Source organism: Zootoca vivipara, chromosome 3, assembly GCF_965207765.1.
Source record: "Zootoca vivipara chromosome 3, rZooViv2.hap1.1, whole genome shotgun sequence".
In the NCBI taxonomy this organism is placed as follows: Eukaryota; Metazoa; Chordata; class Lepidosauria; order Squamata; family Lacertidae; genus Zootoca; species Zootoca vivipara.
Window position 1 is genome coordinate 66509565 of NC_142586.1, and position 144179 is coordinate 66653743.

The 144179-nt window shown below is 43.1% G+C and overlaps 3 protein-coding genes and 1 non-coding gene across 8 annotated transcripts; 2 read left to right on the forward strand and 2 right to left on the reverse strand.

Annotated features, from left to right (window-relative positions):
* The first annotated feature begins 620 nt into the window (after window positions 1–620).
* TULP4 (TUB like protein 4) lies at window positions 621–94278 on the forward strand. The gene is made up of 15 exons (XM_035108643.3): window positions 621–877; window positions 29335–31667; window positions 68109–68237; window positions 68848–69009; window positions 75360–75540; window positions 79501–79635; window positions 80442–80608; window positions 81046–81270; window positions 82267–82501; window positions 83179–83323; window positions 85372–85516; window positions 85878–85971; window positions 86792–86935; window positions 88468–91106; window positions 93265–94278. The coding sequence occupies exons 2-15, from the start codon at window positions 31416–31418 to the stop codon at window positions 93379–93381; spliced, it is 4770 nt and encodes a 1589-aa protein (XP_034964534.3). The 5' UTR covers window positions 621–877; window positions 29335–31415; the 3' UTR covers window positions 93382–94278.
* TRNAI-GAU (transfer RNA isoleucine (anticodon GAU)) lies at window positions 9277–9352 on the reverse strand. Its single transcript has one exon. It is a non-coding gene; the product is annotated as a tRNA-Ile (tRNA).
* A 7204-nt stretch (window positions 94279–101482) lies between the features above and the next one.
* TMEM181 (transmembrane protein 181) lies at window positions 101483–133556 on the forward strand. 3 transcript variants are annotated; one of them, XM_035108640.3, is made up of 17 exons: window positions 101483–101864; window positions 108802–108905; window positions 113956–114011; window positions 115222–115312; window positions 115600–115730; window positions 116587–116694; window positions 116963–117043; window positions 117738–117837; window positions 118630–118760; window positions 119532–119623; window positions 120403–120460; window positions 121935–122037; window positions 122142–122193; window positions 123478–123560; window positions 124441–124530; window positions 124964–125030; window positions 126519–133556. In XM_035108640.3, the coding sequence occupies exons 1-17, from the start codon at window positions 101719–101721 to the stop codon at window positions 126595–126597; spliced, it is 1572 nt and encodes a 523-aa protein (XP_034964531.2). In that variant the 5' UTR covers window positions 101483–101718; the 3' UTR covers window positions 126598–133556. The 3 variants fall into 3 exon arrangements, with proteins under 3 accessions (XP_034964531.2, XP_060128770.1, XP_088523466.1); XM_060272787.2 differs by lacking the exon at window positions 101483–101864 and adding an exon at window positions 103541–103694; XM_088667340.1 differs by lacking the exon at window positions 101483–101864 and adding an exon at window positions 107225–107264.
* Window positions 133557–135689: 2133 nt separating this feature from the next.
* On the reverse strand, window positions 135690–141523 carry DYNLT1 (dynein light chain Tctex-type 1). 3 transcript variants are annotated; one of them, XM_035108638.3, is made up of 5 exons: window positions 141480–141523; window positions 139862–139903; window positions 137169–137292; window positions 136817–136894; window positions 135690–136088 (listed from the first exon to the last, which is right to left on the reverse strand). In XM_035108638.3, exons 1-5 carry the CDS (start codon window positions 141504–141506, stop codon window positions 136018–136020), a joined length of 342 nt encoding a protein of 113 aa, XP_034964529.1. In that variant the 5' UTR covers window positions 141507–141523; the 3' UTR covers window positions 135690–136017. The 3 variants fall into 3 exon arrangements, with proteins under 3 accessions (XP_034964529.1, XP_088523467.1, XP_034964530.1); XM_088667341.1 differs by lacking the exon at window positions 141480–141523 and adding an exon at window positions 141075–141322; XM_035108639.3 differs by lacking the exon at window positions 139862–139903.
* Between the last annotated feature and the right edge of the window lie 2656 nt (window positions 141524–144179).

Sequence of the window (144179 nt, forward strand, 5' to 3'; positions counted from 1 at the left end):
ATAAACAATAACGGAATCTTTCTTTCGCGATGAAAATAAAGGAATCGCATTGAGGCAGTACCAGGCCGAGGCCTAAAAGCCGCATCCTTTGACCCGGAGCGACTGCCTCCGCTCCCGTATAGCGGGGTGGATAGGCTCGGCTGCGGTTCCCCGCCGCGCGGAGGGGCAAAAGCGCTCTGCACATGCTCAGAGGCGCGGCTCGCCTTTTGCCCTCCTCGCGTGACACCGAGCGAGAGACCCCGGAGACACGGAGAAGAGGAGGAGGGGGCAGAGCCGGAGTTGCGGGTGGGGGCGGGGGGCGGCGAGAGACAGAGAGAGAAGCAAGTAACATGTTGGGTCATGTGGCTGCGTCACGTGAAAGGGGAGTCAGGCCCAGCAGCAGCAGCAGGACCGAGAGACAGAGACACAGACAGACTCTGGACTCCGGGCTTGTTGGGGAGGAGCAACGGCAGGCAGACGGGGCTGGCGGGGCGGAAGCCACACAGGACGAGCTCTAGTGGCTGCCGCCGGCGCTGCCTGTTTAGTCTGCTGCGCCCTGGACGGAGGTAAGGAATTGGCCTCTCTCTCTCTCTCTCTCTCTCTCTGTGTGTGTGTGTGTGTGTGTGTGTGTGTGTCACATTTTCTTTTAACTGCATCCACCCACCCTATTATCTGCTATGTCGGAACTGGATCTCTCTCTCTCTTTTCTTTCTCCTTCTCTCTCCCCCCTCCTCCAATTGCATTCCCTCCTGGCGGTATTCTTCTCCCTTCCCCGCGGATGCAGGATCTCTGTGTATGGGCGGGAGAACCTCGCCAGGGCTGATGTTGGTGTCTATAAAATCCTGCCCATCTCCCCTCCATGTCAGATCAGATGCTCCGGCTGCTTGTGGATGTTGAGGTATTTTATTTGTTTGTTTTCCTCTCGCGATGGAGCAGGGCTGCTTCTCGCTCGGCAAGAGATTTCGTGTGGCTTTATTTTCATTTCCTCTATTATATTCATTATTATTATTATTTTAAAAAGGAGAGGGTGGGGGAGAAAAGCGTGAGACCTCTGAAAGCAGCAAAAATACAGGCTGCCCAGAGGTGTAGGGGTGGAGGCGGAGGCGATTGGGGTCGGGGTGGTGGCTGTGGCGGGTGGGTGGGTGGGTGAGTGGGAAGGTGGCTGTGTGTTGTTGTGTCATGCAAGGAGCCAGGTTTGTGGTTCTTTTGTTCTGATGGACCACCTGATTTTACCCCCCCCTTCAGGGTGCACTGTTTTTGTCTACAGTCTTGCCTGCCAACTAGCCATCCATCCAGGAGGCTATGTAGGAAAGGAGGCAGTGACTGGAATGGAGCCCCTTGTTTTGCTTGTGGTGTAGGTTTGCAGCAAAACCACCCCTCTTTCCTCTTCTCAAACCCCTTCCCTGTGCTTCCTTCCTATGTGTCACGCCATTGAAGGAATTTTGATTTTCTGAACCTTCCTGTGTAATATAGCTTGCTGGGTGGAATATACAGCATTGCTAAAGATGGACCTGGCGGTGGCTGCCAGCTTTAAGGATAGAAGAAAGGAGGAGAAACAGCATTAATTGTTGTCTGAAAAATACTGATGTCATTTACCTGTAGTGCTGGACTTATGGCTAAGTCTTGTTTTGATCTGGATGTTTTTGCTACCGTGTTTGACTTCTTACAAATGATGCTAATTTCTGCACAATTTGAAGATGGGATCACTAAACCTTTTACCTAAAAAACTTAGGAGATAGGGAACAAGTAATCAATAAGGTCCTGGGAAGAAGATTCTGTGAGCTTTCTCTGCTACTACAACTAATCAGACAGTGTGATAACTTTCTCAGCTCTAGGTTAATAGGCAATATCTCCAGCCCTGTCATTTTCTTTCTAACCCTTGTTTATTTCAAATAAAAAGGAGAGTTGGTGATGGACTTGCCAGGTTACCCCCCACCATAGTTGGTACATATATCTGTGTTCAGTTTTTCTTGCAAAGTGCAGGAATAGTTTTGACTAGGTAGGCAATAGGATGTAAAGGGTCATCTGATGAGAACTGTTGGTCATACAACTGTATGTTGTGCAGCATGTTTCACTGGCAGGTCCATTTTATCATGCTGAAATTCGTCTGCCCAAGGCATCCCTTTCTTAAGCCACATGCTGTGCTCTCAAATGAGAGGCTTTGGTGTTTGTATTCTGATAGGGTTTGCAACATAAAAAACCAGACACTGGCAAAATTAGTTTTAAATGCCAGCCTTTGCAAGACAAGTTTGTCAAGTGGAAGATGCTGAACTAAAAGCTCCTCATGCTCCCCCATCCCTCCCACTTAATCAGATTTAAATGGATGGCATCAAAATAAGAAAAGTAGTCCTATCATATAGTTTGCAAGCTCTGAAAATTATTTCATGTTCACTATTCTTCTGATGAGGTTCCTAGAGTTTTTCTAGTTTTACTAATATTTCATTTACATTGATCTTTTCTTTAAATAAAAATAATTTTAAAAATAAGATTAGGTTTATTCATCATAGTTTTGCATAAACTGCAGCTGAGAACTAGAATAGCATATTGATTAAGGATCAGCTGTGGGCTAGGACAGTCCCAGTTCACATCTCACCTCTGCTATGAACTTAGCAGACAACTAAGCCTCATTTCAGGCTCAGTGTACTGTCTGTGTTATTATAATACTGGTGCATGATACAGGGCTGTTGTTCACTGAGCTAGAAAATGTGTTATTTAAATATATTAGTATTATAGTAGTAATTATAATGACTGCATTATTATTGATGTAGATCGGAGTTTCCCAAAGTTGGGTCTCCAGCTGTTTTTGGACTACAGTTCCCATCATCCCTGACCACTGATCCTGCTAGCTAGGGATGATGGGAGTTGTAGTCCAACAACAACTGGAGACCCAACTTTGGAAAAACCCTAATCTAGAAAGACAGAGAAAGAGGGAATTGCGGGAATATTTAATGCACTGCGCCCTAAGTATAACGTTCTAAGTAAAATCATAAGAGAGCCACAACAACATGGGACAGAGAATTTATCTGCTGTAAAGGATTAGGTAGAAGACAATTAATGTGCTGTTGGGACAAGGTGGGTTGTGGGTGGCAATATTGCAATCTAGACCCAGAGGGCATGTTTTCCAGGTCAGTACCCTGATATTAGTGGGTGGAGTTGGGGGAAGTGAAACTTGGAAGTGTAGCAGGCAGGACGTGCTACCCTTCTGAGTAGGCATAGGCAGAAAGCAAGGCTTCTGGTATGTAGAAGCAGATATGGCCAGTGCAGAGGTATCGTCCTGCCCACCAACTGCAGAAGGTGATGTTGCACACCTCTGTTCTCCCCCACGAGAAGAGGTATCTGAGGCCTAACCACACACAATCCTTAGTAGTTTTGTAGGCTGTGTCCCAACCTCACAACTCAGTGTTCCTGGTTTAAGTCATGGCATGGTATGATTGTATCCAGCGTATTTTTTTTAATTTTATTTTGCCTGCCTGTGTCAGCCATAGTTCTCCTCACCTTTCTTCCCCCTTACCCTATATGGAGTGGGCAGTTCTATGCATGGTTGCCAGAGTCTCACAAGACTATGAATTTCATATTACATATGGTGGATCTGCAAGCTAGTACCATAGTACAAGGGCGAGGCAATAGTCAGTGTGATCTGACATTCCCGTTAATGTTCTTCTCACATGAATTCCTCTTGATCTGATGTATTGCCCTACAGCTGTGGTTGGACTACAACTCTCATCACCTCTGTCTGGGGCTGGTGGGAATTGTAGTCCAAGAATAGCTGGAGGGCACCATGTTGGCTTCCCCCTGCTCTACTGCAGAGGAAATAGGGAAATGCCTAGTTCAAAAGTTGCTATGTTAGGAGCAAAGGAGCCTGACTTATACTGAGTCATACCATTGGTCCATCTAGCTCAGTATAGTCGTACCTTGGCTCCTGAACGCCTTGGGAGTCGAACGTTCCGGCTCCCAAACGATTGAAAACTGGAAGTGAGTGTTTCGGTTTCTGAACTTTTTTTGGAAGCCGAATGTCCAGCGCAGCTTCCGCTATTGTTTCTGGCGCGCCTGCCCAGTTGGAAACCAATTGGAAGTCGTGCCTTGGTTTCCGAATGTTTCGGCTGTTCGACTTCCAAGGTACGACTATACTGTATACACTGCATTGACTAGCAGCAGCTGCTTCAGACACGGGTCTCTCCCAGCCTTATCTGAGAAGCTTGGGATTGAACCTGAGACCTCCTTCATGCAAAGCAGGTGTCCTACCACCATGCTGTGGCCCCTTGCATTGTTTGTGAAGAGCTCATCGAGAGCCAATTCCTGTTCGTTTTATTCAAGCAAGGCATAGCAACCTCCTCTGACTTGCCGAATGAAGGGCCAGTACGTGCTAGCAAGCAGTTCCATGGAAGCTGTTAAATTGCCCCAGTGGCAGCACATCCTTCTGGGCTTGTCATATTAAACTAGTGACTTATTGCAAATGTAGAGCAAGCTCACAGCGATGAAAATTGAAGTGAACTTCATGTGGCCAACACCATAATCTGCTCACAGGGCAGCCTAACCAGTTGGCTAGTTAATAAACCCCCCCTCGTTTTGCCATGAATCTGTTTTGCTATACAGGAATAGGGTTGAAATCTTGCAAAATATCAGAATTGATGGGTCCAGTAAAAAAAACCCCACAAAAAAACAATTACAACTTAACTTATTCCCTGTCCCCGTTATGATGGGCAATCTTCACTTCATAAATGCTGCGTAGAGCAATTTTCAATTGAGTGATTCAGAAAATAATTGGTATGTACGAATCAACTTTTGTGGAAGGCAACTGTCAAACACCTAGAAGAGTGAGTAATAGTTACTATTAACTTTCTTATATGTGATTCTACATAGCCTTGTATGTTGAGCAGCTTTAAAAATGAAATGGAGAATATTTATGGGATGTGGAGAGAGCTCTGTAATTTAGATAAGAGTTTGCTTAACTTACACCACCCTTCCTCAACCAGGTACCCTCCAGATACTTTGAACCTTGGCATCAGTCATCGCTAGGCATTGGCCATGTTGACTAATGAGAGCTGTAGTCCAAAACAGCTGGAGGATGCAAGAGCAGGGGAGATTGGTTTAAAGGATGTAAAGTCCTATAAGAGGGCAGTGTTGTGTGCCTCACCAGTACTTTAATTTATCTCTTACAGACAAACCCATGTTATACTGAGTCAAACCACTTCCTTTCTCATTCAGTACCATAAACATTGATTGAGAGTGTATAGGTCCTTGGAGGTGCCATGGATTTCTTTGGGACTAAGTGGTTTGATCACACTGCCCTGGTGGGGAAGAGCTGCAGCTCAGTACCGTAGTAGAGCATCTTTGTGTACAGAAGGTCTGTCAGGTTCAACCCCTGGCATCTCCCGGCAGGACTGGGAAAGACCCTTGTCTGTAACCCTAAAGACTGGCCAGTCAGTGCGGACTGAAGTGGGAAACCTAAGGCTGTGGACCAACTGTGGCCTCCAGGTCTCTCTCTTTGGCCCCCAGGATTCTTCCCAGGGGAGGTTCTGTTGCACAAATACAAATCCTTGCACTGACAGAACTGCTTACCTGAATACCTATGGGCTCCAGTTCAACCTGGAAATAAGCTCGGTGAACTCAGTGTGACTTGCTTCTTCTGAGTAGACTTGCCGATGAGTAGATAATGCCCTGAAAATTATCTTTTCATTTCCTTTTTTGGTTTCTAATGGCCTGATCCAAACAGCTTGCTATGCCAACAAAGCTGAGATACAGTGACTGCTACGCCAGCCCACAGTTCTGACCTGTGGTATGGCACCAACCCGAGAAGTTTCGAAATTTCAGTGCTGTTCCAATAAGACCTTTAGTCCAGTGTGGAAGAAAAGCACTGCACAGAGCCTTTCAGTTTATTTTATTTTAGTTTTTGTTTGTTATTTACATCCTGTTTTTCTGTAGGAACAATTAAAGTGGCTTACAGTAAAAAGGATAAAAATACATCAAGGCAAGAATAAACAAAATTAAAACACTAAATCCGCTGTAAGTAGTAAAAATGACAACAGTTGAAAACATTCGGAAGAGAGCAGTTATTAAAAACTCAAATCTCTAGCGTATAGCAGGTTTAAAACTCTTTGAATAGCAGATCATACATTAAAAATTAGGTTGAACGTTTAAAAAGCACTTCCTAACCACTGAAAGGCAGGCAGAGAGGGAGCCTAGCGGGTCTTCACTGAGAGGGCATTCCACAATATTGGTTCCCCACCTAATCTTGCTTATGAATAGGACAGAGAGCTATTCTTCTGTGACTGATCTTAAGGGCCATGTTCACAGAGGACTGAAGGGGTGGGAAGAGTCAGTACTGGGAATTGCAGTATTTGATAATGTCACATATAGCAATCCTAAGTTAGGAAAGCTGCATGTGCAGGCAGGGCCGCGCTGTGAAACGGGGCGGGGGGGGCACCAGAGGGATCTTCGCACCACGGCGCCAGGGCACCAGATACGCTTAAGACGGCCCTGTGTGCAGGTTGGGTTTACTTCTCCTAGCGCACTGCTTTGTAGCTACATTTGAGCAAGCTATCCTCTGTGTTATGGCAATTCAGCACCCTAAGAACGGGTGTCTGTTCTTGTTACATTTCAGATTATCTCTTTAGCTTTTATTGATAGCCCTGGGAGTTAAAAACTTCATTTAAAAGTAAAAAGTGAATGCCGTGGCACATAACATATATGGCTCCCATAGACTTAGTCATATTAAACTGAGAGCTTTTGATCAAATAGTCTTTATTTGATGAATATTATCCTTTTTAAATAGATCAATCATTAATTTGATGTAATAAATATGTATTTTATGCAAAACTCAATATCTCAAAGACAAAATAGTTTGGTACTGTCTTAAAGGCTAACAAATGTATTATGGCATAAGCACAGGAGCCAACAACATAATCCATACTACATTTTCTAAACTGGTAATATATGGCAGGAATGGTGAACAGTTTGCCCTCCAGATGTTGCTGAACTACAACTCTAATCAGCTGCAGTAAGAATGGCCAGGTATGATGGGAGTTGTAGCTCAGCAAAATCTGGATAGCCAGATGTTTCCCAACCTGTTCTATAAAATTATCTCTTTAGGGAAGCTTTTCTGGCACCTATATTTTCCTTTTGGTGCAAGGCCAATGTTGATCTCTCAGGCTTAAAACACAATAAAAATCATAGCATTTTGAGACCTTGACTTTTCCTGCCTCTGTGGCATAACACAGAAATAATTTTAAGAGGTGTTTTAATAAATACAAATAATCAATAAATAATCAGTCTTGCTCATCATTTTGCCCGTTTGCCGTTTCAAGGGGACAAGCCAGACTACCTCAGTGCAAAGAAAATAAGTTAAACAAACCAGTCATTAAAGATGCCAACACTTTGATAATAGTGGGGAAATGTTTCAGTCCCCTTGGGCATTCTCGAGCAGACTTGAAAGCTGCCATACCTGAAAAAGAAAGTTTCAAAGAGATTCTCCAGCATGAAACTGGAATTATTGTAAAATCTGCAAATGATCATACTTAGCCATTACCCACGAGACTAACTCACTGCGAACACTTTTTTAGGTGTCAGTGTACACTAGTTGTCTTGCATTGCCCATTCACTACCAGTTAGGAATAGGCTGCTTGCTCTGATTTGATCTTCTGTTCAGGGAGGGGGTTCAAATATATCCCCACATGCATCTGAAGAAAGTGTGAGGCGTCCATGGGGCGGCATGGACTGGCTTTGCCTCCTACCAGTTACGTACCCCAGAGCTATGCTCCTTCTGGCCAATGTGCACATTCAGCGTACGTGGATATATGCACACATGTACCGATGTATGCATGTAGAATTCCACTTGGGGGGCGGATTCTGATTAACCCAGAGGACACTCCCCCCCTTATGTGGAGGTGTTCTCTGTATGCATAGCTGTATGCTTGTAGGACCTTTTCTCGTGTGGGCTGAATGTGTATGCCCAGCCTGGTATGTGGCCGCCTTGCACAGTGGCAGTTTGAGGGGGAGGGAAGGCTGATGGGGCAAGCAGCTGCCCTCTCAAAAAGATCACGCATTTCACTTATCTGTTGGGTTGGGGCCCTATAATCTTGCTTCATGAAATGTTCTCCCTGCTGATGCCTCTGTCTTTCCCTCTTACTAACATTTTCCTTACAAGAAGTCAAGGCAGCCTACATTGCCCTTCCTTTCCCCTCACAACAACCTTGTGTGGTAGGTTAGAATGAGAGGCAGTGATAGGCCCAAGGTCACCCAGTGCCGTCTGTTGCTGAGTAGGAGTTTGAACCAGGCTCTCTGCAGTATGAGTCCAACCGCTATACAGCAATGGGAACCTTTTTGGCCCTGTGGGCCATATGTTTATCTCCCTCCACTCCCCACAGGACTGAGCCCTGCCCCCGCAGGAGGTCATGGTTGGGGGGGGGAGAGGAATGGCTTTTCAGGCCAACTTGGACCTCCTGGTGGGCCAGAATTGGCTTATAGGCCAGAGGCTCCCCACTCCTGCACTATACCATACTGGCTCCTGTGTTTTGTATAAAATACGTCAGCCAAGGATCTCACAGTCTGTGCATCTTACAAAGTACACTTCGGTCCACAAGCAGTGAGTTAGTCTTTGCTGTAACAAATTGATGGAGCTACACCTCTAGAACATATCAAATATCTCTTTTTGAGATACTAAAGGAATTGTGAAACAACTTGCTGTTTAATAAACAAAATCTACTGATCACAATTTGAAGGAAAGACTGTCTTTTAATATTTGTTTCATTTCCTATATTACAGTAACACACCAGAATCAAAATAGCCTCAAAATGTGTGTCCTTAACTCTCAGCCCTAGCAATTAAAGGTTGCCCTCACTGCTTAAAATTGATCTTAAAGCTGTAGCTGATTAATCCACTGATTAAACCAACTAAAGTTTGCAGTAGTCATTCAATTATTTGATATTGGGCGGGGGGGGGGGGAATAGGAGGACTGGCAGCAAGCCAGGCACTGGAAAACAGTTGGGTTTTCCTTACCTATTTCCACATGTATTTCTCGCTGGTCCACTAGTTGGAAGCCGCCAACTGTTGGAAGCCGCCCAGAGTGGCTGGGGAAACCCAGCCAGATGGGCGGGGTATAAATAATAAATAATAATAATAATAATTATGATTAATATTATTATTATAGTTGTGGTGATGGGCTTCCACCTTTCCACATCAGTCCAATACTGAAATAACAGAAAAAGCTGCATGAAACAATGTTGAATGATAGAATTGTAGAGCTGGAAGGGATCCTGAGGATCATCTAGTCCAGCCCCCTGCAATGCAGGAATATGCAGCTGTCCCAAACAGGGATTGAACCCGTGACCTTGGTGTTATCAGCACCATGCTCTAACCAACTGAGCTATGTAGGAACATAAGAAGCTGCCTTATACTGAGTTGGCCCCATTGGTCTCTCTCTAACTTAGCATTGTTTACACCAGGGACAGCCAACCTGGTGCCCTTCAGATGTTGTTGGACTAAAACTCCCATCATCATTCACCATTGGTTATGCTGGCTGGGGCTGGTGGGAATTGTAGTCCAACATCCCATTGGCTACCCCTGGTTTACACTGACTGCCAGGAGCTGTCTGGGGACATTCCCAGCCCTATGTGGGATCGTATTCTGTGTACAAGGAAGATGCTATGCTGCCGAGTTATGGTCCAAAATGGAAGAAAGTAGCATGAAACGAAGTACGGAAGAACAGGAAAAGCTAACTGTTGATGGCTATCTGTCACCCTCTCTCTGTTGCCATTGCTTCTCCTTTATAGGAGAGATGAGCATAGCTACTGGGAGAACTAGCTAGAGAAAGGGAAAAAAACTTTGCTGAGGAGCAGTAAGAGAAACAGGCGAGGAAGCAACAAACTTAGGGGTGGCTGAAGCAGTCCAGAAAACTGCCTGGGAGTAGCTAGTCTTACCCCCAAATAAAACCGCTCCTGCTGCAGTGTTGACAAGAAGGAAATGCATTTAAGAGTTAGTACTCCAGTCTGCTGGAGTTAATAATGGGCAACCCCTTTGGATAATGCGTTGTGTAGGAGGACGAGCCGCCAGCTTCAAAACTGCAAAGCTATTTTAAGAGTCTTTATTAAAATTGAACCATATTTCACTGGAATCCACTCCCTGGCCCTTCTGTTAAATATCTCATTAGCACCAGTTTATCATTGAATTTTGAGCTTAACATAGTCACACACACACACACACACACACACACACACACACACGTAGTGGGTGTCCCACTGTGAGAGTCCTGAATTGCTGGTGACCCCGTAATGAGTTGCGTGTGGGTTTTTCTGGTATGTGTCTTCAGATGAATGATTATGCTTTTGTTTTGTGGGGGTAGAAAGGCGAAGGATGATGTGTTTTGACATTTGCCGTGCGTTTTCTAGGTTGAGCAATTGCTTGACATGAGCCCTTTTCCCAGGAGCCGATGAGTCTAGCTCTCCTCCCAAGGAGACTTCTTGTCGATTGCTAGAGAATATAACTCTTGTTGGTCACTAAGGTGCTAGTGGAAGGAAGTTTTTAATTTTGTTTTGACTACGGCAGACCAACACGGCTACCTACCTGTAACTCTGCTTCTGGTAGTGATGGAGCAAGGTCTCAGGGGAATAAACGGCTTGCGGCTCTCCGGAGTTCACACACACAAACTGCACGGGCAAAGAAAGGGTGATCCTGAGTGCTGTGCACACTCACACACACCTGAGCTCTGTCCTACACGTTGGGAAGGCTGCAAATACACATTTCACTTTTTATATTTTCTAATTCAGACAGGGTGAAAAGATGGGCAGCAAGCCATGAGTTTTGTTTTTGGTTTTTTTAAAACACATCTCCCCTTGAAAGGTGCAGTGAGAGAGCTGTAGTGGTTAGAGAACTGGATTCAGACCTGGGAGACCAGCATTCAAATCCTCACTCAGCCATTAAGCTCACTGGGTGACGTTGTCCCAGTCTCTCAGTCCAGCCTAACTCCCAGGGTTGTTGTGAGGATGACAGTGGAGAGGTCGGAGAACCATGTATGCCATCTTGAGATTCGTGGAGGGAAAGTGGGGTCGCAATGTAACAATAAATTTAAAAAAGTAAAATATATTGCCTATGCAGTCATAACTTGGAAGTCGAATGGAATCTGTTCCGGAAGTCCGTTCGACTTCTAAAATGTTCGAAAACCGAAGCACAGCTTCTAATTGGTTGCAGGAAGCCCTTGCAGCCAATCGGAAGCAACGGAAGCCCTGTGGACATTCGGCTTCCAAAAATAGTTTGCAAACCAGAACATTCTCTTCTGGGTTTGTGGCGTTCGGGAGCCAAAACGTTCGAGAACTAAGCTGTTTGAAAACTAAGGTACGACTGTATTGGGTTTATTTGGGGTCCAGAAAGTTTGTTTTGAGAGCTCTTACTGTGCAGCCTCTGCTCCTGACCCCTGCTGCTGCAGGCCAATCCCACTCAGAACCCATTTTATAAAAGGGAGGTCACATAACTTTTCTTTTTTAAAAAAATAATTTTTATTAAAGATTTCTTAGTTTACAAAAATACGTGCATTATCTCTTTTTTAAGTTGCCTTTTCTACAGATCAGTTTCATTTTTTGGTGAGACATTAGTGTTGCATGCAGTATAAGGTTGGGAAGAAAAGAGGGTGAAGGTGGGGGTGGGGTGGGAATGCTTCTATAGCTATTTAATGCTCCTTTATCTATTGTTTCTAGAAGACTTGGGAGGGAATAATTGTAGTATTGGTGCCAAGTGTCCTTTACAGTGGGTGTGAGCAGAAGTGCTTCTGGTAGATCTCTGGGTGATTGGAAGCAGTTTGAAGGGTTCTGATTCTTGACAATAGCAACAACAAAAAGGCTTCCCTCTCTTCTAAATTAGGCTGCTGAAATGAAGAAATCTTGGGAGGTGGAAACCAGGACTGTGAGCTCAGTCTTGTTACTGAAAAAATATATATATCTAGGCACCCTGTTCCTTCATTCTATGAGTGTGTTGCCTTTCCCAGCCAATATTTTGTTCACCTGGCTCAGGCCGGTGGGCTTTTAGTCTTAATAAAATAGGTTGTGAACTGCCCTGAGATCTACAGATAAAAGGTGGTATGCTGAAAGAAAGAAAGAAAGAAAGAAAGAAAGAAAGAAAGAAAGAAAGAAGATAGAACCCACCAACCTAAAGTTTGCCCCCCCCCAAAGGATATTCATTGTCAGGGCCGTCTTAAGCATATCTGGCGCCCTGGCGCTGTGGTGCGAAGATCCCTCCGGCGGCCCCCCCTGTTTCCCAACACCCGCCACGCAGTGCCCCCCTGGCGCCCTGCTCCACCCAGCCTTGCCGTAGGGCCGGCCCTGTTCATTGTGCCAAGCTTTTTCTCTCTGTAGTTAACATTACTTAAAAAAAAACCCTAGTACAACTACATTCAAATGTATTTCTCTGCGGAGCAATAACAAATGCATTCTATCCCTTTTGGTATTTCATTAGATTCTCAGAATCAGTGAGTACATAGTACATCACCTCTCCAGAGGTATATCTGGCCACTCCTGTTCTGTAGGAGCACTCAAGCTGCGGGTCAGCTTGATATAAGCTTAGACAGGGTTGTTGACTTATAAAAAGATGCTTAGTACATGAATTGCTTTTCTTTTGATGGGAAGCACTGAAATACGCTGGACTGAAAGACATAGTCTAAAGCCAACATTCTCAGACAAAGATGGAAAAGAAAGCAGCCTTGCATGTTAGTCCATAAACATCATTTTACCAGCCCACATTTATTAGTCATTTGTGGCACATTGACTAGATGGATTTAAAAGGGGATTAGACAAACCCATGATGGAGAGGTCTCTCAATGGCTCCTAGCCTTGATGGCTGTGCTCTGCCTCCAGCAATGCTTCTGAATGCCAGTTGCTGGAAACCACAGGAGGGGAGAGTGTTCATGTGCTCAAATCCTGCTTGCTGGTTTCCCACATGCATCTGGTTGGCCACTGTGAGAACAGGGTGCTGGACTAGATGAGCCATTGACCAGATCCAGCAGGCTTTTCTTATGTTTTTATAACAACCAACTCTTTCAATTTACATAAACCTCCCTGTTTGGTTGCCAGTAGGTGCTTATTAGTCAAAACAGGCGACCAGGTGAGTAGCTCTTCCTGAACCTGAACAAAGCATGAGCACAGGGATACAATTTGCTTTTGCTTGGAAGTTAAGCGAGGGCTTCGTCAAGGAAAGTGATGTGTGAAAAATGTACTTGCGTCAAGTGGTTTCACTTAGAACAAGGCAGCTGCTGCTAACTGTGCCTGTGGTGTTTGGGCTAGGATTTCAATTATATGTCAAGGGCATCTAAAGCTTGGACTCTTTCATATTGCAAAATAATAGCTCCCAAAGTGTGTGTCCATTCTGCATACAAGGAAAGAAAGGGAGAAGAACTGCAGGCCATTGAATAGCGATGGGATGGTAAAACCATTTAGTGGCTGAGCTCCTGGTACTTCACACTGTTTCCTTTATCTCATCTGCCACATACCCTTGTACTCTGTATTATTTAATCCAGAACAAGTAGCACTTCTAGACTCACAACTGGTAGAGTTTAAAAATGCTGCTTTGCTCTTCATTATAAATAAATCAAAGGGGCTTGCAAGGTTCCCAAAATAAATAAAACCTAATAAATGCAACAAACCCAAAATATCTGAGGTCAATATTGTATTATAAAACCAAGAGCAGGTTAAAATGATGAGAGTTGTTTGGCAGTGAACAGTCTACCTACCTCAAGAAGTATAGTGGTTTTTCTGTCACTGGAGGTATTCAGGCTGAGGCCAAATCGGTCAGAGATGCTGTAGTTGCATCCTGCACAACAGATCCTGTGCCAAGCAGAGGTTGGTCCAGATGACATCCAAGGTTACACTCAGTTCTTTGATTGTATGAAAACAACTCCACATAAAAGCAAGGATGCAAAAACTCTAATCTGCATCGACCCAGTTTAGCATGAATGTGTGAGTGTGCAGGTTTCTGGGGAGGAGATTGTGGCTGCTTTGCTCTTCCTCCAGTTGTGCTGCTGTGAGCTAAGCCATGGTTTGGCTTAGCATGCCCTCTGAATCCAGACTCATGGTTTGTATTGCTCTACCTTTTTGGTTTACAGCTTGTGGTTTGTCAGGGGCAGGCTAGTGCAAACCATGGCTTAGTTAGCAGCAGCAAGACCAAAGGAGGAACCAAGTGTCCCTGATCTTCTCTTGAGGAACCTGCATGCCTTCCATACTCACACTGATGTCTTGGTTTGGCTTAACATTATGTGAGAAATGAACTATTAAATGCTTGGAGAATGAAAAGCTCTTAAAAGCCTGTCTAAAGCTTTCAAAACAGAGAGCCAACCACATCCCATCCCTCTATGGCAGGAGTTCCATTCCCTGTGTGCTGTAGTAGAAAAGGTTGCTATCACTTATCCAGATTAGAATTTCATTAAAAACAAAGGGAGAATTTTCCAATACGTAGAGGAAAGACAGGGCAGTGACCACAAAGATGCAATGTCTTGAGACTTCTTTTCCGACTAATTAAAAGTTGGTACCTCTTTAATGCAGTATCATATCTTGTGCAAGAAAAGCAGGTACTTGTCAGTGGTCTAACACAATACTATGTGCAAAGTCCTAGTATGTTTCCTGGTAGAAGGTAATGCGAAAAACTACCATTCTTGGAAAGTGCCAAATGTTGGCAAATTTCTATTTAGTGTTTATACCCCCAAAACTAGAGCAAAACCCTATTTTAAAACAAACTTACAAATCCACATATAAATTCTTTTTTAAAAAAGACTTACCGGTACCTAAAATTAGAGGAGGCCAAAGCAAGATGTTACAGGTTTGAGGGTAGAGTTTGCTCACATCTACTTGAGCTGCTGCTCACTGAGCAAGTCTAATGGTAAAGTTGGAATTGGAAAGCCAGTTACTCCCAGTATAGTAGTGTCAAGGGAAGAGCAGAAACTGAATTAAGATCCAAAAACGAAGAGAGAACAATTAGACAGTAAGGGAATACAAGGGCGAAAGCCTAGAAACGCCAAAAGGGAGGAGAGTCGGGAAAGCAGAGAAGCTGAAGGTTTTGGTACTGATGGGTTTTTAAGACCAATTTTTGAACATGCAGGAACAGCAAGAGAAGAACAAGAGCCTTAGGAACAGCAGGGCAGCCTCTAGCTTATCTCCCCCAGCATTTATACTGGGTGATGCTAGTCCTAGCAGGGTTGCCTCTAACCAGGTTGTCGCAGTCTTCTGTTGCCTATTTATTACCTTGACTGAGTCCTGAAAGACCTCCTCCCTACCTTGCAGGACCTGGCCTGGGAGGGTGGGGCCCTGACGGACTCCAGCTACAAAAGCAGAGGCTGCTGAACAGAATCTTGGGCTGGGGTACTGTTTAGAGGGGGTTGCTGTTATTTTTTTGTATTTTTATTTTGGATATTATGATTTATGCAGAAATTGTTAAATTTGGCTGTCTGCTTTTCGATGTTTTGTTTATTGTTTAGACTACTTTTGGTATGTTTGTAGCTATGTAAGTTTTTATAAGTTGTAAGCTGCCTTGAGCATGGTTTTAACTTTGGGCAGGTGGCATATAAATAAAATGATTGATTGATTACTTGAAGAGGGTGCTTGTTCCTCCATGCTCCGCAGTGACAGCATATTGGGCCACAAAGCCCAGGTTCAATTCCTACACATTTCTTTTACATTCCATTTACAGCTGAACTAGTCAGATTGGGCAGAACTATAGCTGCATGTCCTTTCGCTTCTGACCTTTGTTGACAATGGGTTTGAAAAGTGTTAATATGAAGAACCTGTCCTAGGTATGCTTAGAACACCAGAAACCGTGGAGCTAGTGTCATAAATCTAAATGGGTATGAAAATCAAAGTGTAATATTGGGAATTGAAAGTAGAACATACAGTGAAGGAAGTAATTGCTTCAGCAATTGTATACATCGCTTGAGCAATTGTGAGAGAATTATGCCTCAAACCCTGTTTTCTGGCTATTGATAAAATAGATGCATCGTCTGACATGCTTTGTAGTTAGAATGAAGCAAAATTGATCATTCATTGGAAAGAGTGGATACATGCACATGTTGTTGTTTAGTCGTTTAGTCGTGTCCGACTCTTCGTGACCCCATGGACCATAGCACGCCAGGCACTCCTGTCTTGCACTGCCTCCCGCAGTTTGGTCAAACTCATGTTCGTAGCTTCGAGAACACTGTCCAATCTTGTCCTCTGTCGTCCCCTTCTCCTAGTGCCCTCAATCTTTCCCAACATCAGGGTCTTTTCCAAGGATTCTTCTCTTCTCATGAGGTGGCCAAAGTATTGGAGCCTCAGCTTCACAATCTGTCCTTCCAGTGAGCACTCAGGGCTGATTTCCTTAAGAATGGATAGATTTGATCTTCTTGCAGTCCATGGGACTCTCAAGAGTCTCCTCCAGCACCATAATTCAAAAGCATCAATTCTTCGGCGATCAGCCCTCTTTATGGTCCAGCTCTCACTTCCATACATCACTACTGGGAAAAGCATAGCTTTAACTATACGGACCTTTGTAGGCAAGGTGATGTAGGCACATACATGCCTCCATGCACATACATGGAGTAAATAGAAATGGTATATCTGTCACTCTTGAGTAACAAAATTTGCCTTTTAGGATGATTCAAGCAAACAGATATATTTAGGGACTGCTTTCCTAATGGATCTTGGGAGGGGGGGGGAGAAAAAAAAGCTATTTTAATACCAGCTATACTATCTGGTGTATGTTTTCCTTGTGAAAGGAAAATTCATCCAAGTGTTGAAAAAATAAAGTCGGAAAAGCTTTCTCCCAAGTGCCATTAGGTACTTAGAGTAACCTCCTATCTCTCAAGCTTATAGCTTACATCTGCCCACGTTGCTTCATCTAGACAGGCACCTGGTAATACTCTGTAACCATTGCCTTAGGTTCTGACCCAGAGCTCTTTCACCAATACCGTAGTAGCTCCCTCAAGATTCAAGACTCCTGGCAATACTGTATATAGTACCTTCCAGGAAACCCCTCGGTAATTAATATACCTCCCTAGTTACCCAATTCTAATTGGCTGGTGAATAATCCTTTCTTGGGCATATCAGGGCCTATGCTGTGCACCGGCTATCTTGTTTCAGGTGTTATGAAGCAGCATATTGAAGGTTTCGATTGATTTCCCTTATTTTCTTTAGTTCTGTGTAGTTTGTTCCCCACCCCCTTTATTTCTAGGAAAGCTGTGAAAAAAGGGTACAGTACTTTGCTCTTAGGGTCTGCAGCAAGGAATTGTGGTTTTTTTCTGTGTGTGTTGTACAAAAGCAGAGGCTACAGTTGTGTAATGGTCTATTGTGGAAGGCCCATTCTCTTGCGGTAGGTTGCCCTTTAAAAGGTACTTTGTGTAGCGGGTGGTTTGGGAGATGGTGAGGAGATTCTAAGAAATGTGAGTTGAAGAGATTCAGAGAAGGAGGCTTGAATATTTGAAAGAGGAGAAGAGGACTGAGGAGGCGACAGAGAGAATTACGGTAGCAAAAAGAATCATCCAGAGCCTGGCAGTGCAGGAGAAAAATGAAACCACCTAACCTGGTAGCATTTATCCAGCAGCAGCTTCACCGTCTGGGAGTCTGAATTTTATTGAGATCCATCCCTCCTTTTTGGATTAAGGTTAAAGACTTGCCTTAAATTGTATTTTACCAGAGTTGTTTCCCTCCCCCACTCCCCTGCCTCAGCTTATTAAGTAAATCCAGCTGTTACTTTCCCATTTTAGTGAGTTGACTGCTAGTTTCCTCCTGTATACTTTCTGGAAGTGAAGGGACTGGAAGTGCCGGGTGCTAATTTGGGGCCTTGGCATTATGCCTCTTTACATGGTTTTGAAGTGAAATACCTAGGATCCATAGTTCCCTTGCCCCCAGACAAATTAGTTGCTTGTAGGGAACTTGGCTCGTGGCTGTTAGTTTGTTTCTACAAATAAATAAGAAATTCTCACTGTCACATTCTGTGTTGAATTACCAGATTCTGAACATGCTGTGAATGGCTGGAATACTGCCTGGGCAATATGGGGTGCTTCTCCTTTCAACAGGGTTGGGGATTTCTTGTCACTGATTGTTGTATAGTATACAGTATCCTCCGCCTGCCATTCCTATGTTCTCCCTCTTTCCCCCAATCTCTCTTGCTTCAGATGGCAGAATAAAAGTATTCTCTAAACTGAAAGAGATTCCTAATTCAAGGTCCCTTGCCTAGCCTTCTGATAGGGTCTGCATCTGATAAACTGATGATTCTCTGCTTTTTTCTGCATGCCTTTTCTGTCCCCTGCTTTGCACTGGTGATCAGAGATACAGTATTCTTTGGCAGGGCTGCTGCTTCTGCACATTATTGGTTAGTAAAAAGCCTGATTAGCAATGATGGTGCCAGTTGTAGGCTGCCAGCTGTGAAGCAGTCTGGGCTGAAATGCCATGTGGGGTTTCAGCAGCCACTTTTTATGGCTGTGGCTGAGAAACAAGGCTCCTTTTGATTTTATATGAGTAACAATCCCCTGGAATATGATCCTGGGATATTAATGCTGTGCATTAAGTATGATTAGGGAACTCTCCTGTCTTCAACAGTCTCTTGAATTGCTGCGTATTGTTACCGTGCCATTAATGTGATTCATCAGCTTTGAAACAGCTTGTCCATTGCAAAGGAATTATGTGAATGTTTTAACTTTGTAAAGCTTTTTGAAGTTCTGCTGGCAATAATCAATATGAAGCCATGCCCAAGGCTTTTAAGGCAATTTGGCCATGCTCTTTTCTCTAGACTGAATTGCTTTTCCCCATGGAAGTATTAGTGAAGAGATAGGAAGTGATAACGTTATTGCATTTAGCGGGTGACAAGAGTGCCAGCTGCACGGCAGTAATGCAATAGCTTAGATGCAAAGCCCTCAGCATCAACAGGTGTGTATGTTCCCCCTTCACATGAGGCTTAGAAAGCATGGGAAATTCTTCACCACCTGCCTGCTATTCACCCATGCAACAATTCCTGAGAAATCATTTGACATCTTTCACCACCACGGTTGCATTCATATCTTTTCCCTCTTGGTGTTTTGCAGTGGGGTTGTTTCTCCAGTTTTTAGGAAATGTTAGTGCTTTGGGCAGAACAAAGCTTTCAGATGGGAACACGCTACTATTTCTTCGAGTCTTGAGGTGCAGTTTTTGATGTGGCTGGTGACAGAATGCAACCCTGCTTCTTTGTCATCTGTCAGCGCTTCTATCATTGCCTTCCCCACCCTCCGTTCCGCTTGCCAGTGGAACTGACAAGGTGTGTGTGGCAGGTGGGGAGGGAGGTCTGTCAGTTTCACAACTGCCTTGTTGGTTTCACAGTGATAGGGCACTCATATTTCCATTTAAAAGCAATTCCCCTCTTTAGAACAGCAGCAGTGGTGGTGGTGCAATTAATGTAATTTTGTCCTCTCTTTGGTGAATCCCATTTGTTACTTGTGCTGTGCTGGCTGGCAGAGGAACAGATTGAAAGAGATTGTAGTGCTGGAAAAGGTTCAGAAAAGGGCAACCAAAATGATCGAGGGGATGCAACATCTCCTGTATGAGGAAACACTATAATATTTGGGCTTCTTTAATTTAGAGAGAAGGCAAGTGAAATGGGATATGATAGAGGTGTATAAAAATATGCATGGTATATTTTTCCCATGGAAGTATTAGTGAAGAGAAAGTGGGCAGAGAAAGCCCCCCCCCCCCCGGTCCCGGTCTTGTAATGCTAGAACTCAAGGACATCCAGTGAAGCTGAATACACCACCACCACCACCACCATCATTTATTCAATTTATGTATCAGGGCAGTGTACAACATTAGAAACACATTGCAAAACATCAATGATAAAAACATAGCAAAATGCATGCTGACAGACAGCCTAACAGTAAAATAATCACCATAACAGTTATTTCCCCCACACTTACACAGGTCATAGATTATTTAATATCCATGGGTAAAGAGCAGTGTTTTGGCCTTGGCCTCTGAAGACATGTAATGATGCTGCCAGATCAGCCTCTCTGGGGAGAGCATTCCACAATTGGGGAGCCACCACAGAAGAGGCCCATCCTCTTGTTGCCACCCTCCGAACCTCTCGGAGTGGACACATAGAGAAGAGCATCAGATGACAAGTGCAGGGTCCAGGTTGGTTTGTGTGGGGAGTGACAATTGAGCTATGTTAAGTGCAACACTAGCACTTTGAATTGGGCCCAGAAACTAATTGGCAGCCAGTGCAGTTGTGCCAGGATTTGCACCAGCTGAAGTTTCCGAAATTTCTTCAGAGGCAGTATAATGCATTACAGTAATCCAACCTAGATGTTACCAAAGCATAAGCCCCAGAAGTTAGGCTATCCTGTCCAGGTACGGGTGTAGTTGAGCCACCAGCTGAAGCTGGCAGAAGGCACTCCCGCCACTGGTCACCTGGGCCTCAAGTGACAGTAGTGGATCTAGGAGCACCCCCAAGCTACGTACTTGCTCCTTAAGAGGGAGTGTGACTCCCTCAAGAGCAGGCAATCTTCCACCCATCCAGTCTAGGGAATGACCCACTAACAGTGCCTCAGTCTTATCTGGATTGAGCTTCAGTTTACTGGCTCTCATCCAGTTACAGGTAGGTAGCCGTGTTGGTCTGAGTCGAAGCAAAATAAAAAAATTCTTTCAGTAGCACCTTAAAGACCAACTAAGTTTTTATTTTGGTACTAGTGGTTTTCAGCCCGTTCAATAACGGGCGCTAGAATCCTGGGGTTCGGAGAAGCGCTTGCGCAGCGCTTCTCCGAACCCTGGGACCTGTCCTTGCTGTCGGCGGCAGGGGGACAGGAACGGAGGAGGAGAAAGCGCTGCTTTCTCCTTCTCCGTTCCTCTCCCGCAGCCGCCGACAGGAAGCAGACATCCCAGGGTTAGGAGAAGCGCTTGCACAGCGCTTCTCCGAACCCTGGGACCTGTCCTTGCTGTCGGCGGCAGGGGGACAGGAACGGAGGAGGAGAAAGCGCTGCTTTCTCCTCCTCCGTTCCTCTCCCGCACCCGCCGACAGGAAGCAGACATCCCAGGGTTAGGAGAAGCGCTTGCACAGCGCTTCTCCGAACCCTGGGACCCGTCCTTGCTGTCGGCGGCAGGGACAGGAACAGAGGAGGAGAAAGCGCTGCTTTCTCCTCCTCCGTTCCTCTCCCGCAGCCGCCGACAGGAAGCAGACATCCCAGGGTTCGGAGAAGCGCTTGCGCAGCGCTTCTCCGAACCATGGGACCCGTCCTTGCTGTCGGCGGCAGGGGGACAGGAACGGAGGAGGAGAAAGCGCTGCTTTCTCCTCCTTCCTTCCTCTCCCCCAGCCGCCGACAGGAAGGACGCGCGCACTCTCCCCCCCGCCTCCTCCAACCGCCGCTCCTCTCACGGGCCAGGGAGGGTTGTGAGGAGGCCTTCGCCGGCCTCCACCCTCACTTCCCTGACGTGCCGTGCAGTGAGGCAGTGTCCGGCGGGAGCAGCGGTTGGAGGAGGCAGAGGGGGGGGAGAGTGCGCGCATGCAGTCTCTGCTGTCCAATCCCTGTATCCCTAGCGCACATGCGCAGTGACCCAGGGACACACGGGACAGCTTGGACGCAGGGACAACTTGGACATTATTATATAGGATAGGATGAGATTTCGTGTGCATGCACACTTCTTCAGATACGCTGAAACAGAAGTCAGCGTATCTGAAGAAGTGTGCATGCACACGAAAGCTCATACCAAAATAAAAACTTAGTTGGTCTTTAAGGTGCTACTGAAGGAATTTTTTTATTTGGCTCTCATCCAGTCCATTACCAAGGCAAGACAAAAGGTCCAGGCTGTAGCTCTGCTGTAGTTTTAGTCCAGATCAGACTCCCAGTCTTTCTTTTTTAGGTGAGATACAAACCACACATTTAGTGCAATGTGCAGTTTTGACTGTATCCAAATTTTGGAAAGATTACATTTACATGGGGACCAAGTAATGCACAATTACCGGTAGCACTGAACAGGACTGGGATTAGTGCTACCGTAGTGTTAAAAAACATCTGCTGTTGCTTGGAAGCACCTCTGCTTGTGCATTCTCTCCTGTCACTTCTGCAACAAGGTTTTGAAGGTTGGAGATGTTGCAAAAGACTGCACAGCTTATTAGCTGTCTGTTGTGGTCTACCAGGTGCTTTAATTTCTAAAGAGGAAAAGTAAAGTCAATACAAGAATATCAAGCAACTAGGTTTTTATCTTAAGCAATGAAGATGGAGAAGCCTTTAACCTTTTTTTGAACATTGCAAAAGTTTATCCTAGAATTAGTGGCAACCCCTTTATCCTCTACCCTGATATAGCTACGTATCTCCAGTGCTGGCATTGCATCTGAACAGATTCCGGTCCCAATAGCCATTGTATATAATAAGGCTGCTCTAGGTTTCTCACATGGTGTGGTCCTGCCTACATTTTTTTGATATCCTGGGAGATGAAATAAGTCCATGTAGACCAGTAGAATGGCTATGGAAGTACGGTAGCTTTGTGGCCAGCTGGGGAAGACTGAAGAGCAGAGTCCACATGGCTTATAAATTGAAGATGCTCTTCATCATATATTAAGGAAAGGAAATAACTTGTGACAGTCATTCAAATAACTCTGATAGCCCTCTTTGAATAGGTAGTTTTTGTCTTTGTTAATTGATTGGGTCACTGCCCTGTAAAGATGTGATGATGGCAAAATCTCTGAGCTTTCACAGGATACAAAGGCATCTGGGCTACATCTGGGCTACAGCTGATTACACAACTCAGGTCTGAAATATTGGCCTTGTTCAGTTTCCTTTTCTTAGACAAAAAATATCCGACCTGCTCTTCATTCTGATGGACACAATCATGAAAAAATCATTTGTATAGTAAGTAGTAGGTACGATGAAGCCTGCTCAAATTCCCCATTAACATATATAGTAAAATTTATCCACCTAGCATCTGCCCAATCAACATCAACTGTGTAAAATGCAGAGCATAATGTTCACCAACTGGCTACATGACTATTAACCAAGACTTGAAAAGCAGCTGTGATATGGCCATGGTTCTCAGTTCTTTGTTGTTTGTCACTTTGAGGCTTCAGAAAGTACTTTGCCTTATTTCTTGGGGGTGTAGTGGGCACCGGGGACAGAGTTTAGCGCATGGGCTCACAAAGTACTTTGCCTTAGATCTTAATCATGATTTCACAGCTCAAGAGCTTGATGTACAATATGGTATTAAACCTTGCTGGTAGTTTCCCCCTTTTCTTTTTTAATCCATTAGGCGCTTCACATCTCTTTGCATGTGTCATAAATTGATATAAATAACACATGTTATTAATTCAGAAGGAAATTGCCCAAATAAATCAGGCAGCTCGGAACAACATGGAATACTGGTTAAACAATTGGGCATATTTTGTGTCTCTGTACAAGATGTGTTGAGGTGAAATTGCTTTTTCAATTTGTTTCCTCTAATGGATGAAACCCAGTTAAAACAACCAAACCAAGCTGTATGTAGCATTATCAGCTTCTTATTCAAGCTGATCAAATCCCAAGTTCCTCATAAAAAGAGCATTCCTCAACAATTTATTACAGTACAGTGGTACCTCTGGTTGCAAATGGGATCAGTTCCGGAGGCCTGTTCGCAATGTGAAAAGGCTCCATCCTGAAGCGTTGTGTCTGTGCACGCGTGTGATGCAATTCGGCGCTTCTGCACATGCACGCACGCCGAACCCAGAAGTAACCCGTTCCGGGATTTCCGGGTTCAGTGTGGCCGTAACTTGAAAAGATGTAACCAGCAGCGGACGTAACATGAGACTGTATTATACAAAAAAAACCACCTGCAGTTTGAACTCTATGTACAGTGGTACCTCTGGTTACAGACGCTTCAGGTTACAGGCTCCACTAACCCAGAAATAGTACCTCGGGTTAAGAACTTTGCTTCAGGATGAGAACAGAAATCACGCGACGGTGGTAGCGGGAGGCCCCATTAGCTAAAGTGGTACCTCAGGTAAGAACAGTTTCAGGTTAAGGACGGACCTCCAGGACGAATTAAGTTCTTAACCCAAGGTACCACTGTACTATGATTGGAAAGTATCTTCTTTTTACTGGTCCTACAGTGTTATAAATTGAATATCCTTCCCAGTTGAAGGACGGGTTTTTAATGTCTTCTCTTTGTAAAGCAACTGTGCAAGTAGGCTAATCTTTAAGGATCTTTTCCTTTAATTTCTTTTAATGCAATAAATGCATATTTCCCCTCATATGTTGTACATATGGCCAGTTCCCCTGAAAGTAGCGCTTTTGTCATGGATATATTCTATTTTCTGAGTGTGCAATGTATATCTTGCATGGGGGACGAGAGGGGGACGTGATATTCCTGACTAGTTCATAAATTAGTATTGTGTTTGCTTGATGGACTGTGGTACCAACAGGATATTGTTTGTGATGACCTTGTTACCAAATATTTGGTACTTTTTATTATTTATTTGGAGGCCATGTGCAGGGAGGGGCATAGCAGCTTTCTTCCTGTACAACCAAGCTATCACCTCATTTTATTTTTATTTTTAATGTGTGGGTGAGATACCGCCATGTAGTTACAGAAAATCCTCAAAAGGATGATTGTATCAGATGTAATATTCTTCATATTATCAGAGCATTTTTGTTTATTTTGAAGCCTCCAGAATTCCTCAGTACTTACATTTATATGAAATGTGGGCTTGGAGAAACAGGAAACGGCTCCTGTACCGTTAATAAGCAAAATCAGCCATCTCCTATCAGGTCATATAGGCCAGAGGGGTTGAATAGAAGGTTTTAATCAGCAAAGTGGATGTCAACAGGGTTGGTATTCTAAAATTAGGAATTGATTACCTGCAGCTGACATGGCCACGTGTCATTATTTAAAATCTAGTTTCTTAACATCTGCCTTCACAGTAATATATATTGCCACTCACAGGCTGTTGCTGAGGAGAAGCCTCTTAATGAGCCTAAAAGTATACAGAAACCTTTATTTGCCTGCATAGACATTCAGTAAAAGGGGGTTCTCTTTTACCCTGGAGACCAAAATGGGCAAACAGTTGCTTAAGAGCTGGCCCTGGTGAAAAGGTGGGTCTGGAGAAGGGATGGAGGTAATGTTTTGTGGACTCTGCAATCATCCTCTGAAGCCCTTCTTCATGTGCCCACTCCAGAGGGTGGCAACATGAGAACAGGCCTTTTCTGCAGTGGCTCCCCGCTTGTGGAATGCTCTTCCCAGGGAGGCTCGCCTGACACACTTTGCTCAACAACAACAACAACTTTATTTATACCCTACCCATCTGGCTGGGTTTTCCCAGCCACTCTTTAAGCAGCAGATATTTTTAGGCACCAGGCAAAAATATTCCTCTTCTCCCAGACCCTTGGCTAATTAAACACTCTGTGGCCTTTTAAACTGTGGGAGGGTACAGTATTGTTTTTGTTGCATTTTTAGATTCTAAACTTCCCAGTGATCTTCAGATGAAGGGTGATATAGAAATTTATTAAATAAAAAATTTAAAAAATCACTAATTAAAATTGTTAATTAACATTAAGAATTGACTAATCAACATTAACATTAATAATTCACTAATTAACATACAAACAAAATTAAGTGGAAGAATACATTTGAGTATGGTATTAGCTGTTGGACACCATTGTATTTCAAGCAAAGGATGTGTGGGAAAAGTTGTGCTGGAATATGCCTATTGGTTGCTGTCCAGTGGAAATTTCTAACATACTAGCCTTACATTTAGGGGAAGGTCCCATTTATTTAAATGGAACTATCTAATAAATATGTTAAAATTTATGGTCTAAATGTATTGACCTAAATCTATTGAATCCCAGAGATTTATGCCTGCTGTGAACTACAGTACTGTACCTCTATAGACAATTTCAGAGCAGAATCCCAGTGCATTATGAGCTTCTGCTTTCGATTTCAAAGGTATGTGGATTCCATCCTGAATTGTTCCCTTGCACACACTCCTGGCAGCCTAGAAATGTGTGTTTTTCTAACCTGTAGTGAGTGCAAGGGGATAAATCAGGAACATGCTAGGTCTCCTCCTCTAACATTTTGGTTGGCTTGGGCTGGTAAAAGGTATTAATTGGAAACCACTAAATAATATAATATAATATAATATAATATAATATAATATAATATAATAATATAATAATAATTGACAGAATATATACTGTATCCAGTTTTTAACATTTTTCTTTTCTCCCGTAGATAAGGCCAAAGCTGTGACTCTCTAGCAGATAGCAGTCATGAGATAGATAGTCGATGAGAAAAAGTGACTGTGTGGAGTTTCCTCTGAACAGCACCTGCCAGCTGTTGATCATTTGTAAGCACCGTGGGGTCTTGTGTAGTACCAGAAACTAGGCCTGCAAGTCCTTTTGCCAGCTTTTAACTTGGCAGGAGGAATGAAATGGGAAGAAACCTGCTTCAGAGCTGTTTTGCCAAAAGTCACAAGTGCTCATTTTTGCATTGGGGGGCAGGGGTTCTGAGGTTTATTACTGGTCATCTGTTTGCGCACTCTTACAAAAAAAAATCTAGAGCATTAATAAGTAGCAGTCTAGGACACCTATACCTAGCCACCTTTCTAGGCAGAGATCAAAGCAACAGGGAACTTTTAAGAGCTGCTACTGGCTTCATCAAAAGCGGCAGTCTTGATGTTCAGTTCTGTGACTGGGGAGCATGCATGCGCATACTCCAAAAAATCCAATGTATGTTGCATGGAGATTCTGTGAGTGTTACAAAACATTCTGCTTCATCCCATACTTACCTGTAAGTAACCCCCAGTGAACTCAGTGGGTCATGTGTTTGAGTAGGCAAGTCTAGCAATATCAATGGAGTGTCCAGTTCATCATGTGTTGCGTGATGGTGGGACTCCATTTGCGACTTTGTCACAACAAACTTTTTAGTTAGGTCACTGTTACATATTTTACAAGTAGAATACTGACAGCTGGTGGCTTGTTCAAGTTCAGTTGGAGAACTTATGACCCGGCATGTATTTGAAACTAGATCTCTACTCCAGAATTCTACCTCCAGGAGCACCTTGGCTTTTAGCATTTGAATGAAAAAGAGTAAGCATTAATTTTGGTTTTAAAATTATTTCTATTTCTATTTTTTAATTTACAGAAAATGTTGTTTACAGTTTTAGTATGCATGCAGTATGTAGTCTAATTCAAAATAAAAGTGGTCTGCTTTTCTAGTAATTTTGAATTATTGATTGATCTAGGTAAGTAGTTTCCAAACTCCCCCCCCCCAACTATTGGGTCCCTTGAAAATTTCTGAGGGTTGGTGGACCACTTAATGAGGATAAAGAGGAGATGGAATAGCAGAGGGGATTGAGAATACTTAATTTCTATTGGATAAAAAACACCACTCAAAGGGTGTGTGTGTTAATGTTTATCGGCTGTAAAGAAGCTTCTCTGCCAAGATTGGCAGAGAAGACTTGTTCTTTTCAGTTGGAGGGTAAGAAGAAAAAGATGGAGCGAGAGAGGAGGGCTGTTCTACCTAGAAGTTTGTAAAGCACAATATATGGGATTAGAATGGCTGTTTCAAATAATCTGTTGCAATAGGGTAGGATTGATTCCATCCAGCATCCCCAGTAAGGGCTGGGAGTGGGAGAGGCCACTGCTTGAAATTCTGGACTGCCAGTGTTGACAATACTGAGCTAGATGGATCAGTGCCTAAATTAGGTATACCTCAGTTAGCTCCCTATGTTTAAAATTGGGAAATATTTATGTTTCAACTATGTAGCAAAGACCTGTTCTTTGTTTTTAACGTTTTAAAAACTGTGTGGTATTCACGTTTGGGAGAACCCTGCACTTACCACAACACTACCAAAAGGTTGTCTTTTAAGAAGTAGCGATGACTACATCTAGTTTTAGGTGACAGGCCAAAACTTTCATTTTTACCTGTGTTTTTGGCCTTTAATTTGAAGTTTTAAAGTATTTGTGGCATCTTTGGATGAGGCAAGATCTGCTAGACCTCTCATTTGCATAATGTGGTGCTTCCTCACCTATTGATTGCATTTATTATCATTGGTTTTAGTATTTCTGTTGTGTTTGTAAATTGCTTTGGGTAATTTCATCATCATCATCATCATCATCATCATCATCATCATCATCATAGAAATCAGATAATTATTTCCAGAAAAAGTCAGCAGTGGCAGCTACTGTTTTTGTAAATTAGATCAGTAGTCCTACAAACTAGGAAAACATAAAATGCCAGTGAAGTTCCCTCTCTGCAAGAAGTGAGGTTACAGGGAACCAGGCAGAGGGCCTTCTCGGTAGTGGCACCCGCCCTGTGGAACGCCCTTCCAACAGATGTCAAGGAAATAAGCAGCTATCCTATTTTTAAAAGACATCTGAACGCAGCCCTGTTTAGGGAAGTTTTTAATATTTAATGCTGTATTGTTTTAATATTCGATTGGAAGCCGCCTAGAGTGGCTGGGGAGACTCAGCCAGATGGGCAGTGTACAAATAATAAATTATTATTATTATTTAACACCAGGCATATTTGAGCAAATTCATTTACTGTAGTAACAACAACAACAACAACAATGACAATAATCCTGGACAGTGTGAGCAAGTAATGGTGTAACTGAATAGCAGCTTATTCATATTTCTGAGACTCAGATGTTTAAACTCAAACAGAAAAGTACCTTTTAATCTTTTGGAGCTAATGCTGAGTCTTCTGTTAAGTAGCAGTTGCTGAGAAATATTTTATCAAAGGAAAATTGAAGCTTCTTATCCGAGGAATAATAGCTGAAGAAATAATTATCTCCTCTTCCTGTTTTGCTTTGTGCTACCCAAAAGACTCATTTGTGGAGGCTTGACAACCCATTTATTCCTCTTTGTTTTGTTTTGTTTTATTGCGTTTATATCCCTCCTTTCCTCCATGGAGTTCAAGGTGGAGTAGATGGTTCTCTGCATCATCTCCTGATGATATTCTCACAACCCTGTGAGGTGCATTAGGCTAAGAGGCAGTGACCATCTCAGTGTGCTTCATGGCTGAGTCCAGGGACTTGAACTCTGGTCTCCCAGGATTTAGTCCAACACTCTACACTGTCTCTCAGTTTACAGACTTGCTGACAAGTTTCATGCGTGATTTTGGAACCGATGGTCACGATAGCGTATATTTCCTACTCTGATACCCTACCCACCCATCTTTCCTACTTTTACTTAAAACCTGCCGTGTCACTTTCTGGTCCTGCGTGTTACGTGATTTAAATTTTTTAAAATGTTTTGAAATATTTTTCACACCAAAGTTGTAAAATGAGAGTATATTGTCAGTACATGATACTGAACAAGAACTGCCATCTCATTTGGCACCCTCAGTTTCAATGTGCACAGTTGTACAGTCCTGCTATTTCAGTACATGTGTGTATATATAATTCTTTTTTTATTTTATTTTACAGAATTGGAAGCACCCAGGGAGTCCCAACTCAAATAAGTGACAGATGGCTTGCTAGACTGCCATAGCCAAACTGCGGCACCAGATGCAGCCCAAATTGCCAAGTTGAGGGAGTGCCTGTACATACTGTATGTATGCGTACACACACACACACACACACACACACACACACACACACACACACACATTTCTGCAAACCCACAGACTGGCAGTTGCATACTTTGGAGAGTTTTTGCCATGGATGAAAATTAATTCAAGGACCAGATGGAGCGACTTGACAGCACAAAGACCAAAATGCCACGGAATGCCATCTGTTACTAGTGGTCAGTTTGCCATACGGTCTGTGGCAAGTGGGGAAAAAACCCTTCCAAGAAGCAGCATAAGAAAAACACCCTTTGCACAGAGCAAATTACGCAAATACCTCTATGAAATAAATAAAACAATCTGAGCGGAGGGGAGAGTGATATTGGCATCCCTGAAAGAGGAATAATGCACAAATCTCTAGTGCTTTTCTGCACTGGACTCTGATCGATGCAGTGGGGTTTTCATATGTCTGCCTGTTAAGTTGTGACAAGTAATTGTGTGCTGATGACTGGAAGCAGACAAGTTTAGGAGCAGTGGGGCAGATCTAGGGATTGAGCTTCACAGACTTTATCATCCTGTATTGAGTTTTGCAGCTCAGTTTGCTACTTTTTCTTCTGGTTAATGCAGTTATTATTTGGGTTCCTTGTATCATGGTACAAATATTTGATAATAAATATTACTCAAAGCATTTGGAACACTTTTTAAACTCATTCTACAGCTGCAAACGTGTTAAAATTATGAATCTGCACTCTGGAGAAATATCAATAAGGAAGGAACCTATTGGACACGCAAAGGAGGCATGATGGGAAACCGTAGAAGGAAAGGGAAGTTGGATTTTCTGTGCGGCTCCCCAAACTGTTTCTAATTGGCCTTCTTGAATCCATCAGGATCTGCAAATAATCGCTTACTTGATGTGCTTTCAGTTCTGGCACTTCTTTTAACAAGAGGATGAAAAGCGAGTCCTACAATTCTCTCCTAGTGGAAAAAAGGGAAAAGACAAAGGCATAAAATAAAATAAAAACAAAACAGCCCAAATTATTGGAGGAGACTTCAGAGTTTACATGAGGTGAATGTCTCTGTTTGAGAAGCTTAAAAGGTTCAGAGCGTTTAAGGAACAACAAGAACACAACGACAGCTAAATGCAAAGGGGCTTTTCTTTTCATGCCTGCAGGTGGTTGTGAGTTGTGAGGAAGCAGGCAAGGCAGTGTGATAAACGGGGACTCCATTGGAGGTGGTGGGGGAGCCACCAGCTGCCGAGGAAATGGGGCAGCCTTTGGATTGCAGAGACTGCTGGGTTGAACAGTGAGCAGTTGAGTTCAGAAAGGGCTTTCCCACCTGGCTTGGCACATTGGTAACTGCCCAGAACTCTGGTCTTTGGTCTCGCACGGTCTGTGTGCCTTTCCCCCCCACCCCTTTATGCAATCTATTTCAGCTTTAGCAGCGGAAATTTCATCTGACGGGGAAGATCTGCCAGAGGGTGGCTTTGAGGAAAGATGAATGTCCGATATTTGTGAACGTGTGAAAATCCAACTGAAGGAAATATTTTTAAAGCCTTAAGTTACTTGAAACCTACACATCTGCAAACCTTTGTCTCTGGAATCACATCATGCTATACTGGAAATCTCAGGCTGTACGATGATTATATCCAATTGAGCAAAAAGACGGCTTGCCGTTTCCTCGAACGCCTCTTCTGCAGTAGCTGTTTCTCCAAAGGATAAGTGTACCCTCACTCCAATGACTCCAAATCAAAATGAACCTGGTTTTGTTTTGGTTTTTTTAAGCATTACGTTTTCTTAGCCGACTGTCGTCATCTTTTATAGAGAAATTTTTCACTATGCATTTGGTGGATATTTATAAAAACTGACCTTCTCTCTCCTCCTCACTTCGTATTCTGATCTGTCGAAACTCTTGAGCTTATCAATAAAACAGAAGCGTCAGATTTACATTTTCTGCACTAGACATAGTACTTTCTTATGCCAAAAGGGAAATATATAGCAAAGCATGTATGCCGCAGTGGAACATGGGCCTGTTCTCTGTAGTGATTCCAACATCCTCTGCCTCTCTTGGAAAGGCAGGGTTCCTAAAAGTGAGAAGGAGAAGCCTGTATGCCGCAGGCGATATTATGAGGAAGGCTGGCTGGCAACGGGCAATGGCAGAGGAGTTGTGGGCGTTACGTTCACCTCCAGCCATTGTAGAAGAGACCGGAACACTCCGCAACGCATCAACTTCAATTTAAGGGGCCACAACAGTGAGGTGAGTAAATGCCAAGCTCTTAAGTTTCAGTTTAGAAAGGTGAACACAGTGGTTTGTTTTGATAAAAGGGCATTTGTGCCAAATAGATAGATTACAGAAAAGCCTTAGGAAAATAAATGGAATTGCTGCTTGCCATTGCCCCACCTGCTTCCGTAAATAACTGTGATGGATTAAAGTTTATTATTGGTAATGCCTTGCTGTAATGTATGCATTGGTTGTCTTAAAAGAGAAAGCAGACGTAGCCCACATGGTCCCCGCCTTCCACCAGATATTGTTGGATCCCAACTCTCTTCAGCCCCAGATAACATGGCCAGTGGTCAGGGACAAAGGGAGCTGGAGTCAAACAACACCTGCAGGCCACTAAATTTGCTATGCCTGGGCTTACCTTTAGAGCAAGACCAAACAGGTTCCAAATAAAAAAGGAAATGTAAGATGCATGCCAAAGTTTGATCAGGAATGGTGCACGGTGAGGCCTGTGCCCTCCCACTGCTATCCTCCTGAGCTCTCCCGACACCTGCACATTGGACAACCTGTTTGCATAAGAATATATGGGGACCAAAGTATACATCATAAAATGTGGGCTGTGTGACAGGTGTGGAATCCAATGTGTATATGTGAGGAACTGGGGATACAGTGGGCATGCCAGAGATAGGATGTTTTTGTGTTGCAAACTTCCGTAGAAGTTGATTAGAGATGGCGTATTATGAACATCTACATCAGAATATAGGGTTTCTGCTGTCAGCAACATTCTGGTGTGTGAACTTTTAAGATCTGCTAATGTGCTACTCTAGTGCTGCTCATCCCCCAGGGCATAAACACTTCCTTATTTTTATTTTTTATTTTTTGGAGGCAAACAAAAGCACTATTGTTGTACCAGGTCTTTTGAGAATGAAGCCTTTGTGCAGTGAAACTCATGTTCCAAGATTTGAGAACTGATTCTGCAACTGTTTTGTTTGCTTTTTCATCCTACTGGTTTTGGTTTTGGTTTTGTATTTAATTTATTACTGCCTGCTTGTATTAGTTATATTTTTTTGTTCTCATGCTGTAAAAAATCGTATTGGCTATAATTGCAGGAAAATGTGGGCATAGTGTCCCTTAGAATCTGTTTGTAAAATGCAGGTGGAAATTAAATGCTGCTGAATACTTTCTAGTAAAGTAGAATTATAATGGAAAGCATTCCAATAAAAGCCACTTGTAGAAACCTGCCTCAATCATGCTCCTCTCTATTTCTAGGGAAGACCCTCTGATAACAGATTATATAGAATGCCTGGAACAGAGGCCTCTTAAATGACTCATAGAGCCATAAGCAATTGAATATGACAGCCTCCACAGTGCAGCTGTGGTGGTGCTTTTTCTTAAAAAAAAACTAAACAAAACCACTACTGCAAGGTAATTAGATTTAAATAATGGTTAGAGCCTGAAACTGGAAAATGGCTTATTCTTACAAGCAATCCAAAAATCTCTTTAAAAATGGCACACACATACCAATATAAAAATGTGTGGGATGAAGCATAGTCTTTTGTTGTATTTTGTAAGATAATGCTTCATTCTAAAGCAGACTTATGCTAACCCTAACTTGGTTTAAAAGCTTTTATGAGCATGATTTAAAGCAAGGTCCAAAATGGCCATAAAAGTATTGTTTTAGATTTTGATCAGGGGCAATCTTGATTCATATATAGAAATTTAGCATGGGAGTTTAACATGAGAGACCAGGCATCAAATCACAGCTCATCCATGAACACACCTGGCTTGCGCATAGCACTTACGCCATACTATATTTGATTGCCAGAACCCAGCCCAGCAGCTAAACCATAGTTTCTTAACCACAGACAAACCATGTTCGTAAATCATTGTTTGTTTATAAAGCTGGATTAACATTAACTGTAGCTTAGTGTTATGTGCGAACCAGGCCACTGCATGGCTTTATCAAGTCCATTATCCCCCGGCTTCCAATTTCCATTTACAAAGTGGAAATAATGATGTATAGAGGAATGGCTTGTATGTGCAAAGGGTTTTAATGAATTCAGTACAGAAGGATGTCGTAAGAAGGACATCCAGTTGATTTCTCTGTCCCACGCTATTACAGAAGGCCACCCAAAGCTCAGGAGAAGCTTATGGGGAGCTGTTGGGTAGGAGGAACTGGTGGAAATCAGGGGCTGTGCCTTGCATCAGCAGAAGTGCTTCTCCTAGTTCAGCCTTCCCCAACCTGGGGACCTCCAGAGGTTTTGCACTACAACTCCCATCAGCCTCAGTCAGCATGGCGGATGATGGCAATGATGGAAACTGTAGCCAAAACATCTGGGAGATACAAGGTTGGAGAAAGCTGCCTGTACTTCTAAAAATACCAAGAGTGGTGTACAACGTAATCATAAAACCAAATAATATAATTGCATTTTCAATATGTGCATTAGAGGAATTGGCCAAACAGTGGCAGGCAATTTCAACTAATTAAAGAGCAGCCCCCCCATCCCATCCCCCCTGTTGCTGAGATTCTAACAAGTTGCGGCTTTTGCCTGCTCTTCTGTTTAGGGCTGAGATGAATACACAGGGATTCTAGTACAATTCTAAAAGCAGAATTGTAAAGGGTTGAAGAAGTGTTTGGATTTGATATCCCACTTTATCACTACCCTAAGGAGTCTCAAAGCGGCTAACATTCTCCTTTCCCTTCCTCCCCCACAACAAACACTCTGTGAGGTGAGTGGGGCTAAGAGACTTCAGAGAAGTGTGACTAGCCCAAGGTCACCCAGCAGCTGCATGTGGAGGAGTGAAGACGCGAACCCGGTTACCCAGATTACCAGTCTACTGCTCTTAACCACTACACCACACTGGCTCTTGCTTGGAATGAAAAAGCCATGGGGAATCTAGAGAATAAGACAGAGGGTTGTATCCGGTGCTAGCCCTACTCATCATAGGACCATTGAAATTAATGAACATGACTATTTTTGGTCCATTAATTAATTAATTGGTCGTGGGTAGCACTGTGGGTTAAACCACAGAGCCTAGCGCTTGCCGATCAGAAGGTCGGCAGTTTGAATCCCTGCAATGGGGTGAGCTCCCGTTGCTCGGTCCCTGCTCCTGCCAACCTAGCAGTACGAAAGCACACAGTGGAAGTAGATAAATAGGTACCACTCAAGCGGGAAGGTAAACGGTGTTTCCATGCACTGCTCTGGTTCTCCAGAAGTGACTTAGTCATGCTGGCCACATGACCTGGAAGCTGTACACCAGCTCCCTCGGCCAGTAAAGCGAGATGAGTGCCGCAACCCCAGAGTCATCCGCAACTGGACCTAACGGTCATGGGTCCCTTTATCTTTACCTAATTAATTAATTAATTAATTAATTAATTGTATACCACCCTTCATTCTGTAGATCTCAGCGCAGTTTGCAACATAAAACCACAAAATACATAAAAAAATAAGAGCAAAAACAAATCAATACTCTCCCCTCCCACAACACATTTAAAAGGGTAGCAGATGTTAATTAGCCTGGTGCTTAAAAGTGTATGATGAAGGCACCAGCCAAACCGCCCAACTCTGAGTAAAACTTTGTTGGATACAAGTGAAAGAGTACAAGTGAGTTGGAATCATGGTTGTTTGGGAGAGATTGAGGGGGGAGGCTCAATGAAAAGGTTATTGTTTGGATTTGGGATGTATAAGAAAGTAGTGTTAGGGGCTATACTGGGGAAGAGTGCTGAGAGTGACCGCCAGAGAGTGAATTACTTGGCTCAATGTGTAGCTTTGAGAAGATGTAGCTCTGAGGTCCTACAATTGGTGCTCGTGAGAAGATTTTTGAAGGATTGGTTTTGCTCACACATACTTTTTTTTGAATAAAAAATGTTTCTGATAATTTAACAGTGTTTTGTAGAGTTCTGTATGCCTGCCTGAGAATTAAATCTGTCCTACTAAAATGGAGTGTGAGGTTCTGCATATGTCTTCCCAGTGACTCCTGTCTACATGCAAGTGACTTCATGTTTTTTGTGAATTAAACCAAAAATTGTTAGCATGTTCAGCAAAACAGAAAACTAATTTGCTTTTAACTTCTGCTCAACTGTTAAAACTGATTTCTGGGAGTGAGTCCACACAGGCCGACATTAATTTCTGTGAAGGGTCGGAGAGTACTAAGAAGGCCTTTTGGCTAGGGAGATGCAAACTACCTACCTGCTTGCTTTTGTGAGAGATCCTTCAACAAGAGAACAAATCTGACCATATCTTGGAACATTTTACAAAACCTGAATTATACAATCTACCGGTTATCCCAGGGGAGAAGTACTGAGGATGAAGGCTGCATTTCTGAGCCATAATAGCTAGAAAACAATTCCACCTTGATTAAAGTGACTTGTCTAAAGATGAAATCTAATAGTTTAAATGGTTAAGAACCCAATGAAACACCAGAAACAATTTGCAGTGTAATTGATCACAGTCCTCGGAATAATTGCCTGTCGGTACAATAGCTGTTTTGTTCTAGGACAGGGAGCAAATTATATAGGCCCTTGTCCTTGTACTAATAACAAATAAACTCTTGGTTAATCTCTCAGAGTGTAATTGTTTCATGTGAGCAGTACGAAGAACAAGTTTGTCTTGAGTCTTCCTGTTCTACCACCTTAGAACTGACAAATATTTTTCTCCTAGTGAAAAACTCAACAGCCACCAAAAATGCCTTATGTAGAAGATACACCAAAGTATAATAAGCACACACAGCGCATGTATCAACAAGGGCTTGTTTCACACTAATAGCTTATCTCCTTCCAATTTTTCTTACTAATTTTTCTTTGCCTTGTTACCTCTTTGGGCCCTTCTCTCTTGCAAGTAGAAACATTGAGGCATACTTGCAATTTAGAGGTGTAGTTCAGACATAGGTTTACTAGCTTAATGAGAACTAGACCGTAGTCTAAAGCTATGCTTCTAAAAAACGCACATGTCTGTGCTATTTTGTGCTTTCTTTTTCCTTACACAGAAGAAATGCTATAGCAGATGCTGCATAGAGGTTAATGTTAAATCCTGCCTTTTGGAATTAGGAATCAAAATCTCAAATATAGGATGGGTAAACCAGGCATGGCAGCAGTACACATGAAAGGCATCTAGGTGACTTAGCGGATCATAAATTGAACATGGGCCAGTGACGCAATGTGAGTGATAAAAAGCTAATGTAGTATTAAGCTGCATTAATGGGAGCAGATTATGAAAAGTAATAGTTCCACTCTGTTCTATACTGCATCTGAAGTACGATGTTCTGAGTTCCACATTGTAAGACATTGTAATGTATGGACATTACATTGATCATGTCATTCCTGCATGTCCAGAGGAAAGTGTCCAAGATGGCGAGGAGTGTGAAAATTAAGTCCTTTGAGGAATAGTTGAAAGAGTTGGGTGTGGTTGGCCTGGAGAAGTTTAAAGGGGGGCGTGACGGGGGCCTTCAGATGTCCAAAGGGCTGTTCCGCAGAATATGTTGCTCCAGAGCACAGGAAACAGGTGGAAATTGCACCGAAGCAAGTTTCAATGAAATGTTAGGAGATACTTTTCAGTTGTGGAACTCCCTTCCACAAGAGATTAGATTGGCTCCCTTTTAAGCTTTAAAGTGAGTTGCTGAGACTTTGTTGTATTTTGCTTGGATTTTAATCTGGTTTGAATTTTTGATCTCTATCCTTGTGTTTTGGCTAATTTTGTTCTGGACTTGGTTTGACTGGATGTTGTCATGTTTTCTTTCTGTCCTGTGAGCCGCTTTAGAGAAAGGCCTAAAAGGTCAGATACAAATGATTTCAAAAACATTATTAAACTGAATCAATAAATAATCCCTGCATCTAAAAGAATATATACAACATATCAAAATGTTTGAGCAAGATTTGATCAGATTTAAAAAGTGTTTCATGCTATTGGTATCTTAGGCCATCTTGCCAACAGGCCAAGGTGCGGTCTTCATACGGTTGTTTTGACTTTTTAAATACTGTAGTATTCTGTCAGCTTATACAGCCTAATTCTGACAGGTATCTAAAGAGTGCATAACTAGAACCCTCCAGGGCTTCTTAAATACAAGACCTAGAATATATGGAAAAATGTTATTTGGATGCTACTATTTTGGCAGTCCAAAAGGGTCTTGGTTCGTAGGCTGAGGGAGGTCTTCAGAATAATAATTTGAAAATGCTAGAAGAACACCTACTAGTTAGAAGAAATCAGAAACTGGGATGCTGTTGAAATCTGTGATACCTTTCCTATGACTTGAGGGCAATCAATATTTCTTTCTAGGTCCACTAGATGGTAGCTTCTCTCTCCGACCCCTGGAGTGCTCCACACACCCCATGTCCTTCCTACCGGTAGTCCACACCCCTCACCACCTGCTGGCGGGAATGTGTCCTTGAACTGTGATAACGTCTAGCTTGCCTGGATGGAGGTGTATACATGTGTGCATTCAGAAACACACTTTTGTGTGGCTGGGACATAGCACAGTGTACATGTCAAAGTCACATATGTTGTCTTGACCCCCTTTCACCTCTCACCCCACCCACCACTAGCGCAGAAGTGGAAGATTCCCCATAAGGGAATGTAACCCTCCAGCTGCAGAATGTTCCCACCTGTGATTTAACGGTTGGATATGGAAAGGAGGGAAAATGTATGTCTGTGTGCTGCAAAGAGGATGGTTAACCAATAAGGCCCCCTCTGCAAATGTTGATTCCTTACGAGATACCATTGCTAAGGTGTCAGAAGTAAATTCTGCTCATGTACAGGGCTGTCATAATTTGTGCTGACTACAAACAGGAGCTGCATTGACCAATAACTCCAGAGAAATTGGCAATTTTAGAGATACGTTTATGGATCTGATCTTAGAATCTATGCAGGCTCCATCCCGACCTTTGTCTGGATGGGAGACCACCCGGGGATGCTAGCTGTCTACAGGCACAGAAAACGGGGAAGTAGATTGCCACATGATCTAAATGGAGTACAGGGGTGGGGACGAGGACAAGGGGAAGGCTTTGATATATGAACAGCAAGAAGTTGGCAGCAGGGAGTTAATGTATCAACAGAACATGCAGAAAAGATGAGGTGGCTATGCAATTACCGGTAAAAGGGTGATTTATGCTTAGTGCATCACATTCATGTCCCACTGAAGATAATTATAAAATTGGTGTAGGTTTCACTAGTACAAAGTCTTTGGCCAGTTGTGCTTTAAATCATAAATGCCTGCATGTACATAGGCTCCATTTGTCACAGGCCTTTTACTTTAAATTGGTTTTATAACCAGGGAAGATCTTATTATTGCTTTTATCATGTTTTATATCAAGGCATAACTATTGTCTTCCGTCGAGTTTCTTTGACCATTATGGCTAGCTTTTTACTGAGATTGGGCCAGCTTCAATAACCTAGTAGTGGTGCATGAATGTGTGGTTACTCTGTCTTCATTCAGGAATATGTTCATTTTCAATTTCTTTCTGCATTCCCCACTGTCCTTTTCCTGCATCAGTGGTGTACTTGATTGGGACATGTGCACAATGACCCTTAGAAGGGACGTGGGACTGATGAGCCTTGAGACTTAGAGAACCGGGAAGTACTGAGGCAAAAGAGATGGCTGTGTCTCTTTCGGAAGTTTGGAGGGACCAGAGATACCCATCGTTCACAGTACCATTGGGAAATGCAATGTAGAAGAAAGAGAGCAAGGAGCCAGCCACTTCTCCCCCAGCCTCAAAAAGTCCCTACATTCAGAAGGCTCTGGTTGTCTCAGAACATGTTTCAATCTTGGTTTTTTCTGGTGGAATTTCAACCTTTTGTTCTCTCACTTTTTACAATGCATCCCCATTAAATCCTCTGCATTCCAGTGTTTCTAACTACCAGTATCCCTTTTTTTCCTCTGATTTGTGGTGTGTGCTTACATGTCATAATTCGCAGAAGACATGTGTATAGCATAGACTTTGCCAATTTGGTGCCTTCCAGATATTTTGGACTACATCTTTGTGAGATTTTTCATCATATGTCAAGGATGGAACCTGAAATCTTGCTTGCACATCCCTGATCTCAGCTGGCTGGTCCTTCACTAAATGGTTCCAATGGTTAGAATGGTTCCAAGTGGACTTGCTTGTCTGGAGGTACTGATGAGGTAGCTTAGCTACCTTTTTTTCGGAATAAAGTGAATGAAAAACTAATGGTGGTTCTACTGCATAAAGAGGGCAACAGTATCCATTGTAGGCACAGTTTAAAAATGCTAACAGACCATATGTAATGCTACCGTCTGTTTTGCAAAACATATCTTTGGAGCATTTGCAGCAGAAATCAACAACAGCTGTTGTGTACAGCAACCAGGGGGGATGAGGAACCGAAGGCTAACTCAGGAGACAGCAAGGATGAAGTCAAAAATAGAAAGAATGAGGTCAGTGTGTGGTGCAGCACAAGGTAAATTAAATACAAAGGTTGATTTGCTTAAGTATACGGACAATTGCCTGAGGACGGTGGGGACTGAGCATCTCAGCAGTGTTACAAACCATCCGCAGTGTTTTGGACTGTCCATGCATAAGCCAGAATTGTTCGTGCATTGTTTCCAAGGCAGAATAAAATGCAATATGGAGCTCTGTGAATCCAAACAGCATAAGAGAAAAGGGATACACCCTTTAGGAAGATCTTTCTCTGCAGTGGTGTCCCAAATGTGGAATTCCCTTCCACTGGAAGTGCAGTTGGTGCTTCCAGCACCGAGTCAGAACATACCTACTGTATTCACCCTGGCCCTTCGTGGAATTGTTTAGAATTGTGGAAGCCCTGGGTGTATGGGATTATCACGTTTGCTGCTGTTATCTGCCATTTTGTATTGCATTACTTTAAATGGTTGCTTTGTTTCATGGTTTTAATTATGCTTTATTAATTCCTTGTAAACCACCCAGGAATCTTTCCAGATGAAGGGTAGCCTTGAAGTTTAAATAAAATAAAATATCCCCGTTTCCCTTAATGGGCCCATCTGTGTTCCACACTCTTATCATCCCTACTGAGAATGGCTGATGATTGGAAGGCCCACGTTGCCCTCCCTAAGCTTGTTAAAATGCATGTGCTTCTCATAAAGGGGAAGAATAAGAACACCAGGAGCTATATAACACAACACCCAGGTGTTTTTTAAAGTAATATATAGCAGCTGTTGAAAAGAGGAATACTATGCCAGTTATTAAAAGCAATGCATTGCAACCTAATGCAGTCCAGTAGCAATTTATCAACAAAACAGACCTCCAGAATTGCCCAAAAGAATGGTCATTGTTGCCCATGGTCTTTCCCACCATGGCAGGTGGTGGTGTTATGTCTATCAACCAACCAGACTTCTTTCCCAGCTCTCACATAGACCAGTGTTAATGTAGATCAGGCACCCCCAAACTTCGGCCCTCCAGATGTTTTGGATGTTTTGGACTACAATTCTCATCTTCCCTGACCACTGGTCCTGTTAGCGAAGGATCATGGGAGTTGTAGGCCAAAACATCTGGGGGGCCGCAATTTGGGGATGCCTGATCTAGATTGTAACCCTACATTCATTTAAGAGGGAGCATGCTCAGCAATGAAAATCCTCTCCATCTAAAACAGGGGTCCAAAGAAGAGAGGATGTTGCCATTGTTTGGCTTCAGAAAGGATGACCTGCTGCCTGCATCTGCCTCTGCCTTGTAGTAGCCTAGTTTTGTCAACTCAGTGGCTGTCCAGGGTCTCAAGCAGGTATCATGAACATCATCTGCTAATTGTTCCCTTTTTAACTGAAAGTGACAGAGATTAAACCTGAGAACTTCTGTATTCAAAGCATTTCCTTTTCTATTGAGCTTGCACTCTGTTCTTAGGATATTGAGTAAGGACTTCCCACAGCCATCTCAAAGTTCCTGTGGCTGGTCTACAAATGGACTGCTGTTGATCGAGGCTGCAGTGATCTTGGGGAGATAGCCATTTCTGCAGAAGTCACCACTGTGGGGCTGATGCTCAGCACTAGATATTATACTTAGTAGAACAGTGTTCTAGAGGGAGATAGAAAGCAGTGATATCTGATGCAAGGACAGGCAGGTACTGCCTTCCCCTCTTCTGAGATCTCTACTGTGTTAGAAGCTAGGCGCCAAATGGCATCTTGAATCTAGGTTGCAGTCACCACAATCACAATCACAGTCTATTCACTGGGGGTTCGACTAAATCACCCTCGGGGTCCCTTCCAACGCTTCAATTCTATGATTCTATGATCTCAACTACATTGCTTGACTGTAGTTCTTACAACAATTCACTTGTCCCAGTGCAGGAAGGAGAAAAACACACAGTGGAATTGGAAACAATATTAACTAAGGAAGAGGTTTTTAAACTCTGGCTGCCAAGCTGGCACCCATAAATCTCCACATACCGGTAGTCGCAATTGGACCTGCCAGCCAGTAGCAAAATGTGTCTGGCCCCAGCCTAATTTCAAACACTGCTCACCAACTAGAAGGGCTAGAAGCTTATTTTATTGTTTGTTCTAAATGAAACATGAAGTTGGTAAGAAGATGACCCCCCACCCAGCATGCAACAGTCCGTGGTCTCTCTTCAGCTTACACATAACTGTGGTTTACTCACAATCCTACCTGTGGCTGAGTTTTGGTATGCCCTGCTCTCTGTGCTGTTTTAGGTATTCACATTTTTCAGAGAGGGATCTTAAAGACAGATACTTGAGAAGTACAGCTATGGAAAGGATGCTGTGTGAAAGTAGGTTTGTATCACTGATAAAGTGAGGTGTGTTGTGCCAATGACGAAACACAACTTTCTAAAAGCAAATATGTATAATCCTATGAAGGACAGTGCTGTAATCTTGTAATGGTTTAATCTTTTTTGAAGTAATGCTTCTAGTCAGTTGCCAGAGATATTTACATCCTGTTTTGCTTTTAGATTATTGTATCGTTCCCAGGACAATGATAGGCAGACATCTTGCAAAACAAACAAAACAAGCAGAACATCTTTCTGTGTAGCATTGCTTCACTCCAACGCATCACCCATTTCTTGAATAATGCGAGTTTGCTAAACTTCCTTCGTCCTCTGATAATCAAAACATACTTTTCTGCTTGGAGAAAATTCATTTATTTAGGATACATTCCATTTCCCATCAGTGCTCACTGCAAAAACACTTACTGTATTTTAAGCTATTGTGAACTTTCTATTCATAATTTATTTATTTATTGTTATATTTATAGCTTTTCCCCCCAAGGTGGCCTGCATGGTTCTCCTCCTTCCTAATTTTATCTTGACAATCACCCTGTGAGGTATATTAGGCTGGGAGACAGTGACAGGCCCAAGGTCACATAGTGTGCTTCATGGCTGAGCAGGGTTTTGAACCCTGTTCTTCCAGGTCCTAGTCCAACACTCTAATCACAACACCATGCTGGAACCCTTAGTTTCTTCTGGCATTAAAAGACCTAGTCCTGTGAAGCCAGGAGCATAGCTGCCAAGTTATCCCTTTTTTTAAAGGGATTTTCCCTTATGCTGAATAGGCTTCCTCGCGAGAAAAGGGAAAACTTGGCAGCTATGGCCAGGAGACAGAGCAGCTTCTGTAGCATTGCATTAATAATAATACAGCATTGCTATGTCTCTAGAAAAAGCAGCACCAATCTGAGCTTACATCTCCACCAAGTGCTAGAGAAACAGCTGGGGTAGCCACAGTGTTCGGCAATGTGGAGGACTCACTCTTCACGCCATGCAAAGGGTGGCTTGGGAGAGCACATAGGATGGCAGTTGGAGTTTTTGTACATAGTATTTACAGCAGGCATGCAAGATCCAGTTGTCAAGACAAGAATGCAGGAGTCAGTCCAAAGCTTGGCAGACAGAAGCAAGGGGGTGGTTAGGGAAAGCAGCCAAAAGGATGCAAGGTAGTTCCAGACTGTCTAGACTAGTAGTGGAGCCATTTTTCTAGCAAAGATCACAGTGAACTAGGCCAAGGCCAGTTTATACATTCAGCAGAATCAAATGGCAATTTCCCCTTCCTTGGACTGAGTTCTTTCAGGTTGCAAGTAAAGGAGGATTGCTTTTTTGCTGTTGCATTAAAGCACCTACTGCATATAGGAAACAAGAGATGGGTTCATCCTAACCTCCTTCCTGATTATGCTCTTTTTCTATGGGCAGGAAACTTCTTTTTCCTCTCTCCTGAGGCAGCACACATGCAATCCCTTCCTCACTTGCAGTCTGAAGCATTTCAGTCAGAGAAAGTCTTTACTATATAAATAAAAAATGGAGTTAGAAGAATCATACAAACACATCATATTCCCAGAGGTCACTAGGTAGGGCTGAGCAAGATCTGGTTTTCAACATTGCGATACGATACATCACCAGCTAAACATTGCGATATACTGACATATCACAATATCTGAAATAAGGATGGAGCTTGTTTTAAGCTTCGTGATATATCACCAGCTAAACATCACAATACACTGATATATCAGTGTCTGAAATAAGGATGGAGCTATGTAGAGGCATTGTCTGACTTCACGGTTTTCCCCACATTGTGATTTGTGCATGACACACGCACGCATCATGATTCACGATATATTGCCAGGTCAAGAACTATGAAACCGATATCACGACATGGACTCCAAACTGGTTTTGGGCGATGTACCGATATATCGCCTAGCCCTAGAGGCCACCAGTGAAAGTCTCTGCTCAAAGGTTGCTATCCTGCCCTGTGCTTATAAGTGGTAAATGGATAAAATACTGCCAGCTACTATACGTACATGGCCTAAGCAATGGAGATGGAGCGTAGATGCCTGTGTGTGTACAGGACAGTTTCTATTCATTGTTTTGGGGACAACAATGAATTAGGATTAAGAACTGGCGTTGGCATTTATAGCACACCAGTCCCAGTTCAGATTGTATACTAGGGATACATAGCATCTGCAGTTGGTCCACAACAACAAAAGTGTGATGAATGCTTCCGATCCAGCTGAGGCATTCAGATAAAAGCTGCTGTTGACAACTAGTGAAAGAAGAAACAGGAAAATTGTCACTTCTTGCAGCCCCAGTGTGTGTGGCTTGAAGTTTGCTCCTTTAACGTTTCCAATTCAACCCACTACTCTTGATTTAAGCACAGAAAATTCTACCCCTTCCAAAGCATTAGAAAGCAGACTTCGCGAAAATGAATACATACGCCCAAAATGTGTCTAAGCTGCCGGTGATTGTTACTGCTTCTCTCAACCTCCCCCACCCCTTTCCTTGTTCAAGCAGAGGATGCATCTTTCAGATATGATACTATAAAGTTTGAGTCTCACCCCTCTCTATTATTTTGGTAGTTCTAAATCTTATAATAGGGTTTTGTTTTAGGCTGGGGTTCTCCCCCCCCCCCCGCAAGAACAAAGGTGGTGAAAGAAAGAGAGAGAAGTTGGATTTTGTTGCCCTTTCACGCTGTCCAGTTTAAGTCAAATTGTTTAGATTCAAATCTGCCAAGGGTGCAATCCTACAGAGTTTACTGTGGAAGAAAGTTCCATGGGGACTTTTTGGGGCTTCTTCCAGAAGCAGCTGTGCTTAAGAACCAGTGTCAAATTAAATACAAGTACTTTTATTTAACTGGGATATTGGGAAGCATATCCTCTGGCGGACTTTGTGGAGTATAAAATCAACAGCGAGGTTGCTCTGTGTGTCGGATTTCAGCACCAGACTCCTCTAGAATCCATAGTATTCCCCTTGTATAAGAGCTTTTTAGCATACTACACACCAAATATTATTATTTCTATGCTAAGTGACTGATGAGTAAGAAAGAACCTTCCATCTTCCTGCTGTTTCCCAGGATACCAGCCAGTGAAACCAAAGTAGTACCTTGAAAATGCAAGAAATAAATCCAAGGACTGTGCACGGTCATGATCCATTTGATGCAATATTTCCCCCCACAGATATTGACACATACCCCAACCCTTGAGTACACCAGCCCCTCTAGCATTTCCGAGGGCTGCAAGATTGCTAGTCTGGATCTGTGTTGAAGGACACGTATTTGTTTTTCTCACCAATTTTACAGGTGGCTGCTTCTCTTCCCCTAATGTTTATATTTGTTTGCAAGGCTAGAAAGCCAACTACTGGGGTGAATAATGCCATATATCATTCTGAATAGGAGAAAACATCAAAAGCACACCCACTGGTATCATTAGGAACAAGGAATGAAGTATGGTGATGACCTTTGAGCAAAGGAAAGAGAGAAATATCTTGGTGGAAGCAAACATGTGGCAGTATTGCCATTACTTGCTTTTTTCTTACTGATTTAATGATCATCCCAGAGGGTTATCTGGTATCTTTCACTGCTGTACGGGAATGATGCCTCCATGTGCTCATTTTATGATAAAAAAAGCAAATAATGTAGCTAGCTCTCAGTAGGAATTGGTTGTGTCCCTTGATTTGCCAGAATTTTCATTTGACAATGGATTTTAGTTTTCAGAATCTTTATGTGTCTTAATCACATAACTGATCCAGTTTTATCCACTAAAAAGTGTGGAAAGAATAAAGAGACGAGACCCCACAAATTAACAGTGAATTTAGGGAAACAAACTGGAGAAAGAGCACAGCAGGGAAAAGTAAATCCCAGTGGGAAAATCCCAGTCTATATCCCCTCTTATACCTGCTTTTAAGTGTCAACAGAAATAGGTTGGAACATCCAGTTATGAACCTTCCACGTCACTTTTTGTTTGACCTTAATGGTAGGGATACATAGTTCAGGTGTGTGATCACACCGTGATCAACTCCCACCTGGAAACCAATGTCCCCACTGTGGAAGGACGTGTGGATCCAGAATTGGCCTCCACAGTCACTTACGGACCCATTGTTAAAACTGTGTTTATGGAAGACAATCTTACTCGGCTACGAGTGATCACCAAAGAAGAAGAAGAACATAGCTCAGGTGGTAGACCATGAGACTCTTAGTCTCAAGATTTTTGGTTCAAGTCCCACATTGGGCAAACAGTTCCTGTAGTGCAGGGGGTTGGGCTAGATCAGTGTTTCCCAACCAGTGTGCCTCCAGATGTTTTGGGACTACAACTCCCATCATCCCTAGCTAGCAAGACCAGTGGTCAGGAATGATGGGAGTTGTAGTCCCAAAACATCTGGAGGCACACTGGTTGGGAAACACTGGGCTAGATGACCCTCAGGGTCCCTTCCAATTTGGTGGTTCAGTGATACTGTCGTATTTGCCTGTAAGCCAAGGGCTGAGTTAACCCATTTCCATGTACTTAAAACTAGGAAAATTCCCACTGGGAGGGCAAGTTGCAGATACTCTTGGGAGCACACAATGCATCTCTGTATGTTCTATAAACACACACACACACACACACACACACACACACACACACCCTCTCCCCCCTAAAGTCCCTTTCAATGGAGGCCAGGGCATCCCAGTGTCAGGGGCTGTGTCCCAGAGTGCTTACCCACTCCCCCAAGAGTGAATGCCAGCCATTGTTTTTATTAAGAAATGTGATAGATTCGTTCTACAAATGCTCCCTTGTCTAGATGTAAAGGATTCTGTCTCTTCCTTTTCACCATGTGCGCAGTTGCTTGGGGAAGAACATCCCCGTAGACTTCCTAGTTGAGTAGCTGTGGCGTACATTTGTTCCCTTGTATATTGTTTGGAGTTATGGGGGTGGAAAGGAAGCACAGCGATCTCCCTCGATGGCTGCTTATGCGCCAGCCCAATTCCGAAAAGGCGGCCAGAAATCAAGCGTTGCTTCTTCAGGGGCAGCAGCGCTCCCTCCCCCCGGCATCCCCCCCTCCATTCCTCCATCAAGAGCATTATAGGTTGCACTACAGCAATCTTGGTTCATGTTTATTCCTTTTCATTATGGAGGGCTGTGTTATGAGAAAAAATAATAAAAAAGGACCTTTCGAATGAATGATTGCTGGAGTTGTTTGTTTATATTTTAGACCTAATGTTTAAAGAAGAACTGCCAGAATCTCAGTCAACATTTGAGGGGGGTGGGGGTGGGGAAATTATAGCTTTGCAAAGAAGCAACCATATGGTGGTTTACCTAATTTTAGAGATGGAGAATAGAAACGGTACTTGCATTCAATATTCGTTTTGTTGTTTTTTAAGCAAGCAGCGGCAACAAGAAGAACCCCTCAAGCAATTATTTTCATTTCAGCTGGCATTTTGAATTTCTTGATGCATTTAAGATTGGGTAGGTGATCAGCTTTAGGTTCTGCCTTACCTAGTGTCCTGTCTATGGGGAAGGTCTGGAATAAAGGCAGCTGCACACAAGCGTGATAGACATCTCATTAACCTCATATTAGGCTACGTGAGTTTTTTTTTTTAATAGGACTGTCGCATAGCTGAAGCAAACATTATTCATCATTAGCCTGAGTTGTTTTAATAGATCAGTCAATAAGATTGCATAAGTTTGCATATGAATAAAACAGCCGGCTTTTTAAAAAATACATTTTTATTAAAATTTTCTTAGTTTACAAAAGTACATGCATTGTCTCCCCCCCCCCCCCAGTTGCGTTTTCTACAGATCAGTTTCATTTGTTGCGAGACATTAGTGTTACATTAGGAAGAAAAGGGAAAGAGGTGGAGGGGGGAATGGTGAGTGGGGTGGGGTTGGGTGGCAATGCTTCTATTCTGCTTGGTGTATGTATGGGGTTTTGTGTCAGCGTCACTTGTGTGAGTTCTCTTTACTATTTGCTTGTATTCCTTTGGTTGTGAGAGAGGTTGGGGGCAGCCTAGGGGGTGGTTGGTTGTCTTTGATTGGGTGTGGTGAACTTTGTTTTCGTGTGTGAGTGGGGTGTGTGTGTGTGTGTTTGGATCAGGTTAGCCAGATTGATTTGAATGCTGTTGGCGAGTTCTTTCTGTTGTCTTGTTGGGCTGTGTATGTGATAAAGGGTAACCATACCGGGGTGAAGGCGTCTTCTTCTATTTGTCCCCATGTCAGTTTCAGTTTGTTGGTTTTTTGAACAAAGAGGCATAATGCCTTTGTTTTTGGAGTCAAGCTGGGATGGAGTGATTTCCCTCCCCATACTGGGATGCGGGTGGCGCTGTGGGTTAAACCACAGAGCCTACGCCTTGCTGATCAGAAGGTGGGCGGTTCGAATCCCCGTGACGGGGTGAGCTCCCATTGCTTGGTCCCAGCTCCTGCCAACCTAGCAGTTTGAAAGCACATCAAAGTGCAAGTAGATAAATAGGTACCGCTACAATGAGAAGGTAAACGGCGTTTCCATGTGCTGTTCTGGTTCGCCAAAAGCGGCTTTGTCATGCTGGCCACATGACCCAGAAGCTGTAAGCCGGCTCCCTCGGCCAAAAACGCGAGATGAGCGCCACAACCCCAGAGTCGGTCACGACTGGACCTAATGGTCAGGGGTCCCTTTACCTTTCCCTTTACTGGCAGTTTAAACCTCGCTGCCCAGCTCAGCACTGCGATGGGAATGCAGATTTCCTCCTCTCTGCTCATTTGCTCAGTCACCTGGAGAATGGGGAGGGATGCAAAAGTCAGCTGAGGTGGGGGAAACTGTGTGCCTGTGCATGCATGTGAGAATATGTCGGTGTGTTGGCCACACGCACAACTGACATGCAGCCCCCAGAGAGTTAGCCAAGAATGATTGTGGTCCTTGGGCCTAAAACAGGTTAGCCCACCCTTGCGTTGCATGCAGTAAGTGCCATTTTGGAAGAGACATTCCCTTATGCATGCTGTATAAATGAAAGTACCGGGAAACGTGCCTGCCACCTGCACCTTTCATAAGAGCTTGCATTTAAATAATATTTTTTCTATTAAAAAAACAACAACGGCTTGCATAATTAATTGGGGATCCCTTTTGCTTTTTTAGAAAAAGTTTTAATTGCTTTAATCAACTACGGCTGCAAGCTTTCAAGATTATCCTCTTAGACAGGGTTCGGCTAGGAGAAAGAAACAAAACATTCCATCTTAGGAGGTTCTGCCAAAAATAACTGGAAGAAATTACAGTTAGGAATTAATTGACAGAATAGAAATGAAAGCTATGAGACTTGGACGTTCCTTCAGAAATCTAAGAGACTAATGATTTTATTTGTGAAATGGACCATCAATCTTTTTCTTCACCGAGGTTTTAAAAATGCCAGATATTGTATAACACAGCTCTCATGTCTGTTGATGTGGCCATAGCGTTGTTGTTGTTGTCATCTTTTTAATAATGCTTAATTGTCAGAACCTCTAAGCGGTTTACATAGAATGCAAAACATACCTTAAAATTGTCAATAAAAGTCAGATGTTAATAACAAAAAATAAGTTAAAACCTTAAAATAAAATAAAATAAAGCCTGTCATTAAATATATACTAAGCTAGAAATACTTGATATGAAAGACTGTGGTTACATCAGCAGATGTGAGAACTTCGTTATAATACTGTATTGTGGCACATCTTCAGTCTTAGGGAATAAGAACAAATGGAAGCTATTGAATGTACATTTTGCAACTCAAATTTTTGGTCTCACAGATCAATGGGCTGCTAAAGGGTCACATGACTTAGATGTTATCCTGAAGCTTAATTCCTAACTATAATTTCTTTATATTTATTTTATTTTGCATTTTCTTGCATTGTCGAATGCTCTGTCTGGTAATATAATCATAGCTAAATATGGGATTAACTAGATTATTATCGAGGAGAATCACAGACACATGGAAAAGGCTAGTTTTATTCCTCGGTGTAAAAATAAATAAATAAATAAATAACATTGACAGAGCTACCATTGCATTCTAGGAACAGTTTGTAAATAGCTGCTTGCTATTTAAAACCTAACATAGCCAAATGTCCAAATTGGATTAATTGGATTAGGAAAATTGTGGAAAGGAAGAAAAGGAAAGGCTGCATTCAAATATATTAATAAAGCCAGTCTAACTTAGCTAGTTACATGCTATCTGCTTGAGTAGGCTCTTGGGATTCAGAACTAATAATAATAATTATAATATATTTTATAATAATTTATTTCCCCAGCCACTCTGGGCAGCTTCCAACAAAATATTAAAATACAATGGTCTGTTAAACATTAAAAGCTTCCCTAAACAGGGCTGCCTTCAGATGTCTTCTAAAAGTCTGGTAGAAGTTTTTCTCTTTGACATCTGGTGGGAGGGCGTTCCATAGGCCCTCTGCCTGGTTCCATAGAACTTGGCTTCTCGCAGCTAGTTCCTTGTAGAAGAGAGTTTCTGAGAGTCAGCATCTTTGGACATTTCCATGAAGTTAAAAGTAGAGAGTAAAGTCTCACATTTGGATAGGAATAAGAGACCAGTAGAAGCCAACTTCCTTCCCCAGATGAATTGTTGTTTGACCCTGCCATGAAATTTGCTCCATCTCTGATGTCGGGCCTATTTTTGCCAATCAGAAAATTACTGTGAGGCTAGTTCTGCCTCCCTAAGGACTCTGAACTTCCATTACTAAAGGTCTTAACCAGTTCAGTCCTGTCGAACCATTGTGAAAACCAGCTGTATCTCCTGGATGCTTATCAGGGCAGTCTCGAGCAGGTCGGGCGCCCTGGCGCTGAGGGGCGGAGATCGCTCCGGCGCCCCCGCCCCGACCTCGCAGGGTGCAGTATGGCTTCCACACGGCTTTGCCACGCAGCGCCCCACCTACCGGCCCGGCGCCCTGGCACCCCGCACCACCGGGACTCTACCTAGAGCCGGCCCTGATGCTTATTAAAAGACAAAGGACAGAATATGCTTGCTCATAGCTTATGGATATGCTTACTTGCCATTCTTCTGAAATTTCCAGAAGTTCTAGGAGGCTTTACTGAGCTACATCAGAGTATAGGAGTTCATCAGAGGGGTATTAACATTTGCTGCCTCTTCCTCTTAATTCTGTTGAAGTGGCAGGCAGAGGAGGAGAAGGAAGGAAACAAGTATGGGTGACGAAGAAATGGATGCTCAACCAGCCCCTCATTAAGTATTAGATATTTATTTAATTAAAACACTATTATACCACCCTTCATTAAAAATCCCAAGGCAGCTCACAGTAAAAATGAGACAAGTTCAGTAATGTTAACATTAAAGAAAGAATATAGCAACATCTGCAATAACTAGAGAACTCTACAAAGGATTGGGCAATGACCTGAAAATGCTTCGCACTTTTTGTAAAATGCCAAAAGCACATTGCAGTTGTGCACTTTACTTTTTTCAGAGAAGAGACAATTTCACAAGCCGTTCACCAGCACAGAAAATAGTTTAATTGGAAAAGTGGTAAAAACATGAGAATCTCACACACAGTTCATTAATGTCATTTTTGTAATGAAAGAACTGCATTCCCCCACTTGACAGTTGAGTGACAGCTTTAAAACAACCACCACCAGGAATACTCAGCAAGCCATATTGCTGCTCTTATAATTTCTGCTATGGTTGAATGTCCCTTTTGGGGCGGGGGACATTACCTTGATTTATTTAAAATGATCAGGTATCTGCTTTCACCGCTGCTTGTGGTTTTTGCACACAAGGCTGGCCATTGTGCATTCGCAAACTGCCCTCCTGAAAACTGACGCAGCGCTGATGTTTCTCCACGTTTGAGCGGTCATCACCTATTGAGACATGTTTGTATAAAAATAATCGCTGCCTTTATTCTTTTTTATTTTATTTTGCTGCATCAGCATATCCAGGTCTTGAATAAGCCTAAGTAAATTTTGCTGCGCTGAAAGGAAAAGCTGTTTGACAACGGAAGCCAAAAATAACTTGAATGGTCTCAAGAATATACATTCCTCTCTGGAGTTAGCCATAACTAAGTGGAGCAAGGTTGATAAACCACATTTTGTTCATGTCAGAAGGAGCAACAGAGCAGTTGGACACTGCTGACAGCAGTCAACCCACACCTCCCTTTCCTACAGTGTTAATATTACATTATTTACTGAGTATTCAGCGGGGCCAGCCCAAGGCATTTTGTTGCCTAAGATGGAAACCGTTAGGGGCCAGGAATCAGATTCCTCTTTGTCTGGTGCTGGAGGTGAGAAGGAGTCCTCTGAACCGACAAACAGGGCCAGGCCAGCCTCACAAGCATTCTTGATGTGGTAAACCTGGGTCTTGGGTATAGCACTTTAGGATGCAGCTTGGAGCGTACAGGACTGACAGCTGCTCTAGCTTCCCCATCCCCTGAACAAAATTCCTTCCACATAGGAAGGTAGCATGTGAGGGAGAAGGCTCTCGTCCCTCAAATCCACATTTTTCTGAAGAGCAAAGATGGAGGATCTGGAGCCCTCAGATGTTGTTGGACCACAACTGCCATCACCGCATGACCATTGGCAGTGCTGACTGGGGTTCATGGGAGCTGGAGTCCAACAAAATATGAAGGGCCACCGGTTCCTCAAAAGGGACTTTTTCATCTGGAGGAGCGTTCAATTATATGCACCCTAAACTGCAATCTAAAGTGGGTCTAGGAAACCTTTTTCAGCCCGAGGACCACATTCCTTTGTGGGCAACTTCCGAGGGCCACATGCCAGTGGTGGATGGGGCCAAATGTTGAAGTGGATGTAGCAACAAATACAAAAATTGCTGTTCTGCAGTGGTCTAATGCTGCACACCCTCTTCTTTTTATTCCATCCAGACAATAAAGAGGAATTATCAGAGTTCAGAGACACATTCCAGCCAGGTAAAGGCTTTTGGGTGTGAAGCAGAGCAAGTGTGGGATGTCACCTGAGGGCCAATTGTCTCCTGAAGGGCCACATTTGGCATGTGGTTCTCCACCCCTAGTCTAGAATATAGCGCCCAGGCACCCCTACGTTCAGTGAAAACTAGGCATTTGATTCTGTGGATTTCTTTAATGACACGTCATTTTCTTGTATTCAAGGAGTCAAGCAAGATGCATTTTTTAAAACTGTGTAGCTAATGTTGATCTGTGACCAAAGTATTCAAAATTAAAATGGTTAGTTGTTGGTAGGTAAACAAATGTTTATATGCTTAATATAATAATATAATCTGACACTTGAGTTAGTCTTGTTATGATATAAATTAAGTGCCTCACAGAATCACTGAAGTATACATTCCGTGGTTTAAGAATTATTGATGATGTCCTCTCAAAAAACTGTAAATGAAAAATTAACTTAAAGTGGTGCTTCTATATGTGGGAACCCAAGGTAATATATTACAGGTTCAATACTGTTCAGATATCTCTGGATGATTTAAAACACCAATTTTCTCTTAGCACCATGTTCAAGCTCTCCTAGATCCATCATAAGCATCATGATATTCTGCCTTTCTATAATAGATAGCATGGCGCTTCCACCTATCCATTGCAGGAAGGCAGAATATCATGTTGGGGACGTAGCTGTCTTTCTGCTTACAATTTTAAAAAATGATCACATGAATTAAGAGCTCTGCTTGGAAATGTGGTGTGCAGACTTTGAACAGTTAAAATAAAAACCCACTTGACTGTGCTTAACGTGAGATGCACAGGATTTTGCTTGTGCAACAGGGTTTCCACTTTCTCTCCTCTCCCCCATGCACCCTCAAAGTATGTTCCAGTGTCCCTCGACCTTCTGGAGCAGATTTTATGGGGCCTGAAAGGCATGGGGAGTTGAGATACAGAAGAGAAGGAGACCTCGCCACAGTGCTATGGTGCATGCATATGCAAATATTTAAATGATTAAGTCAACTGCAATAACATCCACAGCAGGAGAAATATGGTGCTTCTTGGCTGATGAACCTAAGGTCCTGCACTTCTGTTCTCAAAGTTTTATGGTATGGTATGGGTGGAGAATCCACGCTTAAATCAGAAGCTCGGTTCCTTTGCTTTAAATTGGAGATTTGTTATATTTGTATCCAAGGAGTTGAAAGTTGTGTAATGGTTCACCCATGCCCACCATTAATATACTCACAACAAGCTTGTGAGGTAGATTAGATTAGGCTGTGTAATTGTGACTGTCACAAGGTTACCTGTTGAGTTCCATAGCTAAGTGAGGAATTGAACCTGTGCCCTCCTTGTCTTAGTTCAACACTCCCACCATTGCTACACAACCAATGTTGACTCCTGTGTTTGTTTTTGAGCCAAACTTTATATTTGACAGAAGATCTGTCTGAGAACCTGGCTCTCTCCCAAGTTATCTAACAGCAGTGGAAGAAAGGCAGAAGAAAACCAGTGGAAATGTGTTTAATGCTTCCTCTGTTTCTCCCCTCTATTCTCATCATCAGGGGTCAGCAAGGGTTACCTTGCCTGAACCGGTTCGCTCCAGCGGAGATCCCTCTGTGGCCTGTGATTTCCGGCGTCTGCGCAGATGCGATTTCCAGCACCGCAGAAGCAAGTTGCTGTGCTGCGCTAGTTTAGCACAGCACTCAGAGACTTGCCGAATGGGCGGCTCGGTTTTGGGGCCAGTTAAATGACCCCCGTGGGCCGCTTGTGGCTCATGGGCCTTAGGTTGCCGACCCCTGCTCATCATCTTAATAAATAATAAGAGTGGGTGTCTAGATGCATTTTGCTGTGGTTTTAAGAAAAGTGCCTAAGAGAGCCATTTCTTCATGTCAGGGGAGAAACTGCTGACAAGGGAAGGGTTAAGCCAGATTTGACAACAATATGGCCTCCAAATGTTTTGCACTAGAACTACCCAGCATGGCTGTGATGGGAGCTTTCAGGTTGGTGAAGGCTGGGTTATCTTCATGGTCTAAGATGGTGCCCAAATTGAGTAAGAGAAATTTACTCTTCCTCTGATCCAGTTATGCAACACCTCTGCTTGCCACCCATAGCTGAACTAGGCTTCTCCACTGATATCCCCTCTGAAGGGGACAGTTGACCTACGGGTCCCTGTGATAAGGATTGCCATTTCCCTCAGACATCTAGTTTCATTCAGGGTTATTCTGCCTATAAAATAAACTTGGGGTGTCAGTTGTTTACAAATAATGACATAGCTGCCGCATAGGTTTGTACATGGTGTGGCTATGTGCTCTTTTTAAAAAAGCATAAAATGCCTGCCTTATTTTCTGTGAGAAGTGGTAGCAAAATTGCTAACAACTCATGTGACTTTTTACTAAAAAACTAGCATTTGGTTTCCTCTGTTGACAGAGCACCTGAGCTCATTTCATTTACTGTTGCAGCAGGAGGCTTCACAGCATCAAGAATCATGATTGTGCTCTTTTAAAAAAATGCTGCTGCATTGCATGGGGCAACTGTCAAGGAACATTAATCAGATTAAAAGCAAAACAGTATCCTTTAATATAACTATGTCAAATAGCATCCATACTCAGCCAACTTGTTCACAGAATATGTCAGAAATCAGTTCAACTCAGAGAATCCAGAGCATGAAAACAGTTGGATACCTGGGGGAAAAGCATAGGCACAAAGGCTATAATTTTATGCAATTTCATGTAGGGAACCAACATTGTGGATGATGTAGACTGCACCGACTGTGCTGGCCCCATGAATATACAAATCTGATCAGCAGACTGGCAGAAAACCAGTGCCAGCTGAAAAATGGCATTTGATGATCCTTCCAGGGTTTTCAAAGGGAAAGGGTGCTATTTGGGCCATGACTTTAAGGAAGACATGATTGTAAGCACCATAGACTTCATCTATCCAGCAGGGGAGAGAAGCACCCTTCCACTTGCATTGCTGATGCAGATGAAAATGTGCATCTCAATGCTCATTTTCATTATGCTCATCCAGGCCACACTGAATTGGCAAGACGTGGCCAGTGCACCATTAGTTGTCTAATTGCATCGAGTTAAAGTTGGGTCAGAGCCAGTGAAACCAGTGGCAGTTTCCCCAGCCCTTTCATTTTCTCTGGTCTACATCTTCTGCGAGGAACTTTCTGTTTCCATATAACTGTCTATGGTGCCTCAGCTGGCCTTCAAAATAAATGCCAGCTTACCCCAGGCATTGCCCTTTCTTTAAAAAAAAATCTGTGGGGGTGGGCAAAGATAACCCTGTGATCAGGGATATTTTGGGAATGGTAGGTAAGTAGAAATAGTCTAACATAACTCTTGTTGCCACCTTGAGAACCTCTAGGGCAGAAAACTCATTCATTCGTAGGTCATTTCATGTTACAAACTTGGGTTTGCTGATTTTGCTCTCTCCAGTTCATTCAAGTGACATAGGAACTAGGCTGACATTTGCACTTACATAACTATGAACTTTTGCATCCCAGTCTGCAGAAGACACAAAAGGAATTATGGAGCCAGAATTGCTGGTGCAATCCTTTCAGGCACTCGCGCTGGAGAGAGGTAGGCTGAGCAGTTGGATGCAGGATAGAAGAAAGTCCCACCCACCTCTTTCTTTCTCCATGAATAGGGAAGATGAAAAGCTCAGTTGGTAAAGCAGAGGGTTGGATTAGAGCCTCGTGGTCCCTTCTGTGATTCTATTCTATATACAGATAGCTATATCACATTGGTGTAGAAAAACTGACCGTGCTTATCAAGTGCTGAGGTTATGGTTCTGATTTTTTGGGAGTGGGTGGAGTAGTGACTCTTTCGTTAACTTGCACCATTTAATGGTCCATCATAATCTGGGTTAGTAGAGAAGCTGTCTCCAGAAGCTGCTGTAGGGCATGAGCACAACTAAGGGAAACTCACAGATGAAATCCTGGTGGTGGGAACAGCTAGTCTTTTTGCTGATCTACATGCTGACATGAAAAAGCCCACAGGCCTCTGGCTTTTATAGAACAAGTCCAGCACATGTGGAAAGATTGTGATGTAACTTTCTCTGCCTACAAAGAGGAGCAACTTTCCTCCAGAACCAGCATTGTGAAGAGTTTGAGAGTGTCACAGATATTGAAAATGTAGCCTCCTGGTTGTGATGAAAGCTTGTCTATATTTTATTTTCGAAAATAGTATAGTACAAAAGAAAAAATAGCTTGGCTCGACTAGATTTCTGACTAATACAGTTAAGCTGTTGCTTTAATGATATAATGATAGGATGCATTTTTATTGTGTGTGTGTGTGTGTGTGTGTGTGTGTGTGTGTGATCTTTATTCTCCTTTGAAAGGACAAACCAGTTGTTTAGTTTTTCTTTTAAGACTAAACAAAATAAAAAACCCTTCCAGTAGCACCTTAGAGACCAACTATTTTGTCATAGGTATGAGCTTTCATGTGCATGCACACTTCTTCAGATACACTGAAACCGAAGTCACCAGACTCTATGTATAGGTGACTTCTGTTTCAGTGTATCTGAAGAGGTGTGCATGCACATGAAAGCTCATACCTATGACAAACTTAGTTGGTCTCTAAGGTGCTACTGGAAGGATTTTTTTATTTTGTTTTGACTACGTCAGACCAACACGGCTACCTACCTGTAACTACTTCTTTTAAGACTGTTATTGTATTTAAAATCACTTGACAGATTCTAATCTTTCCTCCATATCATAACATTAATAAAGGTGAATTATTACAAAATGTTGAGACCCCGTTGCTGCTCATTGTATGATGTGTGGTTTAATTTGCACATTAGCAAAGCCTTCTAATTGTGAAGGAAACAATCCTTTCCATCCTAGCTACTGGGAAAGGCTCTGCTCAGTGGTAGAGCACATGTTTTGCGTGCCACTGCTCTCAGATACAATCCTTGGAATCTCCAGGTTGGGCTGGGAAACCCTCCTGTCTGAAACCCTGGAAGGCCACTGCCAATCAATGCAAACAGTACTAAGCTAGATGGACCAATGTTCTGGCTCAGTATAATGCACTTCCCTATGTTCTTCACATGCAGGAGGAGAACAAGTGGGGTGGAGGGATGTGACAGGAAATTTGATTGACCCCATGGTATGTGCTATAATGTTAAAGATGACTGAAAAGACCAGAGAAAGTAAGTGCTGGTTCAAGAAGTGTAGGCAGATTTTCTCCATGTCTGGTGGAAATGCCAGAAGGCGAAAAGCTGCTGGTCAGTGGCTATAAATATGATCAAAGAAATCTTCCAGGCTAGTCTAATTACTTTCCTCTCATTATGCCTTTTAAATTAATCGCAATGTGTGGTAGCTCTTGAGAAATTTCAAACCCAGGTGTTGAATGTATTCACCCTAGCAAGAATATTATATGCTAAGACTTGGAAGAAAGAACAAGCATCAATCAAACAGGAATTAATTTGGAAATGATGGGAGCAGTTAGGACTGATAAAATTAACATCAGTGTTATGCTCTACCTCCAAAGAGTCTTTAAATAAATTGAACTTAGTCATGCGATATATTAAGCAAGAATTGGAAATAAGGGAGATAGAAATTGATTACTGGTATTTGTGATTAAAACACAACACAATTCAAAGTATTGGTGTTGACCTTTAAAGCCCTAAATGGCCTCGGCCCAGTATACCTGAAGGAGCATCTCCACCCCCATCGTTCTGCCCAGACACTGAGGTCCAGCACCAAGGGCCTTCTGGTGGTTCCCTCACTGCCAGAAGCAAAGCTCCAGGCAGAGGGCCTTCTTGGTAGTGGCACCCAGAGATAAATAACTACCTGACATTTAGAAGACATCTGAAGGCAGCCCTGTTCAGGGAAGTTTTTAATGTGTGACATTTTTATGGATTTTAAATTTTTGTTGGAAGCCACCCAGAGTGGCTGGGGTACAAATAATAATAATAATAATAATAATAATAACAACAACAACAACAACAAGGAGTGTTTTGTAAATAAAAAAGGTTTTTCTACTATTAAATATTTTTATAGAAGCCTACATACGTAAATGATTTTTTTTTTTAGAGTTTCTGTTGGGTGCTTAAATTAATAAATCTTCTGAAGATATTAGTAATATAGTTAAGGTATATGTAGTGTGTGAATGAGAAGAAGAGAGCTTATAAGCAAGTGTGATTTGACTCAAAATGTTTTTTGGATGATACCTATGGAAACCTACTGCCTCTGACTGTGGAGCCAGAGTATAGCCACTGATAATCTCATCCTCCACGAATTTGTCTTAATTCTCTCCAGGTTGGTGGCCATCAGGGCCTCTTGTGGGATCATTCAACACCTGAGTACAGAAACCAAATATGCAGTGCAGAGGACTGAGTGAAGACCACTTTCCAAATATTCAGTGGTGGTTTATGAGGCTCTGTGGAACATTTGTTATGGAATAACTTATGGGCTGAATTAAAAGTGCACAGGAATGGAATGATGTGCGGCTGGCTTGCATGTAATGCTGAGCCATAGTTTAACACTAGGTTCGCTATAATGAGCCGAGTGAAGCCTTGGGCTTGATGCCCCCCTTCCAGGACGTGGAAGGACGTGGTTAGTATTTACTTTCAATTTCAAAGAACCAAGGTTTAGCACTTGTTGTTGTTGTTTAGTCGGTTAGTCGTGTCCGACTCTTCATGACCCCATGGACCATAGCACGCCAGGCACTCCTGTCTTCCACTGCCTCCCACAGTTTGGTCAAACTCATGTTGGTAGCTTCAAGAACACTGGCCAACCATCTCGTCCTCTGTCGTCCTCTTCTCCTTGTGCCCTCCATCTTTCCCAGCATCAGGGTCTTTTCCAGGGAGTCTTCTCTTCTCATGAGGTGGCCAAAGTATTGGAGCCTCAGCTTCAGGATCTGTCCTTCCAGTGAGCACTCAGGGCTGATTTCCTTCAGAATGGATAGGTTTGATCTTCTTGCAGTCCATGAGACTCTCAAGAGTCTCCTCCAGCACCATAACCCAAGGCTGGTTGAAAACAAAGGGGTCAGGTGTTGTTGTTTTAAAACAACTTTTAAACTATGGATTGTGAAGCTGGATCAGATTCTGGTCCATGAAAACTTAAGCTGTAATCAATTTGTTAACTAGTAGCAGTGGCAGCAGCAGTATTTGTCAATGTATCTGCCACCTAATCACAATAATCTCTAAGCAGTATCTCTTCCTGTCAACATTCTAGCTGCACTGTTTGCCCCAGCCTCTGAACCAGGCCTAAGGGTAATCCCACAAGACTCTTTGTTGCAAAAGAATTACATCAAAATTGTAAATTTGGGCTTCCAGCTCTAAACTTTGGCTACTGCCATAATGAAAGTGGCAACAATTCTATAGGCTTTTAAACAGTTCAAGTATTTCCTTTTATTAAGATAGTAATTCTTTCTGTCAGACAATCTCACAGAAACTTGCTTCTCCTCCCTGCTGCATCTTTCCAGCTTCGTTCCTGAGTTACTGAATGCCTGAAAGGGAGCAGCCAGTTGCCTGGGGGAAGGCTTTTTTTTTAACATGACAGGAGGGAGGAAAATAGTACTGTACTGGGAGGATAATGAGAGGAAAGGTATGGTCTCACTTGTCTAAATATAATTCATTCTTTCAGCAGGTTTTTTCCTCTGTCACTTTCCAAATGCTCAGGAGGCAAGCCATTGTTCTGAGGCAGGAAATAGGTACATATCTCGCTCCAAAGAATCCCCTTCAGGATTCTTCTGAAATATACAGGTTTCATACTTTTATAACTCACCTTTTTCTTTTTTCTGCTACAAGAGGAAAGTAAACACATGATGAACTGACATACACGTTTCATGAGCAAGCTGATTTGCTCATCATAACTGTGAAAAAAGAAATGTCTTCCACTTTTCTACTCTGCAGTTGGAATAGGTTTTTTTTCCTGCTTCCAAAAGGGAAAGCTGCAAAAGACGACAGGTTATGAGCACAAAGCTAAATCCTACAAGAGAAACAGCCTAAACCACATGACCATGTTTCTAATTTCATTTTTTCCCCATTTTGCCTTCATGACAACCCTGCGAGGTAGGTTAGGTTCATAGACAGTGCCTTACTTCTCACTTTCATCACTTACTCAAAGCCGCTTTGGGAGGTTTCTATTCCTCTCACTGTGCAGGTCACATGCCTGTGTTATGCATTCCAGCAAAGATTGTTGGAATCACGGGAGCGGATGTTTGCTGTATTCTGTTTCCGTTTGCTTTTCTTCTCCTTTGGACTTCTTTCAGCGAGAGGAGACATGTTTTATTTTGTTCTGCCTTACGCTTAATAAAGTAGCTTTTAGTACACAACCTCAGCCTGGCTCCATCTGCGTTTTATCTCTGCTGGACTCTGAATCAGTGTCTCCAAGACATGAGTCTCCAAGATAAATCGTCAGGAAGGGCTATCGGAACTCCCTAGGGCTGCACGTTGATCGCTGATGGGAGAGACGGGCTGGATTTGTTCCTGCATTATGCCTGTGGACTGTTCCTGCCCCCAGCTGACCCGACACCAGTAACCTTCATTTGGACTGGGTTCCCCATAGGCAATCCTGACATGTTACCCACTTGTTACCCACTTAACAACCCTGACAATGGGGTATTCGATGAAGCCATCAAATTAAGACAGGACATCCTCTCCCTCTCCCCATCCTGCTCCCACAGCCCCCATCTGGTCTAGATGTTGAAGGAAAACCCAGAACTGAACAGAACTCAATGCTTGTAGAATTTACAACAGGATAGCGGCTATCTTTTGTGATCACGTTCTGCTACAAGTCAGCCACAATCATCCAGTTCTTTCTTTGTTGTTGGCATGGCAAAATTGATGCCATTATTTTCCATTAAGATTTGTGCCCAAAACAGCTCAAACAAACAACCAATAAAAGACCTATGGAAAATATGCAAAATTTTCCTAAATAATAATGCCAAAACGCTTAAACAATAAGTATGAAGTCAAAAAAGCACAGTAGTCAGAAAGGATAGGACAGAAATAAAATCAAGGCATCTAAAAGGCCTGGGTAAATTAAAAAAAGGTTTCACAGAAGAAGTCACACAACCTGCACACCTTTGATTATTTATTAGGTTGAAATTAATCCCACTGACCAGCTGAAATAGAATTGTTTCTGTAATATTCAGCATCATAAACTCTGATCATAAATAGGTCACCAAAGCTTCATTTCTGTTCAACTTCCACAGTAGATAGCTCCCTGCAGTGAATAAAGAAATCTCATTTTTATTGATTTTTTTTTTCCAGAGAGGGCGGAGAAAGGGAAAAAGCAAACAATCCAATAAATATTTCTAATCGAATAGCTCTTAAAACATATTTTAATTGCAGCATTTAGCTTTAAAACTCCTTATCTCCCATGTTGCGATAATATGTGCATAATTTATTATCTGCTCTTTAGAGGAAGAAACCAAAGATGACAGTAATTGGCAGAATAATTCATCTTCTCCAAGTAAAACTATAAACATAAGATGAAGTGTCTGAAATATGAGTTCAACTGGAGGCCATTGTCCAGTGCAGCCTTCGGGGTTTGCAAGCAACTGCACTGCTGTCACTCTGAGTGGAACTTGTCAGTGACAGTTTTTGTTCCTTTGCTTCCAGTTGTTGAAGGTCGTTAAAGGATACCCCCCCACCATTCCTCTAACATATGAATGCTGTTTCCTGAAGGATAATACTGTATATTCTGTGTTGTCTTTCATGCATGCGATTTGCTTTTGTGCAGAAGCTGATAAATGATTCCCAGTCAATGAAGTCTGGGAGAATTGACAAGCATTGATCGAGCATTCAAACTTGTTTAGCCAATAGGAAAAGGTGAAGAAGTAAGGCATGTGAGTGTTTGTGACAGTTTAGAATGACTCAGCATTTAAGTGATGCTCTCATATGGCCTCTGCATTTGCAGTATGAGAGACTGATTTTGCTAGAAATAAAATGGCTATGAGGGCTATGCTCTGTCTCCATGATCAGAGGCAGTAATGCTTTTAAATACTAAAACTACTAATAATGCTGCTGCTGCTGCTACTACTACTACTAATAGTACCCCACCCATCTGGCTGTGATACTGATATGGGCAGATGATATGGGTGAAAATCACAAGTCATATCAACAAAATCCAAAGTGTGGCAGATAAAAACCAGCCCTCAACACAGACCCTTTACCTGAGATGGTGCAGCAAAAGCCTGCCAGTAAAACAAAGGTCTTCACTGGCCAATGGAAAATGGCAGGAGGAAAATTAGGAAAATATTTTCCATCCATTCCTACTGGCTCACATTCTCAGGCTCCTCCCCCACTGCCCTTTCCTTTCAGAATTATTTTGGAACATACGGTTTTGCTCATTTCATTGGGCCATTTGCAAGTCACCTTTTCCCATGGCATGGCATGATTAGATTCTGTAAGACAATCTGCTTTAAATGCTACACAATAGATACGTAGATGTAGATATAGAGATGATGTTTATATTTTAATGTTTTTAACGCTTGTTTTATTGTGTATTTAAGTTAAGGAGTTTAATGTTTTAATGTTGATGTCATTGGTTTATATGCATATAAACCACTTAGAAGCTTACGGTATTTTAGCATCAATCAATCAAAATCCGTGTTTAAGATGGGCCATGTAAATTAGTCCATATATTCAAAGATGGAGAAATATTAAGAACATTTAAACTGGAATCTGCTTCAGAAAGTGTCAACAACTAATACAAATATCTAAAGAAAGAGTAGCTATTATGAGAATGAAATAAACAAGCAATCTCGGCAAAGACCTCCCGGACTTGAATTAAGAGAAGAGAAAGAGGTTGCAATAGGCAATAGCATTGGACATGTGTCATTGTACATCTCAATTAAACATATCTTTAGAATTTGGGGGAGGGGGAGTCAATAATCCCATCCATTGGACTGTTCAGTTGGAACCGAGTAGAGCAGATGATGGCAAGTGAACAGAATTTATGTCTCCATGAAGAGTGTTTTGTAGAAAATCTATGTTGATTTTTGGATGCTGCTCAATTCTCCACCGATATGGGACAGTATTTTATGCTAATTTTTCTGGGGGCGTTCTGAAAAACACCCATTTTAGCCATCTGTTGTCCTGTAGTTATTTGGCTGACACAGATTGACGTTGACTCAGCCTAAGCACATGTCTTTTTCAGTAATGCATCTACCACTTCCACCCCTTCACCACAAAAGTGATAATGAAATAATAATAATAATAATAATAATAATAATAATAATGATAAAGCTATTATTGAATTACTCCACTTTCCTTCTGGGCTGGAGCTTACCCTCCTCTCAGTTTTGTGGTCCTGCAGTGATGCTTAGTGATGGACGTGTCATCAAATAATCAGTAATGGCTTTGCTGGTGTGCTGTATGCTTTGTTGAAAGGGCTTGTGGGGCTCATTGTAGGAGTCTGGGGGCTGGTTCACAAATGTTTACCTGTTGAATATTAATGTATTTGTTGTTGTTGTTGTTGTTTACCTGTTGAATATTAATGTATTTTGTTGTTGTTGTTGTTGTTGTTGTTGTTGTTGTTCCTCCAAGAGGCTCTTACAACTTTAGAGAAAAAGTGGCTGATGTAGAAGTTAAATGGCCTCAGCCTGTACGCCACATGTGAAATGCCTTGTATGACCTGGAGCCTACATGGGCACTTTCGTAAGGAAGTATGCTCTGCCCATGCAATATGCTGATACCTGCTTGTTTTATTTGTTTAAAGCAGTAGGTTAACTACAAGCTTGCATGCAAATTTATGCACACAGGCCCTTGGTTACATAAAGTGTTGTGCCCAAAGTTGGGGGAGGGAGGCTCCACTGCTGGGCTCCACTGCACATGGAACATGCACACTAGATCTATGTGTGAATCAGACTTTCCCTTCTTTGATACACTGTGGCCTTTAGACACTACAGATAGATCATTCTACTAGATTTCCTCTGCCGCCATGCCTCTCGATTTCATCAGAATTGGAATTACATTGCAGAGCTGGGGGCGCACCATGAATATGGTGTAGAATGGAAGGCGAGAGGCTGATGAAGGGGTGCACCGAATTTTGGCAACTTATGGGGCGTCCCTGAAATCCTGAAGATCCTGGGGTCTATCATTGATTTCATACTTCAGTACCAAGAAAGGATTCAGGGAAAAGGCATCAGGTATCTTTAACAATCCAGTTTAGACCTGGCAAGACTTGACATCTTAGAGTCTAGAGTTCTGACACTTTTCAGCAGGTGGCAATTACATGTAGCCTGAAAAATAAGTAAATATTACAAGAATCAGCCTTTGTGGAGCAGCTATTGAATGTATTGGCTTATTTTGGTATCAGATAAGGATTGTAACATGAGAGCTGAGTGAGTATCTTATAATCTCTGCATTATTTCCTCCCTGCAGTTTTCTTTATTGTATCTGTCAAATGTCCCATTACTTTCTCTTTTATCAGGTATTAAAAGGCTCTATTTTTCAAAATGCCCAGCCACCCACAACCTTAGTTAGCAAATAGGAATTGTGCAGGCATTGAGTTTTATTTGAGAGAGAAAAACCAAGTTCATGCTGTGCTTTTCCAGGTAGCAAACAAGATGTTTTCTTCACCTCCTCCTTGATACTGTTGTGGATGTCATGGGTACGTGCTGTCATGGTGTGGCTTCATTTCACCCCAGGGACCGAGGAGGCAGTTACTTTGGGGTGATGGCGGTATTTGCCTGCCTGTAGGAAACAGTGAAAGGCATGGTGTGGAAATGCATAATGTGAGCTTATTATGCATATGTGGGATGGAGTTGTTCTGGCAGCTTTTCCGCCCAACTGCAGAACAGTTCATAGCAACAATATTGCAATGGTTTCCTTGCTTCTCCTGTAAACAGGGGCAGCACATGAGAGAGTGCATCTCTCTCTTCCTGACAAAATTGTGCAACATTGCTAGCTATACGGTGGGATGCCCTTGTTAGCTAGCAGGCAGAATTCACTTAAAGCTGCAGAGTGAAACTGACACTGCATCAGGACATGCCTCCTTAGTCATCCCTGGGTTACAAGCAAAGATCCTGGTGCATAAAACAAGGCAAAACGTTCACCCAACAAGCTAAATGCATAACAATCCAAATAGCTGTCATGATACTTTGTTGGGAGCATTGTCATGCTTTCTGGAAACGATGCATTGATTCATGAGTGCATTGTAAATACTCAGAAGATACTATCTTAAGTCTTCAGCGCATATGAATTTAAAACAACATAACATAAGTTAAGAGTCTTATAGCATCTTAAAGACAGGGCAGATTATGTTCCTCACCCTTATTGTATGGTTGGGTTCTCCTATATCAGTCACTAGTTTATGAAGTGGCTGACTATAACCAGATCAACTGGTAGACATTTTTGGCTGTCCCCTTCTCTAGCACTTCTTCACGCTTCTAAAGATTTAGAGCAACCCAGAAAAGTTGATTGGGGGTAGTTTCAGGGACACCAAATATAAATTCTTCCTATACTCCATAATTGACTTTTGAAATGTGCTTCTGGTCTGTATGGTAACTGACATTAGTGTGGCTGTTTTTTATATAGTAAAATATTAATCGATTGCATAGATCTGTCAGTGGTTATTAGTCAAACAGATTCCTCTACAGCTAGAGGCAGGGTCCATCTGATGGCTGGTAGCTAACAGTGCAGCAGGGCCATGGCTGATACTAGACATCACAAGAGTTGTGTGGCTGCTACTTTCATATTCCTTCTCATTTCACCTGGTAATCCCAAACTAGTGACATCATGTCATTGCACTGAAAGTTTCCCTGCCCCTGTGAGTACCCACTAGTGAAGTGGAACAGGGGAACGTGAAAGTGGAATGACACCATTTTGGACTGCTAGACTTCATGAGGGAGAAGAGGAGGTGCCGTGTTGTTGGGCCCTGTTCAAGCTTTTTACATCAAACAGCTTTGATCTCTGGAAAGGCCCATGACTCCAAGCACATTAATCCTTTCAAGAAACGGCCATCTCTCTAGATCTCCACAAACTTGTTGCACAAGAACCTTCCACTCCCACCAAAGTCTGCACTCTGTCAGAGAGAGGTTTCATGTGTGTTTTGTTCAGCCAGGTCAACAAATGTCCCTGTTTCCCCCTTTTTAATACATAGTCATAAAGTAAGCCATGGCAGGGTTTTTAAGCATTTGAGAAATATAAGACATACCCCCAAAATAAGCCATACTTCCGCGCCATGGAAACCAACCCCCACAGGCACCTCCACTCACAAAGTCACCCCATGCGGCCAAGAGCTCTGCTTAACAGCTGATCGCGCTCCCGCCTTGCTGGCTGCATCCCCGTGCTCCGCTTGCCACCACCGCTTGCCACCACCGCTGGGCTCACTGCTTCTTCCTTGCCTGGCCCAGCCAAGGAGCTTGGAGCACCCTGCAGCGGCGGGGGGGGGGAGCGCCTGAGCCAGTGGCCTCCGCCTGGCCTGGCCAAGGACGCCTGCTGCCCCGCCGCCCGGAACCGGTGGCTGCTGCAGTGCTGAGCACTCAAGAGAGCACAGCAGCGCCCTGAGCCAGCGCCCTGAGCCGTAAAAACCGTACCAGTAATTAAAAAATAAGACATCCCACCGAAAGTAAGCCACCCTGTGTTTTTTTGAGGAAAAAAGTTATAAGACGGTGTCTTAAAAAGGGGGAAACACGGTGTGTGCAGATCTCAGAGAGCACAGCTGTGTTTTACAACCTAGAGAAAGCTGACAACCTTTTAGGAACTTGATTTGTTTCCATTTGAAAACATTGGAGAGAGCTGGACTTAAAAGTCCTTGGTTTCAGTAAAGTGTGCCCATGAAGATTCTCAGTTGCTTTTACTGTATGGCAGCAATGAAACACATCCTGCTGTTCTTAAAGAGAAGCCTCATCGGCTGAAGATTTCTAATTTTTGTAGCCTTAATTTATAATTTAAGCATGGCAATATATTTTTGCTATATCAGATAATGAAATTTCAAGTGAGCTGCATGTTGGAACCTTGTATAGAATCTTGGGAAAAAGTTCTGTTTTCTGGAATCTTCTTAGGTGGTACTGGTAAGATGGAACGAACCATTCCAGAAGCTGGCAACTTGCGATGCAGACGGTGGAATATTTGTTTGGATTCAGTATGAAGGCAGATGGTCTGTGGAACTTGTGAATGACCGTGGGGCACAGGTTAGTATCCCCTCCTTCCTTTTTTCCTTTTAAAGAAAGACCACTAAAGTTCTCACTCTGTGTGGAAAGAGCAATTGTTAGAGCAGCATTTTAATTGAACTCAAAAATCCATAGTTGGGCAATACTTTTATTAGCACCGACAAAAACATCACAAGATAGAGAGCACATTTTTGAATTATTCAGAACTCTTCCGCAGACTAGACGTTACACAAGGTAGGGGTTGTGGTGAGGTGCTCCCCCTCTTCTATGTACTACATGAACCCAGTTGCACCAGCAGAACTTTTTATACCTGGATACCACCCTTGTCTGGATTGCACTTCATTTTATTTTTTTAAAAACTTTTTATAGCATGGTTTGAAAATCTGAAATTCAAGATGGTGGCAGCAGCAGATGCTCTGGCATTAATGTTCCCTGCTTGTTGGCCAAACTTCTGTTAACTTCTTGTAAAAGAAAAGGGGGGGCACACGAGCCACTTAACCAGAACCTGCTAAACATATTGGCGCCAATTGATTCTAGTCTCATTTGCTTCTATAGGGAGCTGTTTCTTTTAGATATGGGCTGCATTGTCAGAATAATGTTCTAGCCTCTTCTTGTCTCTGTGTGTTTTAAGGTGAGTGACTTTACATGGAGCCATGATGGAACACAAGCACTGATCTCCTATAGAGATGGGTTTGTGCTCGTTGGATCAGTCAGTGGACAGAGACATTGGTCTTCAGAGATTAACCTGGAGAGTCAGATCACCTGTGGCATATGGACTCCTGATGATCTACAGGTAAGGTTGCTTTGAAAACAAATATTGCCACTCTCTGTGTGTATGTCAGGGTTGACCATGCTTTAATCGGTAAGCACCTTCCTGCTGCACACAGGACAGGAAGATGGTAGATTAATTTAGCTGTGTGACTTACACACTCTTGATGCCAAGCTACACAAGTGTTCAGTGGTAATTCAAATCACATGGCTACATACACACACACACACCCTTCCAGTCATATGTATATCAAGTACAGTGGTGCCTCGCTTAACAAACGCCCTGTAAGACGAAATTTTCGCTTAAAGAAAGGATTTTTCTAGCGGAGGTTGCCTCGCTAGACGAATTTGTTTTACGAAAAATTCGTCTAGCGAATCGCGGTTTCCCATAGGAATGCATTGAAATTCAATTAATGCATTCCTATGGGCAATTTAAAAAAAAATCAATGCATTCCTATGGGATTCGCTAGACAAATTTTTCATTATAAGAATTGACCTGTGGAACGAATTAAATTCGTCTAGCGAGGCACCACTGTATTAAAATGCTTGAAAACTGCTTGAGAGCACCTTCAGTAGTAGACATATTTGATGAGCAGTAGCATTGTTTTCAAATGCAGTCAACCCAATCCAGTCCTGAGCTTGGTAATTGCTGCAGCATCCTACCTTCCCCTACTGGGGGAAAGAAAGTGTCTGAGGATAGAATAGGCAGGCAGGAAAAGGGTTAACACATTCTCAGCACAGATTCAAGGAGGGAAGCTCACCTTGGGGTCAGAAATGAGCCTCTGCTCATCTCTTCCTTTGTGCATACCAAACCATGCCTTAAAAGACATGCTCACCCCAGGTGAGCTAGCAAATGCATTTGTGAATTCCTAATCTCAAAACCAGTTCAGGGTGTTCTATTTCAGAAACCAGTCAATCTAAACCAAATGCAGAATTCCATAATGAAGTGTTAATGAAATATTATACTAACACTTAACATTTAGCTCTCTCTGTGGGTCTCGTATCATTTTGAAGAGGGAATTAATTATCTTCATGCCACTCTTGCTAAGGTGCACCTTCTCAGCTGCTCATTTTGATGTTGAGGGAAAAGAGAAAGAGAAATTGCTTGCTTTGCTTAAAAAATCTCCCTGGGATGAACCAGTTCAAATCTCATTGGAGCTGATAAGAAAGTTCTCATTGACTTCAGTGGCCACATTTAAATGAAAAGGCTGGGGTCAGAACACAGATCTGCGGGCTCCCAGTTGTATTGCTTAATTGCTAACCTGCAGTTGCTGTTCAGTTTTTAGTATCAACTTTCCTGACTGAAACATAGGCTTGCTTCTCTGCTCTCTCTCTCATTTTTACTTCTCTTTTGCTTACAGAGAGCTCGCCGCAGCTTCTGCTGCCTAAAATAAAAAAATCAGGAGAAAGCTGATAGCATTTGAAATCCTGTCACAAAGCAAAATACTTTTTTTTAGTAAGGCCTTGTTTCCTTGTTCTGCTGATGCTAAAACACCACATGTGTCTTGGAGGTTGATCGCAAACTCAGCCACAGAAAGGAAGGCAGTGCAGCTGCTGCTTGGCCAGATGAAGCCACAGCTGAAGGCAGGCGATTTTTTAAAGTTATTATTTTAGTCAGAATATGCTATATTCTGTTAGAGAGTGGGGTGAGGTGAGATTTGATATACAAAGGCAGCAACATGGCCATAGCTTACTCAAACATTACACAGAAACTGCTCACCTAGACCTTTCAACAAAATTTTCTTGGGATGCCAACTCCACAGTTCCTAACACCACATGGTTGACATTATAAGATTGCATTGTGCTCTTTGTTAATCGATATGGGGAGGGTGGAAATGCCCTCTGATTTTCCGAGATACGTCCTCAGCATGAACCTTCTTCGGCCAGAGCCCTTAAAATATCTAGGCCAGGGTTCAGCTATCAAGCAACAACATTAGAAGATATCCAACAGCTTGCTACCTGGAAGCCATTACCCCACCCCCCCCATATGGTGGCTTAGACCTATTTTCAAAGTTGTTCTCTGAAAATGCCAAGAAATACGAACACCATAGTTTGCAAGCTGTAACTCCAAAAGCATTCTTCGATCCCCTATGTTTATTACATTTCTGATTCTTAGGACTACACAAAATACCGGTAGCAAGCAGAACGCTTTTAATTAATTAGGCAGTACATTTAATGTTGCATGGAATGGAGTCAATGACTAAATTGCCGGTGTAAAATAGAGCAGTATAACCAATAACAGTGCAATTCAGGGAGTTCAGATATAACAAGGGAAGAATACTTGAGCTCATATCGTATGAGTCTCTTGTTGTATAAACAAAACATCCCAGCATATAATATTTTGGGCTATTTTTAGAATTACTTCAGGTTTTCTTGTTAGCCTTAGCATTTAAAATTAATGACCTCTGGGTGCTCATGCTAAGAGCTTTATGAATGTTTTATATTCCATTGCTGCTCTTTTTGGACGTAATACGTGACTTTCTTTCTATATATAGAAGGCTTACCTTTTAGTGAGACCTGCCTGCTTTTATATAGTTATAAATTATGGAAACAGACAACACTGCTTAGCTTCTTGCTCAGTCACCTGTTTTATGAGTTTCTGTGAAATGGTTAATAGATCCTGTGTAAAAAGATTGCAGTCCATTGAACTCAGTGGGACATGTATAGGATTGGACTCTGAGTCAAGAAAATCACTGCTGCCTTGGCAGAGCTTTACTCTTGTCATCAGCCAAATATGTTTTTTCTGGGATTGCTTTGAAGTAAAGCATAAAACTTTCTTTTAAATAGGGAACCAGTAACTGAGGAGTTCAGTGGTTCTTGTCAGATCAGTATAGTGCATTCTGTGTCCTGTATAAATACCATGGGGGTGATAGTGGATTTACATAGGGCTGCCAGACTCAGTAGAGGACAGGACTTCTGTGCCTTTAATTGCCCTGCTCTCTTTTGAGTCTGGAAACCTTAAAGAGAAACCAGCAGACCCTTTGTTTAATTTCCAAGCAAAGGGTCTGCTGGTTTCTCTTTAAGGTTTCCAGACTCAAAAGACAGCAGGGCAATTAAAGGCACAGAAGTCCTGTCCTCTATTGAGTCTGGCAACCCTAGATTTACATATAACAGTCAAGCAAAGCAATTAAGTCACTTATCAATCAGGATTAATATACACTCTCCTAAAGAGGAGGAAAGCCTTTTTTTAAACATACAATCCAACCAGTAGGTTCAGAGTGTCTCTCACACTCTCCCAAGAATTTGAGATTATAGTACTGATGAAAAGCTGTAAGACTTTTGGTGCAAAAAGGATCTGCAACCATTTAAACCTAGAAAAAGAGCAGGTTTTCAATATGAAAATCTGGGTGGTTTATGTTTTGTTTTTTAAATTGCCTTGAAAAGGTTTATGCAGCTCATCTGCTGCCCCAGCTGCTCTCAAGTCATACCTGGTAGTAGTCTAAAAGAATAAAAATCCCTTTCCAATATTGAATTTTCAGGGACTCTAAAGCTGGAGAACTCACACTCTTGATTTGAGGTACATCTGCCTGGGGCCTAAGCCTGGACATGCTGCTTTGATTTGAAGGTGTGCTTTGGGCTTTAATCAGTTAGTAATAGTTTCTGTACCTGGGATAGTGAAAGGACTGTTGTGAAGACTGTAAAGTCATTTTCTGGTCTGACTATACTAATAAATGGCCAAATGGGTGAATGGAAGCAAACAGAGATTCCCTTTAAGCCTTTTGCCATTATACCTCTGACAAAACAGATGTGGTTTTCACTTACTGTCTCCTTTCCAAGGAGTGCCTTTTTCCAAGTGGCATTTGATTGTGAGCAAGTATTCTTCATCTGTGGATTTTCTCCACCATCCCTAATAATTATGCCTCTGGCCGGGGGAAGGCAGGCAGGGAAGAGAAGGCACAGCTGATCTAGAAGGCACAGCTGTCTGCAAGTTATTAAAAACCTCCAATCAGCCAAAGCCTCATCTTTTAACAGGCAAAGCACTGAAGAGGTAGGCAGCTTACACAATATAGCTGCCATTTGGATCACTGACCAAGGACAGCACGCTTTTGTCAATGGCCTTGTTGTGTTGAATGACTAAGCAGAGGCAGAGATATAGAATGTGAAATGTTCCTGTCAGAATGGCTGCAAACTAAGAACTTCACATTTATTTCTTGTTTTCTTAAAATTTGATTGACTTACAGTGCAATCCTATGTGTGCTTCCTCTGGAGTTAGTTGTACTGTGCTCAGTGGGGCTTTCCTCCATCTAAGTTTGCATAGGATTGCACAATCCCATCTTTTTGATCCATAAGGTTCCCTAAAGCAGTCGACATAACATGGCAGGATCCAAATAACCTTCCAAGCTCATTTAAAACATATAATTAAAACAAACCAGGCAAAAATAGTAAGCTCCTAAAATAGAAAACATAGGTGTCACACTAACCATACCAGCAATTCTATACTGATAACTCTTGGAACCTGCTAGTTAGCAGTTTTCCACACTGACACCTTTGTAAAAGAATCCTCTATGATTTCTCAGCAGTGGTTGAATTTAGTTTTTTGCTGCAGTAATGATTGAACATAATGTAATGGGAGTTTAGTCAGTGCTCTTCATTTCCTTAAACAGAATGAGCAAGCCTCTGGAATATATTCAGATTCCCAATCAACCGTACTGCATAAACGAATCCTAAAAATGTTCATGTGAAAGAGGGCCCTTTAACATTAGTGGACTGGAACTGAAATGGAAGTATGCGTGACTAAGATTGTAGGGCAGTTTAGTTTTCCAGGCATGATGCTCTTAATGCATTTGCCCTTTACTGGATTATGTTGTGTGTCTTCTATAACCTGCCAAAATGTGCAAGCCAGAGCTTGTTCAATACATCAGGGAACAAAACATGCCCAAGGGGAAGATATCTGTAGGTTACAGTCAGCCTTATCTTAGATGATGTACCTTGGCTGTTTGCTAACTGCTATTTTAAACAACACAAAAGCCTTGCCTCCTCCATTCTGTATTTAGGTGGAAACTTTCCTTTATTTGTTGCTGCCAGGCTTGTAACACATTGCTTTTCCACCTGTGTTATAATGCTCTAGTTCCACCTGATTGATTCACATTGTTTTTTTGCCAATTTTGCTCCAGGGACAGGTATCCACATTGGTCTTCGATGGTTGAGTACTCATTGGTCCAGCATCCCATCATGTTTGTAATTTGCAACTATCTGTAAATTGCTTCTGGATGACAGTTAAAATAATTGCAGCAGTGTTGTATCATTTTTGCATCATTTATGCTCCCCAGTATGGGGACATTTTCAAGTTTTAGAAATTTTAAACATATTCCTGCATTGGTTTTATTAGAGGTATAAAGTTGTTGCTATATTCTGTATGAATATTTATCACTCAATACTGAATTTCCTCCTTCTTCCAGTTAATCTTTCCCAACCAACTATTCCCTTTTCTTAAAAAAGAAATGCAGGATTTCAATATTACTGTATACTAAATCTGACAATTTATCCATATTTTTGTATGCTAATAAATTAACAAATGTCATAAAAAGCTGCTATGTTATCTGCAGATAGGCTGGTTTTATGCTCTACATTAACAAATCTTAATACTTTAATTTGTTCATGTTGCCTAATTACATCTGCTAAAATTCAACTGAGATAATGAACAATGATGCCAACAAGAGGCAATAATATCTAAATTCTTTTCAAAGCCAAATCAGTTTAAATATTCTATTAGATAAGCCCACTCTAACATATCATATGCTTTGTCTGCATCAAGGACAATACTGTTGGTGTTCTTTCTTTTTAATCGTTTTGATGATGTCTCATGTTCTTTAAATATTTGATTTCAAGGACCTATTTTCTATAAACCCAGTTGGGTTTATGCTGATATATTTAAGGAAGGTTTTTCTGTAATCTGGAAACCAAAAGTCAATATTTTATAACTAATTTTTCAAGCTAGTATGGGGTGGGGGTGGGGTTAGCTATAGGATGACCACAGGACAGATGGGGATGTGGAATTGGAAAGGAAAAAAGAAGCCAGTTTGTGGAAAAGAGCAGGAGAAATGGCAGGGATGAAGAAGATGAGGGCTTCAGTCATGATGGCATTTGTGGAAGAGTAGTAGATATGACATGGTACCCAGTATTGCCCATAATCCTAACAGAGAATTTAGTGGGGATTCTGCATTTTTGGAATCAGGAACTCCACTTATTCCTGACTGGATAAGGATATATATTTTTAATAGCTGTTTGCTTTGTCTTGTATTCATTGTGGATGTGGGCAGTTTAGCATTTCAGATTACTTGAAATATGATAATAGAGAACTGTCTTCTCCAGCCTGTTTTTATTTTTAATCGCATTTACATTATTGTTAACTATGATACTTTCTTATTTTGCCAGGTCCTCTTTGGCACTGCTGATGGTCAGGTTATTGTCATGGATTGCCATGGCCGAATGCTGGCACATGTTCTCCTTCATGAATCTGATGGCATCCTGAGCATGTCCTGGAATTACCCGAGCTTTTTGGTGGAAGATAGTAGTGAGAGTGACACTGATTCAGATGACTACTCCCCACCTCAAGGTCACTTTGCCTCCATTTTTTTGTTGTTGTTCATTGAATGTCTGTGGCCTACTTTTCACTGAAAAGTTGTGTGACATGCCTGAATGCCCTTCCATAGAAAAAAAAAAATTCGCATTGAAAAACTCCACATCGAAGGGTAGGCTAGAACTCTTGTCCCTGTTGTCTGGTTTTCTATGAAGAGGGATGTATTGTTATTCTGAGCATTTGGTTGTGTAAGCCTGCAGCTGCAGATTGAAATGATGCAGCCAAGGACTATAGTGAGAATGATTCATTCATTCATTTAATTCCATTTGTTAATTGCTTCCTTCAAAATATCTCAGAGCGATCAACAATAATAACATCAATACTGAAAACCTTTAAGTACAATTCCATATATAAAAACAGTGAAAACAATTCCGTATATAAACAAGTAATTAAAACAATTTCATGGAAAACTTCAAATCCAATGAAGATTCAGACTGCATTTGGTAAACCTCACATGTACAGCATGTTTGTATTGACAGTGCTTTTAATGTCATTAGCATCATGCAATTGCTATTAACAAGACATCAAGTTTTGCACAGTACACTAAACAGCCATGATATCCTTTATGGTTTATCTGCAGTTACCAATACTTTGTAGAATACAGTGGTGCCTCCAACTTTCAAATTTAATCGGTTCCGAAGGCACCTTCATAAGTCGAAAAATTTGTAAGTTGAAAAACACCATTGGAAACATGATTTCCCATAGGAATGCATTGGAAACGGAAAAATTCGTAAGTCGAAGCAACCCTATCTAAAAATTCGTAAGTCGAAAAATCCATATCTAAAACCGCCGCGTTTCCCCCCCGGATGTTGAGACATTCGTAAGACATTCGACTTAGCCCCATTCGTAAGTCAAAAAATTTGGTTGTCGAGTCGTTCGTAAGTCGAGGTACCACTGTATAGTAATCCCAAAGAATGTAGCTTCCCCTTGACATCCTTAAATTACTTGTTTTCTTCTTGCTATGTTATATATTTTAAAAAATAAGATGAATGTAAGAAGCCTCCTTTCCTTTATTTCTTAATGCAAGAAAAACAGATATGGTGCAAAAGATGTTCAGATCAAATAGAGATTAAGTTATTGTGCACTTGTATATTACTTAATCAAAAGGAGGATCTAAGAAGACATTTTTCTTCTCCAGTGAATGACCTGCTGCCCCTAGTTAAAAGAATAAACTCCATATTTGATGTGTGACTTTTAATAATGGAGCAAGAAGCAAGATAGAACAGACTACATCTACACTTTCTACATCAGAAAAAAATGCACAACCAAAACAAAATTAGTTTACCCTGTTTCTCCAAAAATAAGACGTAGCCATAAAGTAAGCCATAGCAGGATTTTTAAGTATTCAAGGAATATAAGCCATACCCTGAAAATAAGACATAGTGATAGGCGCAGCAGCAATGCCGGCCACAGCAGGAGGAGGAGGAAAAAACATAAGACATCCCCTGAAAATAAGCCATAGTGTGGTTTTTTGAGGAAAAATAAATATAAGACGGTGTCTTATTTTCGGAGAAACACGGTAAAAGCTTGCATGAAACAAAGTTGACTGTGAATTAGCATCACATTTGCAATTCTGGGTCCACTTCAGGTGCAACTGTAAGAAAGAAACATTTTTGACAACGTTGGTTTCCGTGAGAAAACTTCCTTCATTTTTTTTTAGGAAGGTTAACAACACTGGGGAAAATGTACTGCATGAATGTGACTTTCATGACATACCTTCAAGACCTACTGAGTGTCATCGTTGCAAAGAGAGAAAATGTTGAGGGGAAATATCAGGGTTCCCCAACTGCAAGGAGGGCTCTACTCAACCTTCAAGTGAATACAAGCAAAAGCCTCCTTCAGACCTTTCTTGCTCAACACAGGGTGTATAGGGTGGGGACTGAGTACAAAATGGGTTTCTGAAGAATGATTATTCTGAATTGTGTTGCACCTGAAGTAAGTCTTTCTCCATGCATCTGGAGTTCCTGCCTTTTATTGGTTGGGGCAGCATGCGTCTGGGTGCAAGGGCCAGGGACCCTTCCATTCCTCACTCACTCTTCTAGGACAATAGGAGCAAAAACGCCCTACAATGCGCTCAGTATGGGTGGCGACTGGCTTATTGTTGACCAACCCTTTTGCCTGCTTAGGACACTTCCCTGCAATGGCATACATGCATACATGAGGGTAAATCAAATATGCACAACGTCCTTAGAGGACTGTGCTACAGTTTTCCTTTGTCGGAGTGTGATTAATGAGAGTGTTCATATTAGGTTTGTTATAAGATTGGTTTACTGTTCTAGACAGGAACATTGTAACTTCTGGTGCATCCCTTTAGATGAGTGAAGAAGGCTAGTGTGTAGTTGATGCTGAGTCAATCAGGAGTGGGTGAGCTTGGTAGCTTCTAATAATTATTCCGATATGACGTGTCCTTATGAAGTATCGCTTGTTCTTCATAAACCTTTCAAAGGAGACATGCCTTTGACTCACATACATGGCTAGGAGGGGCTTAATTGGATTTTACTTCTAAAACTACAAGTATACCAATTATATGGTGCTGGCTTTTAACTATACCAATTTTAACTTTTAACTATACCAATATGGTGCTGGCTTTTAAACTCTACCAATTATATGGTGCTGGCTTTTAAGTCGCCGTCCACAGCACAATTTCCTTGTAGTTCAGCTACCTCATTTTAACACATAAGCACATGGATAGCAACATTTGGATCCGTTCACAACTGAATGTAGCCTAATGTATGATTAGTGAGACATAGTCGAAACAAAATAAAAAAATTCCTTCCAGCAGCACCTTAAAGACCAACTAAGTTTTTTATTTTGCATGCACACTTCTTCAGATTATGATTATGATAATTATAATTAGTGAGAATGTGCTTAACTGGTGCCTGGAGAGCGCCTTTCTCTCGGGACAACAGCACCTTCTGTCAAAGCTAGTTACACAAAACAGAGAATGAAATAGTGAATGCTGCAGATGGTGCTGTAGGCAATTTAATATTATATACAAAGGAAGTTAAACACTGAAGGAATGATTTTGTAGAAACCAGACTCTCTTTTGTAATGGCATGGAATAGGGTTTAGCCAACTTGTGCTCTCAGGGCACATAGATAAGCCCATTCTGATGCTCCAGACTCCCATTTTGGGGTCCAGTCCTAATGGAGGGCCAGTTTCTATATTAAAGTCTGTGTCATGTAGCAGTAAGGGCTTAACAGAGCTGAAGTATGCTTGGTCCAGTACCATGAGGTCTTCAATCTGGAGGGCTGAGGAGGTGACGTGTTTCTTGAAAAAAAATCTCGAGTCAGATTGGTATTAGTCCCTTGGCTTTTGAGAATGTGGACAAGACAGCAGAGCAAGAAACTTTTTATGAAATGAACATGGTGAATCATTGCTTATTTTTCTTTCAACAGAAAGCTGTGAACAAATTGCTTTTTTGAATCCCACCTTGACTAGACTTTCATAAGGTGATAGTAGTGCTACTTCAAGGGCCAGGTCTGGGCCACAACTGCCACTTGGCTACCCCTGGCTTAGAGGTTGAACATTGCTAGGTATCACAGAGAGGTGCCAACTGAACAGACTCTTTGTACGAAGGCCCCTCTACCCTTTTATTTCCAAGCATGGTTGGCACTGCCTCTGTGTTTGCGCCCATTATGGGCCAGGATGGTTGCTTCTGACTCCATTCTTTTCCTCATACAGCTCCAGGGACATGTAAATATTCCCACTGTGCAGGATCACTGAGGGCACAATAGAAGAATTGTGTCATTTGCATAACACTGCAGAGACCATGCCCCAGTGCTGTGGCGTGAGGGTGGGGTTTGTTCCTTAACAGTCTTTGACAGGGTAGGAAAGCATCCCCTGAGTGTCACAGCTCTTTGCACAGACAACTGGTGATGAGATGGGAACCTTGGTTCAAACTTCTTCCTAAAAGTTTTTTCCCCCACCCTGCAGATGGTCCAGCTGCATATCCAGTTCTGGTGCAGAACACCAAACCGCTGCTCACTGTCAGCTTCACATCAGGAGACATTAGCTTAATGAACAACTATGACGACTTGTCTCCTACCATCATCCGCTCAGGGTTGAAAGGTACGCAAAGGGAGACTTGTCTTCCTGCCCTGCTCCCACCGCTTCATTTTCTGCTTTAGATCTTGATTGCTTTGACATGAATATTTTAGCATCTGTCTCTTGAAACGCAACATCCATCTGCAGCGATTTCCACTAACAAGAGTGACGCCTGCTGGTGAAAAGAGCACACCTCAACGAGGGGATTCCTTCTGAAATAAACTGGTAGCCTGTCTTACATTCTCTGGCGCTCGACAGCAGCAAATGAGAAGCATGTGCTTTTCAAAATAACCTCCAGCTTTAGGCAACGACCAATTTTGTTTTGCTCCCCTCTGTTCTGTTCCGTCAAGGGTTTTGAGAAACCCTTAGGAAACCAAAGCCGGAAGGCTGGCGGGTTCTGAAGTAATTTTAGTTTGAGGCACTGTTTCAAAAGGCTTAAAAGTGGAACTTCAGGTTTAATTCAGTTGAAGCAGTAGCTTCAGTCGGTAGACTGAATGAAGGCTTGCTCCACCAACCTCAGCCTGCCTTTAGCCAGACCCCACCTGCCTGCCTCCTTGCTTACAACCAGACCAGGAGGTAGCACGGCCTGTCAGCTTCCTCCTCCTCAGTCTCAGGGCTGCCGCTTGTAGAAATTAGCAGGGAAAGGGAGGTGGAGGGATTTACCCCCCCACCCCCCGATTAGTGGCAGTAACCTGTGGTTTTGGTTAGCCAGGGGAGCAGTGGAGGTCCCCGCTGCCTCCACTGGCTGCTCACTGAGCGTGGGTATGTGGGATTGGGCCTATTTGCTAAGCATAGTAAAGTGAACCTCCCCCTCCCCTTTGTGATTTCAGATGTAGTGGCTCAGTGGTGCACCCAGGGAGACTTGCTGGCTGTTGCAGGCATGGAAAAGCTAAGCCAGCTGGCTGAACTCAGCGGTGCTTCCTTTCTGAAAAGTGCACTGGTCAAGTTCTACAATGTTCACGGAGAACATATCTATACCCTGGAGACCCCTGTGCAGGTAAAGATTACTCTGAAGTGAGATATTGAAACAGGAGCGTGGGAGAATACAGCCCACAAAAACAACCGCTAGCGGGGGGATATTATATCAAGGGAGGTTTGCCCAGTGGATGACGGTCACTGTAATTTAGATAATTTTGTATGTAGGTCTCTCCGCACACAACAAATAAGTTTTGATTCCATGCTATTAGTTACAATAATATTCTATGAAGGATGAAAAATAATGGAGAAATCTGTATTTTAAAACAAAATGTCTTCCGGTTACTGTAATAAACTGATACCCTATCCTAGCGGAATTGGAAGTTGTACAGTCCCCAGAGAATTATACCACTTGAACATACAGAAAAGCCCTGAGACATTAGGGTTTTCCAAAATAGAATGGGTCTTAAAATATGCTTCAATGAGAGGGAAACATCTGAAATGTTACTTTTCACGCAGCGCCCCATAATCTCAATCTGCTGGGGTCACAGGGACTCCCGCCTGCTCATGGCTTCTGGTCCTGCCCTCTACGTTGTCCGAGTGGAGCACAGGGTGTCCAGCTTACAGCTCATGTGCCAGCAAACCATCGCTAGCTCCTTGCGGGATGACAAAGATATCAGTAAATTGACTCTGCCTCCCAGGCTCTGCTCATACCTCACCACTGCCTTTACACCAACGATCAAGGTAAACAAACAGCTGGGTGTTAAGTGTGTCAGGGTCAGTGGACAAAGGTAGATTGAGCTAAACAGCTGACAGCAGCTGAGGCATAAAGCACACAAGCAGGAAATGTTTGATTGGTAATAAACATTCAGATTGCACTCTGAAGCTGCCATCTCAAACGCACTTATTTGGGACTCTGTCCCCTTGAACGCCTTGGGACTTCTGAGTAAATACGCCTAGGGTTGCATAACTGTGCAGAGCAGCTTGTAGGGTTTTATCACTGTCATTTTGAGAGGGTTGTGATGGCCGTTTGAACAGCAGCGCAGGGCAACCTGACTAATTTCACAAATGGAGTTTTCTTGTACAGGTTAAGCAGTCCAGACTGCCCTCAGGCATGTTCGTGTACCAAGAGCTTATTAATAAAACCAGTCAATCACAACTGCTGCCAGCCACAGTTTGTGGCTGTAATGACATTTTCCACATCTGCTTCAGTTGTGGCCAAGTGTATCCATGATTAGAAGGTTCACATATTATATTAGCCATGCAAATGTATGGGAGGTGGATGGGACTGCTTTGGGGTAGGTGTAAACTTTGTGCATGAACAGAGCCTGGTGAATGGACCTTTATTTAAAGGTTTCCCAGGACAAGGCCTAAAAGCTACCAGCTAGATTGCAATAACACCTTTTGTCTGGCTCTTATGAGAACTTCTTGAGAAATCTGATCCCAGTCCCTGTGCTGTTGACAATCTTTATACTTCTGTAAAAGAAGCAAGCACATATTACTGAAGTGGATGCTTCTTGGTCTCTCTGCAGTTCTAGTGCATCATTCTAGAAGTGGTCGCTTCTCATTTAAAATGTAGCTAGCTTTTTGTGGTCCTGATTTCTTTTATTGTTTTATTAATTTAAAGGCAGAATTTACCACGGCAGTCATTAAAAATAATAATAATCGGGAGCATGAAAAAGCAACATGAGGGAAAACTCTTTGTATAACTCATAATTTTTCCTCCTATATTTAACTCAGCCTCCTATCCCAGACCCCAACAACATGAGAGATTTTGTTAGCTACCCAACATCTGGCAATGAAAGGCTTCACTGCACAATGAAGCGGACAGAAGATGACCCAGAGGTTGGAGGGCCTTGCTATACACTGTATTTGGAATACTTGGGGGGTCTGGTGCCTATTTTGAAAGGGCGCCGAATTAGCAAACTGCGGCCTGAGTTTGTCATCATGGACCCGAAGACTGATGGAAAAGCAGGTACAAGGCTTTAGGCAACTTATTAGTGCCGATTTCTAGATTCCGGTCCTGTGCAGAGACCCTCAAGTGTTCAAGTTTACTGCATGTGAATTTCTCGTGCAAACCTCGTTGATTTTATTGTATGTAACTGATCTTCACATGGAAAGAAATATGCCCACAGATCTGCCCTTTGTTGAAATGTGTCATTCTTGTCGGTCGAGCGTCATGTGGAGCGTCACTGGAGCTCCCGTTTGTGGAACAAATTAGTGGATTGGGTTGTGGAGCTGTGTATCCTGTTAATGCCCCAAAATTGTGCATCCACACAAGAACCCATGGCAGTACTATTTCCCTGCTCTCATCGGCCATTCCGAAATAGACTTGGTAACAGGCATAGTTCAAGTCATCTTCCAAGTTGCAGTACATTATCATATTCAGTGTCCTGACAGGAGAGGGAAGATTCTCTAATTAGCTGTAGATATTTTTCAGTGTCAGAGAGATGCCTGTCAACTAGCATAATTGAGCACCATCCGCTTGATTTTAGGCTATTGCTGATTCTGCATGAGTTTCAAAGAAAACACTGTGCTCCTTGCTGCAGTTGTAGCTCGGCTATTGCTTGTAGGATATCCTAGAAATGATTGACAGTTGTAATTGGGATTTGGTTTCTGAAACTTTTTTTTTAATGGGGCCTGTGTTGACAGATGAAATCTATGGAAACAGTTTGATTTCCACCGTGATTGATAGCTGCAACTGCTCTGATTCCAGCGATATTGAACTGAGCGATGACTGGGCTGCAAAAAAGTCTCCCAAAATCACTCGAGCTAGCAAATCACCCAAACTTCCCAGGTAATCATTTTGGTATTTTCAAAACTCCACCTTCCTTTTTCTCCTGGGTCTTTGAATTCCTTTTTTATGCTGAGAGGGCTCCCTATACACTTAGAACAAAGGGGAACCTTTTCATACAGGCATCAGAAACGGGCTGCTTCAGAAATGTTAGGGTTCTTTTTGCTGTGAAACATTATTAAGGCCCTTAGAGTTCTCCTCTGTGATTAGCTACAAGCATAATGCAGACATAATCCCCCTATAGTTCTGGTGTCCTGTCCCTGACAGTTTCAAATATTTAACAGCATATAACAGTGCAGGGTACTTGTTAGGTTCTTTGCTTGCTACTAGTGAGTGTTTTAAGCAGAGTTCTATATTGTGTGTGTGTGTGTGCGTGCGTGCGTGCGTGGGCACGTGCGCACACGTGCATGGTGCAAAAAATAATAATCAAATCCTGTGATTAGGATAAGACCACCCACTTGGATTTTAATTTGTTGACTTAGTTTACATACCATGTCCTGCTTCCAAGATTTGCTTTTCAAAAATTTGGAATAATTGGCAAACACTGAGAAAATCATTGTTTCGGGGTAAATTCTAGGTATATAGTGTGGGCAATGACCAGTGAATGATAACAACCCAGGGTGCTGAAGTTCCACCCCCGGACCATTGTATTCTACTATATACCGGTATCCTAGATATATATCAACATAAAAAAATCTACAACAATCTCCCTCCCTCCCTCCCTCCCTCCCTCCCTCCCTCCCTCCCTCCCTCCCTCTCTCTCTCTCCCTCTCTCTCTCTCTCTGCTCAGACTTTTGAGAGCAAGGTTCCAGATTTGCTACTGGTGCTCGGAGAGTTTTGTTTCCCCTTCTGCTTGGCTCCCTTCCCTGAGAAACATGTTCTCTAAGCACTATTCTGCTCTCTGCTTATGGGAAACTGTGGTCTGAGTTGTGTATTTTGATCCATGTGGGGCTGGGCCACATGACCCTTTTTCAATTCCAGCTTATTAATAATAGTAATAGTAATGGTGGTAGTAGTAGTAGTAGTAGTAATTTATTTATACCCCTCCCATCTGGCTGGGTTTCCCCAGCCACTCTGGGCAGCTCCCAACCAAATATTAAAAACACAATACAGCATTAAACATAAAAAACTTCCCTAAACAGGGCTGCCTTTTGATGTTTCTAAAAGGTGAGTGATGCTTCTCCAAAGCTCACAGCACCAGCCATGTGCATTGTGTCGGAGAAATAATGCCCTAGTTCTTTCCAAACAGCTGTTGTCCCTGTGATGCTCTTTAGCAGGGTATTAAGCCCGATGCTCTGGTTTGATGCATAGGCATAAGCCTATTATGATCCTTAGCTCCTGAACCTGGAGACAGGCCAGCAAGGGAGAAAAATGTTTTCCTTACCAATTATTAAAATAGAACCACTTTTCTAGTACAAAAATCCCATGGGACTTCATATGTTATCTTTCTGTTTACCATTTAGCCAGAACTGGAGATGCTGGGCAAAGTGTCCTTGGATTATCTAGTATGTTAGGTTGAAGACAGATATGACATCTTTTATAGGAGTGGGCCAGTCTGAAATGCTCGTTCTGCATTCGGTCCCAATGCCACTCGCCTTTCCAGAGTCATTCTACAAAAGTTTGCAAGTATGAGACAGAAAGCAGTTATGCCAATTGACAGGCACCATGTAACATCACCAAGAAACCTCCCTCCAATCCTCAGGTCCCTTTTGCATTTAAAGTTACCATTTTAATTAATAAGGGACATGAACATCCTTGCAGTTTTTTTCCGGGGGGGGGGCAGGGAGGAAACCTATACAAGTCTGATGGCTGAGCCAGGGTGTGCTGTTCATTGGTGTGGCTGTCTGTCATCCCATTTGCAATGTCAGACTTCATGAAGATTGAAGGATGCCCTGTGAACTCTTTTCATATTAACCATACTTTTGAATCGTAAACCTTGTTAGCATCCCCCTCCCACCTAAATTTGGGTTCCGCATTCTCTTTTTGTACAGAGAGACAGAGAGTACCTATTTGTGCCTGCCTCATTATTGTCATTTTTGTTTTGTATGCAGAATTAATATAGAAGCTCGCAAATCTCCAAAGTTGTCACGAGCTGCTCAGGAGATATCAAGATCTCCCAGGCTACCGATAAGGAAGCCTTCCATAGGTTCACCAAGCCTAACTCGTAGAGAGTTTCCTTTGGATGATATCACTCAGGTACTGCATGGCTATCTCATTATCTACCAAAAACAGAGGCACCATGTCTCTGAATACCGGTTGTTAAGGTACAACAATGGGAGAGCCCTCTTGCCCCCAGGTCCTGTTTGTGGACTTCCCATAGGCATCCGGTTGGCCACTGTGAGAACATGATGCTGGACTAAATGGGCCTCTGGCCTGATCCAGCATGCCCTTCTTACTTACTTCACTCTTTTTCATTGGTAGAATTGCCCTTGTCAATGTGAAGATAGAAATAATCATACCGACTGACCTAACAGGACTATTGTAAGAATAACTAAGTTAATGTATGTGAATACTATATAAATGCTTGTCGTCGTTCTGTCATACCTTTTTATTGCAGCACAACTACCTTGCTCAGGTCACGTCAAATATCTGGGGAACCAAATTCAAAATTGTGGGTTTGGCTGCTTTCCTACCAACCAATCTTGGTGCAGGTAAATTAACTCTTTAAGAACTGTCCTCATTTCACACCCTTCCTGACCAGAAAAAAGTGTGCAAATATTCTTTAACGGTAGTTACAAGTTTTGCATCTAATTTAGTCATGGAGTTGTAAGCCATGAAACAGTTTGGACTGTTTCTGTGGCATCTTCTACTGGGTCAAAACTCCATAGAAGTGGTGCTTAAAAGGATACTGTCCCTAATTGTGGGAGTATACCAGAAAAAACATTCCATGTAGGGAGAAATTCCTTCTGCTCCAGAGCCTATTTCATTGCCATGTTAAGGATAGACTTTATATCTGTTTGTTTGTTTGATAAATAAATCACATCTGTAGCTCTTTTGATTCTCCCCACTTGCTTTTGAAGGAGTGGTCATGTTTGTATTCCTCATCCACATGGTTTCCCAGTAGTCCAGACACTGACCAAGCCTAAACTTGCTTAATTTCAATAATTGAATGAAATGATACTAGACCTTTTGCTTAGAGACTTCTTCAGTTATGAAAAAATACATAAATAGAAAGTCCTTCCGGATACTTGTATATTTTTGTCTTTGTGTGTCATCACTGGGAAACCTTGTTTGCCTGTTATCTTCCCAGTGCATGTACATACAACAAAATGTAGTTGTGTGAGCTTGTCACATGCAGTCATCCAAATATTGCATCCTCTTTCTTAAATAGACATGATTTCCATGTAGGAGTTTTGTCATGGTTGAAGTCCCTCTAACTGGCTGATTCCTTTGGTAATGCTGGACCCTCCCTTTGTATTTTCTGCACCACAGATATTTTCTTTCTTCCCTTTCCTTGCATCCTTTTTGTAGTTATCTATAAAACCAGCTTGCTGCATCTCCAGCCCAGGCAAATGACGATATACCTTCCAGAAGTGCGGAAGATTTCCATGGACTATATAAACCTGCCTGTCTTCAACCCCAATGTTTTTAGCGAAGATGAAGATGATTTGCCAGGTGAGATTGAGCTGATTGTCTGAAATTTTATGAAACTCTGTAAGAAGATTGACCCTCCTTGGAATTAAAAGCCCAAGGCACATGAGTCCATTCCGTGTTTTGCAAGATATCCTTGTTGTGGTGGAGAGGCCAAATTGGAGCTTGATCTTTGACTTCCATTTTGTAGTCTGTGGTGAGGCTGGGAACTCCAAAATAGGACTTGAAAGACCTGTGTACTTCTGGTGTTGTCATTGGGAGCCTGGTAGAGCCTAGAGGGCTCCCTGTGCCCTTCGCAACCTATGTGGGGCGTTCCCTACCATCCTGCCCCTGCTCTGTGTTGTGAACAGTGCATTCAAGATCAGGGGAGCTGGAAGGCCTCAGGCACTGGTGTACATACATGGTGCCTTCTTCTCTGACTTCTGAAAGGAATGTGAAGTTGAAAAGGGTGGTGAGGGACAGTGCAGGCTGCTGGGGTGGAGGGGTGTTTCTTGGCTCCGACAAGTTTCTGATGACATAGCTGAGAGCTCAAAAGGGCCTATTGACAATTCATACTTAATCTGTAAGCCGCAGCAGCAGCAACCACCACCATTAGTTTAGATGTCCAGTGGATATTCTTTTTAATTAATCCATTTTAAATGGGTCAGTTATGAATTTGATCCCTAGAGAGTCCATTAATCCCCTGAGAAGAGGCATTTGTTAAATTGGGAATTAAATTATGAGGCTTCAGTATTAACCGCATTATAGAAATCTGCAAGCGGATTGACACAAGCAAACAATCAAAAGACCTGGAGTGATGTAGAGGCACTCATAATTGAAAAGGTTCAATCCCCAATGGTGGCTTAATTGCACAACCTTAGAGTGGCAGGAATCCATCATGGTGCCTGGGAATTGAGGCTGCAGTGGTAGCCAGAAGCATTCACAAATGTCAACAGGTGAACAGGTTGTATTCTCTCCTCGGAGTCACATTGGGTTACTGTCATTCATGCCTTCATAACTGCTTGCTTTTCCACCCACTTGCATCAAAGAGTCTGGTTTAACAGAATGGCAGAACACTAGATTGTTCTTGTTTCTTCTGAGATAAAGGTCTGATACAGATACAGTGTTGACTTCCTGCTAACTGTGGTCAACAAATTGGAAGCCAAACCCTCCTCTTTCTGGGGCAAATTCCCTCTCCTTTGTTATGACGAAGCAATTTGTTGGCTCCAATGCTTACCACTATTAAGTCTAGCCAGGATTTCCCTTAAACCAGGTTCTTGAACTGAGGACCATGGAGAAAGAGAGACTTACCCCAAGGAGGTAAGGCTTTGTGGAGGGACTGCATGTTCTCAGATCTGTCTCTTAATACCCTTACTGTAGTGAGGTGGGAGATAATATTACTGACCTATTGTGACAGCACAAGTACAAAAGTTAAATAATCAGTATTTAACAAATGATTCCAATACCTTTAAAATGGAAAGTAATGCTATAGATGGCAGAATTAATTTAGTACTGTATATCTCTTTTGGATGAAGGCTGCGATGCTGTATTCTAATACTCATGTCTTTTTGTCTCAGTGACTGGAACATCTGGAGTTCCCGAGAACAACCCACCTTGCACCGTAAACATCCCGATTGCTCCTATTCACAGCTCAGCACAAGCAATGTCACCAACACAGAGCATTGGGCTGGTTCAGTCTTTGCTGGCCAATCAGAATGTACAGCTGGACGTCCTCGCCAATCAGACAACCGCTGTGGCAGCGGCGGACCACGTGACTGACAACGCAGTCCACTACCCAATCCCAAGCAGGTATTCCAACCCAGGCCAAGTGATCTTTGGAGGAGTTGAAATGGGGCGCATCATCCAGGCACCCCCTCAGCTCCCCCTGCCGCCCCAGGGCGCAATCCAGATGGCAATTGTGGACCACAGAGATGGGGACAGAGACCACGAACACCTCCAGAAGGCTAAGATGTTGCGCCCAGTGCCACAGGCGGCTGAAGGAGAAGCATCCGTCTTCAGCACTGCCCAGGAAATTCAGATGAACAAAATGAATCCTCCCCCTCCGTACCCTGGGACCATACCAGCAGCTCCCACCACAGCCCCTCCTCCTCCTCCGGTACCTCCCCAACCTCCCATAGATCTCTGCTTGAAAAAGGGAGATTTCCCCCTTTATTCCACAGGGCATTATCAAACCCCTCTGGGCTATGAAAGAATCACCACCTTTGACAGCAGCGGGAATGTGGAGGAAGTTTGCCGGCCTCGTACGCGGATGCTGTGCGCCCAGAACACTTATACTCTGCCAGGGCCTGGCAGCTCCGCCACTTTAAGGATCACTTCCTCGGAGAAGAAGATTCAGCAGCCTTGTACCAGCGCCACCCTGAACAGGCTCACGGTGCCGCGCTACTCCATTCCAACCGGGGATCCGCCACCTTACCCGGAGATCGCGGCCCAGCTGTCTCAAGGTCGCGGTATGGCCCAGAGATTGGACAACAGCATAATCCATGCCACTCTGCGGCGGAACAGCAGAGAGGCAGCACTGAAAATGGCCCAGCTGGTCGACAGCCAGAGAGCCACTCTGCAGCTCCCCCCAAAACTGAAGAGCAACATTGTGGCAGCCCAGTACCAGCAGAGGGTGCCGACGGCACTCTACACCTGCAGCCAGTGCAGCAGTGGCAATGGCAACAACGGTGGCGGCGGTGGCGGCAGTGGCAACCCTAATAGTGGAAGTGGGAATATGAGTGGCATCAACGGTAACAGCAGCACGTCCAGCATGAACAGCATGAGACCAGACATGACAACCGGGAGCAGCTCTCAGCACAGCTCGGTCATCGCACACTCCGTCAGTACTTCGCCCCTGGCCTCCCAGTCCTCTTACAATTTGCTGAGCCCGCTGGACAACTCTCGTGAACGGACAGATTATGTGAACTCTGCCTTCATGGAGGATGAAGCTCTTTCTCAGCACTGCCCTGTGGAGAAACCGGTGCGCCACATGCCTGTGGCCATGGCTGAGCCAGGCATTGGTGTCAAAAGACCACCCCCCTATCAGTGGGAACCAATGGTGGGTGAGGAGATATGGGTCCCTCAAGAAAGGACAGCTCCGAGTACTTTGCCTCACCCTGCCAAACCTTCCCCCCTAGTCATTGGCCAAACTCAGCACCTGGAAATATCCCGAGCACCGTTTGTTTCCCCCAGATCTCCAACCAGTCCTACTGCCACTTTCCAGATGAGCTACGGGGTTGGAGCCCCATACTTGGGGAACTACGGTGTTCCTCCCCCTCCTCTTCTTCAGGGAATACAGGTCCCCTGTTCTCCCAAAGAAGCTTTGGCCCCACCCCAGATTGCACAACAGGAGCCAACGGTTGTGCTTCAGCCAGGTTACCCCTCCAACCTCGCTTACTGCCCTTTACCCCCCCTGTACCCTGGAAATAGCACTTGCTCGAGTTTACAGCTGCCACCAATGGCCTTGCACCCGTGGAATTCCTACAGCACATGCCCACCTGCAGCGCAGAGCACCCAAGGCACTCTGCCCCCCAAGGCGTTGCTGGTAGTGGAGAAGCCTGTCATGTCTCCACCACCGCCGCCGCCAGTGGAACCTCAAGGCCACGCGGGCACAGATGCGATGGCGGAGACAGCAGACAACTTCCAAGAAGTCCTGTCCTTGACTGAGAGCCCCGTGCCTCAGCGGACAGACAAGTTTGGGAAGAAGAATCGGAAGCGCCTGGATAGCCGAGCGGATGAAGGGAATATGCAGGCTATTACGGAGGGAAAGGTCAAGAAGGAAGCAAGGACGACTCTAACCGACTTCAACTCGCTGATATCCAGCCCTAGGCTGGGCAGGGAGAAGAAGAAGGTCAAAAGTCAAAAGGACCAGTTGAAGTCCAAAAAACTGAACAAGATGAACGAATTTCAGGACAGCTCAGAAAGTGAGCCTGAACTGTTTATTAGTGGGGATGAGCTAATGAACCAGAGCCAGGGCAGTAAAAAGGGGTGGAAAACGAAAAGGAACTTGAGAACAGCCAGTGAACTGGATGAGTTTAAGTGCCGGAAAGCCAACGAAAAGGAGGACGGGCGGCTGGGAAGCCAGGGCTTTGTGTACGTGATGGCTAACAAGCAGCCCTTGTGGAATGAGGCAACCCAAGTCTATCAGCTGGACTTTGGAGGGAGAGTGACCCAAGAATCTGCAAAAAACTTCCAGATTGAGCTGGAAGGGAGACAGGTAGGATTACAAGTCGGAAATTCCAGGCTGCTTCTTGTGATAGGCCTTGACATGTGTGCCAGAGGAACAGGGCTGGCCCAAGACTTTGTGCCTCTGGTGCGAGTGCTGCCACTGCCAACTCCTCTTCCCCCCCCCCTCCCCAGCTTTGTAAGTTTTGCTGCTGCTAACATGGTGGCAGAACTAGCCATCTCCCCCCACCCCTATTTTCTGCCTTGCTCTGGGGAAAGGGGTCCTTCTGTTAGGCATTCTGGGCGAGGTGGCCTTGGAAAGTGCCTGCACCACTACCACTTTGTCTCAGTGGCCAGTTAAAGGTTTCAAATCACTAGTAAATTAACTATTTTTTAAAGTCCAGCTGTTGTGGCAAAGCAGTGTTAGGGCAGGCACTCTTCCCGTTCACCTCACTCAGAATACTTTGCTCTAAGGAAGGACCCCCCTTCAATGTGAGGCATGAGGATGAGGCAAGCGCTCTGGAAAGCTCAAAGCAACTGGGTGGTTGGGTAGTGGTGACAGCTGGGTGGATGGACTGGTGAAACAAGTGAGTGAGAACCTGGGGACAGTAATTTGCCACCCCCTACTGCCACCACCAGAAACAGTTGCCCCAGTTTGCTTTCTTCAGGAATGCTGGCCCTGCAAATGCAGTATGATGCGACTTCTTTCAAATAGACACACCTTCTTGCAGATTAATTTGCAGAAAATAGTGGCATGTGAAAGGCCTGGTGCAAACAGGATCCTGATCCCTTATCCTTTGGGTGGCCAATATCTGCCCAAGGCGTTGGACATACGTTTGTGTAACATCTGTAGAGCATTTGTCTCTGTCACAATGTCAGAGGTGCCCAAATACTGAATACGATCCATACAGAGGTTGCCTTTGAGATACATGCAACTTCTCTGCAGCATAAAAATCTTGACTGTATAAACCCAAAGCTATTCTATTCCACCAAGAAGAGGTTTGACAGTAGCTGCTTATAATTGTGGCTTCTGTGCCTCAGAACACCTATAACAGATTATGGGATATTTTAAATGTCACTAGAAACATATGAACCCAATGAACATAGAAATATGATGTTATCTTCAGCTGATGTCATACCACAGATGCGCATTTCACATGAAAATAATACAATGTGAGAACAGCCTTTTGGTCCTGAGACTGCACTCTATCATGATCACAAGAGTAATACAACAACCAACCAACCCACCAACTAACCAACCCACCCAGTGTCAAAGGTCATGAGAGTCTGAAAAACAAGCAACAGTAATGTATGTGTAAGGCGAAAGTGATGGGGGGATATATGAACTTTAAACCCTGGCCATTATTTTCAGTCTCTTAGAGCGGGTATAGCGAATTTGTGGCCTTCCAAATGTTGTTGGACTACTACTCCCATTGTCCCTGACCATTCACAATGCTGACTGGGGCTCATGGGAGTTGGAGTCCAAGAGCATCTCAAGAGTCATCAGTTCCCCAGTCCTGCTGCTGCTGCAGTGTAGAAAAACGGGTGCATTCTATAGCAAAGATGTATGAAAGGAGGTGCAAAACATTGTACAAACCTTAGACAGCTTTTATTTTCTGGGATCCAGGATTGGAATGGCACTTTTGCTAGCTCTGCTTCGTTGTGTAATTTTGCAGTCTCCCTGATCCACCAGGAGGCTGAGCAGACAAGTCACTGTAGATTCGATTGTGATATCTATAGGTTATTTTGGGATTGTAGTCATGTTGCATTGGCGTTGTCCAAGAACAACCAAGATCCACCAGAACATAACGGCTCCAGTCTGCTGAAAATCATGGAAAATTCCTGTTGTGCTGATAGGATCTCCTCAGAATATTCAACCTCATTAATCATTGTGGGCTCTGAACTTTCCCTATGAAAATAGGCGAAGCCAGTGCTATTTTTCTAGAAAAAGAGGCGCCAGAACTCACCCTGAACACCTCCCTCATTCTCTTAGATGGAGCCCACCAGAGAGGTGCCAGAACTGAGTTCCTCTGGGCAGAGCCACTTTCCAAGTGAAATGCAGCTCCCATATGAGGCAAGAAGTTGTGAAATCACCCCCTCCTTGCTTTAATGGGCCAATTTTCATATTTAACTGCTGCTTGATTTCTTGTTTAACTTTACCAACTTTTCCTCTTCTTTATTCCCCCCCCCCCAACAACTTTCTCCTCCAGGTCATGCAGTTTGGGAGGATCGATGGCAATGCTTACATTTTGGACTTTCAATATCCATTTTCAGCGGTGCAGGCCTTTGCAGTGGCTCTGGCTAATGTGACTCAGCGCCTCAAATGAAAAAGAGAAAAAGACCAGAGAGGGGGAGGGAGAGAAACCCTGATAAATCTTTCTCATAAGGGCCAACCCACGAAGGCCTGGTAGAGACGTGCAAAGGATTCTGCAAGTAAAGAAGAAAGTGCAACTGGAAGAAAAGAGCCTCCGAGTGCCCAAAGGAGGGCATCAACTTTAAACATTATCGGGGATGGGGTGGGGATTCTGTGGTTTGGGATTTCTTTTATTTGAATCAACATATGTGCTGGTTTCTTCAGGGCAAGCCAAGGAGGAGAGCTATTCAGTGTTATGTTGGGAAATGTGGCTTTTGGCTTGTTGTGGCGGTTCTTCTGTGTTTGCTGCAAAAAAGAAAAAGAAAAAAAAAGCTGATGTAAGCTGATAGAAGGATTTTAAAAGACTGCCCTTCGTTTTCTTTCATTCTTTTATAGACTGCCTTATACCATGCTGTTCTTTTTAAAGCAGGGAATGCAACTTTCTTTTCCCCTGGACCACTTTGTACTATTTTCATCAATAGTAACAGCAAAAAAGAAAAAAAAAGAACAACAAAAATGCTATAATATACTTGAAGACACATGTTTCTTCTCTGATAACTGAGCACTGTGGGCACCATGGAGGTTTTTCAGAACCCATACCTAGTTTCCAAAATGTTATTCAAAAGAAAAACAGAGCTGTTACCTTTTGGATGGCTTGCAAAAGACGGCCTGATCAGCACGTAATGCTAAGACAGATGGTGACATAGCTTGAATGAGCAAGTGTGCAGCTACAGAGAGCAAAAGTTGTGGCCACTTCACTCCTCCCCTGCTGCTCCTGTGATACCCAGAGCAAAGCCATGGTTTGGCTTAATGTTGCATGTGAACCTGGGCTCTTGGTTTGTCCTACCTCCAAATAAACCATGAGCTGTAAGCAAGGTTTTTTTCTTGGTAAATCATTAGTTTGGATTGATACCAATGCTATCACTCAGCAAGGCCTGAAATGGGAATCATTATGACAAATCCCCTAGGTTCACGAAGAACGAAAGAAAGAGGAAGGAAGGAAGATGAAAAAGTGACAAACCCCAATACGGTCCCACAATATATGAGGAATCTTTAATAAAAGTGTCAGTTGTCTGATGCATTTCAGTAGAAACGTTCCTTGGGGTCACGAGAATATTATTTTGTTGGAATAACGTAGCAGGAAGACGTGTTTCCCTGGTGGAGAATTTTAACAAAATGAGATTCTGTGTGTCAGGGACTCTGTGTCCCAGAGGTAGCTTTCTACATAAATGCATTGGGCAAGTGACATGTTTATGTCAGTTTCCTCATCTATCTTGGCACCTTTAATCTTTTTGCTGCACTTCTTGACCATGACACCTTCCCCATGGAAACTAGCAGCCTAAGACATTCAGCGTTGGAATTTTTGATTGCAACCTTAGAAAAATATTCACCCTTCCTTTGCTCACAGGCTTATTTGACTTTAATTCTCCACACACACAATGATACAGAGCGTGGTTTCTCAAAGGTGGCCACCAAGATCTTTTGTGTGCATTTGCTTGATTGATTCCATTGATTCTTCTATATGAAACAGGCTGCAATCAAGAAAAAACTGAGACGATAATGTGCATACACACACGATTGGTGGAGTGCATTCTCTCATTTCACTTGCACGGGATAACATGAGAAGTAATAAAACACTTGGATGGAATCGGCAACCCCTTCTGGCACAGAGCCTGTAGACAACTGAATGGCCAAGTGTCCCCTCCATTGCTTCCTAATCAATAGCATGCAGTACAGTACAGTAGGTTAACCCTTAATGCAGCGTTCCCAGAATGTTGACATTTTCTTTGGCTACACTTTCCATCCAGTAGCGGTTGTTGGGGTTGGACAGAGCTGTGGAGTTGCCCTCCTGTTGCTGACATTGCTGCAGCTTACCTGGCCTGCGGGCTAAGGGCTGTGTGGATGTACCTGTGAGAATGTCCATTTGGCTCTACAGGTTTGTCTACAAGGCCCTAACCTCACTGCTGGCTGCCTCCAGACACATCCAGGTAAGTTGCAGTGACGCCAGTGTTCAGAGGGCAGCTCCACTACACTACACCAGCCGCTACTACTGCAGTCAGAGCTAAAGACTAGCTTGAGAGTCACCAGGATAGTGGAAAGGCTAATTAGGAATATGTAACTCTCCAGAGAATTCTGGTCCGGATTATTCCATAAGTGTGAGAAATGTCTCTTGATTTAGAATGTGAAATGGAGCTTTTAAGTTCAGGTCTATATATAAAAGTTATATGGCATTTAGGAGAACAGCATTTAGCAGCGCTACATATCCTAGAAACACACTTAGAACATTTCATCTAAAACATTTCAAAATAAAACCAGGGGAGAAAAATCAACATGTTCGCAGCTGGCATCAGCATCTGACATCTTTACGCAGCTGCCATGGCACACTGATGATGCTTGCTCTGGGCTTTTCTTTAAAAGAAATTCTGGTCTGATTCTCTGAGCACTGCCAGGCACCTGGATTTAGCCACCCTTCTCATTTCCCACAATGCCCCCCAACTTAATTGTTCTTGAGCATTGTGGGAAATTAAAAGGTAGCTAGATCTAAGTGACTAGCACTGCTACCACTGTCAGGCAAGTCCACTAGGACCTACTGACAGCAGACTGGTGCCACTAGAAGACGCTGCCCAGTGCCTTTTCAAATTTGGAGTTGGCCCTGAACATGTTAATCTGGAACCCTATAGAGAAAATAAAGCAAATATAAAGAGAAATAAATATAGAAGCATAGTATCCTTGCAAAGTGGAGTACAAACAAAGATAATTAAGAATAGATGCCAGCTGTGTAAAATCAATCTGAATCAGTAGGAAGGTTTACACAGGTCACTGTGTGGTGAAAATGTCTCCAGACTGTTACTAGAATGAAACAAGCTCTGTGATCCTCTCCTGGCTGTAATTGATGCTTATAATACATGTCTGTGAGAATTTCCCCAATATATTGTCTTAAAAGACATTATCTTTTATGGGTTTTTTTTGGTCTTCTTAAACTTGAATTATATTATTTATAAGGAAACCTTGGGAATACAGAACCCAGGCCTAACTAACATTTCATTTGAAGGGAAGTCTTGGAAGATGTATAGAAAAATTAAAATATTGGTGCTGTGGCTTGTTTTTGTTGTGTTCGTGAAATGAAAGGCAAGACCAACTAACCTAGTAAGAAGACAAAATGATGGAATCAAAAGGGCCATATTTGCTTTTTGTGTTAAACTCTGCAGCCTTAGCCTCCAGCTCATGTGAGCAAGGTTGATTCCCTTACATCTCTGCAAAATTGAATTGGATCCAGTGGTCTACCAAAACAGAACCCAGTGCCTTTTGGAGACTGATTATTAGGCCATGCTGGTGCTGCAGCAGAATCTCAGCTGATTGAATAGTAGAACTGGCTTTTGAGACTCAAGGTGTACATTTAAAGTCACATGATGCAGCAACTTGGTTGAAGCTAAGGTTTGATCAGTGCTTGCATGGGGAACCCTATATATACTGTCTTGAATGTACATGGAAGAAAGGTGGAGTGTAAAGAGTGGGATATAAATTAAATATATAAATCCTGGTTTCCTGCAGCGAACAGTATAGCATCTTGTGCAGGGAAAATATTTTTAAGGCCCATGTCCCTCATACTTTCCCCTTCTAGTATCTTTTAAGAGCTTTGAATAGAAGTGGTTTGTGTGTGTTTGCCTGAAGACCAGATGGAGTCTTTGTGATGGCAATATAATCTGACATAGAGTTCGTGTACCAGCTTTGAAGAGCTTTGCATTTGACACTGCAACGTTTTGCATCTTTGGCCATTTACTCCCCTGCTTTCTCAAGGGCATTTCATACACTGTATAAAATCCAACCTAAGTCTGCCCGACAAAGGTATATTTGGGAGGGAGTCATAACTCCCTGTCAAGTGGGCCTGTATAATACCTGTGTTTTCCATTTGCAGGTTACATTTTTGGATGTGCACCAAAATGAAATGTGAGAAGTGGCTCTCACAAGCAACTGAAAAGATAAGAGTAGGAGAAAGTTATGTTAGAGCTGGTCCTTATATTGAACAGACTGATCACATGTGGCAGTGGCTTATAGAGTTGAGTGTGCTGGAATATATCCTTTTCCAGTCCTTCCAGCACTTTTGGGTACAACTGGAATTTTCTTCCCTGCCTTGTCATGTAACTTCTATCAGGGCAAGACAGCCATAGCAGTCAGCAGCTGGCCAAATCCTCTTGTCCATTGTCCCTTCCTCTCTACAAGAGTGATGGGACATGCTAAATATGTCATTTGGAATGTTAATAGTTTATGAGGAACTTATAAAAAGTAATACTTTCCAGAATATTATTGGAAGAATTGGCTAAAATGGATACATTTTAAGATTGCATTCCATGTTATGCAGCAATTGTTGTTTCACACCAAAAATTATTGGGATGGAGGGAGAGAGAAATCTGATGCAAACCTTTTAATAAATTTGATTTCTGTTTAAACCAATGCATACAACCCAAAAGATTGTAATCTGATCGAGGTGTTCTGGAGAGTTAGGAAGGTCTTCACTTGTTGAATGTTTGTCTTTATAAATGGCTAACTGAAAGAGGCATTGAAATAGCGTGTTAAGATGAAATGGATAAAAATATTAGAAGATGCTTGTATTTCCAGTGTTTTGTTAAAATAGTGCTCAATGAGCTCATGTCATAATCACCATTGTTCTTGTCATTTCAGGTCCGTTTCTCTTTTCTTTTGTTTTCATTTGGTCTTCCGTTCTAATTTTCCCTACTCCCCTCTCAGTCTGTGTTTTTATCCTCTCCTGTTATTTAGCAGGGGAGGGTTTTAAGCTCTTGCTATTTGTTGTAGATACAATTTTTTGTATTATTGTGGAATTGCATGGGGATACATAGGGTTGAAAAGGCACTGTAATCTTTACTGGAAAAGGGTGATATTTTTAATTTTGCATTTGTTTATAAATGCATTATTTGGGTACTGTAACTTTGGTAATTGTTTCTGAATTTATTACTTGCCTTTAAAAATGTTATTTGAGGATTGCTTTTGTTTTATTTTTATTTTCTTCCAAGTTTTAATAAAAATATATAGTCAGGTGCATGGATTTCCTAACCATGCAAAACCTGCATGATGATCTCAGTTCTGCAGAGAAAATGGTACACTTATCTGACCACCTGCAGTATTTTAATGGCCTTTGTTTTGTTTTTCTTTTCTAAATATGCCATTCAGACCTGGGTTTCCATTGTAATTCTGAACCTTGCCCTGACTTGCCTCTCCTGTTATGTGCCCTGTGTAATAGATTGTGAAGAAGGTACCTAGAAAGCATTAAATGGTTTCCCTTCAAAAATGTGGTTTGTCCAAATTTTTGACTGTCTACATGATTGAGATGGGGTCAGTTGCCCTATTTTCCTTGATGGTTTGGAATTGTAAGAGTTGTCCAGGTGTTGCTTATTAAAGTTTTGGCAAACTAGAGAAACTGAGAGTTGATTTTGGTGTTTTGTCTTGCACTGAGAATATTGAATGTTTGTGTGTTTTAGTATGCAATGTATAGCCTCAATATTATTAACAGATAGTTTTGTTCTTATTAGCGTATCTGGATGCCTCTTATTTTTTCTGATGCACACTTGCTGTCATTCCTACAGCATGATGCTGGACCAGAAACCTTGTAACAATGTTCTGCTAGAACCAAATTTTGGGTAATAGTCAGTTTCCTCTGGATAGTTGATGAGGATATCCCAATGGGATTTGTGTTTCTTTTCATACTTAAAAGTAGATAAACAAGAAACAGCAGTGTTCCCTCAAAGAATACCTTCATATTTTCCTTTTGTGTAAATAAATAAAGTGCTGGGGTGCAAGATTGTTACCCTCTTTTAGTGGGCAACCTTTCTGGATGCAGATGCAACACATATTTCTCAAGTGGAACCAGGTACAGTCCATATGCTCTTGCCTCTGAATCACCGTAGTGAAGCCCTACTTTGGATGCCGTGGCCCATTGGAAAGGAGCCCTTTTAGAACTCTCTCTCACACATACACACACACACACTCCAGAAACATGACTATAAGGCTGATGCCTTAGAGTTTATAAAAATCCCAGAAGATTGGATCAAAGTGCCAGCAACAGCAAGGTCTCAGTTCTCCAGACTCTGTCAAACAGCAAGACTGACACAGCATTTGGTATTGCAGGGCTTCAAACAAGGGTGGAATTCCCAACCCCAATGGGGAACAGGTTTATTGGCTGCACTGCTAAGGGTTTGGAATTCAATTTATAGAATTCTATGCTTTCAATTGTGGGCGCATAAGCAGCGACTCAAGTGATAGGCCACAGGTTCTGATTTTGCTCTCAATGCAAGCCAACTATTTGGAGTGGTAGGATTCTGCCACTTGGGTTAGACTTGAAATGTAGGCGGAGCCAGAATTTTATAGTTTGATAGGACAAATTCCTGGAGGATGAGGCTTTATTCTAATTCCACTGTTGGAGGAAATATGCCTCTGAACCAGTAGATGGGAACCACTCAGGCCCTGCTTTTGGGCTTCTAGTGGGCACCTGGTTGACCATTTTGAAAACAAAATACTGCCTTTGGTCTGATTCAGTGGGTCTCTTATGTTCTCCCCACCCCCACCCCCCAGTTTCAAGAACTGCCCATTTCTCACTTGCTTGGTCTTTGCTTGGAAACTGATGCTTTAAAATTGACAGGCAGCTGTAGGTATTGTTTCTATGCTGCCCTAATGTGTTCCTCAAAGCAGAGCCAAGCCTCATGTTTTGAACTGCCTGCAGTCTGAAGGCTGTTGAAAGGTGATATTCCAGTAGCACGGCATAGCTGCCAAGTTATCCCTTTTTTAAAGGGATTTTCCCTTATGCTGAATAGGCTTCCTCGCGAGAAAAGGGAAAACTTGGCAGCTATGTAGCACACCAAACATGTATCAGGCAAAATACCAGCTGATCAAGGGCGTACCCACCATGCGGCAAGTTAGGGCAGCTGCCCTACTCTAGAAGCAGGGCTGGTGGGCAGAGGCGGAGCACAGCCCGGCGGAGCGCGAGTTCGCCATTCCCGCCGCACCGCGCCGCACCCTCCCTCCAGCTCCCCGGCGCGCCCTCAGGCAAGGCCAAGCGCGGCGGGGAACCAGGGAGCGCGGCGCGGTGGGCGGGAACGCCGAACTCGCGCTCCGCTGGGCTGGGCTCCGCCTCCGCCACCAGCCCTGCTGCTAGGGAGGGGCACAGCCCGGCGGAGCGCGAGTTCGCCGTTCCCGCCCGCCGCGCTGCGCCCTCCCTCCAGCTCCCCGTCGCGCCCTCTGGCAAGGCCAAGCACGGCGGGGAACCAGAGAGCGCGGCGCGGCGGGCGGGAACGCTGAACTCGCGCTCCGCTGGGCTGGGCTCCGCCTCCGCCTACCAGCCCTGCTGCTAGGGAGGGGCACAGCCCGGCGGAGCGCGAGTTCGCCGTTCCCGCCCGCCGCGCTGCGCCCTCCCTCCAGCTCCCCGTCGCGCCCTCTGGCAAGGCCAAGCGCGGCGGGGAACCAGAGAGCGCGGCGCGGCGGGCGGGAACGCTGAACTCGCGCTCCGCTGGGCTGGGCTCCGCCTCCGCCTACCAGCCCTGCTGCTAGGGAGGGGCACAGCCCGGCGGAGCGCGAGTTCGCCGTTCCCGCCCACTTTGTGGCCCCTCCCCTTCCGTGCCTTGGCCCCTCCCCTTGCCCCCCCCTAGTTTTGATCCTGGGTACGCCCATGCAGCTGATGGAGAAACCTCTCTGCTTGCGGGGAATAAGGAGTTGCCATATGAGGTCCTCTACCCCACCTCAAACCATGCCATGTGCAAACGTGCCTGAAAAACATCACGGGACCAGTTTCCCAGGGGCCATTTTGCCACCAGTCCCCAGTGGCGCTGTCCACGGTGCTGATTCTTTTCCAACTCCACCTGGTCCATGGACCAGGGGATTTTATCTCGTTAAAAACAACCACCACCACCATCATATACAGTATTAGCGGTCAGCCTCGCCTCGCTTGCTCTTTGCGCGCAAAAGCCCTCCGCGTACCCTTAGAAAATGTATGGGGCTTCAGCAGCCAAAGCAGATCTGGAGCCGCCGCCGCCCACAAAACTCCCTTCGGCGCCCAGTGGCGGCGCTCTGTCGAGAAAGGAAGAGAGGAAAGCGGAGGGTCGCTTCAAGCGGCGGCCTCTCGGCCATTGCAGCTCTCTCTCCCCCTCGGCAGCCCGGCTCAGCCCCAAGGAGCTCCAGACCGAGGCCCAGGCGCCAGCGGGGTCTCCATGGCCGAGCGCAGGAGGCGGCGGCGGGCTTAGAGCGGGGCCCCCGGGGGTTGTTGCTGTCTCCGCGGCCGCTGGCTGGGTGAGGAGGGGCTGGCGCGATGTCCGGGTGCGGGATGGAGGCAGATTACCCCGCCTTTGAGAACCCGCTCTGCGGCGAGCTCAAGCACATTTGCAAAAGGATCCGAGAGACCTACAAGGAGATCAAAGAGGACCTGACCCCTTACAAGGATGATCGCTACTACAGGTAAGAGCAGGGGGGTGAAGGGAGCAGCGCGCGGAGGGATGGAGAGGGAAAGAGGGGCCTCTTTATTTTCTAGGGAAATAGCTGTTTGCATCAGTGGTCTGGCCAACCCCTGTTAAAAATGCTTCTTTAAATAAAGCACGTAGGATTCAGAAGCAGCTATTCATTTATGAGCAATCCCAAGGGGAATCCTTATTTGCACGCACTTTGGGGGACGTGATTTGCAAAGTGAAGCCTTCCCACCCACCCCTCCTCCTCCTCCTGCTCCTCGCCGCCTGCGACAGTCTTTTCCCTCTCGCGCCGCCGCTTTCTCAGTACCAAGGATGGAGATGGTGTCTTTCGAGGTCCAGCGTTTCAATATGGCTGCTGGGAAAGGAGAGTTACCTTCTTCCAGCGGAGCTACCCTTTTTGGTTCTTTTGCGATGAGGTTTTGATGAGTGAAAAGGAAAGAGTTGCTTGAGTAAGGAAAAGGGTGAAAGGGAAAGAGTTGCTTGAGTAACCTTCCTGATGGCATTTTCTAAATGTGGAATCTGGGTCTGGGTTCTTCTCGACTCTGATCTTATTCCACCACCACCCTGCCCGGAAAGTCTGAGAGGAATTTCCCCCATCCCACCACCGCCGAAAGAGCCTATGATCCTCTTGTAGTTACATGGGGTTGTAATGTAAATAATCAGGGCTCCACCTTCTCTCCCGTGAGTCCTCAGGATCGACAAAATCACAGGAGCAAGGTGTCCCCCTGAGCCACAAGTCAGGGAATATCCTCTGTGTGGAATTCCATGAAATAGTTGGTTCCTATGCATACTACATGCATTACTGACTAAAGTCTTTGGGGAATATTATTTTTCCATGTGGTTCAGGTTCCAGCAACTCTAGCCATAAAGAAATACAATTAAAAACAACAGCCCTCCTTGTAATACTGGATGAAATCCAGCTCCACTAAATCCAGTGAGAGGTTTGCTGTTGACGTCAATAAAATGAGAATTGCATCCTTTACCTACAGTCTTAGCTCATATCCCTTGATGACAGGCACAGCTCTGTGCATATATATTTTTTTAACTCAGAAGTTAAGTTTCACTGTGCTTAATAGGTATTGTATTGTAAATTACGGGCCTGCTGTATAATAAAAACGGAGATGCAAACCTTAAGAAGTATTATAAAATTAGAAATTAAGTAATAACCAGGTCCAATCTTATGAGCCAGGAAAAACCTGCTTCTATCTGAATCACTGGTGGGAGGCGCGTCACATTTTGCCTTTTGTACTGTCAGGACAGATAAAGGCTATTGGAAGGTTGATTATTAAAACGAACTATTTTTTTATTTTAAATGTGTGTACGTGTGGGGAAATAGAAGGTAAGATTTGAGTGGCGTTGCTGAGAACTAAATATATGCCTCTCTTTCCATGGGAGATAGCTCTGTATGCGTATGTGTGATTGAGAGACCTGAAAACTACAATTCCCATGTCTCCTTGCGAGCCGCACTGCCATGGAACTAACTGCCCTGAGGTAGTTTCGCCCCTGACAGCTTTCAAACTGACAGCCGTTCGCAGAAGGAGCAACGCGCAGGCGCACACCCTCTGTGCCCACGGGCACACTATACTGACAGGCGCTTAGAGGGTGTTTTCCGAGGTGTTGCGGCCCCGCCCCTCCTGCCACGGCTCCGCCCCCTACAGCGCCCAGGAGGCGGAGCTGGCACGTTGGGTGACGCACGCGGAAGTGATGTGCGCAGCTGGCGCTGCCACGGAGCTAGGCGGGCGGGCGGCTACCGCTTAGCTTGGGAGAGACCCGCTGCTGGAGTGGAGGCGGCGCGGCGCAAGCGCAGCATGGATCTGGATCTGTGAGTTTTTGGGGTAGCGGGGTGGGGGGTGAGCCCGGTAGTTGCGCAGGCCGCGGAGGGAACCCTGGCTGATCTGAGCCTATTCCCCTGGCCGGACCACACGGTTGCTGAGCGAGTGTTGCCCCGCCTCACCCGGCGTAATGAGCCGGAGCGTGTAGTGCTTTAGGCACAGAATTTGGAGGAGGAAAACGCTCCTCTTTCCCTGCCTTGTGGGGCTGGCGAGAATGGGGGGGGGGGGCTTAGGCTATACGAGGAACTCTGTCCAACCCAGAGACCTGCTAATAACAGTGTTCCGGAAGCTCACAAGCAGAGCAGAATGGGAACAGCTCCCTTGCTACCTCCCCATTTTAGCTAAATCAGAGCAAGCTGGGAAGGCAGCAGTTCCCCTGAACATACACAGACTGTTTGCTTATTGTGGAATAATCACTGCCAGCCCCTTTGCCTTTATAATTAGTGTTAGAGCCTTGGGTCGGCAGGTGACAGGTGTCATTTGAATATGACACAGACTTTGAGCCGCAGCACTGTTCATTTTAGAAACAAATCATTTGAGGGATGGATCCTTTCCTCTAGCTCCTTTATCACTTAGTGATTGTGAGAGGCAGGGAGAGATGTCTGAGCATGTGTGTCATATTTGCACCACTCATTAAGGCCTTTTGTGCATTTGGGGAGCTGGGTGCATTTGGTGAGCTCAGTGGAAGAGTTTTGCCTCACATCGTCCCCAAAGGCATGTCAACGTAAAGGCTGGAGTCTGGACAGTCGTTGGCTCGAGTTATATTGACATACAAAAGCTAGCTCAAATGTTACAGTGAAGCAGGATAAGACATTTTCAGGTACCACATGTCTTAACATAGGTACCACACATGGAGTCCTGTGTTCAGCTCAGGGTGCCGCAATTTAAGAAGCATATTGGCAAGCTGGAATATGTGCAAAGGATGGTGACCAAGATGCTAAAGGGTCTGGAAACCAAGCCTTATGAGGAACAGTTGATAGAATTGGGTTTTTTACCCTGGAAAAGAGGGGACTGAGATACGATGCATATCTTCAAATTTGTAAAGGGCTGTCACATGGAGGATGGAGAAGCTTGTTTGCTCCTGCTCCAGAGGGCAGTACCTGAACCAGTGGCTTCAAGTTACAAGAAAGGAGAGTCAGTCCGGGAAAGCAGTAAAAGTTGTTCTGGAACAAACTCCCTCAAGAGGTGGTGGACTCGACTTCATTGGAGATTTTTAAGCAGAGGTTGGATGGCCATCTGTCATGTATAATCTAGTTGAGATTCCTGCATTGCAGGAGGTTGGACTAGATGACCCTTATGAGTCTCTTCCAACTCTACACTTCTATGATTCTATAACTTCTGCTATTGCATTTAAAGTGGACTTTTATCAGCAATGAGATGCAGGAGTTTAAAAAGTAGCCGAGACCCTCTCTTCCTGTAGATGAAAGCTTCCCTCAAGCTCCAATTCACACATGTTAAAGAGAAGTGCTGTTCTTTTGCACTCCTTGTTCCTTTAAATGTATGAACTGTCTGAGATAGTTTGAAACTAACTCTTAGTATGACTGCTGTGGTATTTACAAAGTTTGCAAATGTCTTAAGAAATATCTGTTTAATAAGCCGAGTTCAGGGTGCTTCTGATTTTTGCTTTTACTCATACTTCATACAAGTTTAATAAATTTAATAAATAATACCTATTTTCTGCTTGTGATCTTTAGAGAGAATGGAATGATTTCTCTGCCTAATTATCAGAAGCAACTTTATAAAATGTGTGGACAAAAGTTCACAAAATTGGTTTTGGCTCTAAAGTTCTTAAAACAAACATACACAAGCTATGATTCAAGACCACTAAATCATTTCCTTGCTCTCCTTTCAAGGAAACTGACTCTCCTTTTTGTGTTTCCTGCTGAGGACCTGAAGGCTGATTCCTCTGTAAGAAAAGTCAGCTTCAATGTTGGGTTGCTTCTTTATTGCATACTGAATCTCTGCCATAGCAAGCAAGTTAACCAGTGTCTCAAAATGATCATGGCTGTACGAGGTGGTATTACCTTCTGTCCCCAGCAGATTTTCACAATGGCTGCTTGAAAACCAGTGCCGTGCATAAAGTAGATAAGTTTTAGACAACACGCTGGCCTGAAAACTCATGGTACCTGACATGTTCTTCAGGAATTGAGTAATATTTTAGCATTTATATAGTGTTTTAACGTGTTCAAAGAGCTTTACTTAAAATATTGCATAGTGGGTAAGACAGCCTGAGCTACAAACCAGGAAATTCCAGGTTCATAGCTCACCTTGGTCGTAAGCCACTGTCTCTTAGCCTCCGGCCGCTGCCTACAATATGGGAGAAAATAATATTGAATTACCTTGCAGGGTTGTTGTAAGGTTTTTAACAAGATAAAGCATGTGAAGTGCTTTGAACCCTTGAAAGCGCTATACAAATTTCTTTAAATTTTGCTATTAATAGGAATAGTTCTTGTAGCAACCAGAGCAGACTTTCTGGTACACAGCTCAACCTCTTAGTTACTACATTTCAGGATATATGCAGTTGATTTGCTCCACTTGTGATGTGCTCGTTTTAGTTACATGTCCACCTCTACACATCTTCAAGTATGTGGAAGAAGATTCAGATATCCAATAATTAGCGTAAGCGACAGCAAAATCTCTGTGTGTTTTACTTCTGGAGAAAGCTTGATGGTACTGCAGGAAATAAACACAGTAAAACAAATCATGTGAATTGCCTTGAGTCACATTAAAGTGTTATTCTTCACACTTTTCATGCAACATGCAGCCTGACCATAAGCATGTTACTCGGAAGAAAACCTCATTGCCCGCGCACCTCCGGAGAGCAGCTTGAAGCCGCTGAACGGCGGAGGCGCGCCTGGGGCAGCCTCAGCTGCGCCTCTCAGTGGGCGCAGCGGTGCCCCTGGTGGTTTGGCGCCCCGTGCCACCGGTGGCGGTCCTAGAGCCGGCCCTGTGGGAGATGTAGCAAAGTGAGGGAGGTGGACTCTAACTGAATATTGTACTTGTTTGCCAGTGGGGAAACTGGCTGCTAGGTCCAGTGACCTTTTTTTTAAAGGATGCATTTTTCCAGTTCTTTGTTTTTCTATGAAAAAAGGTTCCATTTGATAATTTCAGTACAGTAGTAACAATGTATGGATGCCAACTGCAAATGCAATATTAGGCATATTAGGTGTTTTCAAATTTTTTAGCTTTGTTTCCTAAATACAGGTAAAATAAACATTCTAAATTGGATTACTCTCTGGGGTATCAAAAGGCGTTCCGATGCAGATTACCTTGATTTGAAATTAATTTCCCCTCCCCCAAATCCCACATCACTGTATAGGACACGGTCTTAGAACTTCCAGCTACAGTTTTAAGTCACAAATATGCCTGCTTCTTTATTGATCCTGGGAGAGGTACGGGTGTACTATGCAACTCCTGGTTACATGTGCTCCAACTGATTGCTAGATAGTTCTTTTCTCTTCTCCTCCTTTAAATCTTCTGTTTTCTCTTTCTCCTGCTTCTCTGATGCTGCTGAGTGATGGGGTTAAGACGCCTCTCTCTTTAGGACTGTTGCATCAGAGGTAAATCAAGGACGGTTGAACCTGTAGATATGTTCTGTTCAGTCTAACATTCTTAGGAACAATTCCCCCCCCCCTTTTGTATCAGATTGGATCGTGGCCTTTTGAGGGTGTTGGTTTTCCCCTCTGTCTTTCAATGCACCTTGCAGCTTGACTGGCCTGCATGGCTGATCTGAAGCAGCAATTCTGTAAGCCCTTCTTGCCGTGTATCTCTGCTTTTGTACATTGCAGCCTGCATTGCATGGGAGGAAGCTAACCAAAGGCAGCTTGTGGACTGAGTGGCATTTTGCGCTCTCTAAACTCCGGCTTTGTCAGTATATACCATTTTCTGCCTGCAAGGTATGAAAAAGAGGCAAGCCTCAGACTTGTGCACACCTTGCGTTCCCTACCCTCACTCTTGTCCTGCTGTCCATAAGTGAAAATAAGATATGGACGGCTTACTTATGAGGTAGAAGAAAGTTAATCCGTCGTAAGCAGGGTGTATTGGGATAACTTGCAGGGGAAAGAGGATGTATATACTTCACTTGCTGGTTTCTTTCTGTGATCACCCCAATCATTTCTCCCCGCTCCATTTCTAGGAACCCAATTGGAAGAAAAACCTTGGGTGTCCAAAGGAAAACAGCTTCTATGAGGGACAGTCACACTTTCACTACATGCTTTGCAGTTTGGTTCCTTTGCCTCATATTTGCCACTGCTGAGTTTGAAGATAATTTCCTAGATGATGTTTTTTCCCTCTTTTTGTGAATTGCTATTTATTACACACACAAAAATCTCCTAATTTCTTATCTATGTATTTTGACATGCTTCTCGATTTCCTTGAATACCTGTAATGCAGAAGTGGAAGCATTCGTTCCACAAGGAAAGCATAACTTCAGGAAAGAGTTTCAAAATAACATGTTAGTCCTGTTTTGAGTTCCCAATAGGCTGAATGCTAAAAGTGTCCAACCTGTTATAGATGGGTTAATTTATAGATGGCAAACTGTTTATAGTTTGAAAGTCTGCTCCATAATGTATCTTGGCGTTGCCTTCCTATTGATTCAAGCACAATCTTAATGTCAGTTCATGACTGCATGTGGGAAATGTTGATTCATCCCTCTTGTTACCAATTTGTATTAAGCAGCTGATATCGCGACTACTGCATATCTGTAGCATATAGGTTAGAAAAAAGGTTGCACATACACTTCAGAATTATGACGACTTTGAGAAGATATAACCGATCTTCCACAGATACAAATGTGCCTGCTTGTACCACCTGCTTAGCTATATGTAAAGTTCTGTTATGGGACACACCAATGTATGGGGTATGTGGTCAGAATGAACATGCTGCCAATCTAAGCAGTACTTTACAGCTAGTCCTGGTCCCTGTTGATTCATCTTAATGATACTTGCTCCCAGGTACCGTAATTGTGTATAGGGCTGCAGCCTTTGAAAAAGCCTTCTACTTTCTGATGGTACATTTTATCAAACAAAACAGAGTGTTTTTAACTGGATACTTGGTGTGGGAAACTTGCTAACTTGTTCTTTCTCTCCTTGTTTACAGGTTGGCCCCGATGCGATTGTATACGCTGTCCAAACGCCACTTTGTCTTGGTCTTCGTTGTATTCTTCATTTGTTTTGGTTTAACCGTTTTAATAGGTATTGCAGGTAAGATTTTGCCTTTTCGTTTTAAAATGGTTTTCTCTATTTACTTGCCTCCTATTCTTTCCCATTGTTTTGCTATCAAGACATACAGCTTGAATTTGTGCCCCTTCCTTAGGGTTTTAATGAGTAGCTAGTGGGGGGGGGATTGAAATTTATCAAGTGCTTAAAAGAAGCTGGCACCACCCAAAACTGAAAGGAGCAGAGATCCTGCCCAGCAGCCCCAGCCATGGAGCCATTTTTGACTGCAAGGTTACAAATAAGCCTATGTCTCCATTCTTGCCATACTACCGACTTAGTCCAGAATCTGCGTCCTGAAATTATATTGGACTTAGATTTTAGTAAAACATAGCTGCAGTGTGGTCAAGGACCAGCTTGCTGCTCCTTGAAGCAATTTTATCCAGCCATTGATAGTCCTTTTCAAATGTACTATGTACTGTGAGAAGTGGCTAGTACATGCTTGAGCATTCTACCTTTGGAGAGACATACCTCTCAATTGTGATATCTCAATTTCTTATGGGGACGTTGAATCATCGCCTAGTAAAAGTGATTCTTTTGATGGATTTTTTTCTTAAGGTAATATTTTGATATTCCATCCAAATACCATTTCATTTCTTGGTGATTTCAAATTGAGCTTTTGAACTGCTTAAAAACATTTGATGTGATAGACCCTTTTTATTTGGCTTGATACTTTTGCGGAAAGCAGCCAGGGTCAAACTGCAGTTCTTGAGACATTTCAAAACATTTCCGAGGGTGTGGACAGGCTGCTTGGACGAGTGAAACCAACCACCTATCTCCTTGATCCGCCCATCCTGGCTTATAAAAGCTAGCCGGGAAGGGCTGGGCGATGGGCTTTGCGGGTTGGTGAATGCTTCTCTCTGTGAGGGAGCCCTCGCCGACCCGCTGAAAGAGGCGGTTATTAAACCGCTTCTTAAAAAACCATCTTTAGATGCGGCCAATATGGCCAACTATCGCCCAGTCTCAAATCTTCCATTCTTGGGCAAGGTGATTGAGCGAGTGGTTGCTGAACAACTCCAGGCACGCCTGGAAGAAGCGGACCATTTGGATCCCTTCCAGTCAGGATTCAGGCCTCATCATGGGACTGAAACTGCCTTGGTCGCACTGGTTGATGATCTCCGGTGGGCTAGGGACAAAGGTGAGAGCTGTTTCCTAGTCCTGCTGGATCTCTCAGCGGCTTTTGACACCATCGACCATAACATCCTTCTGGACCGCCTAAAGGGGTTGGGAGCTGGGGGCAGTGTTATACAGTGGTTCCGCTCCTTCCTCCTGGGCCGTGTTCAGAAAGTTGTGGTGGGGGGGATGAGTGTTCAGACCCCTGGGCTCTCACTTGGGGGGTGCCTCAGGGTTCTGTCCTCTCCCCCATGCTTTTTAACATCTACATGCAGCCGCTGGGAGAGATCATCAGGGGGTTTGGGCTGGGTGTTCATCAGTATGCGGATGATACCCAGCTCTACCTCTCTTTTAAATCAGAACCAGTGAAGGTGGTGAATGTCCTGTGTGAGTGCCTGGAGGCGGTTGGAGGATGAATGGTGGCTAACAGATTGAGGTTGAATCCTGACAAGACAGAAGTACTGTTTGTGGGGGACAGGAGGCGGGCAGGTGTAGAGGACTCCCTGGTCCTGAATGGGGTAACTGTACCCCTGAAGGACCAGGTGCGCAGCCTGGGAGTCATTTTGGACTCACAGCTGTCCATGGAGGCGCAGGTCAATTCTGTGTCCAGAGCAGCTGTCTATCAGCTCCACCTGGTGCGCAGGCTGAGACCCTACCTGCCTGCAGACTGTCTAGCCAGAGTGGTGCATGCTCTAGTTATCTCCCGCTTGGACTACTGCAATGCGCTCTATGTGGGGCTACCTTTGAAGGTGACTCGGAAACTACGACTAATCCAAAATGCGGCAGCTAGACTGGTGATTGGGAGCAGCCGCCAAGACCACATAACACCAGTCTTGAAAGATCTACATTGGCTCCCAGTACGTTTCCGAGCACAATTCAAAGTGTTGGTGCTGACCTTTAAAGCCCTAAATGGCCTCGGTCCAGTATACCTGAAGGAGCGTCTCCACCTCCATCATTCTGCCCGGACACTGAGGTCCAACACCGAGAACCTTCTGGCGGTTCCCTCGTTGCGAGAAGCCAAGTTGCAGGGAACCAGGCAGAGGGCCTTCTCGGTAGTGGCGCCCGCCCTGTGGAACGCCCTCCCATCAGATGTCAAAGAGAAAAACAACTACCAGACTTTTAGAAGACATCTGAAGGCAGCCCTGTTTGGGGAGGCTTTTAATGTTTAATAGCAAAATAAAAAAATTCCTTCAGTAGCACCTTAAAGACCAACTAAGTTTATATTTTGGTATGAGCTTTCGTGTGCATGCACACTTCTTCAGATACCAGGTATCTGAAGAAGTGTGCATGCACACGAAAGCTCATACCAAAATATAAACTTAGTTGGTCTTTAAGGTGCTACTGAAGGAATTTTTTTATTTTGCTTCGACTCAGACCAACACGGCTACCTACCTGTAATGTTTAATAGATTACTGTGTTTTATTTTTCTGTTGGAAGCCGCCCAGAGTGGCTGGGGAAACCCAGCCAGATGGGTGGGGTATAAATAATAAATAATATATTATTATTATTATTATTATTATTATTATTATTATTATTATTATTACTACGCTGTCATCAATTGCAGCTCCACAGTCCTTATATGTGACAGTGGCATTGATGTACTTGTATCTTAGGGATGGCACTGAAATTGAAAGCAAAAGCCCATGCAGACCACACTTTTGGGGAAGTGATGGACCATGTTTTACATATTATAAGTAAATGTTGGTGAGGAAGTTGCACAGCAAATCATACCCAAATGTGTGTGCTTTCGTAGATTTGCTTCTTTGCCCCTAAGTCTTCCCCAACTTCATCCATTTTTTAAAAGTCTCCCCCCCCCCCTGACTGTTCCCACAGGACCCCTTCTATGATTATGTGATACGAAAAGGTTTTTGCCACACCCAGACACCCAATTCCCCCAAAATGTGCCTTTAAAAAACCCTATATTTTTAACTGAATTTAATAATGAATGATAAAAAAAATCATTCAAAGGCAAGTTTGAGAATTGCACTTCTCACCACAGCCACTTTTACACTTTGGCCACGAAACTTAAACATGCACCCTTAGGCCATCAGAGTGCGGCCACCAGGCCCCTAAAGGTGAGCCACTCCTGGCACGTCATGATGCGACTGAGCTACAGTGAGCCTCAGGCTTACTTGCTCCCCTGTCTCCATTCAGCACAGCCATAGAGGAAATAAGTTCAGAAGCTTTCACTTCCAGTTCTAATTTCTCATTACTGAATAGATATTATCCTGCCCTCCAAATAAGATTCACTAGGGAGTGTGATCCTGTCCACAATAGGTTGATCACCGCTGATTACCTATTCTCTTATCGGCTGGGGTATTCAAATGTTATTTACATATTTAGTACAGAGACTAGTCTACACTGAAAACACTTGTTGAAAAGAATACAAACTCTGAATTGAATACAAACTCTGTTGAAAAGAATACAGACTCTGAACTTGAAGACAGTATCCCGTAAGCTTCTTGCGTGCAATTCTAAACGCGCATACTTAGAAGTGTCTTGTAATGGAATTTCCTTGGTATACTTAGGATTGGAGTGCCGCTTTCAGTGAATTTCTATTCTCTGCTGAAAATGTGTAGTTAATAGTTTTGCTGCACTTCGTTACAGTCTGAGCTACATTCCATCATGTAGAATTGCTCTCAAGCACCATATGGTACTTTGTACTGTGCTGAAAGGGTGGACCTGACCTTTGATATTGTGGTGAAACTGTTGATGCTGTAGCTTCTTTATCCATATTCTGTTATGTTGGCAGACTGGTTTATTTGAGCCCAATTTACTGATATACATAGTTTACTTTTAAAGAGTTCAGTAGCAATAAAGGATGCTCCAGCTGTTTTTTTTTAAAAGAAAAATACTTTTTTGAGACTTCTGTCTCTTAAAACAAGATGAGAATCTGGACTGTAGCAGAATGAGAGCTCAAAGGCATAGCTGTGGGTGTGGCATGGAAGAGCAGGATTTTCTGCAAGGCAAAGATGAGTCCACATATTGTGGTTGACAATCCCAGACTGCCCTTCAGACATAGGGGGACAAGGTCTTGTCTGAGATCACGCCATGTTCAAGATCCAAAGTCATTGGGTGGTGGTGGGAGTTCCTGTGGTCCCCCACCCTCTGAGCTAGAAAGTGAGCTGAGGGGCTTTCCCTCTTGCATTGAGTCCCAGTGACAGTTGGAAAGCACTGAGAAATCTCTCTGCATTGGGGAGGGCCCCTGCATATTTTCCAGACCCAGAGAAGGGCTGGGGAATCTGTGGCTTTCCAGATGTTGGACTAAATGTTCAGATGTTGGACTGTCCAGATGTTGGACTAAAACTCCCATGAGCCCTGACCATTGTCCAGGCTGGCTGGGCTTGATGGGAGTTGGTGTCTAATAGCATATGGAGGAATACACATTCCCCAACGCTGATACCGAGATGACATTTAGCTATCATGGCTAATAGATATTGATAGACCTGTTCTTCACCCACCAGAGGAAACAATTTATAGAAAGCTACTATACTGGGGGGAACTAGGCTGGTACCCTTTTCACTGGCATATCGCTGCCTATGTGCATGGAGTGTGTTTTAAAAGTGGGAGGACCATTCAACCCTCCACTAAAATGCCCCCTAAAGTAGAACAGTCCGTGGCTATGTAGTCTATAGTCCAGTTTTGTTCTGTGGTGAGCTGTATGTCTAAAGATCTTTTGAAGTCTGTAGTGTGTGGTAATGTGAATGGGGAACTTGACTCTGAGTCCAATTGAATTCTATGAGCAATGTAGATAAGAAATCATCTCTTAATTTTGATGCATGTGTAAAACAGGAGCCTCTGTGTAATTTAGCATTTTCTATCTGTCTACCATGCCTGACATTTTCAGCTAATAACGGTTGTCATTAAAAATTTAGGCTACAATAGGTATTCACATATTGAGCCCATGTCTCTGTCTATTGTATAGGTCCCAATGTCATTGAACCCTTTCAAGTGAAATCTCAGTTGAATAATGGCTCCAAGGTAAGTCTTTTTATACTGTTTATATATTGTGCATGCTTGTTCTGACACACAAATATTTCAGGGTGGGATTCACCTAACAAGCCCTGTCAGTGGGAGCCCTGCACAAGGACTTATGCTTGTGCAGTGGGGCTTTCCTGAAATTGCCCCCTGAAATTGGCTCCGAGAGGGAGGTTGGGAGAACCCCCAGAACTGTGTACCGTTGGAGCAGAGGGAGAGTCATTTCACCTGGCAAGCTGGAACAATAGGAAGAGCACAACATTGAATTTCACACGTAGCCTCAAGTATTTGGTGTATTCAACATAATACTTCCTGGGTCTGTGGGAGTTTGCCTTAGGACTTCTTCCATCAGCTCTTGAGCTGGTCATGTTACATGGGGCATTTTCAGGACCCTGTGGAGCGAAGCAGAACCTAGACTGCAGACCTTGTGTAGGGTGTGGGGTTCAAAGGTCATCTGCAGGTAGCCATACTGAACAGTCTAATCTCAATGATATCAACAGAGGAGCCCCTTTTTTGGATTTCTTATACCACAAGATATGGATGCTCCTCCTAGCTCCTGCCAGAATAGTGATGAACAGAAAAGAGAGGCATGCATTTGCCTAAGAACTGATTGATAGCACTTTTTCATCGTGTCCTGTTTTTTTTTGCTGTGCCTTATAAGAGTTCCTTCACTTTGCTTTGCTATTCTAGAAAACACTGTGAACAAGAAGGCAGTATCTGCCCCTTTCCTGCAACAAGCATTCTAGCTGTGCTGCATGTTGATGAGGAAGGGCCATGATTCAGTGGCAGAACACATTCTATGCATGCAGAAGGTCCCAGATTCAACCCCAAAAATAGTCAGTTAAAGTTCTGATGTAGCAGTGCTTGTAAGATTTCTGCCTGTCTTCTGGTAGAATAGATTGGCCTGCATCCAGTCCTTTACTCTGCTCATGCACTGATTTAGAACACCCACTGCCTCGTCTGGATTTGATGAAAGGGAGAGAGAAAGCTGGGTGTAATCCACATATTGATTGCACCACACCTCAGTCCATATCTCCCAATAACCCCTCTTGGAGTTTATTATAGTTATGAAATAACATGGAGGGTAAAATGGAGCTCAGTGGAATCTCATAGTATAACAACCTCACAGACAAAACTTGCCCACAAAACCTGGAGAAGCTAATATAGTAAAATGAATGACTGTGGTTTAACTTTTGCTTCCATTTTGTTTTAGATAAGGCCATTTAATTTAAGTTCACCGCCGTTATCTACTTATAATCAGCAGTTATGGCTGACATGTGTAGTAGAGTTGGACCAACATTTTGGTAAGTCTTACTTAGCTTATATGATTATATTAATTATGTATATATCAACTATATATGGAAATGGGTATATATTGCCTGCCTGTACAATGTGAGGTCACCAGGACAGCTAAAAGGAATCAGTGCTTCACACAGTGCATAGTTAAACAACGCAATTTGTTACCACAATGTAGTAGCTTCAGTGAGCTGTGGTTATTGAGGGTTGGAATGTACTTCATCAGAATCCATTCAATATAGCTTATAGATCGTAGCATCTGAACGGACTTTTGTTTTGTTTTTTTTAATTTCAGATAACAAATGGAATGGCTTGAAAAAAACCTTCAATATGCTGGTTACAATAAGTGGTGTAATAGAGAATGCAAGCGTCAGGTATTTCAACAAGGAACTTCACAACCGAACAAGGACACTGAACTGTGCACAGGTAATGCCAATGTACCATTTCTTACAGATGAGCTATTTCTGTGGTTTAAAAGCATGATAGAGAGGTGAGGCGAGGTGAGGAAGTATCTCTGTTGGTGAAATCCATAAACAAAATAGCAGTTAATGTATTTGACCCCACATTCAAAACATTGCATTTCGAGAAGCAGTCATGGGCAGTAATTATATTGGAGGTCCTAGAAAACTGTTGGCAGACAGTCAAAACAAAATAAAAAATCCTTCCAGTAGCACCTTAGATTTTTATTTTGTTTTGACTGCGTCAGACCAACACGGCCTACCTGTTGGCAGACAGGATTGACTATATTATATTAGGTGGTTGAATTTTTTTATTCTAGTTTCTTGTTAACAACAAAGTGAGGAATTGCAGAGAGCATGTTTTAGAAGTATGAACCTCCAGATCCTCTTTCTGGAATCCACAAATCAAATCAAGGTTACAACTGTTAACGATCTGCTAATCAACAGTTTCCCTGTTTGCTCTGTTAGTTTTACTTGAAATCCAGTGGTCACAAAGCAGCACTTCTGTTGAATGCAACTAGAAGTCCCAGATGAGTCTTTATTCTTCCTTTGCCTTATGAGCTTAGGGCAGCTGTGCTGTTACAAACAGCAGAGAAGTCTAAGGGAATGTCATGCATGAGGACAGGGATACCCTAACTGAATTTCGCCATTAAATCAATTCTGATATGCTAACTCATTTATTGCAATGGTGGCCCAACCCTAAATGACTCAAAAGCCCAGAAAGAAAGAAAAACTGATTGTAGTTGGTGTGCGTATGGTGTTCTCACTGTTGAATTTCTTTCCCTTTCCTTCCCAATTTCCCCTCTTCCAATGTGTGCTCCTAGCAATGTGCTGAATTTATTGTGGTCCATCTTGGTTATCTGAACTACACTCGCTATGAGATCACTGTCGCCTTTGAAAACCTTCCTCCAATCAAGCATTACAATTTCACAGTAAGTGAAGTAAAGGCAAACATAGAATGAAAGTGTAGTTTTAACTGTAAATCTTTGTGTTGACTGTAATATTAAAGGGCACATTATTTCCCCTTGGAGTTTCAATGGCTAGACCTGCAACAAATACTGGCACCAGTGCTAAATCCAGAACATCACACTGATAAATAAATGAATGAATAATAAAATACCGAATGTAAACCATTATGACTGATGCCATCTACATTCCTTTAGCTTTTTCTTGGTTAATATTCTAATTTATTTCTTTCAGTGGAAAACCTATAACTCAGCCTTCTCTCAAGTGGAAATCTGGTTCCGATTTGTCTTTGTGGTCCTTACTTTCATCGTCACAGTGAGTGTCGATTATTCAGTTTTATTTTTGTATGAGATGTGGAAGTTGCTCTGGTAGGGAGAGTTCATTGCTAGAGGGATGGAAGGATAATGGCCAGAGACATAGGTGGGATACAAAAGAGGGAGCGCTACGGGATAAGAAAAGTGAAGTGAAAACAAGGAGAAATGTAAGACACTGAGATGTTCCTCAGGGCCAGCTCTAGGTAGACCCCTGCCGGCCTGCCAGGAGGGCGCCCCGAGCTGCGCCCGCCCGCTGGCTGGCCGGTCCGCCGCGCAGCTACGCGCTGCACCCACCCACCCACCGCACTGGGAAACAGGGCGGGAGGGCGCCGGAGAGATCGCGCTGCGCCCCCCCCGCCACCGCGCTGAGAAACGGGGCGGGAGGGTGCCGGAGAGATCCGGCGCACCACGGCGCCAGGGGTGCTTAAGACGGCATTGGATGTTCTGGTATGCGATGCCTCCCCAACATGGTTTGAGGTGGTCCCTGTTCACTGAGTTTTGTGGGCACTGTTGTTATCTTGGGGCTGCATCAGCCAACCTATTCTCTGAAGTGCAATAAATCCTTGCAGAACTTGCTGCCTAGTATAGCCCTTGTGCCTCAGCTTACATTCTGCCGCCGTTCTTCCTTTTTTTATCTGAAGACAAACGGGTACTGCATAATCTTCGCTGATTTTTTTTTTAATGTTCCTTTGCAGTGTCTCTTTGCACACTCCCTGCGCAAGTTCTCTATGCGAGATTGGGGAATAGAGCAGAAGTGGATGTCCATCCTCCTCCCCCTGCTGTTGCTTTATAATGGTATTTAAATGTATTACGTCATGCTGTGATCGGCTCCTGGGGCCATGCTTTAGAAGGCAGATTCTCCCCCACCCACCTCACATAAGTGAGATTGGGGAGGAAAAGAAAAATAAATAAATACAAGCCCCTTTCTTTTGAAATAAGTTTGGGGAAGAGCAGGATCCATGCGATGCCCTTGTGCTCGGAGAAGGACTTTTCACCCCTCTGCAATTTTTGCCAAATCCCTCTGGTGGTCCCCCACCCCCCAAAAAAAACTTCTGGCAGTTGAATTTTGGGGGCACTGGATACTGCAGGGGGCTGGCAAAAATCACCCCCTCTTCTGTTAGCAGAGGCACCTGCTGGTTAAAAAAGCCTTTTGTGTGAGGAGAAGTGTACCAGTTGGATTGCACTCAGGGTCAGCATGGGAGAATTTCAGTTCTAGCTTTTAAAAATAACTATTTATCCTCCCTTTCCACAGTTAGGTGTCCAAGGCAGCCAGCAAAGGGGGTTTAGGAATTTATTATAAAAATAAAATAAATACAATGGTTTAGAATGTATAAAACAAGTGGCTGAACAACAAGGTAAAGGCCTGTTTGAAAAAGCCAAAATTCTTTCCCTGCTGGCTAGAGTCCATATGAGAGGGAGCTAGACAGGACTCCTTAAGAGAGGATTTGCATAGTCTGGGTGCAGCCACTGAGAAGGCTCCGTTGTATCGCAACTCTGACACACAATTAGGCTGCGAGAGAGTGCCCAAGTGCAGAGTGGAACAACATTTTCCGTGGTTGTCTTCTGATGCTTTTTCTTTTGTTGCAGATCCATTTTTCCCCCTCTCGTTCCTAATCAACAGTTGGTTTCCTGGAATGCTAGATGACCTCTTCCAGTCGCTGTTCTTGTGTGCATTGCTGCTGTTTTGGCTCTGTGTCTACCATGGGATCAGAGTGCAGGTCAGGAGGAGGCACCTATTTCAATGCTACCTACATTCTGCCTTTCACACTTATCTCTTCCTCTGTGCATATGTGTGTGCGCGCTTTACTGCTTTTTACTGAGTAAACACTCATTAAGTCACCTATTAAAACCTATTCCAAATAAGCAGTTTTGGAGAAATCTTGAACCAAAGGAGTCAATAACGTTCCTAAATGGTCTCACTTGTCAAAGAGCAAGTTAAACTTACTTTATTTGTAGCATTTTTAATCCTTCCCTTCCTCCACTGAACTCAGAAAGCTGTAGTTCAGCCTCTCTCCCCCTCTCCCAGCCAAGTAGATGAACTTTATGAATTATCCCCCCCCCCTCCCTTGCATGCACTCCTGAAAGGGCTTTTGATCCAAGCGGATGCCTTTGTAAAGAAAAGAAAAGGGAAGGTGATTCTCCTTCCCATTACAGTCCCCAGCATCCTAACAGAGCACAGCTCCAGAGAGTTGTGGGACCCTCCAGAACAGACTAGAAAGAGGTTTGGGGGCCAGTATGAGGAAGAGCAGATTGGTAAATATTGCCTCCCTGCCTCTTAGTGCAGCCATCTGCTGAATCACATGCCCCTTCATGTGTGCAGCAGCCCCAGTTTGGATTCCACCCAGAAACACTGTGTGAGTTTCTCATAATTAAACTATTTGTTGCTGCTGTCCCTCAGAAAAACGCACAGCAATATTTCACAATATTGTAAATTAACTGATGTCTGAAAGCCAAGTTTAATATTCGGAATTTACTCTTTTCTTTGTTAGGGCGAAAGGAGGTGCATAACATTCTATTTTCCTAAACTCCTTATTGTTGGTCTTTTGTGGCTGGCTTCTGTTACATTAGGAATATGGCAGACGTGAGTAACCTCTTTCTTTTCCTCTTTCCTCTTTCCCCTTCTCTGATCACTAAATAGCCTTGAACAAGAAAGCAGGATTTTTTCAATAGTTCCTATCTTTTGCTTTTCCTCTAGTAAAAGCAAAGACTAAGTCCACCATTTGGAGATTGTAAAGCACATGTTGAAACTGCAATATTGGGAGATAGCTTTGTATCCTGAGATCTGACTAAAGTCTTCCTTAGCGGCATAGATTATTCAGTCTGTTAGCATATGATCAGAATATGAAGTCTTCCTATTACATAGAGAGAGCCCACTTTCCTTGTAGTTGAGGTACCCTCTGGAACAGATTGAGGGAGTCCAGGAACCTTCATGGTAAGCAAGAATCACTGAAAATTCTCTCCCTCCCCTATTCCGTCAAGGAATTATTTTCTTCCATGGGTAAGCACTGCATTGGATACTCAAGAAGTGGCAAACGTTATTCAGCTTTGAGTAGTTATAGGATTTTAAAACATTTTTCTAGTGCTGTGTGTATGTATATTTGAATATGTTGGTTCCAGCTTTCTCAGTTCTGCATAAATAGGGAACATGATTACAAACTCAAATTGGAATCAATTTTTTCTGGCTTTTTCTTGGAAACTGTTGGGAACACTAGTAGAGAGAGTCTAAATCTGTATCTTATCAAGCTGAGGGGGAAGAAATGGCCGTTTTTTTTTAACATGTTAGTTTCTATGGATTTATTTTTAGTTTTATGATACGTAGAAATTCTTACATTAAATAGTCTTGTTATTATAATTTTTTAGTGTCAATGAACTACGTGACCCAACGTACCAGTATGGGATTGACACAAACAACTTTCAGGTAAATTAGTGTGAACAATCCTTTCTGCTTATATGAGAAATGCTGTGTGGATTATCAGATTTTGAAAAACACTGAGCTATTTTGATCCGTCTGTCCAGCTGATGTCCTATGTTGACACAACTGCAAAACGATAGGTAACAGGCTGTCACTTAAATATTGGTTGTAGCTTTGCTTACATTTAGTTTCCAGGGACGACTTCTGAGATCCCTGGAAGAACCTTCACCATTTAAGTGGTGAGAACCCACTTTAATTCAGGGTTAAACTTGAAATTGTTACATGTAAGATTCCCCTGATCCCAACAAACACCTACCAGCTTTGTAAAAACCATTTCACACAGATTATTGTAATTAGGAGAATCTCACATGTAACAAAATCAAGTTTCTAAAGGGCTGTCACATGGAAGATGGAGCAAGCTTGTTCTCTCCTGCTCCATAGAATAGGACCTGAACCAATGGATTCAAGTTACAAAAAAGGAGATCTTACTAAACAACAAGAATAAATTTTTGACTGTAAGAGCTGCTTCACGCTGGAACAGACTCCTTCTGAACATAATGGACTCTCCTTCCTTTGAGGTTTTTAAGTAGAGTTTGGATAGCCGTCTTCCAGGGATGCTTTAGTTGATATTCCTGCATTGCAGAGGTTGAACTCTCCCTTCCAACTTCCCTTCTACAATTCTATTATTCTAATTTTGTTGCCCACTTTTGTAAGCTATAACTCTTTGTTGGTCATCAGTTATATCTTTCATTTAGATTCTTAGAAGTCCAATTGCTCTTTCTAAGATCACGTGAGGATGTCTTAATACAATGCAATAAATATTGGGAGATAATTGTATTAAGAGAAAATGAAACAGAACAGGAAAAACAAAGTGATTTATAAAGTCACTGTTCTCAGCTTCTTTTAAAAACAAATGACCACCTGTGCACCAGGTTTGCAAATCAGGGGAAACACATAGAGCAGGCATCCCCAAACTCAGCCCTCCAGATGTTTTGGAACTACAACTCCCATCATCCCTAGCTAACAGGAACAGTGGTCAGGGATGATGGGAATTGTAGTCTCAAAACATCTGGAGGGCCGAGTTTGGGGAAGCCTGACATAGAGAAACAGGATTGATAGCACAACATCCCTGTGTTTAGCCTGACCAGCATTTTGGAAATCATGTAAAAGTGTTCTTATCCGAGAAGCATATAGTGACTGGGATTAAGTTTAGCCATGGTTATTCAAGTGTAAAGCCTTTCATCTAAAGCCACTCTTGCCTGAGTGAAAGGCTGGATATGCACCTTTGACACTGGAGACATATATTTTAGGGCCCATCCCATTCTCGTGGCTGTAATATGTTTTAACTGTATTTGATACTGTATTTTTACATTCTTGTTAAGCTGCCCTCAGACCTCATCATGAAGGAAAGGAAAGAAATGTTGTCATAATCACCATCAGAATAATATTTTTAAAACTTTTGTATATATTTTTGTAACAGGGTATGAAAATCTTCTTCCTTGTGGTGGCAGCTGTGTACATTTTGTACCTTTTGTTCCTGATAATCAGGGCATGCTCAGAACTCCGAAACATGCCCTATGTCGGTAAGCTCTGTTCTGTGCCAGTCATGGTTGCTGCGTGGCAATGTTCTTCCAGTGAGATATTTGTGTTCACTTTCAGATAACCATTTTTCTTCTCCTTTCCTCAGATCTCAGGCTAAAATTCTTGACCGCATTGACATTTGTAGTTCTCGTCATTAGGTAAGATATTAATTCTTTTCTGAAAGGTGCTGGATACAGAAATCATTCTGCTGAGGTGCAGATTAGCATCTTACACATTTCTGATAAAGCACATACAGTCAAACCTTGGATCCCAAACGCCTCTGTTTTGGAACGTTTTGGGTCCTGAACGACAAAAACCCAGAAGTAAATGCTCCAGTTTTCAAATGTATTTCGGAAGCCGAATGTCCAACGTGGCTTCTGCTTGAGTGCAGGAAGCTCCTGCAACCATGCCTCAGTTGCCGAACATTTCAGAAGCCGAATGGGCTTCCAGAACGGATTACGTTCGACAACCGAGGTTTGACTGTATTAGAAGCCGATAGATTATGCTTGGCATATATACATGTAATATTTTTTGGTTTTTACAAACCACTTAGACTGTTTTGGTATTAAGTGGTATATAAATATATGAAATAATAACTTCCATTGGCACAATTACCACATCCGTCCCACAACTGCATCCCTTCTCATGCACTCACCTTTTGAGGATCTGGGTGTTCCTGTGCATTGACAGTAGATTTAATTAGGAAGGCTAACATTTGCCCTAAGGGACACGGTTGGCACTGTGGTCTAAACCACTGAGCCCAGGGCTTGCCAATCGGAAGGTTGGCGGTTCAAAACTTCTATGGATTCAAACTACAAGAAAGAAGATTCCACCTAAACATTAGGAAGAACTTCCTGAAAGTAAGAGCTGTTCGGCAGTGGAATTTGCTGCCAAGGAGTGTGGTGGAGTCTCCTCCTTTGGAGGTCTTTAAGCAGAAGAATGCTTTGATGGTGTTTCCTGCTTGGCAGGGGGTTGGACTGGATGGCCCTTGTGGTCTCTTCCAACTCTATGATTCTTCTATGACTCTATGAATCCCCGCGCCAGGGTGAGCTCCCGTTGCTCGGTCCCAGCTCCTGCCAACCTAGCAGTTTGAAAGCATGCCAAAAAGTGCAAGTAGATAAATAGGTACCACTCCGGCGGGAAGGTAAACAGCGTTTCTGTGCGCTGCTCTGGTTTCGCCACAAGTGGCTTAGTCATGCTGGCCACGTGACCCGGAAAAACTGTCTGTGGACAAACTTCGGCTCCCTTGGCCAGTAAAGCGAGATGAGCGCCACAACCCCAGAGTTGTTCGCGACTGGACTTAACTGTCAGGGGATTTTTACCTTTACCTTTGCCTTTTTAACATTTGCCCTAGCACTAATTTACTGTTTCATTTAACTCTGGTTAGAAAGTGAATGACAAAATGTTGAGCGGCTTTTTGGTTTCTTCTCCCTTAACTGCAGCATCGTTATACTTTATCTGCGTTTTGGAGCCCAGGTTCTGCAAGACAACTTTGTGGCTGAACTGTCGACCCATTATCATAATTATATCCTTTTATTGTGACATCGTGGTACTGAGGTGTTTCAGCCAAGCTGTGTATGTCAGGCTGTTTGAGGGATTAGCATACTGTAGTTCCCTATATAATGAAGGCCATCGGCTGCACAGGGTGTTGCAAAGCAATGGCACATCCACAGAAGAGCCCCTCTCCTGCATCCCAAGCAAACATAGCTCAGATGTTGGTGGCAGGTGAAGGAGAGCCTCCCTATGTGATCTTAGTACAGTGTTTCTCAACCTTTTTTGGGCCACGGCACACTTGTTCCGTGAAAAAAATCACGAGGCACACCACCATTAAAAAAGTTTAAAAATTTAACTCTGTGCCGCCCTATATTATAATTATGACTGTATGAAACACTTGCCAAATATTGCTTTCCGGCGTGTCAGTGTTGTGTATTGGCGGCCGCCAGGCTCGTTTGCACTGAGCTTTGGGAAAGAGGAGGAGAAATATTGCTTTCCGGCGGGTTAGTGTTGTTTATTGGCGGCCGCCAGGCACGTGACAATGCAAATCGCCCTTCTCGTCGCCGCACGTCGCGGCACACCAGCCAGCGTCTCGCGGCACACTAGTGTGCCACGGAACAGTGGTTGAGAAACGCTGTCTTAGTAGACAGGCTGGCTTTTAGCTTTTTGTATGTTGGGGCAGCTTTGAACATTAGCACTGCTTTCGTCTGTGACACTACCTATAGGTGAGGCAGCTGTAAAGCAGATGTGACTTTTAAATCTGGAGGTAACTTTTTCCTGGATGTTTTGCTAGGGTTTTGACCTTGTCCAGGTTAGCTGCCTACATAGGCCTTAATGTGGAGAATGACATTTTGTGTGCTGCAAGGTGTGCACCTTGAATTGTTTTGCTTGATATCCTTGACCGTTACCACCTGCAGAATTCCTATCGTTCTACGGCTTATTGAACTTCTATTTATACACATTAGCCTTTGTATATTCACCATCAAAAAATGCCCTGTATGGTAAGTTGGCCTCAGTTCGGCTTTTGCTTTTTTCCCTCTTTTCCCGCCATATTCTATTCTATTGAAAAAAGGTTGCATGTCATACTATTGTGTCCCCATCCCCCCCCATGTCATACTATTGTGTAAAATATTCAGGTATTATCTCTATTTGGATTTAAACCCTAGAGCAGGCATAAGAAACTTGTGACTTTCCGCATGTTGTCTTCAAGCTCCCATCACCACTCGCCATGCTGGCAGAGTCTTGCTTCCCTCCATGGTGCTCCATAAGAAGACGTATTCCCCTCCTCCCAAAAATGCTCGGCTTGTGGTCTCTCTTGAAAGACTCATTTTGACTATCAAAAGCTATCTGAAAGTTCAAGTGAGCTGAACTGGAAAGGTCCTATAATAGAGAGATATCTTGTTAAGTGAACTTTTCCTTTGCAAAACCTTTCAGAGTCTCAGTTGAAAGATAACCCTGCCTTCTCTATGCTGAACGACTCAGATGATGATGTGATCTATGGGTAAGTAATGTAAGGCTTACTGTACAGTAGTAGTATTAATTTAATATTTTTTCTCATATTCTACAAAATATAAGCCATGGAGGTTTCCTTTTAAAAAGGACTGCCCTGTCACTGGTGATAGTTGTATATTGGAAGCAAATGATGAAGAATCTAGTACTTGTGGCAGGAATAATATGAGGTCAAACATTTTTTAAAAGCTTCCATTAGTTCCCTCATGGAGCTTAAGTGGCATATGTGCTCCCTTGCCCCATTTATCCTCATGGCAACTTAGGTTGGCCTGAGAGAGTGTGGAAGGCCAGTAGGTCTCTTGTGAGCTTCGTCGGCTGAGCAGTGATTTGAAATCACTCCCGCAGGAGGCAGAGATGGCCACCAACCAACATGACTTTAAAAGAGGATGAGACAAATTCATGGAGGAGAGGGCTATCGATGGCTATACTCTGCCTCCACAGTTGGAGGCAGCAATGCTTCTGAATACCAGTTGCTGGAAACCATGTGAGGAGAGAGTACTCTTGTGCTTGAATCCTGCTTGCTGGTTTCCCACAGTCATCTGCTTGTCCCTGTGAGAGCCTGGTTCACAGCAGGCTCTTCTTCTGTTCTGCTCCCAGTGTGCTCACTTATGACTAACATCTCTCTATAGCCTCTGTGACCACAGAGTCTTATAGCCACAGACTTGGTTATGAGAGGGCTCCATTCTAGGGAGCGAGGTCTGAATTTGTGAGATAAGCCACGTGAGTGAAATGCATGTGTGGCAGGGAAAGCAAGTGCTAAGACAGACATTGTGCCTACAGTTATTTATCTAACTTGTTAGCCATTTAATACAAAAGTATAAAGTTTTTAATCAACGGTTTACAAAAATTATGTAATTTTGAGGGTAATGACCGTTTGTATTGGAAAGTGCAGCTGCACATTCTACCCCAACCCTTTCCAACATATGAATAATCTTTGTGTGGGGCAGAAAGAGTATCAATTTGCTTCCTTATTCTTTTTGAGCCTGTCCTATGTGTAAGCAGCTATGCAGCAACCCTTACGGCGGGGATGTTCAGCTGCTTGAATAATTGCAAGGGGGGGGGGGTTCACAGAGTTTTGCTTTTCTTTTCTGAGAAAAGCACGTGTCCTTGCTTGTTTTCTCATCTTTTGGTCATGTTTCAAATTCAGCAGCAAACAAGACAAGTGTACACTTCCAACTGACCCATCAGTGTTACATTTAGGATGCCTTGAAAATAAGTGAATTGCTTTGAACACTTAAAATTAAAGCAAGCTCCCTATACCAACCTTCCAATATGGTCAGATTTTGAAGCCATACTCTTTAGATAGATTGGAAGGAAGCTAAAGAATACTGCTTTCATTCTTACCTGAAGAGGGTTCATGTTTGAAAGAACAACAAATCTTTTGAGATCATACTAATTTTGTCTACTTGCCCAGAATAAGTGTTGTTTCATGCTATTTATGTCTTAAGATGTTCTCGAATATCTCTTTTTTTGGGGACAGGAGTGACTATGAAGAAATGCCACTTCAGAACGGTCAAGCCATCAGAGCCAAATTCAAGGAAGAATCAGACAGCGATTAAGTTTTCATAGAAGTGACCTGCTCTATGAGAACAAAAGCAATCTTGACACTCTTCCCCCCCCCACCCCCCTAAAAATCTTTTTCCTGAGTCTATTGTTAACTGATCATAGACTTCTGTGGAAGGATTTCCTGTTTTCCCCTTTCTGTTTACAAACCAAAAACTGAAGTGGGAGAGGGGGCAGAATATAATTTTTAGGGAAGAGTTATTTTGTAAACTCAAAAGTGTACCCCGCTTTTTTGAAAACAGTTGTGATGGGATGCCTCCAGACCAGATTGTTGGGGGAGCTTGTTGTGCATTGCCACAGCTAATACTTTGATTTCCTCATAGTTTTATAACTATTTACTTGGAATGTAGTATTGAGATGCTTATTTTTTACTCCAAAATAATTTTATTTCGACATTTGCAAACTGTGTTTGCAGAGAAGGGAAGAGAGGAAATGCCCCAGCTCCCAACGTCATTCAACCCCAAACTTACTCTGATTGGAATCTGCTTGGCACTTCCAACATCTTGAGAAACCTCAATTTCTGTTTTCCCATTTCAGGGGTTGAAAGGTGGTGGGTAGGAATTGCAATTGTGATTCAGCACTGTATATGACTTGAATTAAATGAAGGAGTTTTTTCAGTTATCTGATTTTGTGATTGCGATTAAGCACACCAGTTCAGTTTCTTCTGAGACCGACATAATTCTATATAATTGTATTGGAAGAGCAAAATAATTTGAGAAAGAAGGTGTTCTAAGGCTGCTTTATCTTAAAACAACAGCCACATTCGGTGAAAATCATAGCCATGCACCTGAGTATCTTCTGCCTGTGTAAATGATGACTGGATGCTGGTTGCTATTGTTTTTTAAGAGGGAACAATATATAATTTTAACACACATTCCTTTAAATTCTGTAACTGTTGTCCCCCTCCCCCCAGATAAGGGTGTTTAAATAGTTTGGTATTTAATAACCAGTAGTATAGAAACACAAACACATTATCTGTTGGATGTGAACCTAGGTGGGCTCTTGGAGATATTTGTGTAGGAAATTCTCTTCATTTAACTGAGCACGATCCAAAATGGTGGTTGATCCATTTTGTTGAACCAACTGTATAAACCAGCAAGGTAAATTGGAGCCTTCAAATTACAGAGAAGTCTTCAGATTTCAGAGTTCTGCAATAATTGTTGGAACGTGACAGTATGTTATGACCCATGTGGAGGCCACTTGAAACAGCCTTTGTACGATGCCTGCCACATAGGCAGAAGACAATGGCTAACATGGAATGAATCATCCTCATTGCGTGCATACAATGGGACCAAGCCAATATACACATTGCAGCAATGGCGTGGTGAAGCCTCAGTGTAGTGGTTGTGATGTGTGTACTTGACTGTAGTTGGTTCAATGAAAGGTATGATCTGAGCCATTTTGGGTTCTGTTTTGCGATAGGCATTTCTTTTAGCTCATCTTCAGACACACCTAAAATGGCAGCTTTTGTGTGTTCCATTCTTACCCATGCTGGAAATGTGCACTACTGAAGTTGATACAGTTTAGCAGAATGGTGCTTCCAATCACAATTTATTGAGAAATGCCTCTTTACTCTCCCACCCTGGTAGTTTTGGTTCTGAATGGATTTATTAAAATAGTATGATGGGGAAATCATGGGTAGCCCTCCTACCTCACAGAAGCTGTCAGTATTTTCATGTGCTTTTTCAAGCCCATGTTCTTGCCTATAAATAACTCCAGTAGGTTCCTTTTGCAGAAACACTTTGTTATATCACTGACCATAACAAAAATGACCAATATGCAAGGACTGAAGACCCTTTTTGAGTTGAATGTAAAAGTTCAGTGCATTTCTGCTGGTCACACTTGAATTGCTATTTGCATCTCTTGCTTGGCAAACCTTGTCCTAACATAATTTAAGCTGCAGAAACAGTCTACAGGTGACTTGCATCTCATGTAGGGGTTGTGTTTTTGGCCATTGCGGGTATAAGCAAAATTGTGTAAAGCCCAAACCGACCCCTAGCAAGCCATTTAACAACATTTTTTTAAAAAAATCACTGCACTTAACTGGTGAGGGATGAATGTGGCTCTTAGTCTTCTGCATCCTTTCCCTTGCTGGATGCTACTGCAGACGATATGAAGACCCAGGGGAGTTGACTGGTAGCCGGAAGAAGTGCTTGGCTGTGGTTCAGATCTAGAAGTGGGTTGCCTGGGCACATCTGCTGCTGCTATTGCTAGTTTCTTTGTGAGGAGCATGGTGATTGATAGGTGCTGCTGTTGTCTCTTGGGCTCATCAAACATTTCCTTGCATGGTCTCAGAATGTCTGTATTCCCACAGATGATCTTGAGGATGCATTTCATGGAAGGGTCAGATCATATGTGTTGAAAGGTTGAGAAAATTTCTGCAGGCTCCAACTTGCTGACTCATGCTCTCTATCCTCATCCTCGCATTCTGAACTTGAGCTGACCAGTTACTCTAGCCCAGGCACCCCCAAACTTCGGCCCTCCAGATGTTTTGGACTACAATTCTCATCTTCCCAAACCACTGGTCCTGTTAGCTAGGGATCATGGGAGTTATAGGCCAAAACATCTGGAGGGCCGCAGTTTGGGGATGCCTGCTCTAGCCATTCAACAGTCAGTACCTGTTTGGCCCTCAGTTGGCTCTGCAGTCTGAGGTTTCTCCACACTCCAAACCCTTCAGTTGTCTCTAGAAACCCCTCCACAAGTCTCTCTGGCCACCTCTGATCACCCTCTGCAACCACCCCTTCTATGCCCAAACACTCTCATGAAGGCTGTTGGATCTTTTCCCCCTTGTGTACCGTTTTCTTATCCCCCCCCCCGGTGCATGCCATTTTTGCACCACTTTTTGGCAACGTGCATGATGCCGAGAGTGTGCCTGTTAAATAAGCGTCAGATGCGAGTTACCTGTAGTTACCTGCTCATTCTGCTGTTACTGTTTTCTAGTCATAGGCTGGGATAATAAGAACCTTGTGCATTAGTGGAAAGGACACTTCTCTGTGGGTATATGAGAGAGTTGGTGGGATGACGGCTTTCTCAGTATGTGCAAGGAGTTACTCTGGAAAAGGGTTAGTACTTGCAAAAAACACAGCGCTTTGAATCCTAGCCATAGACAAGTATATGGTGATTGATACCTCAAGGCTACGAATAAACTGACGAATAAACCATGGCTTAGGGCATACATATAGCCTCCCGAGGAGATCCCATTTGCTTTGCTACCCCCATCATTTTGCTGTTATTGCTGCTGCTGAACTAAGCCATGGTTTGGCTTACTGCATATTCTGACCTCTGGGTTGAACAACATGATAAGGCAAACCATGGCTTAGCTCAGCAGCAAAATGAGCAGTGACAAGCAAAGCATCTGTGATCCCCATTCTGGGAGTTTGTTGGTCCTAAACCACGGTTTGGCTTAATGTGACATGTGAATTTATGGCACTGTGAAGGATTTGTTCCGCTATTTTTGCAAGTAAATATCTACACTGGTATTAAAGCTATGAAAGAGTGTCATGCACTTTGCATATCAAAAGTACAAGACCTAATACCGGTATTAGTATAATCATCTAAATGTAATAGTTTGCTTTTGCTGGGTTTCTGATAAACCATTTCAGATGTTTTGTTCTGTGGCAATCAGCAAGTTAGAGTGCTAATATGTATTTAGTAAAATGTTGTTGTTTTTAACAGCAAATTAAAACCAAGGCATGGAGTATATTCTATGGATAATATCCAATGTTGGTCATACTCAGAGTAGACCCATTTGAATCAATGGATTTAAGTAACTTGTACATTGATTTCAGTGGATCTAAGTACGACTTCACGTTGTAAAACTTGGGAAACTAGATGTGTATTTTTCTTAATCTTTTATATTTCTTGATATTGACCCCTAGTAATCATGTGGAAAAATTGTACTACTTGTCTTTTGATGTATATATTCTTTTAAATTATTGTTGGCTTCTCTTCTACATTTTAAATATCTAGGGTGATATTCAATTAATGAGTCCTGACAAGTGTCAGCCCTGTGTGAGGACTTTTGCTTGCAGAACAATATGCAGGGGGACAAGGGGAGGGGGTCATTACAAAGTCTCAATGCTTGTCCATACAGAACGATCACTCAGTTTTACTTAAGTTCCCAAGTTACCTTTTCCCTTAATTCTGGAGAAAATAAATGAATTCCTGAGTTAATTTCTTAATTAAATGTCCCCGAAGTTCATTGAACTTTAGGAATTGAAGGCCACTTTTTGCTTTTGTCTGTGATCAGATCACTAATGCATTTGTCTCCACTTATCTCACTCATCTGACGAGTCCCAGGAACAAGCATCCAGCTATGTTTCCCATTGCATTTTTAGTGCCATTTGTTATTTTCTATTTGTAAAATATTTCTGCTTACATCTGAAGCTGATCAGTGTTGCTTACTGTGCGCTGCAATTGTTTGATTCATCTTAAACTAGAGCATAATACAGCCAGAATCGAGCACTTCCAAGCAGTGTTGATTTCAGTGGTGAAATTAAGCACTTACTTCAATCGCCTAAGTTGATGAGACTTGAAAGTTCTTCATTCTGGCTGCATTATACTGCTAATGTAGAGTTTCATAAACTGCCAAAAATATTTTCGTACAAAATTGTTATATTTATAATCATAACCTGCATGTCCTGGAATTTTTAATATAGTTTTAGCTATTCACCAGTTTTGATACTGAGTGGAAGCAGACATTTTACTGTCTTCATGAGGAACCTATCTTTTTTTAATGTCACATAGCAACTTGTTTAAAAAGCTCAGTGTTAAACACCCAGAACATTTAAAGTTGTCATATTGCAAACTGGGGAAAACACAAGGTAGTAGTAGAGACTATTTTCAGGTGTATTAATTGGAATTCTTTTGCACAGATATGATAATTGAGCACAGTGTGTTGTGTTTTTATTTTTTGCTAAGGGGTTCCCTATGAATAGGAGAGTCACTGGGATAGCTGTTGTTTTCCTTTTAGCAGGGCTTCATAAACTGTGCTCCACGGACCATGAGCTTCATTCAGGTAGTCTGCAGTGTGTCTGTAAAAATGCAGTTTAAAAGCATCCAGCAATGTACTACTGCACCTTACAATTGCTACAAGCAGAAAAATCATTTAGAGGTCTGCCAAGAACCTCAGCAATTTTCAAGTGGTCCATGGGGGAAAACATTTGGGAATCCCTGCCCTGCAGCCGGATGAGGAAGCTGTTAGTGAAAGTGCCTTTGGATATGGTGTTTAGTTGGCTTCCACAAGGATCAGTTGCCAAGCAACTTTGCTTCAGCTGGGCTTTTGAGTATGAGCTAGATCCCCTCATCAAATAAAATAATTGCCAGTGGACAACTGCAGCAGTAATTCTGCTACAGTGGGAGAACATCGCCCACTACAAAGCATATATTTTGTTTCGTCATGTTTTTGTTTTTTTAAAAAAATGTGTGTCCCATCTTTTTTGTTGGCAGAAGTTGCTGCTTTTGAAATGGCTTCTGTAGAGTGTGTAAAAAGGCTTGCTGATGCCCACTGTTGGTGAAAAACATCTCTAGATAAAGACAATATGAGCATTGCCCCCGCATATGGTGTAGCCTCCTTCAAAGTGCTTGTAGTTTTTGCCTATTTTGTCTTTGCCTTTGTTTAACATGGATCACTTTTGCCTTAGCAGATGTGATTGTCAGTTGCAGCGCTAACTGTTTAGGTAAATATGCAGTTTGTACACACTGGCGTTTATGGTTAAAATTTCAATGTGCCAGTAATACTAAGAGGCAGTAATGTAACTAGGACTGTGCTCAACGTTCAGACAAGATAAAGCTATAATCTTGGTATCTGAAGAAGTGTGCATGCACACGAAAGCTCATACCAATGACAAACTTAGTTGGTCTCTAAGGTGCTACTGGAAGAAAATTTTTTAATTTTGTTTTGGCTATAATCTTGTGTTTTGTATGCTGCAACCTTCAGTTTCCACCTTCAGGGAAAGTAGTCTGTAGTGTTCTCAATTTTTTAAATAGAAACTAGTGATTAAATAGAAACTAGTGGTGGGATTCCCCGCTGCTGCTTTAGGATCTTCCCACCCACCACTTTTTCTTCCTGGCTTAGTCACATAAGTGATCATATACCAGCCAGAGATAATGAAGGAGGAAGATGTCATACTGTCTCGTAGCCAATCAGATGTGGTTGTGCTATAATATCACTGAGGTTGAGGGGTGGCAAGTTTAAACAAGCAAAGATTTCTACAGATTATACAGAAAAAAGCACTGGCAAAAGGGTCACGGAAAACAATTTTTTTCTGAGTAACCTTGGCTCAGCCCTAAGTGTAAACCCAGTAGAATCATGCCAAAGAATAGGAAATCTGTGTTTATATCAAAAGAAGTTTGTTTAGCAAGGAATTTGCAGCCTGATCCTGTGCATGCTTACTCAGAAGCAAGTCTAAGTTGGTTCAATCAGACTTACTCCCACATGAGGTACAAAGCCTTACTTACAATGAGAGAATACTTCTAAATGGTGCCCAAGGCCATTACTGCATTTAAATGATGTAGTCACATCTGTTGCATTTTTAGCCATATGTTCCAATTGTGCCAGTAATTGATATGAAAAGCTCCTTATGCTACTGTACAACTGAACTCAACATTTGTAAATAGATGTAAAATGAAATAAACCTCTAGAAAATATTTTCTACCAAAACGTGGCTAGAACCTTTTCATAGTGTACGTTTACGTTAATGAAAAGTTGTAACTATAAATTTGCTTTTGGAAAGGGTATGCATGGGGTACCTTAATGTGTCATCTTCATGCTTCAGGGTAGATGCTCTTTGTAATTCTGATGGGGCACTAGCAACATTGGTGATAACTTTCCCCGAGCAGGAATTTGAGTTAGTTTACTTTCCGTAAAATACTGGGTGCAGAGATGTTTTTGGAGACTGTGCATAGTAAAATTACGTTCCAATCCAATGCATTCACAATAAAGTTTTATATAGAACCTTTGTGCCTATCTCAGTATTGTTCCTCTCCATACACAATAAATGGTGGCACGTTTATTTCCATGTGTGCATATGGAAATTCATTTGGTGGCATGTAATAGATAAGCTAAAACTGCTCTGGCTTTAGTATGGAAAAACTCTCAATTTCACTGTCTTTTCATTGACCTGAATTTGATGAAAATATAGATGCATCTGACGAAAACAAAATTGGTTGTCTATTTGGGGGGGGGGAAGTGACATCAAATGATAACACAGCTCAAAGTAATGATGTCTAACTCTAAATATCTTCATGAAGCATGGTGGACAACCAGCCATCATTCCAGGGGGACAAGCAGAAGCCCCTTGATGCTACTTGATGGAACTGTAGCAGGTACAGTACTGGAACCTCGCTTGCATGCGCACCAATCTCTGCCAAGTGCTCAAGGACAATAAATGGGGGTGCATGCCCCCTTTCTCTTTCCTGACGAAGATAATTGGCAATCTTTATTGAAGTGCATGCTGTTGAACTGCCACCAACTTTGCAACTGGATGATAGATGCCAGTCTCACCACTGCCTTTTCCCCAAAAAACTGCCCCAGTGAGAGCACTGCCAATGAGCTCGAGTTCATAAAGAAATACGTCAATTTGCCAATATGGATTTGCAGGGCCTACGTTGGCCCTGGAGTGGGTGGGGAGAGAATTGTCTTGTCCACCTGCGAACACCTGTGTGCTTGAATTTTTCAGATAAGCTTGCTATTTTAATGGAATAGCAGTATGTTTTGTTCTTAAGCTTTTAAATGCCCTGTGGTTTCAGAAATTGTGGAGCACAATAAGGCCATAAATACTGAACCATTATTTTAGTAACATGCTATTTAACATTAGTTTGTCCTACTCAGGTTTTCCCAGGGGTCGCAACTGAACAAATTATGCTTCTTTATTGTATCACACAATTGTTCTCCATCTAGTCTCAGCCAGAGGACTTTCCCAGCCCTGCCAACCCAAGAAGCACTGAATAAGTGATGCCAGGGATTGAAGCTACATGAAAAGCATGTACCTCTCCCACTGTGCTATGGTCCATTCACAAACGCTAGCGACAATCCCATGGTTGGAAACTGCAGTTCACTTTTTTGACCACATAGTTATACACAAACTGAGGCAGAGTGCAGCCATACAGTCAAGTTCGTTTCACAGTAAAACAGCTCACTCATTCTGGAGTGTTCTGAAAAATGCTTTGATAAAAAATACTGCATCCTGGCAATTCTTTGAGGTGTGTGGAATACTTATGTGGCTATTTTAAATAACATTTAGCCCAACTTGTTCCACGAGAACTTACAGTGAAGTGGATTTCTGATTGGTTTGGTACAAGTCTACCATCTCAATAAGACCAACTGTGCTTAGGCTCTCAAATGTCAGCTCACTCCTTAAGTGACAGCTTCTGTGTACTAAGACACAGGATCTCTACCCTACTTTGAGATCCCTGGGGTAGAGCCTTGGATCTTTTACATTCAAAGGATGTGCCCTGTGCTATGGCAAGCATGGATCAATGTTCTGAGGCTTCTTCCCTCTGTTTTGTGAGGTGTGCTGGTCTCCCATTTTCAGAATGGGGTAAAATAAGAAGTACTTTCTCTACAATCAATTAACTTGGGGCCCCTCCCATAGCTGCCAAGTTTTCCCTTTTCTCGCGAGGAAGCCTATTCAGCATAATGGAAAATCCCTTTAAAAAAGGGATAACTTGGCAGCTATGGCCCCTCCTAGTTATATGTTTGGTCAGGGAGCAAAGAGCCATCTAAATTGATTTTAAAAAAAAACAAACTCAATTTTACTTTAAAGATAACTCTGCACCTTGGAGCAATCAGCTGCTAGCCCCTCCATGCGTACTCATATTATACACTCCTAAAAGTTTTGGCTCCCATTAAAACTGGAGTTTCTTTATATGGGAATGTTTAAAATACCTAAAGTTGTCTAGTGTAAACAACTGGAGCGTTGGGTTTTAGGATACCAGGTAAGCCCCTAAAAGGACGACTGCTTAAGGAATAACTCTGCACCCCCATTTCTTCACAATGATCCATTAGGGCCAAGCTGTTACAGGCATGTGAGGTTAGCCTTACACTTGCTTTTGGAATGTACAGCTTTTATGAATGCTCATACACAAGTTCAGAACTTCAATAATTTAATAACAAACAAAAGCATTGTGTGAAATTAGTCTTATTCAAACCAGTTGCAATAAAGCTGAAGAAGTGCAGCATGTTTCAGGTTTTAGCACCTTGAGAAAAGAGTCCTTAAAGTGTTAAGACAGGGAGTAAATTGATATGGATAAGAGGAGATGTGTTTATGTAACAGCATAGAAATTGCTTCCCCATTTTCTCACTGGAAGAAGACAGAAGTTCTTTTAAAACAAAGTTGTTCATTGAATTCACAGTTTTAGTGGATATATGAAATGGAAGGGATGATACAAAGGCTGAAGAATTAATTCCAAGGCAATCATATTGCAAGTCCAAAGGCACTGACAATACAGTACATAGTCTTGTTCTCCCATCTCACAGTGCAGGTTCCTACAAAAAGAGAAGAAAAGTCAATCAGGATGGCCATACTATATACAGAAGAACTACATCAGATCATAAAGTTCACAGGTTTCAATTTAAAGAACACGTAGGAAAAAATCTATTGCATCTTAAGCCACACTTGCTCAGCCAACTCTGTACTACATAGGCAACGTCCCATAATTTGTAGCAGTGGAACCTAAAATTATTGAACCACATGACACCGATATTCAGTCACACTTTATTCTTTCACAGGAACCATGTATGTTTATTCACTGGTGATGATTCCCTGGTCATGATGATTCTTCCAACTAAGTATTAGGAAGAACTTTCTGACAGTAAGAGCTGTTCGACAGTGTAATGGGCTCTCTTGGAAGATGGTGGTCTCTCATTCCTTGGAGGTTTGAAAGCAGAACTTGAATAGTCATCTGTCATGGATGCTTTTTTAGCCAAGATTGCAGGAGGTTCAAAGAGATAACCCTTGGGAGCCCCTTCCAACTCTACAATCCTTCAATTTTAAAGCAGAGATGCTCTACTAGCTACCCTAAGGAAATAAGGGAATAAGGCACTTGTAACAAGGATAACCTGCCCCATGGTCACTTGTAACTTCTAGTACTATATTAGAAGTTTATTACCATAGGATAGGTGTGTGTGGATTTTTCTCTTCCAGAGTCACACAAATATCTTGTGAAACATTTCAGTGGAGAAACTAAGACAAAGTATTAAAACATTCTTGTTACCATCAGCAGAGTTATCCCAGAAGCAAGAGCTTGCAGTATGAAGTCCAGCACCATTCTTTTGCATAATCACACATGTCACTGTAAATTGAAGATAGAGTATTGTTAGAAAAAGGAATGTTTCCACTGCAGAAGCTACAGTTACATCCATATCTGTTTTTAGCCTTAAATGCCTATGTAAACATCTCTTATCGTAAATGACCTTTTAGGGTCACAGCAGTTATTAAACTAATCACCAATAGAGTTTTTGCCCCCTCACCTGCAATTTCTTCCATTTTAGAGTTAAATTTTTGATTTTACTCAAAACCATTTGTCAAAACAATAATACAATGAGCACAGAAATCTATTCGCTTACCAACATATTTGAAAGGTTTCCCCAGCTTTGTGAGATGACTCAGAATTTGCTCTACAACACTTGTAGTCCATTGATTCACTTTGCTGTGCAGATACACATTGCCACCTATTGTTCCTTCTATGGCCTGCAGACAAGGAGAGGTTCAAATCACCATCGGGCTGCTAAGGAATTCTAATTTTTTAAAAGGCATGCATTGATTTCAAAAGCTAGAATAAATATGTCAACATTTTTTCCAAGCAACACAGATCACACCAAGGACTTCAAAGAAGAAGGAATACCCAGAACACACAAATAACCACACACCTTTGCAAGAATGATTTGGGCAGGTAACCAACAATGTGGCCCCTCATATTTATTCTGAGGCTACTGCAATCCTAATTACAGTGGAGCAGACACACCTCTCTGCTAGTGGGAGACCATGTCCACTGTGAAGGCCATGCACGTAAAAAGCTCTGTGGACAGTAAGTGTACTGTTGATGTTCCTGCTGGCAGCAGTCTCCAAAACAGAGTGTTCTGGGAGTGCGGCAGGGGTGGGACTGAGGTAACCTAGGATCCAAGCAGTGTGCCAATCTCACCCCTCATGGTAAGCTGCAATGCCACCAGTGATGGTGCTCAGGTAAGCACAGGCACCTGTTACTGTCCATCTCTTTAGTGCTGTTTACAGGTAGGTAGCCGTGTTGGTCTGGATCGAAGTAAAATAAAAAAATTCCTTCAGTAGCACCTTAAAGACCAACTAAGTTTTTATTTTGGTATGAGCTTTCGTGTGCATGCACACTTCTTCAGGTATCTGAAGAAGTGTGCATGCACACGAAAGCTCATACCAAAATAAAAACTTAGTTGGTCTTTAAGGTGCTACTGAAGGAATTTTTTTCTTTAGTGCTGTGTTTGACATATTGCAAGCATGGAGGCAAGGACTGTGTTGTTTTTCGGTCTTTCCCCAGTACCCAGAAAACTTTATAAGCAACTTTATAAGCAACATTTAACGTATCACCAGAAACACATAGAGGGAGAAAGAAGTCTTTCACTTCTGAAGCTACAGAGGGAGTGACAATGAGATCTTGCAACAAGAGGTTGAACAGCCCAAATCAATACCCTCTGCAATAAATGGGTGTCTGGCTCACTCAGTCTTATCCTGTGGTTGTAGGCATAGATTTCACACTCTGTAAAGCATTAGTGCCAAGACCGAGAACAAGGGAGTAGCTGTTCATTGAATGTCACTAAGTTGTGGTCCTTTCATGCTTTTTCCTGCAGATTCTATGCTTGCAAACAATACTGTAGCAGAGTGTACTAGCATCTAATAGTCCCATTATTTTAAATTGTTTTAAATGCTGTTTTTAATGTTGTAACCTGCCTTGGGTCTTTAGGGCGAAGGGTGTGTAATAAACACAACAACAACAACAACAACAACAACAACAACAACAACAACAACACCTGCAAGGGAGGTAGGTTTTTACACAGATGAGTTCTACATACAGTACTTGATAAGTTACCAATCATATATTTGCTTAACAAAGAATGGCACGTACAACATATTTAGCTTGTGCTCCTAAGCCTTCACTAATCACCAGGAAGGTTGCCACAACAGAGGATTAGCAAACAAGACACTGGTACCCAGGTAACACATAACTAGAGTAAATTTGCTCTAAATATACTAACTACTGTATATTGATTCTATAGCTGCAAGTCACCAAAAGATTATTCCTGAAGTTGGAATCTAAGGAAATAGAACAGTCCACTCCATTTAAGCCAAGGTACATGCATTCAAGATTCATGTCACCACTGTGATTCAAGTAGATTTAACTAGCTTGCAGATTAGGCCAGAAGTCAGTTCATATTACAAGGCGAAGTCCTAAATTTGATATGCTTAATCATTTAAAAAGAGAGGTAAAAACCTTTACGAATGCAATTCTATGAGGATATCAAAATAGGACTGTTTCTTCTGTACAGGCTGGCTGGGATTAAAAGTCTGCCATAAGGCCAACGAGCCTCTACTCCTATACCCACTGCAGCTTGATACTCCCAGAAAAATCATCCCTGCAGATCAGGCGTCACCTCCAGAGTGGAATTCAACATGGCATGAGGGACTACAAAGTAAAGTTGGGTTTTTCCCCTAAGAGAGACAATCTGCATATGCCGAAATGTTTTCTATGTATTCAAGAGATTCTGCAGATTCTGGTCCTCCCTCCCACCCCTTTCACTTGTGGGAACTGCCCTGCTTTGCTGCTTTCATACTTTCATTTCACTTGCTGGAGAGGTGAAATGTTCACAAAACAGAGCCAGCGAGTTACAATCCCCTTGAAATGTTTCAAATGAAATAATATGCATCTTTATGTAATTGCACCAAATGTATACACCAATAACAAAATTATGAGCACAAAGAGACACACATATTTCAGAGAAATTGCAATGTGTGTTAAGAGGCGGTTTACATAGCTCATGTTGCCACTTTAAATGTGGGCTTACAACACAAACCTAGGCATGTCTCCTCAGAAGTACCACTGAGTTCAATAAGACCTCTTCCTAAGTAAGTGTGAGTGATTGCAGCCTTACACTTCAGTGCATTGTGTATTTTCCACAATGCAGCAGTGATATATTTATCTTTTTAAAGGGAGTTACGGGGCGCAGTGGAAATATAGCAGATGCTGTGCAATGAGGATATATTAATGGAAGATGTAGCATAAACACCATCCTACCTCTTTTATAATGTTGCTTACTTCATCCACAATAAACGCAGTCTTGCAGGGGGAAAGAAAAGAAAAGAAGCCAGAAATAACATTTAAACCAAGTGAGCAATTTGCAGTACTGACACAAATGTAGTTTTAACTAACAGGCTAGTGCGGCAAACATTAATCAGATTTGATTTATTTCCCTAAGCATCTAACACCTTGTTTCTACTTCACCAGACATAGAATCCTGCCATCGCAAAGTGTGCCAAGCAATTCCTTAACGCTTGTAACTGCAGCAAACGAACTTCTTAAGCAGTCACATAAAAGCATATGTTTAACATCCCTTCAAACACTTCTAGAATAGAGGTGGCAGGCACATATAGTGGCCAGGGAACACAAAGGCCACAACTACTCCTCTTTTAGGGGACGCGGGTGGCACTGTGGGTTAAACCACTGAGCCTAGAGCTTGCCGATCAGAAGGTCGGCGGTTCGAATCCCCGCAACGGGGTGATCATCTTGCCAGAAGCGGCTTTGTCATGCTGGCCACATGACCTGGAAGCTGTACATCCGCTCCCTCGGCCAATAGAGCGAGATGAGCGCCGCAACCCCAGAGTTGGTCACGACTGGACCTAATGGTCAGGGGTCCTTTACCTTACTCCCCTTTTACAATCTATTCATAAATATGTGTAGGCCTTTCTGGCACTCATGCATCAAGGCAACTCTTTTCTTTCCCTTTTTTCTTTTATATTTTTATCATTATATATAATAAACATTACTATAAATGAGAATAAAGGTTTTGAGGTGTCGGTGTTTTTTTGTGTTTTTTTTATTTTTTGACAATCGTGGTATATAAATTTTATGAAATACTTGTTTATGACTAGCTGAGACACGGATCTCATCTGCAGATAGAAGTGAGTACATGAGGCGCTCAGCTCACCTTTGACCATGGGCCACGTTTACTACCTGATGATGATTAGGGTTAGGACATTCATTTGAAAGAATGTTTGAGGGTCTCTTTTCTATAGCTACATAACCATGGATTTGATGGAACAGTAACCCCTGTATACCCAAAAGGAGATCGCACCACACCCCATGAAACCTGCTAGTTTTCTTCTCTCCTCCTTTAAGAGGGGAAAATTTCCTTCCTTCTTCGATTTTGCGAAGTTTCCCTTAGGACAAGAACCTGGGCCATTAGACCAGCCGGCAAGAGATTTATTAATTCGGTTCTCTGCAGGCGCACCTCCCAAAAGCGTGTAGCCGCATGCCACGAAGAGCGGCGCTTTCTGGCACAAGCCATCCCTATCGCAGGGGGAGCGGAGAGAGGCAGCACCGCCAGCAGGAAAGTTGCCCCGGGGCTTGTAAGGCAGCCCGGCGGCGGCGGCATCTTCCCTCTCACCCCAAGGGCTGGAAGCGGCGGGAGCGCCAGCAAAGCCCGGGCCGGGGCTGGCAAGGGAGGAGGGCCAAGCGACCTTCCAGGAACGGGAACGTGGCCGACAATGGGCAAAGGGGCGGAACCCCGCCATGGCCACCGCCCTCCCCACGGAGGTCCCCGCAGCAACGGAAGAAAGGGGCACGCCGTCCCTTCCCTCCACGGCCACCCGCCCAGAGGAGGAGGAGGGACGCCGCTGTCCTTAGGAACCGTTACCTCCTCTGCAGACTGAAGCTCGTCCATCTTCTTCTTCAGCAATCCAGCCTATCTTGTCCCACGCGGCGCATGCGCAACCGACTCTTCGCCGGTCGCAGACAGCAGCACTTTCTTTCTTTTCTCTCTCTCGAGCTTACGCGGCTGCGCAAGTGCGCCCCTGTGCTTTCCCAACCAATCGCCCGACGCTGGCAAATGTACCGGAAGCGTTGCTGAGCTACGCTCTCTCTTTGTTTCTCTCTCTCTCGCGCGCGCTTGCGCAATCAAAGGCAAGCGAGCGCGGTTTCCGTTGTTGTTGAATAAGAGGTGTGGAAAATGCCCCCACTCGCCGTTTCTGGGTTTTTGTGTGTGTGGTTCGCGCTGAGCTGAGGAGCTTGCGCTTTAGCGACCCTAGGGAAGGGAGGATTAGCACACATGCTTCGCTTATTTTATTTTATTTAGAATACAGGGGTGGCTCACCCTCCTCCAGAACTCCCCATCTTCCATGCTGGCTGGGCCTTGGGGTGCCTCTTAATAGCCTTTTCTGCAGGCCCAATATATCCAGCTCCTTCAGTCTCGGAATTGTAGAGTTATGAACCCAAAGGGACATCTAGTCTGACCCTCTGGAGTGCTGTCTTTGGCTCAGAGTTCCTCATCTCCAACCTTCACCCTCCTCTGGACGTGTTCTATTTTGTTAGTAACCTTAAAATGAAGGGTGCAGAAGGGAGGGCTGACCAAAGCGGAATACAGTATACTTAATTTATAGATAATTTTTTTTAGAAATTAAAGAAAAATCCTTAACAAAAATGGAATCAGCCAGTGAAATTGTATAATGGGGGGAATAAAGAGACTGCTGCTTAGCAGTGCACTGAGGGGGAGGTTTCAAAGCCCTTATCCAAGGGTGTCACCTGGAGACTTCAAGGTCAGTACCATGGAGGGGAGTCATTGCTGCCTGGCCAACAGCAACCAACACACACCAATGAGATGTAGCAGCCCCCAGGCCTCTGTTGTCCTGCAACATCCAAGGCTTTTTTTCAACCATAACTCACCGGACTCAGTTCCGGCACCTCTCAGGTGGGCACCATTGCCTTTATAAGAGAACAAGAGAGGCATTCACGGTGAGTTCCAGCACCTCTTTTTCTAGAAAAATAGCACTAGCAACATCTATTTGTAAATGTTGGACCCCCTCCATCTCTTTCACTGCTTAGTACTGAAGGCTTCTTATCTGTCAGAATAGTGCACCACCTGACCGGCCACCACAGGGAAAAAACAAAAACGATTTCAGGAGACACCATGTTAGAAGAGGCAGGTTTTTTTTACAGAGGGAAGTGTCATCTTATAAAATGGGGCCTTGTGCAATAATGCAGCATTGTGGAGAACCCGCATGATGTTGGATGCCAACTCTCATGATCACCGAAGGCAATATGGCCAATGAATTGAGAGTTACAGTTCAATGATATATTGGGAGCTGCAAATCCCCAATTCAGAATCTAAAAACAATGCTTTCCGCCCTTCAGAACTATTTCCCTCATATATATTTATTAAATCACATTTATGCATATTGATTAATGACTAAAAGTTATACATAAAATTGGTTTATTCCTCCCTATCATGCTATCTTGGCAAAAGAGTTTCAAGCGTTTCACTTGCCAGGATGCATAGCTCACCCCTCAGAGAGAGGGTAGATTACTATCTTGGGTTTGCTTCTCAAATGCTTCAACAGAGCCCTCCTCAAATGCTTCAGAAGAATTTGAATACTTCTCAAGAATCACAGGTTAGATGACAGTTCTTAATCCCTCCCATTTACTCTCATTATTATTATTTATTAAATTTGTGCATTTATGTACTCTGCATTTATGCATTTACTCTGCTGGAATAATTTGCAGGTTTTGTAACTGAGGGCACCTTAATTTTGCTTTTTTCTTCACTCTTACCCACTTTCAGCCCTTTAAATTTCTTCCCTTTCCAACCCACAGCAGTTGGTGAGGCCAGTTTCTGTTCTTAGGCAACACTGCATTGCCAACATCTTCCAGAAGTTAGCGCCTACCTAGCCCAAATTCTAAGGGACGCAGGTGGTGCTGTGGTGTAAACCACTGAGCCTAGGGCTTGCCAGTCAGAAGGTTGGTGGTTCGAATCCCCGCAACGGGGTGAGCTCCCATTGTTTGGTCCCAGCTCCTGCCAACCTAGCGGTTTGAAAGCACGTCAAAGTGCAAGTAGATAAATAGGTACTGCTCCGGCGGGAAGGTAAAGGGCGTTTCCGTGTGCTGCTCTGGTTTGCCAGAAGCGGCTTTGTCATGCTGGCCACATGACCTGGAAGCTGTCTGCAGACAAACGCCGGCTCCCTCGGCCTATAGAGCGAGATGAGCGCTGCAGCCCTAGAGTCGTCCGCGACTGGACCTAATGGTCAGGGGTACCTTTACCTTTAGCCCAAATTCTACAATGCAGGATTCAGTCAATGGCTGTGGAGAGATGTACTCACTGTTAGGACACTGGGAGCTCCCTTCTCAGGTAATATTATAGATAGATAGATAGATAGATAGATAGATAGATAGATAGATAGATATAGATATTGCTGTTAATTTTTTTTATTAAAAGCATGCACATAAACAATCATAGTGCATATGTGCATGTTTTCCAAATAATTCAAATTCAGGGTACAGTAAGCACATTCTACTCGTTACTATGGGTTTTCCTGATATAAACATGGGGGAAGAAGTTTCCAAA

Excerpts from the sequence above, each read along its gene's own strand:
- TMEM181 (XM_035108640.3), top strand. The coding sequence starts at position 101,719 with ATGTCCGGGTGCGGGATGGAGGCAGATTACCCCGCCTTTGAGAACCCG. Across the intron at positions 117,044-117,737 it reads TCCTTACTTTCATCGTCACA|TGTCTCTTTGCACACTCCCT; the intron begins GTGAGTGTCGAT and ends GTTCCTTTGCAG. Across the intron at positions 125,031-126,518 it reads GATGATGATGTGATCTATGG|GAGTGACTATGAAGAAATGC; the intron begins GTAAGTAATGTA and ends TTTTGGGGACAG.
- DYNLT1 (XM_088667341.1), bottom strand. The coding sequence starts at position 141,218 with ATGCCGCCGCCGCCGGGCTGCCTTACAAGCCCCGGGGCAACTTTCCTG. Across the intron at positions 137,293-139,861 it reads TAAGCAACATTATAAAAGAG|GCCATAGAAGGAACAATAGG; the intron begins GTAGGATGGTGT and ends CCTTGTCTGCAG. Across the intron at positions 136,089-136,816 it reads CTGGGATAACTCTGCTGATG|GAACCTGCACTGTGAGATGG; the intron begins GTAACAAGAATG and ends CTCTTTTTGTAG.
- TULP4 (XM_035108643.3), top strand. The coding sequence starts at position 31,416 with ATGTATGCCGCAGTGGAACATGGGCCTGTTCTCTGTAGTGATTCCAAC. Across the intron at positions 31,668-68,108 it reads TAAGGGGCCACAACAGTGAG|GTGGTACTGGTAAGATGGAA; the intron begins GTGAGTAAATGC and ends GAATCTTCTTAG. Across the intron at positions 85,517-85,877 it reads CTTTGGATGATATCACTCAG|CACAACTACCTTGCTCAGGT; the intron begins GTACTGCATGGC and ends TTTTTATTGCAG.